This window comes from Lagenorhynchus albirostris, chromosome 12 (genome assembly GCF_949774975.1).
Source record: "Lagenorhynchus albirostris chromosome 12, mLagAlb1.1, whole genome shotgun sequence".
In the NCBI taxonomy this organism is placed as follows: Eukaryota; Metazoa; Chordata; class Mammalia; order Artiodactyla; family Delphinidae; genus Lagenorhynchus; species Lagenorhynchus albirostris.
The window spans coordinates 13871730-14015908 of NC_083106.1; the positions used below are offsets into that span (position 1 = coordinate 13871730).

The 144179-nt window shown below is 39.9% G+C and overlaps 1 protein-coding gene across 1 annotated transcript; it reads right to left on the reverse strand.

The window, feature by feature from the left end:
- Window positions 1-13708: 13708 nt before the first annotated feature.
- LOC132530543 (estrogen receptor) lies at window positions 13709-102036 on the reverse strand. The gene is made up of 5 exons (XM_060167746.1): window positions 101994-102036; window positions 91498-91636; window positions 41493-41626; window positions 20736-20919; window positions 13709-16559 (listed from the first exon to the last, which is right to left on the reverse strand). Exons 2-5 carry the CDS (start codon window positions 91569-91571, stop codon window positions 16325-16327), a joined length of 627 nt encoding a protein of 208 aa, XP_060023729.1. The 5' UTR covers window positions 91572-91636; window positions 101994-102036; the 3' UTR covers window positions 13709-16324.
- Between the last annotated feature and the right edge of the window lie 42143 nt (window positions 102037-144179).

Sequence of the window (144179 nt, forward strand, 5' to 3'; positions counted from 1 at the left end):
GGCTAAGGAAGTTGGAAAGTTGAAAATGGCTAATGAAAACCAGGGCGATACACTGTAACCCAGGCTGAACAACGAGGAACATTTAATCTGGGGAGCCGAGGAAGCCAGTGGGACTTGGATATAATCTTTCTAAAATATGAAGGTCACAGTAACATGAATCAGACTTGCAATTTTTTTTTAACCTGTTACCTAATACAGAAGCAGGATCATAACCGAATGTGAAAAGCCCAATTGTATCAGGAGAAGAAAGTCCTTTGTCAGCTGTGCAGCAGATGACTGCATCTGATGCCACAGGTGGTCGAGAAGAAATCCAGAATCTCCCAGAGGAGGTCACGTGAGGGCCTCACAGATGTGCGTTCCCAGCCCAGGCCTACACCCCGCAGGAGACATTCTTGAAGCAGTTGCTGGACTCAGAAGGTGAAGCTGCCAGACAGCTGCCCACATCGAGGACAGTTCAGGCAGCCGCCCCAACCGCCAGCCACCTGCACAGCTCACGCCCCACCTCCAACACTGCACCTCCCCGTGGGCTTTACAGGTTGACCAGAAACTGTAGGCATGATGCGTCGTGCTACAAAGCAGTCCGTCCAGGCCAGTGGTTCCCAGTGGTTCGCAGTGTGGTCCAGATCGGCAGCATCAGAGTCACCTGGAAACTTGTTAAGGACGCGCCACTTTGGGCTCTAGGGCTGGGCTTCTGAGCCACCGCCTGCCCTGGGTTTCCTCGTTTTGGGACCAGCCGCCACAGTGGATGCTATGTAAACAGTCTTCCCCACCGACTTGTAATGTCAGCTTCATTGAATAATAGGTTTCTGTATAAAACTGGATTTTTATTCTGGACTCTGTCTTGTGTTCTTGATCTATCTTTCCATTGCTGTCTTAATTATAGCAGTATATAGTATAACTGAGTTTAGTAATGATGGATATATGCAATTACATATAAATATAAGCTATATAATAAATAATATTAATAGATGGTATACATAACTATTAATTCGCTATAAAGTATAGTAGCGTATATTAGTTACTTTGTTATAAGTTTTCATTCTTCTTAGGAAAAATCCCATTTCTTTCTCTTTTTTATATGTGTCTATTTTAAAGGCTAATTATTAAAAGAAATCAAGTATTTGAATTACAAAAGATTCTCTTCTTTTCTAAAGAAAAATGAACCGTTTCCTGTGTCCCTCTCAATTATCTCCCAATTTGATGTTACTTTTCTATGCCTTTTGATTTTCTTATTCAAACAGTGTACACATGTGTTTTTAAAAGCTGGATCTATTCTTACTGTTCTGTGACTTGCATTTTTCACTGAACAATACTCCACAGACATATCTATACATATGTGTCTATCTCCTCTGCATTGGACATCTCAGTATCTTCTTTTCAACAGTTGTTTCCTTCCAGGTTTTTGCTGTTTAAACAGTGCTGCGTTTATCATGCTTGTAGGCATATGCATGCATGTCTTTGTGTAGTGTTGCTTTTATTTCCCCCAGTTGCATTGTTCAAGGTGGAATTACTGAATCAAAAAGGTATGTATATTCTAAACTTTAATAAATTCTGCCAGATTATTTTCTAAAACGTGGTAATGATTTACAGTCCCACCCATAATGGAGAAGAGAACCCTTTTCCTCAGACCCTCCCTAAATCTAGAGCAGTGGCTTCCAAATTATGAGAATTCATCCCAAATTATTAATGTTCAAATTCTGTACATTAAAATCTTTCAGGGGGCGTTTAAAAATGTAGAACCCTAGGCCTTACCCCAAACCAATTAAATCATTGGTCTCTGGGCATCAGTATCTGTTTGAAGCTCTCTGGGTGATTCCCTTGTGCCGAAGGTCTGGAATAGATGTTATCCATTTTCTAAAATGTTGCCCAGTTGAGGCAACATTAGCTCATTGTTTTTAAAATGTGCGTTTCCATGACCAGTTTATATGACAGGATTGTTCCAGTTGTGTTACCTGTGTGTGAAGCCTGTTTTATTCTCTATTTTTCCACTGTTTTTTCTTTTTTATGCTATTTCTAAGGAACTTTTTGCATATTAGAAAATTAACCCTGTACATCATATCACTTGTCTTGACTTTAGTCACACAAGAAGTTTTAATTTTTTTTATATATTTATTTTTGGCTGTGTTGGGTCTTCGTTTCTGTGCACAGGCTTTCTCTAGTTGTGGCAAGCGGGGGCCACTCTTCATCGCGGTGCGCGGCCCTCTCACCATCGTGGCCTCTTTTGTTGTGGAGCACAGGCTCCAGACGCGCAGGCTCAGTAGTTGTGGCTCACGGGCCTAGTTGCTCCGCGGCATGTGGGATCTTCCGAGACCAGGGCTCGAACCCGTGTCCCCTGAATTGGCAGGCAGATTCTCAACCACTGCGCCACCAGGGAAGCCCAAGAAGTTTTAATTTTTATGTCATCAAATCTGACAGGTTCTTTTTCCTTTATAGATTCTGGATAGTGTATATTAAGATGGCCTTTTCCACTCCAAGATTATGCAAATGTTTGCTTGTACTTTCTGCGAGTAGGTCTATAATCTATCTGGAATTATTTATGTAGTTGCTGTGAAGCAGGGAACTACTTTGTCATGTTCCAAATAAATAGATAATTGTCTCAGTGCCAGTCAGGAACAAGACAAGGATACCGCCTGTTATCACTAGTTTTTAGCAACCAAATGTCTGTCAGCACGGGGCTTGTTGAATAAATTATAGTGCATACATAAAGTGTTTACTATAATGCAACTATTTTTAAAAAGTGAGACCAATCTATATTTATTGAGGAAGATGTCTACCATATATTCTTTAAAAAAATGATGTAGAATGGTTTCTATTATATGCCCCCATTTTTAAAAAAATTTTATTTTATATTGGAGTATAGTTGATTAACAATGTTGTGTTAGTTTCAGGTATACTGCAAATTGATTCAGTTATACATACATTATACATGTATCTATTCTTTTTCAAATTATTTTCCCATTTAGGTTATTAGAATATCGAGCAGAGTTCCCTGTGCTGGTACAGTAGGTCCTTGTTGGTTATCTATTTTAAATATAGCAGTGTGTACATGTCAATCCCAAACTCCCTAACTATCCCTCCCCCAAACCCTTGCGTGATTTGTTTTTGAGATCCAAATTGCTGCACTAATAATAATACTTTTAAAAGACAAGAAAAAGGTACTTCTTTCATGAGGAGACACTTGATTTGCTTTTTAATTAAAAACTTTTTTTGATATGCCCAAAATAAATGGTGACAGGTCATCTATTGAAAGTGGCAGAATCCTAATGGCTGAGCCCACTCCAAGTGGTCATCCTGGATTTATTGCTGGTTCCAGGACCTGAGAGCAAAGTGGTGAAAGCCCCCGATTTGGGATGAGGGGGCCACCGGACCAGGGGACTTGCCGAATCCCCAGAGAAGAGCCTTCCCGGGAGAGCCGTCCTCCAAATGGAACTCATCTGTTCAGGAAAAAACTCCACTTCCTAAATGACCTCCCACCTCCAGGAGTCACTCTGCTGGCAGGTGAAACCAGTCCATCAGGGACAGCCTGATGGCAGGAAGTGATGGGGGCGGGGACACCGGAAGTCACGGGCAGCTTCCACTAGCGCCTTGCCTCTCTGGTACAGGCGCCAGAGATTCACGCTGCTTTACAGTTTCCTTGCTTTTTGCTCCTACTGAACAACCTCCTGACCGATTCTCCTCCCGAAAATCAGGCTTGGGAGTGAGGCTCAGTCCCTCCTCTTCCCCCCACCCCCATGGAGTCTGAGATCAGAATAGGAAACTGATAGCAGAACACGAAGCATCTGGACGTTTATGTAGTCCTTTTTGTCCAAGTCTTATTAGAGAGGTTCTACCTATAGTAGAGACTCCGGAGTCAAAACACCTCGGCTCAATCCGCAGCTCAGCAATTTCCTAGCTGTGTAACCTGAGCAAGTTACTTAACCTTTCTGTTCCTTAGTTTCCTCCTCTGTAAAACGGGATAATAATAGGACCCACTGCCTGGGGTTGTTATGAGGAGATAACAAGGTATGTGTTGTATAGTACAAGGCAAGTACTAAGGGGCAGTGATGCTGACCAGTTTATTATTGTTTATTCCAGTTTCAAATGGATTTCAGAAATGGCTTTTGAGAAGAGCTTTCCACATCTTCTTCCCACACTCATTTTTACCCTTTTTTTTTTTGCCGGGGGGAAGGAGAAAAGCTCTTAGAAACTTGAAAACCCCAGAATCAGCCAGAGGGACAGAGGAGCGTCCCCTGGGTTTGCATTTCCGAGGGCCTCCCACTGCCTCACCAGGTGGGGTTCCCTCAGGACATCACCTCCCCAGACTCTCACTGTCTTCTTCGCTGGCTGAGGAAGAGGGGACCTGTGGCCTGATGATGCCTGACAAAGGTCACAAAACTATAGACCAAGACAAATGTCGGCCAACTACAGGTTGTGGCCTGTTTTTGTAGGTCTTTGACCTAGAATGGGTTTCATATTTTTTTAAGGGTTGTAAAACAAAAACAGACCAGTGAGAAATTATTGCCAGCCACATTAAGTAAGACACTTACTCCGGCCCTTTACAGAAAAAGTTAGCTGCCTCAAGAGATAGAGTCGCCCAAGACAAACACCGTTAGTGGAGTTGTTCGTGGGAGAGCTGCACTAAGTATGACCTTGAGCCTTTCAGACTCCCTTCTCCTGACTGGACTTCTCAGAACGACATCCCCACCGGCTCAGCTCAGCACTCGATCTACAATCCCTCACCTCAGTCTGGCTGCCATCGGGGAATTCTTCCCCTGAAAACACTTCTGTGGCAGCCATGAAGAATTCTTTCTTTCTTTTATCTCCGCAGTTTTTTGTTGGATTTTGTGGGGTGAGGTGAGGCCAGAGCTGTCAGCTTTGTCTTTGGAATGGAAATGGCATCTTCTTCCACGAGTAATAGGCATAGAGGGTCCTGGCCTCTCAGAAGTTGCGTGTGCAGAACCCTAGTTGGCGCACCTGCCAGGTCAACGGTCCTCGTTGTTCCCTCAGCTGTGAATGCCGCCATTAGAAAAGTGAAGCTCTGGCCCCTCCGCAGAGCTGCTTTCTCAGGGCTGGGGACTTCCTGTTGGCAGAGAGCGTGTACACGTGGCTTCCCAGAGCTCAGCAGGAATGGGAAGTATGGGACCAGGATGGTGACGTAATTTGGCAGGTGATAAACCTTGTTCGTTCAGAGTTTTGGCTCCTGTTGAGGTCCTGGCACCATTCCCCTGGGGGCTTCATCAAGCAGTGTCTTCTCTTGGTGGTCTTTGTGGTACCCAGAGGTCTACTGGCAGCTGCTGCAGGCTTGTGTCTCCAAGGTCACAGAGAGGTGGGAGCTGGGGAATGGGGAGACTCACCTGTCAGAACACTTTAGTGGAAACGGGACACAGGACGTTTGAAAGGGCATCTCTTTTATCTTCCTGCCTCTATGAAATCATAGAAAATAAATGAAAAATTCCCCAGAGTGCTTTAAGCTCTCTGATACAGGCTTTCCTTTACTTTTTCAAACCAAGGCCAAAGCTCAGCAGCTTTTCCTACAGGAATAAGCCTAGAGCCACCTGGGGTTCTGTCTTTTCAGGATCCGGGTCTTTCTACTTCCTGGACTCAGGTTCGCATGATCCTGGGCTAGAAAAAGTTGATACCAATATTGCCAAGTACTGACAACCAACTTCTCTATCCAAACGTCCTGTCTTTTCATAAACTTGCTAATGCTTTCCCTTATATACATTTTTTTTTTGCATTCAAGAATACATTGGCTTGTAAGGATTGTTAATGGGTGTTTCTGAATATTTAATAATAAAGTCAGAGATGAATGAATGGGTTCTTAGCTCTAGCTCTTAAATAGCTCTAGCCTTTTAATCCAGTCTTACTGAAGCATCTAGCAGCCCCGTTTGGTCCCTTCAGCCCTTCCCCTCATTTTGAAGGAAACACCTTCTTTGCCGTTGTTGAGCCCCAGATTTGTCCCCTCCTTAATCACGCTGTCCTTAAGGGACTGGGAGGGCATGCAGAGCAGCTCCCAGAGGCGGTGGCAGGACCTTCCGCTGCTGACTGTGCTGTTCCCTTGTCCCTGCCGCCCCTCCAGCCTGTGGTCTGGTGCCCTGGGTATTAACACGTGCTCTTTCTGGTTATAAATCTGGGAGTACTGAGGAATCTTTGCAGCTTACACCCCATTGAACCTGAATTCATGCAGCCGGTGAAATGTTTCTTTCTCTGGCCTTTCCCACAATTACTGATTTCTCAATGAAAAGACATCTGACGACAGGTTGCGCGGCTGCGGAAGGGGCTAGCGGAGCGCTGAGTCTAGGAAGGCACCCAGAGCACTGTCTATTCCAGGGCCTTCTGGGGGACTGGCTCTTGGCAAAGTCTGGAGCTGGACCCTTCAGAGTCCCTCCTCTGCTCCTAGCTGGCCTGGCCTCTGACGTTATCCCACCCTGTTTCGAAATCACTTTTAAAAATATTTGCCTCCAGGGCTTCCTTGCTGCAGTTTTTTGTGTGTGTGTTTTTTGTTGTCGTTGTTGTTTTCACCTTCGTCTAGTTAGGATGAAAGCTCCTATTTTGTCAGTTCTACACAGATACCAAGTGCCTGAGACGTGGGCCATGGTCCTGTTCCAGGGCTGTGAGCTAGGAGCTGGTCTTGGGACAAGGGAAGGGGGTGAGCCTGGCCCAGGTCCTGTCACACTGAAACAGGCCCTGCTGCCAGTGAGGGTGCCACTGCCTCTGACTTCAGTGTCTCAGGTCAGCAGCTAGAAATAGAGCTGCTCCTGGTGCCAAGGGACAGATGAAAATCACTCTTCAGCTCAGCCACTGTTCCTGGCAGAAACCAGGGACAGGAAGGGTGCCTGGGTGACCTCAGCAACCAGGAACACTGGCACCAAGTTCCAGGGGCGTGAGCAGAAGAAATGTTTCTCAAACTTTCCTACCCAAGGTCCACCCACTAGCGAGAGAGGGGGACACATTTGTCCAGAAGTCGGAGGGCATAACATGAAGCATCCTGCCCAAGTGCCGTATTTCTAAGAGTCACATTTTGCCTTAAAAGTTCGTGGGAATTTTTCTTTCTACTCATAAAATGTGAAAGCTTGTTTAAATACAAAAATTAACACTTTCTCTGATCTTGAGTACAATTTCATATGTACTCTGTGACTTTTAAGTAACCCCTAGGAAGCCCAAACCCCAGTTTAGAAAGTGCCAATCATGTTTCAGGTCAGGAGAACTGATCCACTGTCCGCCATTCAAGAGATGTCTGATCTTGGGAAACTTACGTAACTGTATGAATGCTCAGTTTCCTCATCTGTAAAGTAAAAATAATAATATATCTACCCTCATATCACAGCTGTAAGGATGACCTGCAAAAATGTGTATGAAGCTGTTATCTGGTATAGTGAAGCACCCCAAAAATGGCACTTTTGTGTGTGTGACCCTGCACGTGTTGTGACTCGGGGTTGAAAGGAAAATCAAAGATCATTCCATCTGCTGCGATCATTCCATCAACATTTGGCTTGGAGGTTATCCAGTCCATGCAGAGATGTTTCCCGCTGTAAGGAATTCACCCCACCCGTACCTTCAACCAGGTGTCCCAGATTATCTGTAGACAGTTCTGTCAGAAAATGTACCTCTCTCTTGAATGAACGTCTCTCCCCTGGCCTTAGTGCTCGTCTTTTGGTGGTAGCTACAAATATTGCACTCTTACGCAACCATGAATGTGAACATAAAACTAGCTTTGTAATGCACGTAGTCCAAATAATAAAAGTTACGAAAATTTGCTGCCCCGAGGTATCCATTCTGTATTTTTTGAGAAGCAAATCTAAATATGGCGGTTCGCGGGAATTCTCTGACGGTCCAGTGGTTAGGACTCTGCGCTTCCACTGCAGGGGGGCCTGGGTTCCATCCCTGGTTGGGGAACTAAGATCCCACGAGCTGTGTGGTGTGGCCAAAATAAATAAATTAATTAATTAAATTAATTAATTAAATAAATATGGCAATTCTGAATGCAAATGTCCCCAAAGGCTTAAGAATATGTCACACTGGAGAGTGTGATCTGGAGCCAGTGTGTGAGTGGATCTAGTCCCAGTCAGGCACTCCAACTTTGACAAACTCCCACAGATAGATTTAAAAGTTCCACAGATTGCTAAACGTTCTCCCAAAGCTGGCTGAGTACTGGAAATAAACACACGGCACCTCTAGACAGCTCTGTTCCTTAGTAGCCCCAGAAGGATAATAAGACAACACACGGGGTATGTGGAGAGGGGGGCTTCCAGGGATGGCCCAGTGAGGAGACTGGTAAATCCTTGCTCCAAAAAGCAACTATAAAGCTGAACAAAACTGACAAACACAACCATTTCAGCACTCTGCGAAGTGGCCAAAGGCACACAGCAATATGAGAAATGTTTACTCTTAAAAAAGTGCTGAGATGGGCTTCCCTGGTGGCGCAGTGGTTGAGAGTCCGCCTGCCAATGCAGGGGACACGGGTTTGTGCCCTGGTCCGGGAAGGTCCCACATGCCCCGGAGCGGCTGGGCCCGTGAGCCATGGCCGCTGAGCCTGCACGTCCGGAGCCTTGCTCCACAACGGGAGAGGCCACAATGGTGAGAGCCCCGTGTACCGAAAAAAAAAAAAAAAGTGCTGAGCATTGGGTGAGTGCAGGGGCTTCTCCCATCCCCCACCCATGGTCGCAGGTGGCTCACTTGATTTGGTGGATGAGCAGGGAAGACCGAGGCTCTAATAGCCCCAGGTTGTTGCTGTGGTTATAGCAGGTGCCTTCCTGGCTGAGGCTGCAGACATGTGTAGCAGAGGCTGGAAAGTGCCCAGCTTCCCCCAGCACTCCGGTCTGACCCTGCAGGCAAAAAGCTGGGTCAGACTTGAAAACAGCCTGAAAACTAAATGTGCTCCCCAGTCCACATGCAGGTTCATCAGCCAAGGATGAAAGTCCTCCTGGCTCCAGGTGCTGGGAAAGGTCTGTTCAGTCATTAGATAATCATGAAGCTATACAGACACAGGGGCAGCTCCTTGGAAGTCAGACTCGAAAACCAAAATGAGAAGAATAATCTAAGAACCTAGCAGAAATATCTGAGGCCAATGACTGCTGGAGAGACAAATTTCACCATTTTAACCCAGGTGAGTTACTAAACACAGAAACAAGCAACAGTGGAACACAGCACCAATAGCAAACCACTTTAAGGGGATCTGAACCTGGAGTTGCGATGACATAGTGTCTAAAGCATTCAGCTTTCAATAAAAAAAATTATGGGATATGCGAAGGAACTGGATAATGTGACCTATGCTCAGGGACTAAAGAGGTCAAAAGAAACTGTTTATGTGTCTCCCCCGATGCTGGATTTAGCTGACAGTGACTCCAAGCAGCTATTATGAATGCATTAATATATCTAACAGAGATCATGTTTAAAGAGTTAAGGTATGACAACAGTGAATCAACAAATAGGGGTTCTCAATAAAAGATCGAATTTATAAGAAAAAAGGACTCAAGTTTTATGCTGGAGCTGAAATGGACAATAACTGAAATTCACTGAAGGAGCTCAACCTAAGAGTCAAGATGTGGCAGACGAAAAAAATCAATTCCCCTGAAGATGGGTAAATAGAAATTGCCCAATTTGAAGAGCAGAGAGAGGAAAAAGGGATTAGAGAAAAATGAACAGAGCCTCAGAAACCTGTGGAACAACATCAAATGTACTGACCTGTATTTAATGAGAGTCACAGAGGAGAGGGGAGAGGTGAAGAGAGAGAAAAATTATTTGAAAAAATAACGGCTGAAAACTTCCCAAACCTGATGAAAAGCATCAATCTACACATCCAAGAAGCTCAGTGAATCCTAAGTAGGATACACACAGAAAGATCTACCCTTAAACACATCATAGTCATGCTGTTCAATGAAGATAAAGAGAAAATCTTGAAAGTAGCAAAGAAGAGCTGACTCATCAGATACAGGTGAGCATCTGAAGGTTTGAAGCGATGGAGGCCAGAAGGCAGTGGGATGATACATGCTCAAGACAAAACAAAGCAAAACTGATGACCAAGAATTCTACATCCAGAAAAATGTTTCAAAAATGGTGAGGGCTTCCCTGGTGGCGCAGTGGTTGAGAGTCCGCCTGCCCGATGCAGGGGACACGGGTTCGTGCCCTGGTCCGGAAAGATCCCACATGCTGCGGAGCGGCTGGGCCCGTGAGCCATGGCCGCTGAGCCTGCGTGTGCAGAGCCTGTGCTCCGCAACGGGAGAGGCCGCAACAGTGAGAGGCCCGCGTACTGCAAAAAAAAAAAAAAAAAAAATGAAGGTGAAATTAATACATTACCAGAGAAAAACAGAGAATTCATTGCTAGTAGACTTGCCCTACAAGAAACACTCTAAGAATTTCTTCAGACTGAAAAAAAATGACACCAGACATGTGAATAAAATCCAAAGGAAGAAACGAAGAGCCCTGAAAATGGTAAATATGTTGATTAATATTAAAAAGTCTATAAATATATATATTTTCTCACTTCTTGTCTTCTGTAAAAGATACAAAGTTGTGTAAGCCAACAAATATAACATTTTATTGTTGGGTTTATAACATATATAGATATGTATGACAATATTAATAATATGAAGGAGAAGTAGAGAATGGAGCTATATTGGAGCAAAGAGTTCTATTTTATTGTATCAAATTTAAGTTAGTGTTAATCTAAAATAGACTGTGATAGGTTAAGATGCATAGTGTAAGAGTAACCACTAAGAAAATAATTGTACAATAGTAAAACAAATCAACAAAAATTAAAATATTACCCTAAAGATATTTATTTAACCAAAACAAAGGAGGGGCCAGTAAGGAGGAATAGAGGAATGAAAAAGACAGGAGACATGTGCAAAGCAGCAATAACAAAATGGCAAATGTAAATCCAATCCTATCAATGATTCCGTTCAATGTAACTGCTCACAGAGCATAATAACCATTATAATGATGGCTAACATGTATTGAGAGCTTTCTATGGGCAGGTCCTATACCAGGCACTTGAGACATTTATCTCTTTTGATCTTCATAATAACCCTATGAAGTGGGTATTGTTCTTATTTACATTTTAGATATGAGGAAACCAAGGAAAATCTGGACTGAAGAACTTGTGCAGGGATAATAGAACAAGAAAACAAAATAAGCTTCTTGGAAACCAAATGACTCAAACAATGAAAAAACTAAACTCATCCTAATAATGAAGAGAGTGCAGACACTCAGTTGGAGAGGACTCAGGAAAGGGAGCAGTGCCAGGGGCTGTCCTTAAATGCTCGCTGTGAATTAACCCGTGTAGTCTTCACAGCAACACTTCCAGGCAGGTGGCACTATTAGCCATCTTTACAGGTGAAGAAATTGAGGCACAGGGAAATTACCTTGCCCAAAGTCACACAATAAATGGTAGAATGAGGATTCAAACCGATTAATCTAGCTGCAGAGCCTATGTGCGAATTATGTTGCCTCTCAGTTAGTCACATTATCTCCTCCACCCCCACACTGCCAATTCACCAGTTAAATCACAGAGAAAATGGGGAAAAGAGAATAAGCAGGTATCTCTCTCTGCAAAGGGAAGGGAGTCGTGAAATGGAAACCAGAGGTGGGATGGGGTGGGGATGAACCACTTTCCTGCTTCACGTGCATGATGGGGGAGAGGTTTCCGAGCAACTATGTAAGTTTCAGATCATTCACTTATCCATTCACTCGTTCTTTCTTCTTCCCCGCAAAGAAGGGGTTGGGATCAAACATTAGAAAACAATTACTATTTTGATGAGCACCTCATATAATCTTCACAATTGCCCTGTGAATTAGGTGTTACTATCACCATTTTGTTGATGAGGAAGCCGAGGCTCTGAAAATTCATGACCAACGGTCATAAACCTTGTATGTGCTGGAGCCCAGAAGTATGGCCAGGGCTGCCTGATTCTAAGGTCCACACATTCCCTTCTGTGCCTGGGTTGGGGTGGGAGTGGGTAGGTGGGGTTGGAGGGGAGCCTGGCATCAGACGGATCGTCTGAATTCACTGTGCTCTGCAGATGCATGTCACCACCTTGATCCTTGATCTCGGGCAGCCGGTGCTGAACCACTAGCGAGAAGGGAGCTGACAAAAAAACCAAACGTCTTTCATTTAGGTCTTTATTTGAACACCAAATAGGTAGAGAAAATTGTTTAAGGTGCTTGAGCATCCCACTGGATTCTTTACTTTCTTTAAGGTGCAAAAGAGGTTTACAAGTGTGTTTCATTGAACGAAGCAAAGCTGCAACAAAACAATCACATCAATAATAGTATATGCGTCGGCGAAAGGGCATATTAATCCATCACACACAATTCGGCATTTGAGCTTTTCCCCATAAAACAAGAGCTCTACACTGAAGAACTTGTAGTGCACAAAAAGCATTGTTTATAAGCTGTGAGAGAACATAAACTGGCATAATGTCACTTATTAATTCAAGTCTCTATGACCAATGACCTCTCTGTGAATGCAAAGGGGTCCGTGCCTCAGGCACCTGCTCATGGGGCTGTATGTGGTTTCCAGGGTACACAGCTCTGTAAAAACACACTGAAGATGGGTTTGAAACATGGCAGCATTTACATATTTAAAAAGTTCAGGCACATTTGGATGCAAAAAAAAAAAATAGAAATTTTTCTTGAATCTCTGAAAGACAGTGCAAATCGAAGTACCCTAATAGAGGCAGCAGGTACTTAGGAAACAATTTTAAGTGACTTAGAAAGAGGCCACACTCACTTCAATCCAAATGGAAAGGAACTGCAGTTAGAAACAGAGATAACACTAATGAAAAGGTGGATATTTGGGACCACAGTTAAAGTCATTTGCTCCAGTTGAGAGTAAGTGTTCAGGGAGTTCATCCCGGAGGTGTGCAGTGTCATCTGAATCATCCTCCCAAGACTTGCACCAAAGAGAATCACGGTTGTCTCAGAAGCTATGTATGACTCTGTTTGTCTTTCCAATAACCAGCTTCCTGAAGCAAATTTGCCTGTGAATATCAGACATTACTGTAGTCCTAGTGATCACTCCCGGTATCCACAGTCCAACTCAGAGTTGGGAAGGGATTTGGAATTGGTTTCATGAACCAGTGGCCTAAATCAACGGCCATTTCAGTGTATAAGATTTTAACGCAAGAACAACTTAATGGGATCAGAAGTAAATTATCAGTAAGTCCCTTATTTGTTCAGCCCCCAAAAGGCATAGGATATGGCATGGTTAAACATAGTTGTAAGGTTAATAGGGAAATCTAATCAACGACTACACTTCCTTAGGGGCTGGATTTTGCAACCTACGTAGGGTCTTCTCTTTGGATGAACTAGCCTCTCTGATTGTTGCATGACAGCATTGCAGAATCATTACCGCAAGCCTGGAGCTAGGCAATGGCTAAAAGAAACACAGACCACTAGGTATTCCTTGGACTGTACTGCAGATGCCACTAGTTCTTCCCTAGAACTCAAGCTGCCATTATATCTGAATGGCTGTCAGATACAGCTATTTATTTGTGGTTAACAGGGCACAAGTGAAATACTGAACCCTGGTGCATACCCCAGGCGCCAGTATTGATCTGCTTCAAAATACTTTCAAGACTCTTATTACGATATTTCCCATTCTTCAAATTCCTAAACCCACGTCCCCACCCTACCCTCACCCACCCACCCCACCCCGATCCACCATGGCTTTCAAACTTTAAATTGTCTCAGAGCGGGGGGGGGGGGGGAATACAGCATGTTCCCTACACCCAAGAGTAATGTCAGCGGCAAAGTACCAGCTGTCCATTAGTGGCACTTGAAATAAGAAGAGACTTTAAAAATTACTTGAAACTCCCGGGCTAACATACCAACCATCTGGTGTTCTCTGCCCCATTTCAAACGTAGTAGTAGCTTAACATTAATACAAACATCTCAGATGAATAATGTAAAACCCTTCACTGGATTATTGTTTGGATTTAGCTGGTATTACATCACCTATAGTCCTAGAATTTTTTTTGTTGTTTTTATTTTTTTTAAAAGAAAATCTAAGTATAAACATTAAAAAGAACCCACTGACCCATTCACTACTGTCCAAAAATATTACTACTTATATTTTGGTAAAGCAAAATTAGCTGCCCTGAATAATTTTCCTTTTCAGGCATAATCTCTGCTACATATGATTGTCTATCATTCAGGATCCAACAATAGGCATCTGGATTAGTGCTATTTTGTCTACTGTGGATATAAAAGTTGATATGAAATGTGATCTTCATTTAAATGAATAATCACCAGGCCTTAGGCATCAATGACTACATCACAAGGTAGTAATACAAAAAAAGTAAACATTTTTCCTTGGTTTTGAATGTTAACCCAGTCAAATTAAATCCAGAACAGAATTACTACATTCAGTTGTCTGACAAACAAGCATTGCAATTTCAAAAAAATATATATTATACTATATAAGGTGCTTCTTAAACAAAAACAACAGAAGAATTATGTTCTAAACATTCTTACTGCAGATACTGATACATAAAATTGCCCCCCAATTTAGATGCACTTGTGAAAACAACTGTTTTTTTTTCTTGGCCCTCCCAGGTTCCCAGTCCTTTGGTGATCACTGATTGGGTCATTGGAAATGGATGAAATCCACTTTTGAAACAGGCATCCCAAGAGAAGCCCTAGAAGTTTGGCTGGGTTGTTGGCTGACGCATTGCCTATCACTGGGGTTTGAGTTAACAGACGATGCGGTCACCAGAGGAAACCAAACTTTCTTTTTAGCTGAAAAGGGGAAAAATCCATAATTGCTTTAGAGAAGCAAAGACCCAGGGAAATCTGCCCTGTGGCTGGAGTAGGCCTCTCTTGTTTAGCCTATAGGTTTAAGGATTCCTATGGCCCAATTCTGGTCTTGCCCTCTGGGCTTATGAAGGTTAATGAAATAGACTCTAGGGAAGTTTGTTTGTTTGTTTTTCCCTCAAGGCCAAACCCTGATTGTTGGATGAGCTCTAAACAACCAAGGGCAGGTGTGGTCTGACCAGGCCCCAGGCAGCCTGAGTACGGAGCGCTCCAGTCCTGGCCCTGTTCCCCCGCCCAGAGTGTGCCTCCAACCTGGGCCATGCGGGGAAATGAGGAAGAGAAGGACTGCCCCATGGACCCCAGGGCAGCCCCGCAGTGCAGTATGGGGTCTGCCAGTAGCACTCCTAAGTGGCTGCAGCCTGCGGCAGGGCCACCCCGAGCCTCACAGTTTTATCCAGTTTCTGCCCTGCTTTCCTCTTTGGTCTCTAGTACCTGCAAGAATCATGCCCATGTACTATTAAGCCCACTGCTCCAGGGCTAAAAGTGTCACCAGGGTGCCTGCTCATTTAAACTGCCCTTGGTCATAGCCTGGGCACTACCCCTAATTCACCTTGTAAGTTACACACCAGGAAGAGCCAAGCAGAGCGCCCTCTGCTGATAAGAGTGAGATCACACCAGAACAGGTCCTGAAGCCCATTTACTGCAAGTCCTGGGGGGAGAGGGCTTTCTTTTATAAAATGGAAAAAAACCCAAAAAACAAGAATTTATCTCTCACAAAGGAACTGGTGTATGTGGAGGTGACTTAACTGGGATCAACTTGCTGTTTTCCATGGGTCCATGGGAAGCAAGAATTAATTGGAACCCATGACCTATACCTAGTGTTCTCAAAAGCTAATGGTAAAGCATTCAGCCAATCTGAAGGTGCAGTGTATTTAGTTGACAAAGTGTTGACAGTTAGGGGTTCTTCCTTCCCTGTGTGAATCTTGTATTCCTATAGGGGAAGTGGGTGCACAGTCACCAGATATTCTGCTACAGCCATGCAACAGAGCAGAAGCTTTAAGGTCTGACTTTACTAAAATGATATGTTACTATAGGAATACAAGAGGATGTTATAATGAACCCTGGACCTAGCTTTCTCCAAGTCAGCAATTAAAGGAGCCACTTTCAATTCTTTCCTGTGGCTTACGCTTAAATAAGATCCATTAAAAAGTGCTTCACATTCACGGAGGTGAAATGTCCACTCTCCAGGCCTTGGGTCACAAGTAGCTAAAGTGCACGGTCATCTGAGCCCAGCTCGTAGGCGGAGCTCAGCCATGAAACGCTAAGGGAATCCTCATGCTGAGTAAGGTAGCAAAGGGAGAGAGAGCGAGCTGTTAACAAAGAAAGTAGCCCTGGAATAATCCCTTTGGCTGTTCCCAAAAGAAGGTGTGCCACTTAGAACCGAGCAAGCAAATGAATGGCCACCCATATTAGAAAGCCAGCGCTGGGTGCATGCCAGAGTGTGTGCAGGGGCAGAAGTCGGCTAGAGTGATGCACGATGTGGATAAAGTGCGACAGGGATTCTCAGAGCCCTGGGGGAGCCGCGGAGCTCTCAGATTGTGGTGGGGAAATTCTCTGCCTCCCCCGTGATGTAATACGTTTGCAAGGAATGTGATGAAGTTGAGCCGGCGGTGGCCAGCTGGCTCTGGTTCACGTCCTCTGTGGGTGCGCTCCCGAAATTGGCTGGGGCGTGCAGGCGGTGGGCGTCCAGCATCTCCAGCAGCAGGTCATAGAGAGGCACCACATTCTTGCACTTCATGCTGTACAGATGCTCCATGCCTTTGTTACTGTGGGCGGGAAGACACAGACAGGACCACTTTAGACCATCCCCAGATCCAGGACTGCTGAAATGCCGAGGAAGGGCAAGTAAGAAAAACCCCAGCGACACTGATATGCCAACCTTTCTTCCTATTTAAAGAGCCAGTTTAGGGTTTACTATGCAGGTGAATTTCTTTCCCTCTATCACAATTACATCTAAAAAGAGAACAGATGAGATAGGCTACCAGGTAGGAAAGAGTTTTTATTTTTTAATTTAATTAATTAATTAATCTTAAAATTGTTATTTTACTTTATTTTTAGTTAATTTTTCTTGGAGTATAGTTGCTTTACAATGCTGTGTTAGTTTCTGCTGTACAGCAAAGTGAATCAGTTACGTATACATATATCCCCTCTTTTTAAACGTGCAATAAACCGTTCAAGAAGTTCCCTTGCTTCAAACTGTTCAGTTGCTTCCCATGTAACTCAGAATAAAATCTAAATTTCTGTCCGTGCTATGCAAGGTCCAACTGACACGGCTTGTCCTGCCCCTCTCCCTAACCCACTCCCTTTAACCACCCTAGTTTCCATGCTGGCCCTAAAGAAACAAAGCAAGACTTCCAGACTCAGGGTATCTGCCCTTGCTGTCCCCCCACCTGCATGAACTTCCCCCAGATCTTCGAATGCCACCTGCTCTGAAAGGCCTTCCACGACCCCAGTGGCATTCAGCTCAAGACCCTGCAGGTTTAGCCGTTGGCTTTCATGTTACTGTTTTTCTCCCAGCACTACAACCTGACCTTCTCCTATGAATGTATGTCTTGTATGTATGTTTATTCTTGTTCCATAAGCATGTGCACACACACACATACACACACACACACACACACACACACACACACACACTGCCAACCCACATCCCAACACACACTGTGCAAGTTCAGTGAGGGGCTGCAATTCGTCCATCCTGTAGGTCTCCAACAGTGGCAAGAACTGGTAAATGCTCAGAGAATATGGGCTGGACGGACCTAGGGAAATGCATGTAAATGGTGCTTCTCCTCTTACCGCTCTTCCCCCGACCCCCAGCCCCGTCCTCCACCAGCTACATCTCTGCTCTCTCCCCACAACACTACCACCAGGAAAAAAAAAAAACAACTATTCTCTAGATTGACATTTATTTAAAAAGAATCATGGATCATGAGTAGACAGACCAAGAACATCCTAAAAAATATTTGCATTTTCAGTAGGGAAAGTCAGCCCTAGCTGGAGACGCGCCATGGAAACATAGCATCAAAGCGATTCGGGCCATATGACACAACCACCTAAATTACGTTTTCCAGTGGGATTTTGTTTTCTTGTTTTTGTTTTAATTTAAAATGCTGTTAAAGTTAAATGCCCCTGGATCTGACACCGTCTTCCTCTTGCAACCTAATGAATCACATTTACCATCCGATGAAATCTGGTGTTAAATGCTCTGAATAACAACATATGGCTGGGGCCAAGCTTAACACAACAGAGTTCCGTGATTCAGATTGGCTGTAATGAGGCACCATAATATTGTTGTTGGTATGTGGGTATGTGTGTGTGTGTGTGTGTGTGTGTGTGTGTGTGAGAGTGAGAGAGAGAAAGCTCAAAGCTTGCAAAAGAATAGCAACTTCTCTCCAGCTCATCCCACAATTCAAACAGGAACTCTCGCCGCCGTGGCCCTTGGCCATGTGTTGCCAGTAAAACTAGCAAGGCCTGTATGTGCAGTGCAAATATACTTGGTATTAACTAATTAGGCTGGCTAATGCTGACAAGCAGTTAATGGATTTGAAAATCCAGCAATTCCTACCAACAAAAGAAAAACCTTCATCTGTGATACATGGTTTCTACGTCAGTGAAATTCCTAGCTTGGAGTAGAGCTAATACATTTTCTTCAAGGGGAAGGTTACTCTCTCGGTCAGGAAATTTGGTAGGGGATTATGTTATTCTGATCTAACCCCCTCTTCCCTATGTGTAATATTCATCAAAAGAAATGGATGGGAAAGGACTGAAAATGTGTACTCCAAATGCAGTCACCTACTCAACTTGGCCAATGTGAGTCCTTCATCTGTGACACAGGGATTCTTGGGGACTCCCTAAGAACAGAGACTGCAGTCACTTTCTCCCCAACTTTGGCAAGTGAAAGCCATCATTTGTGAATTTCAAATTCATAGGAAAAACCTCAGGTAATTTGTTCATTCATTCATTTATTCACTCATTCACTCAGTAATAATGTTGTGAGCATATACGACATGTAAGACTTCATATACGGCACTGTGGGACATACAAAGAACGAAAGATACATTTATTTTCTCAAGAAGCTAACAGTTGGCAACGTTATCTCCAGAAAAGGAGGCACCTGGGACTTTGATGGGATGAACTTCTTGCCATTTGACTCAGTCTCAAGGTCTGAAGACCCCTTAAAAATTAATCAAACTCTTTCTAGACACCTTGGCCCTTCCCTCATAGCCACTAAGAAACAGAATCTCTTTTTCATTCCTGGGGTTCTGGTGTAAGCCCAAGGTCATAGAGACTTCATCATGCAGGAGTGTCATCACTTCACCTCACTGTTGTGGCCTTTCTGGAGTAAAGAATCCGATACTTTCTTCATCTCTTCCCTGCAGGCTGGGTTCTGTTCACGGGAACGGTACCCACTAAGCCTCTGGCCGGCCATTTAGAATGGAAACAAGGCCACTTTTACCTTCTGGCACAGAAAGACTCTATTTCCTCTGCTATTGTCCTTCTATAGAAAATATTTATTGAGTAGTTACTACGTGCCAAGCCCTATGCTAGGTGGTGCTGGGTACACAGAGTAAGCAAAATGGATTGTGATAACTGCCTCACAGAGTTTACAGCCTAATGGTGCTGAAAGATAAAAAATGAGCAGTAACAATCAGGAAGGACAGGGTATAAATCTCACCTAGGTGTTAAGGGTCAGGAGATGCTTCCTGCAAGGAGTCATATCTAAGCTATGATAGATTAGCTTACTGTTCAGGAAGATTCACTCTCTGTGCCATGTGTCCACGATCCTTGACTTTGGCCTGTATCATGTGACTTGCTTGGCCAATGGAATGTTCGTGGACATGACTTAACTAAAAGATTAAAATGCACTTCTCCAAACAGACTCACTTTCTTGTGCCTCTGCCATCAGTATGAGAACATGTCTCAGCTCTCCTGGGGCTACAAGGAGGGCAAGAGGCACACGGGGTAGTCACCTGGCCAACCTTCAGGCCTGCAGCTAGATGCAGAGTCTCCCAGCTGTGCCCTGCTTCCATCAGCTGACCCGCAGATGTGCGCGTGAGCCCAGCGGAGGGAAACAGCCGCGCAGCCCATCTGCAGCCTGCAGCGGAAGTCCCCCTTGACTCAAGAGAACAGCTGATTAGGGCTACAGCCCAGACTACCAGGAAGTCCTGAAAGTTAAGTAAGGCTAGAGCATAAGAAGGAATATAAGCAAAATAAATGGATTTATACTTTCATCTAAAAGCAATGGGAAGCCATTTCAAGGCTTTAAGTAGGAAAGCAATGTGATAAGATTTGGTATCAGAATGATCACACTGGCTCTACTGTGGAGAATGGATTAGAAAGGCTCTGAGCTGAAGACAGGGAGACAGGTTAGGCAGCTGGGGCAGAAATCCAGGAGGAGATGATGGTGGCTTGGGCGAGGGTAATGGCAACGGGGGTGACAAGAATGGATTGAGAGGGATGGAGGAGTCAACGTCGACCATCCACAAGGTGTTTGGACCCAGAGTCTCTCATTTAGAATTTCCACTTGTTAAGTAAGGAGAGTGCGACACAGGAACAGTAATGGATGTGCGCAGTGCTTTCCGAGGACGAGTGTGCTCGCGGACTTCCCCCGATTGGCTGGGGCCGAGTGAACAACCGGACGGGACCCTCCTCCCCTGAGCTGCACGCGGCACACTCTTCCCCGGCTTAGGATCTTGCGCATGCGCCAAACTGAGCGAAAGTATCATCTCCTCTCTGCAGGCTTCTCTGACACCCGCCCACACCCCAGACTGAGTTACTCCCTCCCTCTGCTATCCTCCCACAGCCTTTATGCTATGTGCCGGGAACCGTCCCGAGTGTGTTATCTGTTCTCAGGCGTCAGCCCTTCCTGGGCCAGCCGTCGCATATTGTTGGGGGCTTGACTGCTTTACGTCTCTCCCATGGGAAACCCAAGGACGCCTCACCTCATGTGCCTGATGTGAGAGAGGATGAGGAGGAGCTGGGCCAGACGCCGGTGCTGTTGCTGCAGAGTCAGGCCCGCTTTGGCCATCAGATGGATCAAGGTGTCTGTGATCTTGTCCAGGACACGGTGGATATGGTCCTTCTCTTCCAGAGACTTCAGGGTGCTGGACAGAAATGTGTACACTCCTGAATGTGCAGAGAGAGAGTGAGAGAGAGAAACTCAAAGAGGATGAGGTCCGGGAAGCTGGGCATGTGCGTGGGACGTAAGACTGAGCCAGTGCCCCTCCCCCCACCCCGCCCCCGCCCGGCAACAGGGAAGTTCGGGATCTGTTCGGTCCAGGCAACCATGCAAAATTCCTTAGGAATATACGTGTGTGAGAGCACACGTTTAGGAAACTCATGTGGCCCCCTGTGTGGGAGCCAGTTTCCAGGATTTGTCATCAAGATTCCCTGGAAAGGCACTGTTCGCCTTGGGGCCATGGTGGTTGACACCAGCCACCTCTCCTCTGACACGCCTGTCACCAACGCTATCCTGTTAACGCTGATGACAGCTCCACGAAGGAAGCATTATTGTTCCTTTTCACATGAAGAAAGCGGAGGGCAGAGAGCTGCATTAACCTGCTGAGCACACTCGACAGGATGGAGCAGAGTTGAGAACGAGCCAGTGTGCTGACTCTACATCCGGTTTTATAACGGAGACGCTAAGTTAGAGACACGTGACCTCTCGGTGAGGTGCACAGAGAGAGCAAAAGTGATTTGCTAAGTGACTGACAGGCAATTTTTAATTTGCTGTTACAGTTCAGGTCAGCTGTGGGGCTTTCGTAGTTTTCATCCTCAGCTGAAAGGTTTATGATGCGAGGGTAGAGAGGACCCCGGGAACTGCTGTATTTCACTGCCAGGCATGGTTTTTTTTTTTTTTTTTTCCCCTCTTGCCTTTTTTCTGGTAATAAATCCTGCTCTCGGGGCCACAGGTAGACTCAAGGCTGAAATTAGACAATCAGGTCACTCTATCCTTTTGGATAGTATTAGCCCTGAGATAGACAATCAAAGCTTTTTCTGAGTTTGTATATGGAAGTTGTGGGCGGAAGTTCCTTCCTCTAGGGTGGAGGCACTGGGAGTATGAGAATGTGGGACTTGTAAACGCCATCTTCCAGGTACGTGGAGCTCCCCCTGCAGAATGGAGCCCAGCGACGACCAGCAGAGGTGATAGTTACGCGGGGGAGGCAGGAGGGGGGAGGGGAGGGAAGGGAGAAATCCTGGTTCCTGTCATAAGGTCCTGGTTCTTACTTTTTTCATTTGACCTTAGAGCTTCCATAATGTCCTTTCTAACACATGAATCCATAAATCCCCTGTTTGCTTAAGATAGTGTTAGTTGGGTTTCTGTCACTTGCAACTGAAAGAATCCTGACTCTTTGACTTAAGTTGTGAGCTCAGCCCAAGGAGCAGAGGAAGGTGAATGATTAAGAGGTGAGAAGTACTGAAAGCAAAAGGAGGGCAGGATGGAGTATTCTTGTCTTGGGACCACAACGATGGCTGTTCTATCAAGTAAACACTGCAGAAATCAGCCCATCCTACACAAATGCATCATCTCGTAGGGCGCAGACGACGCGGTATTTTTCTCAAGATATACGTCTATTTAGCAACATTTTTTTTTTGGTCTTATGAGCCCACTGGCCCACCCGTAAGTATATTTCTTCTCCTCCCCTCCCCCCATCCTCACTGGTATTTTCAGGTTAAAGGCCCCCAAGTTTATGAATCCCCGACTTTGTACTTGTAACGCAGTGACGAGTTACTGCTCACACAGCAGCCTGTAGGCCGGGAATGGGGAAAACACCCACACAGAGGAACTTACAGTAAATACAGTTGTAATTGCCTGGAATGGAAAAGGGCTAATATTTAAAACAAATACAACAATAGCAGAACCAGAATGGTCGGGCTCTGGGCTTACAGGCAGTAGAATAGAATAATGTAGTTTTGATACCCGGAGGCACTCTGATACAGAGGAAATTGAGCACAGAATGAGTAAGCAGCGGACAGGCAGTGGGATAAGAAAGAAATGCTGGATTACTTATGTTCCATGTGGGCTTCTGATAAAGACTGTGTCCACTAGAAAAATGGGCAAATGTCTAGTGGCCTTGGTGTTGGCCAGGAGGTAACGGATGGCAAGGGAGGTGTATGCCAGTGGGCTGGGGGGGTCAGGGGCGGCCTCTCCAGAGCCCCACGGCCATGCCTCTCCCTGCCCTCACATCATCACACACATTCTAGCCTCGCGTCTCTCAGAGGCCCTGCGTCTGGCTGGATGTCCTGGGAACCTACCCAGGCCACAGAACTGAGTTAATCCAACTTGGATGCTGTGTTTTCTACCAAATTCCTTTTTTGTTACCACCCAGGATGCTGGCCTCGTTCGTCAATAATCCCATTCTTGTTCATGGAAACCACAGAACCAAGGAGCTTCCATGTCCCCGCGTGGGAAGGTGACGCTCAGCGGCACCTACGTGTGTGCACAGGGTGAGGGCACTCTGTGCAGAATCACGGGCGTCCTGAGGGCCCGCGTTGCACTCTGCCCTCTCCTGTGGAGGTAAGAGCCTGGGCACTCAGGCTCTGGGGAGTGTGGTTTTCCCTTGTGCCGCTGGTTCCCCATCCTCCCGTGGGCTCCCCCCTCCCGCATGCTCTCATTGAGAACCTACTGTATGCGGACGTTGTGTCACGAGATAGGGATTCCAGGCCTTATTTTCTTTTAAGCATTAATGTCTTAAGAGCAGCTATTGCCTGTGGAGGAAGGATTGTCTTCACACTGTCTCTCGGGATGCAAGCCACTCTCAGAACAAGCCTGTTTTTCTAGTCCTGTTTTGGCACCAACACAGCTTATCATCTCATCCTTGCGAGATGCTTCCTAGCCATGCAAATATACTTCGAAATAAATATACAGTCCTGTAGAAATGCCAATAATTGACAACTGCAGCCATCTTCCTTTGGGGCTTTTCTGGCAAAACATGTGGTCCGTGTTTGCTGCCTTTTGCCCCTAAGGGGCCGGTGGAGAGAAACAACAGAAATCCGAATTCCCAGAATGCTTCAGGTGCTCTGGCAAAAGCCAAACAGGGTTCCCGGTAATTTCCATACCCCAGGTGGTCCCTGCCACCCTGGACAGCTGCGCCAGTGTTCCCAGCAGCACGGAGCCAGTGATCAGACAGTGCGAGCCTTCAGAAAGAGTCTTACAACAAGGCAGGCTTTTGCAACTCCCCAGGCTGCTCCAAATCCCAAAGATGGAAAAAAACAATCTGTATGTCATTATCCAGTCTTGAAGTGCTGTTGGCAGATCTGAGCCTCTACATATTCTGAATCTTGCAGCCAACATTGGGAGCTTTTAGGAAGAGCCTATGGAGAAAGCGGGTGGCAGAAAAGAACGGGGAGTGGGACTGCATGGGCCCCCCATAGACACGAGATGTCAGCCTCTCTCCCTCTCTGGCTCTCAGTGACCGTTGCCCTTGCTCTCTCTCGCCTTCTCTTTCTCTGCTTGGACACTCTCTTCCTTCTTTCCTCCTTTTTGCTCCATCCCACGGGAACACCCTTACTACCCCTCATCACTTCTCCAGATGATGGAGTCTTCTGGAGGCTGGAAGAATGCAGATATGGACACGGTAGTGCATGTGTGCATGTGACTGTGTCCAGAGGAAACAGTAGCACAGCCCAGGGTCCTGCTCGCCCGGCCACTGACCTCCACTGAGGGCACACCTCACTGCTCCCGGAGAAGTGGGGAAGGCTGAGGCTCACCAGATGCTTGAGGACAAAGTTTCAAGTAAGGCCATTTTCTTTTTTGTCTTTTCCAGAAGGAAGAATGTGACAACGGACCCTGGGACAGTCATTCCATCTATAGCAGCTTGACCAGAAAAGCAGAGGGAATGACTCAAAGGAAAAAGAGAGTGAAGAAAACTCCTCAAACCCACGGCTGTAAGTGGTCCAGGCCAGAAAGCTGCCGCTCAGCTGGAGTAAAAGAGAGCTGCTTTCTGGATCTGGCTCACGGACGACCCAGGGATTCATTGGCAGGTCAGCCTTGAAGGTGGGCCGCTGGGAATGGCTTCCACAGCCAGACGGTGTGCGCTCATAACTGCCTTCAAGGCTGAGTTTCATGAGCACTGCGTCCGTTTTAGCCTTCACCTCTGACTGCGGCTTCTCCTCCTGGGGTTGCTGGTCCTGGTGGGGTGTTGGACAGCTCGTGGCCGCTGAAGCCACTTAGTGGGAAGGGCTGAGCTGGATGTCCTACAATGCGTGGGACAGTCCCAAACAATGAAGGATTTTTTTTTTTTTTGCTGTACGCGGGCCTCTCACTGTTGTGGCCTCTCCCGTTGCGGAGCACAGGCCCCGGACGCTCAGGCTCAGCGGCCATGGCTCACGGGCCCAGCCGCTCCTCGGCATGTGGGATCTTCCCAGACCGGGGCACGAACCCGTGTTGCCTGCATCGGCAGGCGGACTCTCAACCACTGTGCCACCAGGGAAGCCCAGGAGCCTTCTTTTTGTTAATTATGTCTGTAATATATTAAGAAACAGCCAGGGTTCTGATTTTCCTATTCTTCAGTCAATTACTACCTTTCTGAGGTCAAGAAGACAGTCTGAAGAGACACGTGATGGAAAATGTGCAGCGCATCTAATACGAAGGGGTTTGTTCACAAGGTTCCACGCGGAACTCCTAGTGCAGGTGAGCTAGCCTGGTCTCAGGAGGCCTTGAGGGTTTCACTTTTTTCCCAGAAAAGGCAGGTTAAAACATTCTGGCTGAATTTGTTTCCCTGCATCTCACCTTTTCTCACCTGGCCTTTCAAAGACAACGGAGCAACAGTGCAGAGCAGGGAGTGGCTCTTTACACAGGTTGGGGCAGATTTATTTTCCAAAAATGATCACAACAGTATCTCCCATCTGACATGTGTCTCTACGACGTGATCTTGGCAGACCTGTCATGGAGATGTGCGGGTTACGGCCCTCCCTTGAGTCTGGGTGGACCCATAACTTGCTTGCCATCAATAGAATGGAATAGAAGTGACGCCACCTGGCTTCTAAGGTATGACATGCCTGTCATACAAGGCATAGAGCTTCTGCCTGTCATCTGGGACACTTGCTTCTGGAGCCCTCACCGCCTTGTAAGGGGTACAGTGCAACAGGTAGTGAAGAAGCCAACGCCACAGATAAGCATCCCAGTGGACAGCTCCAGCTGATGTCCCAGCCAACAGCCAGCATCAATCGTCGGCGTGGGAATAAAGTCCTTTAAGATGTCTCTGGCCCACGACTATCAAATTACTCCCAGTGGATGACCCTCACCTGCGGCCCCAGACATGGTGGAGAAGAAACAGTCCATGCCCTCTGTGCTCTATCCAAATCCATGATTAATAGAATCCAACCCTTTTTTTTCTTCTTTTAGCCATTAAGTTTTGGGGTAACTTATTACACAGCAGCAGTAAACAGCACACCTGGATATCTGCGCCAGACATTCAGGGAGGAAAATGACCCAGAACCAGCAAGTTGGAGACTAGACTCCTGATCCGGGACATCATGAGATGAAACAGCATTTGAATACTTCCTGCTCCATGTTATGAATCCTACTGTGTCTCAATGTCTTGGCCCAGCCCTGACCTTCACTCTTGTCAGTATAATGGTCAGGGCTCAAGCTCATCCTATCAGACCCTGTACACAGTTAACAATTTTCATAGGAGGCCTTTATCCCTAACCACTGCCCAGCTGATTATCAAAATATATGGATCTTCCCTTAACTGGCAACCTCAAATATCTGCACCCTACTTTCTTATCAGAGAATAAAACACTCAAATTCTGGGCTTCCCTGGTGGCGCAGTGGTTGAGAGTCCGCCTGCCGATGCAGGGGACACGGGTTCGTGCCCCGGTCCGGGAGGATCCCACATGCCGCGGAGCGGCTGGGCCCATGAGCCATGGCCGCTGAGCCTGTGCTTCCGGAGCCTGTGCTCCGCAACGGGAGAGGCCACAACAGTGAGAGGCCCGCGTACTGCAAAAACAAAAACAAAAACAAAACAAAACAAAAAAAACACTCGAATTCTCAGTTGCATAATCTTTATCGAGTGCTGGTTGTGAGAAATGGACCTTGTCAAGATGTGCCTAAAGGAGAGATTTTATGTGGAACAACTAGTCTATTTTATTTTATTTTTATTAAAAGCCAGTGGAGCTTATAATAGAATGTGTTCCCTTTGCTTTGGCCCAGCAAAGGAAACTGAGAGCCAAATTTGTGGCCCACTCCTAGCAACCGTACAGATGGACTACTGTGTGCTAATCTGACTCCTGAATTTATTATTTTCTTCACATTATTTTCCTTTTTTTCAGATTGGGTTAATTACTGCCTTACTCCCTTTGCATCACATGAAATTTAGTAAGCCATTTCTAATCCTCTGTGGAATAGGCAATGTATAAACAAAATAATGAACCAGACGCCCCTCCCTCCTCTGCCAAGTTAATAGACTGAGTTAGTGTGAATACAGATGTTTATAAAACATCCTTAAACGTTCATCCGAATTAACTGCGAAGCCAGAAAAAATGACATACAACCTAAGAATATATAGTTGGTTGAATGCACATGTTCACATCATCCTGAGTTGAACAGCACTATTTAAAAACCCTGTGATGAGCAACGCTGGCCACTGTGAAGTGACACCTTCTTGTGTGACTGTAAAGTCCACCCCTTCTTGGTGCTGGTTTGCATGTTTATCTCCAGAACCACAAAGATTCATATACACTTTTTTCCCCCTTTTTCCTAGATAGAAAATCAAAATGGCAAAATGGCTGATAGTCTCGCTGATTATTTTGAAAAAGATAATTAGCGTCCAAAATGACTATTTCAGAAAGATAAGTGGACATGTAGACGATACCTATTCTTTAGACGTATCAGTTCCATCATTTCAAGTGAGCTCTACAGTAGATAAAAATTGTGTGAAAAGGTATCACATGACTGTGACAGGCTTATCTCATTTCTCCTTAATAGAGCCTTGGGAAAGGATGTATTACGTTGCAAAAAGGAGACACAGAATTCCAGAATTATGGATTTAAGTTCAGTGTTTTTCAAACCATTCTGAGAATCAAAATCCTTTTAAAAGAGTGAACTTCATGTGAAACATTCACATAGTTTATAAACGGAAAGAAGTCAAACTTCTCTGATCAAAGTGGGAGAAAGGGAGAGGGGGAGACTGGAGCCTGCTCACTCAGCCCCCCCTCCTCAGCCTCATGTCCCCATCCTCTGGTGACCAGAGGCACCTTCTGAAACATGAGGCTCTAGCAGAAGATTTCAAAAGCACTGATCTCGGGACGATGCAAAGTCAAGCCACAGACTGGGAGAAAATATTTGCAAAAGACACCTTTGCTAAAGGACTCTTAGCAAAATATTCAAAGAACTTCAAACTCAACAAAAAGAAAACCAACAACCAGATTAAAAAATGGGCAAAAGACCTGACACTTCACCAAAGAAGATATAGAAATGGAAAATAAGTATATGAAAAGATGCTTCACATCATATGTCAGTAGAGAACTGAAAACTAAAACAACAATGAGATACTGCTACACGTCTATTAAAATGGCCAAAATCTAAAACACTGACATCAGCAAATGCTGGCAAGGATGTGGAGCAACAGGAACTCTCACTCATTGCCAGTAGAAATGAAAAATGGTGTAGCCACTTTGGAAGACAGTTCGGCAGACTTACAAAACTAAACATACCCTTTCTATATAAGCCAGCAATCATGCTCCTTGGTATTTACCCAAATGAGTTGAACATTCATGTCCACACAAAAACCTGCACATGGATACTTATAGCACCATTAATCATAATTGCCAAAACTTGGAGGCAAGATGTCCTATAGTAGGTGAATGGATAAACTCTGGTACCTCCAGACAATGGAATATTATTCAGTGCTAGGAAGAAATGACGCCACAACTACTGAAGCCCACATGCTGCAACTACTGACGCCAGCGCACCGAGAGCCTGTGCTCCACAACAAGAGAAGCCACCGCAATGAGAAGCCCGTGCACCGCCACGAAGGGTAGGCCCCACTCACCACAACTAGAGAAAGCCCGCTCACAGCAACGAAGACCCAATGCAGCCAAAAAAAAAAGAAATGAGCTATCAAGCCATCAGAAGACATGGAAAAATCTTAAATTCATATTACTGACTGAAAGGAGCCAATCTGAAAAGACTACATAATATATGTTTCCAACTATATGACATTCTAGAAAAGACAAAACTAAGAAGACAGTAAAAAAAAAATATCAGTGGTTTTCAGGGGTTAGGGAAATGGGTGGGTTGAATAGTCAGACCACAAGGATTTTTAGGGCAGAATGTCCTAAATAACATACAGAGTGGAAACTCCTCTGTACATACTATACTGATGGATACATGTCATTTCACATTTTTTAAAACCCACAGAATGTACAACATCAAGAGTGACCCTTAATGTAAACTATAAACTTTAGGTGATAAAGATATGTAAATGTTAAGTTCATCGATTCTAACAAATATACCTCTCTGGTGTGGGATTTTGATAATGAGGGAGACTGGGGGTGGCGTGGAGGGGGGCAGGTTACATGGAAAATCTCTGTACCTTTCCCTCAGCTTTGCTATGAACCTAAAACTGCTCTAAAAAATAAATTCTACAAATAAATAAACAATTTTGTTAATTTTTAAAATTGAAGGATAGTTGATTTACAATGTTGTGCCGATCACTGCTGTACAGCAAAGTGACTCAGCTATACATATAGACATTCTTTAAGTAAATAATTTTTAATGTGAAAAGTCCCCCTACTGATCCACTCATTAATTTACTTGTTGGGAAACAGAGGCTCACAGAGGTTAAGGAACTGGGGCTAGTGGATGCTACTGCTGGGAGGGTCTTCAGACAGAACAGCAAGGCTGGACTCGCCTGAGGTCACCCTGTGGGTAAATAAAGGGCAGAGTTGGAACGAGCACCCAAATACCCCTCACTCCCGGCAGTACTGAAAGGCTACACAAAGAATTTCCTAACTTCAAGGTTTGTGAGAAACTAGAAATGACCGCCAATAACCTCGCCTCCAGAGATATTTGAGAAAACTAATAATTTTTCTGGAATGATTTAGGAGCACTCCAGATTTTCCAAACAAGGTGCAAGATGGTGTGGAGAAGAGGTGCTGGTGGACCCAGGCACCTTCTAAGAGTCTCTTTAATTAAGAACATTTACCAAAATGTTAACAATGATTACTTTTGTGCAGTGAAATTATGATGACTTGGGAGATATTTTTCTTGGTGGCTTTTCTGTATTTTCCAAGTTCTCTGCCTCAGGCATGTATGCCTTTCGTAATCTGGTAGAAGAAAATGCTATTGAAAATACAAAATCAAAGTGCCTTTCATTTCTATTATTTCACAAGCTTTGTCAATGCCTGGACTGATGAGAGGGAAACAGCTGGTGATGGATATTCCGAGGACTAAGGAGCTTGCTGTAGGGATATTACTTATTACTATTTTCATAATATTGCTATCATCCCTAAGCCTGTTCACATTTCTGAAACTCTTCAAGGTTTGCCATTTCGGCAGAAAAGGGAACTAACAAATTTGTTACCAAAGCTTTGGAGAAAATTTTTCTTAGTTGGAAATACCTGCGTCATGTCATCAGTAACCTGAGCTACTTATCTAAGTACAGAAAAGATCAGCTTTGTCCCACGAGGACTGGCAAGTTGGAACGCAAAGGAAGCAGAGCATTAAGGTCTTACTAGAAGGTGCTGAGTGCTTGGCTTTCACTGAACGCGAAGGTTATATTATCTCACTCAGAGTAACATCCGCTCTACCAAAAGTAAGGGCTTCACCATCAAGATGAAAAAGGAAAGGTCGTGTCAGTCACACAAAGTCCCAGAACCCAGAGCAAAGGAAATCTTTGGAGGAGGCAGGTTGTCCTTCCCGAGATGAGTTTTTAAAGGGAGGTTCACTTACGGCCATTCAACCTCTTGTCTTTCTTTTTATAAATATCCCTCAGTAAAAACAGTGGCAAAGGGACCAAAGGCAGAGGGTAAGATACTAAATGCCAACCCTCTGTGCATCCTGACTGCTTAGAATAAGAGCAGTTCACCAGCACAGTGTCTGTGCAAGTCATAAAATTTAAAAATGGCATAATAAGCACCTATATAGATAATAGATAATAAAATAAACAACATTCTCTGAAGCGATAATTTGCTTCCAAAGGAGTGAGCTTGGGATGTTTGTAATATGATGTTTATAACATGTCCTGTGTAGAAATTCCTGCCTGGGAATTTCACAGCTGAGGGCAGTAGCTGGGCTGCAGGGAGCTGTCTGCATCGCTGCCTCTGAGGCGGATGCACCCACGTCTGTCTTCCACATGCATGAAAAGGTTACATTTATGTAAAAGTGTAATTTGATAAAGTTTTCTGGGGCAGTAGGCAATATGTATCAAGAGACAATGATATCTACACTCTTTCATCCAGCAAATCCACTTCCAGAAACATTATCCAAAGTAATGATCGCAAGCAGGCAAAAGACAATTATAAGAACGCAAAAGAAGCGTTGTTTATAATAACAAAAGCGAGAAGTCACTTGTGTTTAACAATATCAGATTCGTTAAATAAATGATCTTATATCTTCATGAATGATTATAGCAGCCATTTAAAATCTTATTTTTGTTTATTTATTTATTTTTATTTTTTATTTTTGGCCGTGCGGCTTGCGGGATCCTAGCTCCCCGACCAGTGATTGAAACTGCACCCTTACCAGTGAAAGCTCAGAGTCCTAACCACAGGACAGCCAGGGAATTCCCTAAAATCTTATTTTTAAAGAGAGTACATGTGTATGATCCTAATTAACATGGGTAAATCTAAAGATGAATATATATACACACAGTACGAAAAGAAAACAGTTTTGAACACAAATTAAGTGTTAGTCTAAAGTAGGCACTATATTGTAAAAGTTAACCTGTATTAACAGGTAGGCACTATTAAGCTCGCCATTTCACGGACCAGGGAATAGGAGCCCAAAGCGTTTAAGTAACTTGTCCAAAGTCATACTACTAAATAGCAGAAAGGGGATTTGAACTTGGAACTAGAGTCCCTTGCTCTTAACCCTTATCCTCTATTGCAGTAGGATCCACCAAAACGTCCACATGGTTGGTTAACCTCACGTGGTCATTTCCTTAATAATACATTTTGTTATTTTAAAATTATCTAAATTTAACATATTTTTTGTAATCATAATTTCATTTTTAAAAAGAACAGTTCTGAAGTCAGAAAGAGAAAAACATATACCGTATTCTAACGCATATATATGGAATCTAAAAAAAAAAAATGGTACTGATGATTCTAGTTGCAGGGCAGGAATAAAGAGATAGACATAGAGAATGGACTTGAGGACACGGGGTGGGAGGGGGAAACTGGGGCGAAGTGAGAGTAGCATCGACATATATACGCTACCAAATGTAAAACAGATAGCTATTGGGAAGCAGCCGCATAGCACAGGGAGATCAGCTTGGTGCTTTGTGACCACCTAGAGGGGTGGGATAGGGAGGGTGGGAGGGAGACGCAAGAGGGAGGGGATATGGGGACATATGTATGCATATGGCTGATTCACTTTGGTGTACAAGAGAAACTAACACAGTATTGTGAACAATTATAATCCAATAAAGATCTATTAAAAAAAGAGAACAATTCTCTTTTTATATCTGTCTTTATCTTAAGATCGTGCCGTCCCTGAGGTCGAAAGTGCCTTACTAATCACTGCTACTATACTCACTACTGGTATGACCATGGGGTCACTTTGATGGAGCGTCCCCAGGGCCCAGGGAGCAGTCCACATGGCTCACTTTATGCAAACTAGTATGTAGGAACTACTACTAGCTCCCATTTTACAGATGAGGCAACTAGAGGCAACTTTTCCTTTCCAGCATTTAATGCCTGGAAAAGTAGTAAATGCTCAATAAATGGTAGTGAAGCTAACATAAATCCATGGACATCACCCAGTTCAGTGGGGGTATTGCTGTCTGTCTTATATGCCAGAGAAAAACAAAACCGAAAAAGTAGATATAAAGTAAAAACTCAGAGAAAATAGAACAACCTCAAGCTACCTCAACATACAAAAGTAGCCGTACCCCCTGGGGGAAAGTGCTGAAGGAGTCTGAGGCTGATGTGGTGCTCAAGGACCAGGACCCCATGGGAGAGGCAGGGAGTTTGTTTTTCCACCTTTCTTTCAACCCAAGAGAAGCAGTCAGATGTAGCCGTGGGCCCACACATGAAAGGCTAGGCCCAGAAGTAGGTCTTCCAACTAAGTGTAGGGGTGTTTGGTTTAGACTGAAAACTTGACAGTCTGACTTTCCATTTAAATGTTTCAGGAAGCAAACATATTCCAACACAGCTTTTACTTGTTCAATGAGTATCATGCAGGAAAGGAAAACCCCATTAAAAAGCAATATGTTATTTCACTTCTGAGCTCAAGAAATGAATGGGATTTTGTTGCTGTTTTCTCATGGTCTTCTTCAGTTCAAGTGTCAACACACATTTAGATTTATAGTTCAATGTGCCAGGCATGAGGGCAGAGAGAGGGCATCTATGGCCCTTCCAAATATAGGGCCTGAGTGTAATTCTTGTCCTATGATTAGAACAGGGAGATCGTGACACCAAAGTCTCTGCAGGATATTAGATCACATAATATTTTCCCCCTAAAAAAACAACAGATTATAATAGTAATGATGATATTAGCTCATATTTTTAAGTTATCTTGTTATGTCATGACAAACCTTTGGGTTAACAGGACAGTTTAGAATTATTATTTCTATTTTATAGTTGAGGAGACCAGTGAAGAGCGGTCCAGTGGCTTGATGAGACCCTGTTAGTTTAATGGTGGAGCCAGAACGTTCCCTCTTGCCTTCTGACTCCAGCCAAGTCCAACTCACCCTAATGACTCAGTTGAAGCATCGGTGCTCAGGTAAGGACCCTGCTGTCCATCTCTGCGGACACTCTGCTTCCCTTCATCATGACATTCTCTTATCTCATGACATTGACATGATCTGTTAATTGCCTGTGTCCCCTGCCCAAGCCAATGTGTGAAAGACAGGCCTCCATTTCCTGTCCCCAGTGCTGGGCAATGTTCTTTCTGAGCACCAGCAGTTTTTCCCCACAGTTTGCAGAATGGTTCACTTTATAATGTACTAGAGAACTAGTTTAACTTAGCAGACATTTCATCACCTACAGCAGTAGTGTTCAAACTAATTTCCACACATTACTGAGAATTAAAAGAGGATTCTCAAAGGTCCTTAAACTGTCTCCTGGCCTTTTAAAATTGTGCGCTTTTATCTTAACAATATTCTAAACAATATCATTAAGACATTAATTTCAGAATGTTCTATGTCAGTTAGATCAAGAGTTCTCAGTCCTGGTGAGACTGAAGTCTTGGTGGGAGCTTTAAACAAATACCGATATTCACGGTTAACGATATTGGAATCTCTGGGAAGGGTCCCCGCAACAGAATTTTTTCAGAGACCCCCAGAGGATGGAAACGTGTGGAGTATTGAGATGGACCCATCTAAATAATCCATATCATCTTTGACTGTTTCCTAAGTTACATATTTTTCACCCGTGCTCATGATGGCCTCAAGTCTAACAGTTATGTCTTAAGTATCTCAGAAAAATAAATGCAGAAGCAAACAAAATACATAAATGACGTGTTCTTGCCCAAACAGGGTGCTACAGAAGCAAAGCTTTTGCCATTCTTTTGAACACAGACAAGGGGGGAGAACAGGGTCCTCACAAGAGGCTCGGTAGACTAGCAGACAGAGATCTGCCCCAGCAGGCTGCAAAAAGCAACTCAGTTTCTGCCAAAACATTATTACCAGTTTGCCTTTCAGTCTGTATTTAATTTGTGAATTTGTTTTGGTTTTGTATGTATATAAGAGCTATGAACATGGAGTTTACACTCATTCATGTACATAATGTGATTATTCATATTTAAGCAACATACAAAGAGCTTTTTTTTTTTTTTTTTTTTTGGTGGTACGCGGGTCTCTCACTGTTGTGGCCTCTCCCATTGCGGAGCACAGGCTCTGGACGCGCAGGCTCAGCGGCCATGGCTCACGGGCCCAGCCGCTCCGCGGCATGTGGGATCTTCCCGGACCGAGGCACGAACCCGCATCCCCTGCATTGGCAGGCGGACGCTCAACCACTGCGCCACCAGGGAAGCCCCAAAGAGCATTTTAAATCAGCAGTGGGGTAGTCTGGGGCATTTTTCTTTTTTTTTAACGGTCCCGTATATTATTCAAACTTAAGAATACAGACAGGTAATTTCTGGGCCCTAGAGAATGTGGGTGAAAGTGGTGGTTGAATCAAGGACCTAGGAGACAGCTTCCCCCTGTGTCCATGCTCCTTGGAGCATAAAAGGATGGGCAGCTGCTCCTCCCTCTGAGGTTCTTGAATATGAATGGATAACTGCTCCTAATATCAGGATCCTCGGAAGGATTTCCAGTCTCCCAATGGCTCCTGCCTTTGCCCCGTCCAAAGAGTTAAGACCCCCAAGTCTTCCCCACGTGACAGGCACTTAGCTGGTTCCCCCAGTTCCTTAGAAGTTCCAAGAAGTCTCTGCAAGAAGACGCAGGACCCATTCCACCCCTTCTGGGGCCTGGGACTATTCCACTCACAAGAAGGACATCTTTGCCGTGAGAATGCAGTTTTTTTTAACCCCAAATGACCTGCGTGAAATCCCACTTCAGAATTCCCAGGCAGGAACTTATGTATCATCTGCTAAGAAAAACGTGCCAGGGCTTTTGTATTTGGAGAGTCACAGACTGACACTTATGTGCACATATTACGTGCCAGGCAGTAAGTGGTCATGGTTTCAATAGTCACAACGATTCTGTGTGTTAGGTATCATTATTTCCAGTTTACACATGAGGCTCAGGGAAGTGGCTTAGCAAAGGGCATCCAACACCGCCTAAGGAAGTGCCCGAGCTGCTTCTCTTGAATGCCTGGGCTCTCTAAGACAAAGTCCACGCTGCGCCGAGTGTTCAAGAAATTAACGGAGGCCGAGAGGCTTCAGGCCACACCCTTAGGTGGGAGCAAGGAAAGACTCCAAGAGCTGTCGACTGCCTCCAGAACCCATCAGCCAGTGAGGAGACAGTGAGCCACTTAGTAACTATCAAGGGCCGTTTATCTCAAAGTTACCACAATAAGCAGGGGCTCCCTGGAGAGGAAGCTTGGCATTATAAAGAACCCAAGAGAGAATACAATCAAATCTTCTCCACTGTGACAGCAATGGGCAAACCTGACAATGTGTCTGTCTGAGATTCCAAGGCTTGTTCCCATCAGGAACTTTCAACTGTTAAGAATGAATGATCCTTAATGTTTGCAGTCAACATATCTACAGTATGTTTTTAAAATGTTTTTTCATCTAAATATAGGGAGACTGAATCATTGTCTAACTTCTACACTTAAAAATATCCGGGCATCCCTGGTGGCGCAGGGGTTGAGAGTCCGCCTGCCGATGCAGGGGACACGGGTTCGTGCCCCGGTGTGGGAAGATCCCACGTGCCGCGGAGCAGCTGGGCCCGTGAGCCATGGCCGCTGAGCCTGCGCGTCCGGAGCCTGTGCTCCGCAACGGGAGGGGCCGCGACAGTGAGAGGCCCGCGTACCGCAAAAAAAAAAAAAAAAAAAAAAAAAAAAAAAAAAAAATACCAATGCAGTGAATAATTGTCTAATAATTAGCAGAGAGAAAGCAAAGAATTCAGCTCCGAGAGAGGAAATAGTCTTTGTGATGGGAGCCTGTTATAATTAATCATGATTACAAATGCTTCTCTGACGAGATTGCAGCCTCTGGTGAACATATACAAAGCAAATGGATGTCACCAGCTTCAGCCTCAGATGTTTCATCAAGACATCAAGATGACAAGATATGCCATGATTAACAAAGCAGAACTAGGTGACAGACAAGAGCTGGTACCATGTTTATGTTTACATTTAATGTATATGCACCCGTGGCATATTCCATATCCTTTTTTCTTTAAATGAACACGGGGATACACACGTTAGAGATGTTGTCATAATTCTTCCTTCCTGGCATTTTACTTTCCTTTAACTTTCCACCTCGGGTTTTTAGCCCCAGTGGTTTTGGCTCCTTATTCTTCTTTAATACTCCATCAATTGAAAGAGACATGTTGTCTGAAGATCAGCTTTGGATGAACAGGTAATCAAGGGTACAACATTTTTACAGCAGAAGACTTTCCAGGAGTAACAAACGTGCCTGCCAATGGTAACACCGGGATCCAGCGGGCAAAGAGTCGGAGTAATTGGAATTAGTTTGTGGATAAGGAGAGAAAAGAAGATCCACTGTAACACAGAGGGCAGAGGAGCTGCAGTCAGGGGTCTGACAGGCTCTCCAGGGAGCCAGTTGGATAAAGTTACCTGGGAGTGAAGTACGTGAGGCTCTTCAGAATTACTGAGGCATATAAAGCATTGTGGTCAGAAAGATGTTCAGAAAATGGGGAGAAATAATTATTAAATCGATCTTGAAGGCCAAACCCAACGTTCATTAGAGACTGTAGATTTATACGTATTAAGCTTTGACTCATGAATTTTTCCGAGTCTTGGAAAACACTTCCTAAATGGGTGGTGTTCTGAATGAGGGTGGATTCTGAAGGCTTTATGAGGACCACACAGATGGGGAAAGAGGATGAGAAGAAGCAGAGTCAACTGATGGTGAATGGGGACACCACAGAGTTTTCATTAAGGTCCGTCAAAATTAAGGTTCAAATAACAATCAATTACTATCCATGAGATAATATTGCTCTAAAGTTTCTCTAAATAAAATTAAATAGCACAATTAACAAAGCCTCAGGAGAAGAGTTACAATCTCCATTGTTATTATCACCCTCCTGTCCTTGCATACTTTTTTAAGCCTAGCAGAAGGCAGGCCTTTAAACTAAAAGCACTTAATTTTATTGAAAAAAAGGCATGAACTGACTCCGTTTAAGCCAGAGATTCTCATGAGTGATGATGACAGTTGTCACTGATTGAGGACGTACTATGTTCCAGGAACTGCATTAGACACTTTATACACAGTTTCCCCTTGATCTCACAATAACCCAAGGAGATGGGCATTATTTTTTTCCCATTAATAGTCTGACATTATCTAGATCTATAGTACACTGAAAAAGATGATATGTTTCATCATGGTGGGAACAGCATGGGAAAGATGGGGACTTTCTAGGTGCTTTTGGTCATGTCCAGCAAATACGCGTCTATTAAATGACTGAAGGGTCTAATACTTGTTGGCAGTTCACAGGCTGTGAGGAATAAAAAAAATTAATAGTTTATAGGGAAATTAGGACATACACGCATAAAGAACCCATCCAGGCTAAAATAAAACACTGAAAACCCAAAACCAAAGAATGATGTCATTCACTTTCATACATTTGGCTTACATTTCATGGTGGGAATTCCATAACTGATGAGTTATTGAATAAATTAATGAAATTATTGCATCAATTATTGAAATCAGTGCACCAACTGCCCAAATGCTAGATTGTGAGGTACTGGCTCTAAGAACTAAAACAGTCTGGAGAAGAAAATCTCATTATGGACTTGGGTTGTAGCAAGATTTCCTGAATGAGGTGAGATCTGAACCGGACCTGAAGAATTTGAAATATTGGAATTACAAAGAAGAACTGAAGTCATGCTGGGTAGCAGGAATACAGTAACCGGGCACAGAACCTCCTTCCCGGTCCCCCTCTGTAGCTCCAGCTCCATCCTCCTCTCCCACTGCTGCTGCCTCCCAGCCTTTTGCCCTGAGCTCACTGCTCTGTTCGCATTTGCCCTACCTTGAGCCCTGTCCAGCTAGTTCTCAGAATGCCTTGACATGAGCATTGATTTGGCTAGGGCGTCTTTGGATTAACTAGCAACGCCTCTGTCCTTTGGTGGGGAGAATAAAAACAAACAGTGTTTGTCCTGTGGATATTAGAAGCTTTTGCAAGCAAACTAATAAATTATTCTGTCTCAGAAATGATGAATCCCTCCCCCTCGCAAACAGCTGTGAAGAGGGCTTCCCCTGGAAATGTTGGCATTTGGGAGACCTTCTCAAGGCTTCCAGAAAGACATTCCTAACAGGTCCTCATAACAACCTTTCAACTCCCCTTGTGTCTCGACCCCAAAGTCAAGGCCAATGTAAACACACTCTTCTCAGACTTTGTCGACAGGGGCTCAGCCCAAAACCCAGGGTTCCTCCATACACTGAGGTCTTGTTTCCCAGGGACCAGAAAAGCATCTTCTAGTGAAGGTTTCCTGAATCATTTCTAGCTTGGCTTCCGTCAGAGATTCCAGGAATTAGAGTCACTTTGTATTTTGTCTCATGACAGGTGAAGAGCTGCCCCTGATCAGAGCAAGGAATTGGTTGGGTTTTTAGAAAAGTCCATACCTCCAGTTGAGGGAAAAACCTGTTGATCGTCGTGGTGACCCTCATATGACTGATCACTTTTTGACTCTGAAAAAGGCCCTGAGCTCCACACCACTGTGTTCAGGAGTCATGTTTTTTTGATTCTGTTTTTCAGGAACAATATGAGACACCAGGAGCTGTGCTCAGCGGCAGATCCGCTTTTCCAAAACAGAGCTCACTTTTGGAGTGGAAAGAGCGATTCCACTTTTCCCAAGTGGAGAGACGGCTTCTGTTTTGCTACAGCGCGTGAGCCAACAGTGCCGTCCTTACAAGAAAAGATGAGCTGCTGGTATCTCATGAAAAAGACAACTATAAACTCTGTCAGTAAAACAGTGCCTCGTATTTCCAAAATAGCGTTCCAACCCTCCCGGCGCAAGGGAGCTCACAGAAGATCCTGAGAAAGGGGTAAAAGAACAAGGATAGAGCAGGAAAGTTTAACTGGTGTCAGGGGGTAGCAGGTGGAGGTCCAAATCCTGCGGTGGGAAATACTGTTTGGAGATGCTGGTGTCAGTCTTTAATAAATACTTTCTTGTGAGGGCTTAAAGTTTTTCCTCTGGGATTTAAAATACTTAGGTCTATAAATCCAATATTTTGATGGCAAAAGTCCTGCCTTTTTTATTACATAATATGAAAAAAAACACCCTCCTATAGGAACAGACCAGTAATGAAGGAAAAAACTCTGCAGATCTGAAGGATATAGTTTTGATTACCAAGATCAGAGCAGCTCCTTTTGTTGATTTTATAACTCCAGCTAATTTCACTTCCTGTCCGGGGTATTATTTCCTGGTAAAGGTAGGAAGAAAGTCCCAGCACTTGACAGGCCTGCCTTCCCTGAAATTAACAGATTGCCCACACGAGAGACGTCGGCGTGTGCCAGGCCCCCAACGAAGAAGGAGCAGGTTCAGGACGTGGCGCTGTGCAGCCGAGTGGCACTGCTCCCAGAACTCTCATCCAATAAAGAGCCATTATGGGATCTGGACCCTTCAACATACAGGACAAATGACTCAAATGAAAAGCACAATACACGTTGAGTGGAACCTGAAACTTGAATGGAGTGGTAATCACTTCCTTAGTAGAGACCACATTATTTTTCATGCAACTTCATTCTGTAATTCAGTCCCTGCCTAGTGTAATAGTACAGATTTCCATTTATCACTTAAGTGAGAATGATTACTATGACAACCATTAAGCAATATAGGTTACTAGCATTGGTGGGGAAGAGAAGTGGAAAATTGTTAGGGGATATGGGAAGGGATTGGCATTCAACAGGAAGAAACAAAACATCTCAAAACACAAGGGAGTGCCGACGCTTTCCATATGGGATCGACACAAACTGTAGTTCAGCTACTGGGAACTTCGAGACCGTATCGAATGATGTAAGAAACTAAATCTAAAATTGGGTCCAGGGCTTCCAAACAGTTGTGATTTGTATGTGAGAATGAGGTCTCCGGCATGAGGGAGGCCTGAGGCTGGGGGACTAAGGCCCAGATTAAGGGCAGGTGCAGGTGGCACCCCACTGTTAAGCTTCAGGTGGTGCAGACTGGGGATCTAGTGCTTAGACTCAACTACCAAGGAGTCTGGGACGAGTCAGGGTGCTGATTCAGGCTGAGCCATAGTTTCCATCTGGGTGACCTGGAGTGACTCATTATGCAACAGTCAACCTCACCACCAAAAAAAAAACAGATGCCACTCTCAGCTAAGCTTTCTCAAATGAATACATGGGAGGGGACAGTTGAATTAGACACCATGGATCAAATGAAAACCACTCTTCCAGCTGGACCAACGTACCGAACTCCACGTTCCTCAGTTTTAGAACTAGGTTTTTCTATCTCTGAGCCAATTATATATTTCAGCTAATCAATTTTGACCAGAAACATGGTATGTCTCAAATAAGCCTCTTTGCTTATGATCTGGAACTTAGAATTGGTCACACTATCCTAACAGGGTCACTCGCTCTACTTACTTTCTGACATATACAACTAACAACAGACTTATGTCCACATACATGTACCACTTTAATAAAAACATCCCCAATATCTGTGAGAGGATAAAAGTATTTCAACAGAAAGGCCATTGGATTCAATGTTCGATTTTTGGTTTTCATTCATCGTTTTTGACCAGCATGGTTTCACCTCCATAAGTAATTTAAAAAGAAGATAGGCATTTTATTTTATTTATTTATTTATTTTAAATGTGTTAATTGTTTCTATCAATTTGTGATTATGTCTTGGTAGTAGGTAGCTTGTACCTGGTTGAAAGTACAAATAACTATTTCTTCCAGTAACCAGCATTAAATTTTCCCATGTTATCCACTCACCAGAATTAAGCAAAATGATGGATTTGAGGCACACAAACTCCTCTCCCTGGAGATTCATCATACGGAACCGAGACGATGTAGCCAGCAACATGTCAAAGATCTCCACCATGCCCTCAACACATTTTCCCTGGTTCCTATGAAAACATAGGAAAAAGGAATTAAAGAACGGGAAAGCTTCCAGAAGACATGATAAGGTTCACATTCATAAAAATTTACTGGCTCCAAATCTGTAACAAAAAACCACAGCCCATTCTCTTCATAGAGCATGAACATTCATTTGAATTCTAGAAGGCAAGATGAAGAAAGATTTTCCATCAATAAAACATTTTCATTTCAAATTCTTAGAAGAGATGTATTACTCAATCCCCAAATCTGTCACGCTGAATATGAAGTTCTTCAACCTATGGGTAATTAAAAATGATTCGAATTCAGATAAATAATTTTTCTAATAAATATTTATCAAACTGCTACTATATTCTAGACGTTGTGGTAGTAATGAGAATAAAAATAGGGCCTCTAATCTCAATATGCTCACGACATGAAATAATATAATCAGTTTTAATAGACTTATATAAAATGCTTTTGAAATGCAGGACAAACTATGAAAACTATGAGCTGTAGTTGTGCTGGAACCATCGGTGTTGCCTAGGATGACAGGTAAGGATTTGCCGAGTGGGTGGCATTTGAGCTGACATTTTAAGAAAATGTAAATAGGATTTCATTGAGCTGAGGTGTGAAAGCATCATTGGAAGAGGCCCTAAACATGGAAAGGAGGAACAGTGTGAAAGAACTTGGAGCAGTGTGCTATAAGCAGAAGGAGATAGGAGAGTAATCTGGGAAAGAAGGACAATGTCGGTTGATGAAGGATGTCCTACATCATTATATAAGAAGTTTAGGCTTTTTCCCTGTACAACAGAGCTTTGGCATCAAGGATTTAGCATTAATAGTTGCAACTACTGAATAAGCAAACTCAAAGGTTCAAAACGTGTAATATTTTCAAAAGAAAGTATTAGTATCTTTTCCGTAGGGTTGGTGCAAAAATTAAATGCAGAGATAGATGATACATGTGAAAGGAATTCATTCATCTTGTTATTCATGAGCTGAATTTTGGGCATGACGGGTTTGGGGGGCTAGAAAGAAGCTAGGATATTTTATGCGTATGCAAACATATGTTTGTGCAATATATAAAAATTTAAAACATGAACAGTAAACACATTGTCCAGCACCTTGTTTTGTTTTTAATTGATATATTTTGGGGTTCTTCATCAACGGTTTTTAAGAGCTGCATAATTTTTCACTAAACAAAATGCTATTATTTCTCTAATTACTTCTTTGTTGGTTGATATTTAGTTTGATTTCAAGTATTGTGCTGTTACAAACATTTCATGCAATGACTATACTTATGTTTATGTCTAGACACATGTATAAATAGCTATAGAATAAATTCCTAGAAGCCAAATTGCTAGATTGGAGGACTTATGTATTCTTAATTTGGACAAATAGTTCAAATATTGCTTCTAAAGAGCTTGTACCATTAGGCTGTTGGTTGGAGAATATATTGGTATAAGCTCTTCCTCTGAGCTGCCTGCTTTTGTACTTTGCCCATATTTTTGGTCATTTTCACATTGATTCTTAAGAGCTCTTTATATATTACAGTAATTAGCCTTTTGTTCTATGTGCTTTTAATTATTTTCTCACTATTTGTCATATTTTTCTTTTGATTTTGTTTCTAGTATTTTCTTCTGCAAAATATTCAATTATTAAATAATCAAATTTATCAAACTTTCATTTATGGCTTTAGAACCGTATGTCTTGCTTGAAAAGGTCATTCTCTCTTCCAATAACATATTAAAAACTACCTTATGTTTCCTTCTAATACAGTTCCATGTCTTTACACTTAAATCTTTGATCTTCTGGGATTTATTTTTATAACCACTTTATTGAGATATAATATCATATCATATCATTCACCCATTTAAAGTGTACAATTCAATGGATTTTAGTATATTTATAGAGTTGTGCAATCATCATTTGAGATTTCCTTTGGTGTAAGATGCGAGACAGGGATTCAGCTTCGTATTTTTCCAGGCAGCTACTTAGTTTTCTTAACACCATTTATGGAATAAGCCATCTTTTTTCACAGTGACTTAAAATATGCTAGGTGGGGCATCCCTGGTGGCGCAGTGGTTGGGAGTCTGCCTGCCGATGCAGGGGGCGCGGGTTCATGCCCCGGTCCAGGAGGGTTCCGCGTGCCACGGGGCGGCTGGGCCTGTGGGCCGTGGCCGCTGGGCCTGCGTGTCCAGAGCCTGTGCTCCACGGCGGGAGAGGCCACGGCGGTGAGAGGCCCGCATACCGCAAAAAAAAAAAAAATATATATATATATATATATGCTAGGCACTTTTGATAAATTCATTTACTTCTTACAACTGCCCTTAAAGGTTAGTATTATTTTCCCTATTTTCCAAATGAGGAAATTAGGACTCAGACTTGTTAAGTCAAACCACACTGCCTACCAACCAAAAGAAAGTATTCCAACAATAAGATTTTCTTTGTCTTCCTTTCTTGCTCTACTTTAATTCATTCAAAAAGACTTATTGAGGGCCCCTTATATATCAGGCTTTGTGCTAACATTAGGGGACAGAGAAGAAAGCCACGGCCCTTGTTAATGAAGAGATCAGGATGGGTGGAGGGGGTGAGATAAATTAGGAGTTTGGAATTAGCAGATACACACTACTATACATAAAATAGATAAACAACAAGATCCTACTATATAGCACAGGGAACTATATTCAATATCTTGTGATAAACTATAATGCAAAAGAACCTGAAAAAGAATATATATATATGTGTATGTATGTATATATAAATAAAATATATATATATATATATAAAACTGAATAACTTTGCTATATACCAGAAACTAATACAACATTGTATATCAACTATACTTCAATAAAAATTTTAAATAAATAAAGAGATCCAGAACAGGGGCAAACAGACAAGAAAAAGATGAGTGCAATACAACAGGATACATTCCCCAGAAGAGGTATAGAAAGAGTCTTATATCTAATGTCAGTCTCCCCAGATTTACCCCAGATCAATATTGAAGCAATTGTCATAGAATTCACCGATAAAGGTAAAAAGAGTTTTTATGTAAAATGCTTAGAATGGCATGTAGCACACCGTAGGGGCCATATTTAAGTCTTAGCTACAGACGTATTGATAAATAGGTAGATCCATAGGTATCTGGGTAGAGGTTGGCCTTTTTACCTGAAGTATCCAGAAAACAATTGCCACAGTGCATTTTGCTTTGTGGAAGTCCAGGTGCATGAGAGCTTGACATAAGCAGAGAGGAATCTTTAAAAGCTATATTGGCAAGGCGGACCTTCAAGATGGCGGAGGAGTAAGACGTGGAGATCACCTTCCTCCCCACAAATACATCAAAAATATATCTACATGTGGAACAACTCCTACAGAACACCTACTGAACGCTGGTAGAAGACCTCAGACTTCCCAAAAGGCAAGAAAATCCCCATGTGCCTGGGTAGGGCAAAAGAAAAAACAGAGACAAAGGAATAGGGACAGGACCTGCATCTCTGGGAGGGAGCTGTGAAGGAGGAAAAGTTTCCACACACTAGGGAGCCCCTTCACTGGTGGAGACTGCAGGCGGGAGGGAGGGAAGCTTCGGAGCCACGGAGGAGAGCACAGCAACAGGTGTGCAGAGGGCAAAGCGGAGAGATTTCCACACAGAGGATCAGGGCCGACTGGCACTCACCAGCCTGAGAGGCTTGTCTGCTCACCCGCTGGGGTGGGTGGGGGCTGGGAGCTGAGGCTCGGGCTTTGGAGGTCAGATCCCAGGGAGAGGACTGGGGTTGGCTGCGTGAACACAGACTGAAGGGGGCTACTGCACCACAGCTAGCCGGGAGGGAGTCCGGGAAATGTCTGGAACTGCCTAAGAGGCAAGAGACCATTGTTTCAGGGTGCGCAAGGAGAGGGGATTCCTTCCCTGTCTGCCCACAGAAGGCAGAGCACTGCCTAAACGAGCTCCAGAGATGGCTGTGAGCTGTGGCTATCAGCACAGACACCAGAGACAGGGACGAAACACTAACGCTGCTGATGCAGCCACCAAGAATCCTGTGTGCAAGCACAGGTCACTATCCACACCCCTCCCCCACGGGGAGCCCATGCAGCCTGCAACTGACAGGGTCCCGTGATCCAGGGACAACTTCCCTGGGAGAACACACAGCGCGCTTCAGGCTGTTGAAACGTCACACCGGCGTCTGCCACTGCAGGCTCATCCTGCATTGCAATTATAACTACTGTACCCCTCCTTCCCCCAGGCATGAGTGACCCAGAGCCCCCTAATCAGCCGCTGCTTTAACCCTCTCCTGTGTGGGCGGGGAACACTACACGCAGAGGCGGGGCCAAATCCAAAGCTGAACCCCAGGAGCTGTGCAAACAAAGAGAAAGGGAAATCTCTCCTGGCAGCCTCAGAAGCAGCAGATTACATCCCCACAATCAAGTTGATGTACCCTGCATCTGTGGAATACCTGAATAGACAATGAATAAACCCAAAATTGAGGCGGTGGACTTTGGGAGGAGCTGTAGACTTGGGGTTTTCTGTCTGCAACTGACTTCTTTCTGATTTTTATGTTTATCTTAGTAGTTTTTAGCACTTGTTATCACTGGTGGATATGTTTATTGATTTGGTTGCTCTCTTCTTTTTTTTTAATTACTTTTTTATTTTAATAATTTTTTTATTTTAATAATTTCATTTCATTTTTATTTTCTTTCTTTTTTTCTCCCATTTCTTCTGAGCTGTGTGGCTGACAGGGTCTTGGTGCTACGGCCTGGTGTCAGGCCTGAGCCTCTGAGGTGGGAGAGCTAAGTTCAGGACATTGGACCACCAGAGACCTCCTGGCCCCATGTAATATCAATTGTCGAGAGCTCTACCAGATATCTCCATCTCAATGCTAAGACCCAGTTCCAACCAACGGCCAGCAAGCTCCAGTGCTGGATGCCCCATAAAAAACAACTAGCAAGACAGGAACACAACACCACCCATTAGCAGAGAGGCTGTCTAAAATCATACTAAGTTCACAGACACCCCAAAACACACCACCGGATGCAGCCCTGCCCACCAGAACACAGGCACCAGTCCCCTCCACCAGGAAGCCTACACAAGCCACTGAACCAACCTTACCTACTGGGGACAGACACCAAAAATAACAGGAACTACGAACCTGCAGCCTGTGAAAAGGAGACCCCAAACACAGTAAGTTAAACAAAATGAAAAGACAGAGAAATATGTAGCAGATGAAGGAGCAAGTTAAAAACGGACCAGAACAAACTAATGAAGAGGAAATAGGCAGTCTACCTGAAAGAGAATTCAGAGTAATGATAGTAAAGATGATGCAAAATCTTGGAAATAGAATGGAGAGAATATAAGAAATGTTTAACAAGGACCTGGAAGAACTAAAGAGCGAACAAACAATGATGAACAACACAATAAATGAAATTAAAAATTCTCTAGAAGGAATCAATAGCAGAATAACTGAGGCAGAAGAACGGATAAGTGACCTGGAAGGTAAAATAGTGGAAATAACTACCACAGAGCAGAATAAAGAAAAAAGAATGAAAAGAATTGAAGACAGTCTAAGAGACCTCTGGGACAACACTAAATGCACCAACATTCGAATTATAAGGGTCCCAGAAGAAAAAGAGTAAAAAAAGGGTCTGAGAAAATATTTGAAGAGATTATAGTTGAAAACTTCCCTAACATGGGAAAGAAATAGTCAGTCAAGTCCAGGAAGCACAGAGAGTCCCATATAGGATAAATCCAAGGAGAAACATGCCAAGACATATTAATCAAACTATCAAAAATTAAATACAAAGAAAAAATGTTAAAAGCAGCAAGGGAAAAGCAACAAATATAATACAAAGGAATCCCCATAAGGTTAACAGCTGATCTTTTGGCAGAAACTCTGCAAGCCAGAGGGAGTGGGAGGACATATTTAAATTGATGAAAGGGAAAAACCTACAACCAATATTCTCCACCCAGCAAGGATCTCATTCAGATTCGATGGAGAAATTAAAACCTTTATAGACAAGCAAAAGTTAAGAGAATTCAGCACCACCAAACCAGCTTTACAACAAATGCTAAAGGAACTTCTCTAGGCAGGAAACACAAGATAAGGAAAAGACTGACAATAACAAACCCCCCAAAAGTAAGAAAACAGTAATAGGAACATACATTTTGATAATTACCTTAAATGTAAATGGATTAAATGCTCCAACCAAAAGACACAGACTGGCTGAAGAGATACAAGAAAAAGACCCATATATATATGCTGTCTACAAAGACCAACTTCAGACCTAGGGACACATACAGACTGAAAGTGAGGGGATGGAAAAAGATATTCCATGCAAATTGAAATCAAAAGAAAGCTGGAGTAGCAATTCTCATATCAGACAAAATGGGCTTTAAAATAAAGCCTATTACAAGAGACAAAGAAGGACACTACATAATGATCAAGTGATCAATCCAAGAAGAAGATATAACAATTGTAAATATTTATGCACCCAACATAGGAGCACCTCAATACATAAGGCAAATGCTAACAGCCATAAAAGGGGAAATCGACAGTTTAACACAATAATAGTAGGTGACTTTAACACCCCACTTTCACCAATGGACTGATCATCCAAAATGAAAATAAATAAGGAAACATAAGCTTTAAATGACACATTAAACAAGATGGACTTATGTGATATTTATAGGACATTCCATCCAAAAACAACAGAATACACTTTCTTCTCAAGTGCTCATGGAACATTCTCCAGGATAGATCATACCTTGGGTCACAAATCAAGCCTTGGTAAATTTATGAACATTGAAATTGTATCAAGTATCTTTTCCAACCACAATGCTATGAGACTAGATATCAATTACAGGAAAAAACTGTAAAAACTACAAACACATGGAGGCTGAACAATACACTGCTAAATAACGAAGAGATCACTGAAGAAATCAGAGGAAATCAAAAAATGCTTAGAAACAAATGACGATGAAAACACGATGACCCAAAACCTAGAGGATGCAGCAAAAGCAGTTCTAAGAGGGAAGTTTATAGCAATACAAGCCTACCTCCAGAAACAAGAAAAATCTCAAATAAACAACGTAACCTTACACCTAAAGCAGTTAGAAAAAGAAGAACAAAAAAACCTAAAGTTAGCAGAAGGAAAGAAATCAGATCAGAAATAAATGAAAAAGAAATGAAGGAAACAAAAGCAAAAATTAACAAAAGTAAAAGCTGGTTCTTTGAGAAGATAAACAAAATTGATAAACCACTAGGCAGCCTCATCAAGCAAAAAACGGGGAAGACTCAAATCAACAGAAATAGAAATGAAAAAGGAGAAGTAACAACTGACCCTGCAGAAATACAAAGAATTGTGAGGGATTAATACAAGCAACTCTATGCCAATAGAATGGACAACCTGAAGGAATGGACAAATTCTTAGAAAAGCACAACCTTCAGAGACTGAACCAGGAAGAAACAGAAAACATAAACAGACCAATCACAAGGACTGAAATTGAAACTGTGATTAAAAATCTTCCAACAAACAGAAGCCCAGGACCAGATGGATTCACAGGCAAATTCTACCAAACATTTAGAGAAGAGCTAATACCCATCCTTCTCAAACTCTTCCAATATATAGCAGAGGGAGGAAAACTCCCAAATTCATTCTATGAGGCCACCATCACCCTGATACCAAAACCAGACAAAGATGTCACAAAAAAAAGAAAACTACAGGCCAGTATCACTGATGAACATAGATGCAAAAATCCTCAACAAAATACTAGCAAACAGAATCCAACAGCACATTAAAAGGATCATACACCATGATCAAGTGGGGTTTATCCCAGGAATGCAAGGATTCTTTGATATAGGCAAATCAATGAATGTGATACACCATATTAACAAACAGAAGGATAAAAACCATTTGATAATCTCAGTAGATGCAGAAAAAGCTTTTGACAAAATTCAACACCTATTTATCATAAAAACTCTCCAGAAAGTAGGCATAGAGGGAACTTACCTCAACATAATAAAGGCCATATATGACAAGCCCACAGCCAACATCATTCTCATATGGTGAAAAACTGAAACCATTTCCTCTAAAATCAGGAACAAGACAAGGATGCCCACTCTCACCACTATTATTCAACATAGTTTTGGAAGTTTTAGCCATAGCAATCAGAGAAGAAACAGAAATAAAAGGAATACAAATCAGAAAAGAAGAAGTAAAGCTGTCACTGTTTGCAGATGACATGATACTATACATAGAGAATCCTAAAGATGCTACCAGAAAACTACTAGAGCTAATCAGTGAATCGGGTAAAGTAGCAAGATACAAAATTAATGCACAGAAATCTTTTGCATTCCGATACACTAATGATGAAAAATTTGAAAGAGAAATTAAGGAAACACCCCCATGTACCATTGCAACAAAAAGAATAACATACCTAGGAATAAACCTACCTAAGGAGACAAAAGACCTGTGTTCAGAAAACTATAAGACACTGATGAAAAAAATTAAAGATGATACAAACAGATGGAGAAATATATCATGTTCTTGGATTGGAAGAATCTACATTGTGAAAATGACTATACTACCCAAAGCAATCCACAGATTCAGTGCAATCCCTATCAAACTACCAATGGCATTTTTCACGGAACTAGAACAAAAAATTTCACAGTTTGCATGGAAACACAAAAGACCACTAATAGCCAAAGCAATCTTGAGAAAAAAAAATGGAGGTGGAGAAATCAGGCTCCCTGACTTCAGACAATACTACAAAGCTACAGTAATCAAGACAGTATGGTACTGGCACAAAAACAGAAATACAGATCAATGGAACAGGATAGGAACCCCGAGATAAATCCACGTAAATATGGTCACCTTATCTTTGATAAAGGAGGCAAGAATATACAGTGGAGAAAGGACAGCCTCTTCAACAAATGGTGCTAGGAAAACTGGACAGCTACATGGAAAATAATGAAATTAGAACACTGCCTAATACCATACACACACACACACAAAATTCAAAATGGATTAAAGACCTAAATGTAAGGCCAGACACTATAAAACTATTAGAGGAAAACATAGGTAGAACACTCTATGACATACATCACAGCAAGATCCTTTTTGACCCACCTCCTAGTGAAATGGAAATAAAAACAAAAATAAACAAATGGGACCTACTGAAACTTAAATGCTTTTGCACAGCAAAGGAAACCATAAATAAGACGAAAAGACAACCTTCAGAATGGGATAAAATATTTGCAAATGAAGCAACTGACAAAGGATTAATTTCCAAAATATAGAAGCAGCTCATTCAGCTAAATATCAAAAAAACAAACAACCCAATCCAAAAATGGACAGAAGATCTAAATAGAAATTTCTCCAAAGGAGATATATAGATTGCCAACAAACACATGATAGGATGCTCAACATCACTAATTATTAGAGAAATACAAATCAAAACTACAATGAGGTATCACCTCACACTGGTCAGAATGGCCATCATCTAAAAATCTACAAAAAATAAATGCTGGAGAGGGTGTGGAGAAAAGGAACCCTCTTGCACTGTTGGTGGGAATGTAAATTGATACAGCCACTATGGAGAACAGTATGGAGGTTCCTTAAAAAACTAAAAATAGAACTACCATATGACCCAGCAATCCCACTACTGGGCATATACCCTGAAAAAAACATAATTCAAAAGAAGTCATGAACCACAATGTTCATTGCAGCACTATTTACAATAGCCAGGACATGGAAGCAACCTAAGTGTCCATCAACAGATGAATTGATAAAGAAGATGTAGCACATATATACAATGGAATATTACTCATCCATAAAAGGAATAGAAATTGAGTTATTTGTAGTGAGATGGATGGACCTAGAGTCTGTCATACAGAGTGAAGTAAGTCAGAAAGAGAAAAACAAATATCATATGCTAACTCATATATATGGAATCTAAAAAAAAAAAAAAGGTTCTGAAGAACCTAGGGGCAGGACAGGAATAAAAACGCAGATGTAGAGAGTGGACTTGACGACATGGGGAGTGGGAAGGTTAAGTTGGGACGAAGAGAGAGAGTGGCATGGACATATATACACTACCAAACGTAAAATAGATAGCTAGTGGGAAGCAGCCACATAGCACAGGGATATTAGCTCGGTGCTTTGTGTCCGCCTAGAGGGGTGGGATAGGGAGGGTGGGAGGGAGATGCAAGAGGGAGGGGATATGGGGACATATGTATACATATAGCTGATACACTTTGTTATACAGTGGAAACTAACACACCATTGTAAAGCAATTATACTCCAATAAAGATGTTAAAGAAAAAAAAAAAGAAAGCAAGCTATATTGGCTCCTCGAGGGGATGAGCTGGTGATCACACCAAAAGGTGAGCTGGCCTTAAGCCCTAGTGAGCCTTAAACTAGAAGTGGCCTTAATCTAGAAGTGAGCTTTTCTTGTCCTGTAGTTGAATTTTTTTAAGTGGCACATTTTCTTTCTGGTGAAAAAATAAACAAGGAGAGGGGCAAATGTTTGGAGGATAAAGCTTTAAAAGTAACAACTCACAGCCAAAATAGTGAAATGTTCCTTTCTCAGTATAAAGTCTTTGTTTACTTAACAGACTGCACACCGGCAGGGGAGGACATCTCTGTGTGGGAGGGAGCCTGTGTTCACCTGCTGTGAGCAAAAGTTCAGATCAGAAACTGAGAAAGTGGAGTCTTAACAATTCTCTTCTCATTCCCTTTCAATAGTCTCCCACATTTTCCCATGAGGAGCTTGTTCTGTACTCTTCCAGAGAGAGTGTATTCTTCTCAGCCTCTTCTCACTGGATATCCTGCTATTTCTAAGCAGCAATTATTATCTGGCCACAGCACAGTGCTGACACTTCAGCACACATTAGGACTGAGCCCTCAGCCATGGCACACACCCACAACTCTCAATTCAGTTCTCGCTATGCGTGTGTGTGCGTGTGTGTGTGTGTGTGTGTGTGTGTTTTACTTCAGAGGACGTGGAGGGAGCATACGTTAAGTATAAATCATTGAGACAATATGATAGAAGGACCCTGGGGCTTACCTTCCGTACAAACAGAAGAGCTTCATATTTGCTGGTGGGGGTCTCAAATTTGAGGGCTCTTGGGGGAATATTCACTGCAGTGAAGCTGCAATTTTCTAAGCAATGCTCTAAGAGTCTGGAAGAACTTTACGCTGATGACTCCAAAAGAATGAACACACTACCTTTCAATGGGAAAAACTCACTTGGTCTAAACACTTCAGCCAATCCATTATTTGTGTAATAAATTAAAAGTGTGTACTTTGATGGCCCTGATGATATTTTCAGTAAATCACTAGAATGTTGCCTGCATGGAAATGACTGATTACGTGGTATGTGAGGGTCTCTCACCGGCATTACCACCAGGTGAAAATGCTTGCCATGTGAGCTAGTGGACAGGTGATTTGTCACCGTAAGACCAGGTACAAATCTATGTGGACTTGGAAGGTTAACTGACACTTGTCACCTGCCCGACACAAAGGAACCCTTTACTGTCCACTGAGGTCATTACACATTGGGGTCAGGGCTTCATTTTCAAAGCCCTGTCGAAATATCCTACACTAACTTCAAGGAGTCAGTCAGGCTAGCACATTTAACTCAATTTCAGGGGACCCGATGAATCAATGCCTCAGAGATGGGGTGATGGTTAAGAATCGGGAGGTAACCTGTCTATGATAAGACAAGATTAGTCTAAATCCATGAGGTACTCTTGAGGCTGTGAGACACATGGGGCTTGGAAGAACAAGATTTATTTTTAAAAGAAGCACAGCTTCAGGCATAGAGCAGGAGTAGTTTACCAAGCAGACCAGCCCATGACTCCCACTGTGAGACACGTCAGCCTGCAGTGATGAATTCCACCGATCACGTCAGTCTGGCATTCAGAGCACCTCAGAACCACCTCATTCTGCTCCTTACCCTCTGCCAGTGAAGTCCAACTGCACTTAAGTCATGGGGGAAGAAACAGGTTTGAAAAGAACATTTGCTCATGGAAGTTTCTCCTCTATAGAAACGAGCACCTGTTTTTCACAAGCCCTTAGGTACCTATTGCTCCACGTGGGAAATAAAGAGCTCTAATGAGGGTGTGCAGATCAAACCTGCTTGTATACCTTCAAAAATAATTTTACAAAGTGTAAAATTACCCCCTAGCCTCTCTTTGTATAAATGGATATTGATAGATGGAAACCAAAAACCCCCAGGGGATCAACAGAAGACATTCAATTTAGCTGTCCTGAAAAAATTTACAATAGAGTTAGAAAAAAAGTTAAGAATTAAGAGGCTGTTTAATATCAATAGTGGCAGGTTTAGTTGTATTTAAAGAGCTTCTGTATCTTTGATGCTACAAAATCTCTCAGCACATGCTCTGATATGCTGTGACTCCATAACTCTTTGTATGATCAAGAGGTTTACATATACAACCCACTGATGTGTGGGACAAAACGCTGAAGATGGCAAATTGGAAGTGATATACCTTGAAAGATGCAAAATTTGAATGGTTGTATCTCAAAGCTGATTACTTGAGAGGAAAGTGGGTTAAGATTCTGGAATTCAACTGCCTGGGTCCAAATCTTCATATGACTATTTACCAATTATGTGATCTTGAACCAATTACTTAAACTCTTATGTGCCTGAATGAGCATATACCCACAGTGGTAGGTTGAATAAGAAATAAATAAGTTGTTAGCCTATGTGGATCAATAAAGAAATTGGTCCTGAGAGTGGGCTACTAACATCAAAAATATCTACCCCCTTAATGCCAAGTAACAAGAAACAGATATAGCAAGCTAGAGAGCCCAGTTACAACATTGCAAAATATCTGGTAAAACCATGGTCTGAAAGAAATTGGAAGGCAGACCACTCACCTGGAGAAGTGGACAGAAGGAGTCAGAGTGATGGTGTGTGGTTACCTGTACAGAAAAGAAGTGAACGCAAGCCAAGAATTGAATGGTTCTCAAGCAGAAACTGAAAGGAATGGGGAAATCCCAAAGATAAACAGTCTTACAAGTTTGGAAAAGCCAACTGCTTCTGGCTATGAAATATTAAAGAGATGAAGTTAAAAAGTGTTCTGCGTTTAAAGGCCAGTAAGTCTTCTCAATTTACAAGGTAACTCAGTGTTCAGAGAGACAGAGAGAGGGAGGAAATTGGGGAGCGACAGCATCTCTGGCATTGGAGCCAGAGTGGAACCAGTCAAAAGGAGTAGTGGTAAGAGAAGTGGCAGATTGGGAGGGACCAAGATGTTGAAGGTTAGAAGGTCAAAAGGAAAAGGCAAGCAATGGGATGAACTAGAGGCAGGGACTGAGAGAGGGAGGGAAGGAGAGAAAGATGGAATTTTTATAGATGAGTACAGACTCAATATCATCATAGGAGCAGGAATGCCCTTTTCTAACTCAAGAATAAGAGAAGAAACAGTGTCAAAACAGGGAAATTCTGGGCTTCCCTGGTGGCGCAGTGGTTGAGAGTCTGCCTGCCGATGCAGGGGACACAGGTTCGTGCCCCGGTCCGGGAAGATCCCACATGCCGCGGAGTGGCTGGGCCCGTGAGCCATGGCCGCTGAGCCTGCGCGTCCGGAGCCTGTGCTCCGCAACGGGAGAGGCCACGACAGTGAGAGGCCCGCGTACCGCAAAAAAAAAAAAAAAAAAAAAAAAAAAAAGGAACTACCAGTCTCTTTGGGAGACAGATAGTGAAAAGGAAAGAGAAGAGAAGAGAGGGAAGGGAAGGGAAGGGAAGGAAAGGGAAGGGTAGAAAAAAGGAATAATTAAAGTTGTAATTAGTGGCAGAAGGAAAAATACTAGGCTCTGTGGAGGAGAAGTTTGAGATGCCCGTGGGATATCCAAATAGCTCTTAGAGATCTGGAACTCAGAAAAACCTTTGCACCTGGAGATTCAGCTTTGGGAGCTGCCAAGAGAGAGTGTTTCAGTGCAGAAGGAGAGAAACAGACAGCATCTCAGGGGAATCCAGCCTAAAAGGAAGATGAAGCTGCCCAAGAGGGGCAGTGGGAGAGACGAAGAGGAACCAGGAAGGAGGCGGACAAGAAGCACAGAATGATCTCCAAATGGAGGCTAGAGACGCCAAGAAGAGAAACATAAATCTGTGGGCCACACCAAGATGATATTCCAGCTTCAGAAAAAGTATTGAGTAGCCCGGGAATGGAAGCGATGAAAGTAGACAGTGGATGTGGCCCGAGGATGAAGACTGATTCTTTAGGCAGAGAGAAGGGTCGAGGGGAGAGAGATTTAGAGGTGACTGATTACAGGGCTTAGGATGAACCAGGAGGAAAACGAGATCAGAAAACTGTAATCAAAGAATAGGAGGAGTTAAGTGTCAAAGATAAAGAGTAGGTCCAGTAGGAATAAAGGAGCGAGGAAGTAGAGGCTATAGAAGCTATACTCCTGGAGAGGGAGGTTCCAATTTAAGATACTACTGGTGGTACAATCCCCAGGGGTGGCATCCACTAAAAGAGAGAAGAAACCAAATAACTGAAATGTAGAACCTTACGAACACTGAGATCAAGTTTCCTATCATTATAACAAAGCAGGATATTAAGTGACTGGCTTTAGAGTTGACCAAAAGTCTCAGTGTTTTGAAAAATTACCCAGGGCTCTTTTGTTTCTGCAAGAATGGGCTCGATGAACTCACTAAAAGGAGAACATATCTCTCGCATGCTCAGCCCTCCCTCTGTACACCTGTGAACATGTAAACTTCGTGGCTTTGGGTCAAAGTCTGTGCTTCATGTGTGAGTGTACTTTAACTATCGCAGGCTATATGTCAAGGCAAATGAGCTAAGAACACATAATTATAACTGGTAAAAATGTCATTCCTCTTAGAAAGGATAGTGTTTAGGTAGAGAAAACTGGAATATAATGAAAACCAATAGGGAAAATTTTAAGAATATGGCCAAAAGACCATCTTCTTAGAGTTATTCTGAGGAAACGGAGATAAAAACCATGTTGTATGATTCATTTGGAAGAACTGGATTTCAAGTGGAAATAACCTGCGGTCCATTATCTTGAGAAGAGTTGCTATGAGACTGAAAGCCAGTGCTGTCTTCATTGAGAGTTGGGGGAATAAATGCATAGAGCAATTCAGGAGCATTTTGGAAATGTAAAGTCCTCAGAAGGCACATTCCAAGTCAAGCAGACCTTGCTGAAGAAGTAGGGAAGTGTGACAGTAGGAAGAAGGTTTTCAACTCTGCTTTTCTCAGCTTCAATCCATATGTAGGGTTGTTGCTATTGTTGTTTTCCTTTGAAACATAAGGGAATCTACCAAGAGAAGCCAATCAACATTGGTGCCCAGTAAATGGACTTCCAATAAATGGAGAAAAAAGCCAAAAAGATTCTTTCGGCATAAGGAGGTCCATGCTCATTGAAATCACAGAAAGGAGTGAGGCTTTCTTTCAGGCAGTGACCTCAGGATATGTTCAGCTCAAGAAAAAGTCATTCTCCTTCAGAGAGGCATTAACTCACTGATGACTGAAGTGTTGGGATGGCTGCCACAGGATGCCAGGCCATCAACACATATCTAGGCATACATCCAATCCCTTCCAGAATGAGGACCCTACTCATGTCCCCGCAAACATGCCCTGACACAAGGCCAAGAGGACTCCCAGCCCCCGCTCCTCTCTCTTCATTGCAGTCTCTAAGGGTGGACTTCAGCCTTGCAAGAGTTGCTGGGAGCCACCTCCCATCTTGGCAACAGAGTACAGATAATTGATATGCCTATTACTCACCCAGAAGGATCCAGACCCTTTTTGTTCATACCGGTGCAAATGGTTGTCATGAAAATTACACAGGAAGCATTACAGTGACCTATCTGAAAGATGGTCTGTGTATTAGCTTCAAACACTTAGTCATCTAATATCCAATTATCTTTATTAAGCCACCTGTCACCTAGGAGTAAGACTCTAGGGAATTCGTTGCTATTTACTTTTCTCACATCAGTAGGTTGATAGTCAAAAGAGCTTTGAAGCCAAGAGATATTTTCTAATAAACAGAAAATGCCTTAACATGTAGTCTTTTCATATACTTTAGGATGCTAAAGTAGCAAGAAAGGAGGTTACAGCTGGCTGTTATAGGTGCTTCTGTCAGAATGTGTAAAACATACTTCTGGGTCTGAATCGTTTGCCAAAGGGAGAAGGAATTCTGCACTTCTATAGATAACGATCCACTTGAGTTTGCTTGTTCAGTATATACAGTTTAAGAGCTAAAGTAAGTCCCTAGAAGCAAATTCTCTAATGGTTGCATCTATTCAAATATCCAGTTGAAAGGGAGTTGGTCAGTCATTTAAGATGCCTGCATCAAGTATGGAAAACATCAGGAAGAATGCCTCCGGTTATTCACTTTCCATTTGGATGTGTTGGAATTACACAAAGCAGTTAAGTAGTTTTTCTCCCATGTACTTAGATGAGCAGATTCTCTTAACTGGAATGAAGGTAAATGAATGAACAGAGAGAGAGTGGTCTGTATGAGAGCAAGTTTCTATTTTTGATAAACCAATAATTGTTTCTCTGTGGATGATAAACACTTCACTTCTTCATTAACTTGATTTTAGTTATACACTATGTTTTAGTCTCTTATATATGCCAGATTCAGTGCTAGACACTAGGAACTCAAAGATCAATTTTATTCATTCATTCCTTTATTCATTCAGTGAATATTTACTGAGTGAGAATCTATTATGCTCTGGGCACTAAATTAAGTGTTGAGGGTTTAACAATGAGCAAAACAATGCCCTCCTGCAGCGTAAATTTAGTAAGGTAGACAGGCATTAAATACACACACACACACACACACACACACAAAACAATAAAATAAGTAAAACTATTAATTGTAATCAGTGCCAAGAAGGAAGAGTACAGGGTCTTACGAAAGACAGTAACAAGAGGACTACCTTAGATCAGGGGAAAAGGGGGTGTCAGAGAAGGCCTTTTTGAGGAGGTGACACAATCTGAAACCTAAAAACTAGGAATCAGATAGGAAAAGACTTGGGAAGAGTGAACCAAGGAGAGAGCTGTGTATGTAGGTTTTAGAAGGAAAAAAAATACTTGATGAGTTTAAGAAACTAAAAGAAGGTCAGCCTTTGGACCTCTGGAACTCCGTGATCCCTGGCACAGTGGTCCTGGATGAGGCTGGCAAGGCAGCCACAGAAACGAGGCCCTCAGGCTTTGATCGGGAGGGCAATCTTCAGCACTCGGTCAAGAGAGGCCATTGCAGTATTAAGAGAATTCCGGGGAGAACTTAAGAGTGACCAAGATTTGCGTTTTTCAAAGATCAGACTCACAGGGGGTGTATTTCCTCCAGTCTCTATAGCAGGAAGAAGATAAAATTCACATTTCTTAACCTGGCCATTCTAATTGCAAAAGTTTTTACGCACAAAAAAACAAAACCAAAATGCACCACCAAATGCTGTTTTGTGGTACAGAAAGAAAATGCAACACAGTCTACCAAAAATAAAATAGATAGCTAGTGGGAAGCAGCCGCATAGCACAGGGAGATCAGCTCGGTGCTTTGTGACCACCTAGAGGGGTGGGATAGGGAGGGTGGGAGGGAGAGAGACGCAAGAGGGAAGAGTTATGGGAACATATGTATATGTATAACTGATTCACTTTGTTATAAAGCAGAAACTAACACACCATTGTAAAGCAATTATACTCCAATAAAGATGTTAAAAAAAATAAAAACACAGTCAATTACAGCCATTGAAATGTCTGAAGAAGCAGCAATTCCTTTCTTACCCTCTTTCTTTTATAGAAAACCTTAATCCGTTCACTATCCTTTAAGACAAATGACACATATCCAATACAGAATATCATGATTCTAAGCACTAATGACCTAGGAATTCTCAGGGGAATTCTAGAATCATTCATTCAATTAGGATTTATCAAGCTCTTATTTAGATCCCAAACACTTTGCAAGATATTCAAGGTCCCTACTTTCCTGGAGCTTCCATTCAAATGGTAAAGGCAGATAAAGAAAAGTCAACACACAAGTAAGATAATCTCGAATTGTGACAAGGGCTTTTATAGGAAATAAAACAAGGAGCAGCAGGCTGCGTGGTAGATGGCAAATTCAGCTAGCCTGTCCTCCAGGAGGTGACATCTGAACTGAGGCCTCAGTGACAAGATGTTTTGAGATAACCCAGACTCCATTTGCAGAAGAGAAAATTTTCAAGTGTTTTTTTCATTAGGATAAGAAACAAGCTAGTCATTTTAATGGTTGGTTTGAAGGCTCACAAGAAGTATTCTGGTTTTGAAATCAAATAGGGTAGATCAACACATGCAAAGCATTGTGTCAAACAATCCAAGAAACTGGAATTGAAAAAGGAGGATTAAAAGTGGCCAGAAAAACCACCAGTCCCTCCCATCAGGAAAATTGCACAAGCCTCTTAGATAGCCGCATCCACCAGAGGGCAGACAGCAGAAGCAAGAACTACAATCCTGCAGCCTGTGGAACAAAAACCACATTCACAGAGAGATAGACAAGATGAAAAGGCAGAGGGCTATGTACCAGATGAAGGAACAAGATAAAACCCCAGAAAAATAACTAAATGAAGTGGAGATAGGCAACCTTCCAGAAGAATTCAGAAAAATGATAGTGAAGATGATCGAGGACCTCCGAAAAAGAATGGAGGCAAAGATCGGGAAGATGCAAGAAATGCTTAACAAAGACCCAGAAGAATTAAAGAACAAACAAATAGAGATGAACAATACAATAACTGAAATGAAAACTACACTAGAAGGAATCAATAGCAGAAAAACTGAGGCAGAAGAACGGATAAGTGACCTGGAAGGCAGAATGGTGGAATTCACTGCTGCAGAACAGAATAAAGAAAAAAGAGTGAAAAGAAATGAAGACAGCTTAAGAGACCTCTGGGACAACATTAAACACAACAACATTCGCATTATAGGGGTCCCAGAAGGAGAAGAGAGAGAGAGGAAGGACCCAAGAAAATATTTGAAGAGATTATAGTCGAGAACTTCCCTAACATGGGAAAGGAAATAGCCACCCAAGTCCAGGAAGCACAGAGAGTCCCACACAGGATAAACCCAAGGAGAAACACGCCAAGACACATAGTAATCACATTGGCAAAAATTAAAGACAAAGAAAAATTATTGAAAGCAACAAGGGAAAAACGACATATAATATACAAGGGAACTCCCATAAGGTTAACTGCTGAGTTCTCAGCAGAAACTCTACAAGCCAGAAGGGAGTGGCATGACATATTTAAAGTGATGAAAGGGAAGAACCTACAACGAAGATTACTCTACCCGGCAAGGATCTCATTCAGATTTGATGGAGAAATCAAAAGCTTTCCAGACAAGCAAAAGCTAAGAGAATTCAGCATCACCAAACCAGCTCTACAACAAATGCTAAAGGAACTTCTCTAAGTGGGAAACACAAGAGAAGAAAAGGTCCTACAAAAACAAACCCAAAACAATTAACAAAATGGTCATAGGAACATACATATCGATAATTACCTTAAACGTGAATGGATTAAATGTTCCAACCAAAAGACACAGGCTCACTCAATGGATACAAAAACAAGACTCATATATATGCTGTCTACAAGAGACCCACTTCAGACCTAAGGACACATACAGACTGAAAGTGAGGGGATGGAAAAAGATATTCCATACAAATGGAAATCAAAAGAAAGCTGGAGTAGCAATACTCGTAGCAGATAAAATAGACTTTAAAATGAAGAATGTTACAAGAGACAGGAAGGACACTACACAATGATCAAGGGAACAATAAGAAGGTATAACGGTTAAAAATATATATGCACCCAACACAGGAGCAGCTCAATACATAAGGCAACTGCTAACAGCTATAAAAGAGGAAATAGACAGTAACACAAAAATAGTGGGGGACTTTAACACCTCACTTACACCAATGGACAGATCATCCAAACAGAAAATTAATAAGGAAACACAGGCTTTAATGGACACAATATACCAGTTGGATTTAATTGATATTTATAGGACATTCCATCCAAACACAGCAGATTACACTTTCTTCTGAAGTGCGCACGGAGCATTCTCCAGGAGAGATCACATCTTGGGTCACAAATCAAGCCTCAGTAAATTTAAGAAAACTGAAATCATATCAAGCTTCTTTTCTGACCACAACTCTATGAGATTAGAAATCAATTACATGGAAAAAAACATAAAAAACACAAACACATGGAGGCTAAACAACACATTACTAAATAACCAAGAGTTCACTGAAGAAATCAAAGAGGAAATCAAAAAATACCTAGAAACAAATGACAATGAAAACACGACAATCCAAAACCTATGGGATGCAGCAAAAGCAGTTCTAAGAGGGAAGTTTATAGCAATACAAGCCTACCTCAAGAAACAAGAAACATCTCAAATAAACAATCTAAACTTACACCTAGAGGAACTAAAGAAGAACAAACAAAACCCAAAGTTAGCAGAAGGAAAGAAATCATAAAGATCAGAACAGAAATAAATGTAACAGAAACAAAGAGAACAATAGCAAAGATCAAGAAAACTAAAAGCTGGTCCTTTGGGAAGATAAACAACATTGATAAACCATTAGCCAGACTCATCAAGAAAAAGAAGGAGAGGACTCAAATCAATAAAATTAGAAATGAAAAAGGAGAAATTACAGCAGACACCACAGAAATACAAAGCATCCTAAGAGACTACTACAGGCAACTCTATGCCAATAAAATGGACAACGTGGAAGAAATGGACAAATTCTTAGAAAGGTATAACCTTCCAAAACTGAACCAGGAAGAAATAGAAAATATGAACAGACCAATCACAAGTAATGAAATTGAAACTGTGATTAAAAATCTTCCAACAAACAAACGTCCAGATGGTTTCACAGGTGAATTCTATCAAATATTCAGAGTATAGCTAATACCCATCTTTCACAAACTCGTCCAAAAAAATGCAGAGGAAGGAACACTCCCAAACTCATTCTATGAGGCCAACCTCACCCTGACACCAAAACCAGAAAAAGATACTACAAAAAAAGAAAATTACAGACCACTGTCACTGATGAATATAGATGCAAAAATCCTCAAAAAACACTAGCAACCAGAATCCAACAACAGATTAAAAGGATCATACAGCATGATCAAGTGGGATTTATCCCAGGATGCAAGGATTCTTCAATATAAGCAAATCGATCTATGTGATACGCCATATTAATAAATTGAAGAATAAAAACCATATGATCACCTCCATAGATGCAGAAAAGGCTTTTGATAAAATTCAACACCAATTTATGGTAAAACTCTCCAGAAAGTGGGCATAGAGGGAAACTACCTCAACAAAATGAAGGTCATATATGACACACCCACAGCAAACATCATTCTCAATGGTGAAAAACTGAAAGCATTTCCTCTAAGATCAGGAACAAGACAAGGATGTCCACTGTTGGACAAGGATGTCTCACCACTGTTATTCAACATAGTTTTGGAAGTCCTAGCCACGGCAATCAGAGAAGAACAAGAAATAAAAGGAATACAAATTGGAAAAGAAGAAGTAAAACTGTCACTGTTTGCAGATGACTTGATACTATGCGTAGAGAATCCTAAAGATGCCACCAGAAAACTACTAGAGTTAATTGATGCATTTGGTAAAGTTGCAGGATACAAAATTAATGCACAGAAATCTCTTGCATTCCTATACACTAATGATGAAACATCTGAAAGAGAAATCAAGGAAACACTCCCATTTAGCATTGCAACAAAAAGAATAAAATACCTCAGAATAAACCTACCTAGGGAGACAAAAGACCTGTATGCGGAAAACTATAAAACACTGATGAAAGAAATTAAAGATCATACAAACAGATGGAGAGATATACCATGTTCTTGGATTGGAAGAATCAATATTGTGAAAATGACTATACTACCCAAAGCAGTCTAGAGATTCAATGCAATCCCTATCAAATTACCAAAGGCATTTTTTACAGAACTAGAACAAAATATTTTAAAATTTCTATGGAAACACAAAAGAGACCCCGAATAGCCAAAGCAGTCTTGAGGGAAAAAAAATGGAGCTGGAGGAATCAGACTCCCTGACTTCAGACTATACTACAAAGCTACAGTAATCAAGACAAATATGGTACTGGCACAAAAACAGAAATACAGATCAATGGAACAGGATAGAAAGCCCAGAGATAAACCCACACAAATATAGTCAACTAATCTATGACAAAGGAGGCAAGGATATACAATGAAGAAAAGACAGTCTCTTCAATAAGTGGTGTTGGGAAAACTGGACAGCTGCATGTAAAAGAATAAAATTAGAACACTCCCTAACAGCGTACAGAAAAATAAACTCAAAATGGATTAGAGACCTAAATGTAAGACTGGACACTATAAAACTCCTAGAGGAAAACATAGGGAGAACACTCTTTGACGTAAATCACAGCAAGATCTTTTCTGATCCACTTCCTAGAGTAATGGAAATAAAAACAAAAATAAACAAATGGGACCTAATGAAATTTAAAAGTTTTTGCACAGCAAAGGAAACTACAAACAAGATGAAAAGACAATCCTCAAAATGGGAGAAAATATTTGCAAATTAATCAACGGACAAAAGATTGATCTCCAAAATATATAACAGCTCATGTAGCTTAATATTAAAAAAACAAAGAACCCAATCCAAAAATAGGCAGAAGACCTAAACAGACATTTCTCCAGAGAAGATATACAGATGGCCAAGAAGCACATGAAAAGCTGCTCAACATCACTAATTATTAGAGAAATGCAAATCAAAACTATAATGAGGTATCACCTCACACCAGTTAGAATGGGCATCATCAGAAAATCTACAAACAACAAATGCTGGAGAGGGTGTGCAGAAAAGGGAACCCTCTTGCACTGTTGGTGGGAATGTAAATTGATAGAGCCACTATGGAGAACAGTATGGAGGTTCCTTAAAAAACTAAAAATAGAATTACCATATGACCCAGCAATCCCACTACTGGGCAAATACCCAAAAAAAAAACATAATTCAAAAAGACACATGCACCCCAATGTTCATTACAACACTATTTACAATAGCCAGGACATGGAAGCAACCTAAATGCCCATCCACAGAAGAATGGATAAAGATGATGTGGTACACATATACAATGGATTATTACTCAGCCATAAAAAGGAACGAAATTGGGTCATTGGTAAGACATGGATGGATCTAGGGACTCATACAGAGTGAGGTAAGTCAGAAAGAAAAAAAAAATCATATATTAACACATATATGTGGAAGCTAGAGAAATGGTACAGATGAACCAGTTTGAAGGACAGCAATTGAGAAAAGGATGTAGAGAACAAATGTATGGACACCAGGGCGGGAAAGTGGAGGGGCGGGTGTGGTGGTGTGATGAATTGGGAGGTTGAGAGTGACATATATACACTAATATGTATAAAATGGATGACTAATAAGAACCTGCTGTATAAAAAAAATAAATAAAATTCAAAAATTCCAAAAAAAAAAAATAAATAATGGCTGGAACACTGCCTTCCTCTAAGGATCTCCAGTCTTTTCATGCTAAAGTTGGACCTACAACCATTAGGAGAATAACTGCTTTCCCTGGAAGCCAGTTCACAAACTCGGCCCGTGAGCAGTCCACAGAAGATGGCAGTATTTCTTAGCTTACATTGGAAACAACCCTCTTTGATGGAATACATCTTTCTTTAATATTTACAACTGTTGTGGAGTTCTTTTGTTGCCTTCATCTTTAAAATTTTGTCTTTTATTATGTATGATCCCTGCCTCGACTTTACCATATAATTTCTACTTTCTAACTTCATTTCATACATCTCAATCTACGGTTTAGCCAAATAAAAACACGAATATAAAACATTAATTTGAAGAAGGGTAATTGACACTGAAAGCTGTTACACACCCATAGACAGCACCCACCACCTCTGTCCCTCACTTAGCTACTTTTTATTGACACATTTTAAGCTTTGTCTGTTCATGTAACTATCTTACTACTTCCCCCACCCCTAACAGGTTATATGCTATCAGAGGACAGGATTGTGTCTTATTTTTCTCTATATTTCTAATGCCCAGGAAAATGTTGATATTATTAATCAGTATCACTCATTAATGGTGGAGTGAAAGAACATTGATGCTGGAGTGAGGAGTCTTGATTCCTGCCACTAAGGAGCCTTACAATCGTAAGCAGATACATTAATAGCTATAACCTCATTTTCCCAGTGGAAAGATGAGCATTATGATGTCTATCTTAATATCCTGAAAGAGCTGTTTCAAGGATAATGACAGAATGTGGAGGGTAGTACATTATAAACCGCAAATATGACACATTGTAGAATTACTGTCATTACTTAAAACTTAGCCTTCTTTTCTACAAGGGTTGTTTCTTAGGCTTTTTTGAAGCAATGCAATCTAGGAGAGGGAAAGGTTATAGCTCACAAATGCTTATTAGAAACTGAAATTAAAATTAAGAAAAATGCACTGAGTTTCATTAACAGCAAGGTTCAACATCATCAAAGTGACCTCAAAGGCCAGATGAACTGGTTCTCCTCCACCCAGAGCTACATGTACTGGCATTTTCAGGAGAGAAATAAGAAATTATCTACATCTCCTTTATGGATGAGTGTGTCTTTCTCAGCATCCCTACCATAAAGGGCAAGGTTTTGTTTTTTGTTTTGTTGTTCATTTGTTTTTATGATACTCTTTTCTCATTTACTGTCTCTCTCCCTTTATTAAATATTCCCAAGTCTTCAGGCTGCAGTACATGGGAGAAATTATATATTTCAACTGACAGAGTAACACTAAACTGGGCCAATACCATCACTCTAATTTACCAAGGACTTCTTGAAGAAACTAAAGCAGGGATTGAAGTTTAATCCTACCATTTCATCAGTGATTGGCACTACAATATATTGTTCTGGAAACAATTGGTAAACAAAACTGGAGCCCATTTCTGGGCTTTTAGAAAAACATTTTTATCTTTTCTTTCCCTTCCTGGTGTAGTCCCAAGGACTTCGTGCTGCACTCTGATCCCTCAGGCCTCAATGATGATTAAAATTGATTCTGAACCAAGGTAAACAGGGTTCCTCCCAATGGCCTGGAGAGCTCCAGTCGGCAGAAGCTAATGAAGCCCTTGAAGCAGGCTGCTCCTCTTCCACCCACACTTTATTGAAATGCTTTTGAGTCTTATTGTGTTGTAATTACATACTATAGAAAACTCAACCATCATCTATTTCTAGGATTGGACCCATGACTCTTACTAAAACATTTCAATTCCATTTTCCTGAACATACCATCTCTAAATGCACCTGTGAGGGCCCTCCACAAGTATTTCCATTTCACATTTCAGAAAACTTAGCGTGATGCAGGTTCCTGACTGAGCTGATGATGGATGTAAAGGGACAGCCATTCTGAGTTGTTTAAGTTGTTCTCTCTTTCCTTACTTCATTTTCTGTCTAATATTTGATTCATACAAAAGAATTGTGATCATATATATGTATTTTATAAAGAATAATAAAAAAATAAATACCCATTTCTCCAGCGACCCACCTTCTTTTATTTTTTTTTTTTAATAAAAGTTGTTCATTTTAGAGAGATCAACTTTAGCAATATTTCTTTTAGGGTTAGTACTTTTTTGTGCCCTGTTTAAGACATCATTCTCGAAACTGAGATGGATATTTTCCTAGAAAACGTTTAATTTTTATCTCTCAATTAAATCCTTCATCTGGAGTTAATTTTTTCACATGCTATGAAATAAAACCAGATTTCTTTTTTTTCTTTGTAAATAACAGTGGTCTCAGGACCATTAATGTAATGCTTCTTTCTTTCCCTCCCAATCTCAATGCTCTATCAGAGGTCAATTTTTCATAAATGTCAGTTTCTGAACTCTCTTTTCTATTTCATTAGTCAATGTGCTTATTTCTATGTGATTACCACACTGTCAATTATAATAGCCTTATGAATTTATAACTTAATTATTATAGTTTTTAACCTAATCTCCCCACCTTAATTTCAGTCTTCAGAAATATTTGGCTATACTCGGCCTTTGACCTCTACCATATAAATTTTAGAATTAACTCAAGATTTTGATTGGAAATGCACTGTATTTATAGATCAATTTGTGGAGAATTGGTATATTTTCAATAAAGGATCTTCCTAGTCATAAACATGGTATAGCTTTCTTTTTAAGGCTTTATGTTTTTAATGTCTTTCAATAGAATTTTCTAATTGTCTCTACAAAACTCCTGCAATTTCTTTATTAAATTTATTCCAAAATACATTATAGTTTCTGTTACTACTGTAAACGTATATATAATTATATAAAGCATTTATATAATTATAGTTAATTGTGTTTTATATTTATTGCTGGTATATAGAAATAGATTTAGTTTTTATATATTGATTAACTAAACATTCTTCTCAACATTCTGATGGGACTGAATATCAGAAAGATAGCAAGGGAAGTTCTTGTCTAAGAGTATTTTAAACCAGATATATCAAGTCTGTCTAAATTGCTCATGATTAAACAAAAAACCTGGAATTTTTTATTTTAATGGGAGGCAGCTGCTAGAGAATGGAAGTTAATCTCATAGGCTTTCTTTCTGCCTGACTAAAAAAATATAAAAACTGCGTAGCTTGAAATCTAAATGGCTTCTTTTGAGTGAACTTATACCACGTACACAGCAGTCTATTGCTCCCAAAATCAAAACACACTTCAGTGATGAAAAAGGGTCTTTTGAAAGCTCCATTTGATGGTTCTGAGTCCTTCTAATGAAGGATGAATTTGTGTTTGTTTAATGCCCATTTTTAGCATGTATCTTTGCTAGTTGTTAGTAAAAACCTAGTGTGGTTGAGACCTATGATTCATTGGGGTCTGCTTTGACAATTCAGCTCTTCCAGGTACTGCTATCCACAAAGGAGATGAAAACTGTAGCCTAATATATCAGAATAAGTTAAAAATAATGAAGAAAATGGTCAAAGCTTTGAAAGAGTTGTACATTTCAGAAACAGAAAATACAGAAATGATATGATCAGGCAACAGAAAAAAATAAACAAGAACTGAGACATTTTGGAAATAAATTTTAAAGAAAAAACATTCAGAAACACAGACTAAATTAGACAGAATGTAAGAGCAAATAGACTCCATGGACAGCATAGTGAGGGGAATAAAGGATGGAAAGATAAAGAGTAAAGAAAAAGAATAAAAAGATTTAGGAGAAAGTCATAAATATAGAATACAGGTAAAGAGTACCCATTGTATGTACAAATGGGCCCCTAAAGAAGCAAACCAAAACAATATAGCAAAGCAATTACTTAAAACTATAAATCAGGAGAGTCGAGAAGTAAAGAAGATTTCAATCTATGTAGTCAAAAGACACCATGCACTTGGGAAAACTGACTTAAAATGGTCAACACAGAGACATATCTTAATAAAACTACTGAAATTTAAGTCCATGAAAAAACAAACAAACCCTGTAAGTATTCAGACAAAAAGTCCAAATCACTAACAAGGGAAAGAAAGTCAGACTGCTATCCAACTTCTTGACCACAACATTTCATACTAAAAAACTAAGGAGCAATTGTTTAAAATTACTTGAGAAAAATGTAAGACAACGACTTTGTATACAGCCAAACTTTCCACACAGAAAAATAATTATAAACGTTCTAAAACTAAAAAAAAAAAATTTGATAAGTGGTCTCATGAATGTTTCCTGATAATAGAAGCTCCAGACAACCAGAAAAGATTAGAGAACCATCAGCATATGGTCTGAAGGTGGACATTAAATATATTTAATGATAGAGTTAACATTAATATTTGGGGTTGGGGCGACAAAAAAGAGCATCTAAGTGTTATAGGCACTAACTCTGCACAAAAATACAATAAATAAAAATAAGATGAGAAAGGAAGACTCACAGAAATTACTATTAGCTTATGATTATTTCATAGGTAATAACTGAATAAATTAATATCATTTGATTCTGACAAATCAAGTAGTAGAAGCATAAGTACATTTAACACTTTCACAAAGTTTAACACTAAAATAATGTTATGGGCTTAAATTGGAGGGAGGTTGAGGAATGTTAAATGTCCAGCTTACTTAGTAACTCATAGTAGGTGCTCATAGCAGGAAATGAACAGTTTCTAAAGGAAGAATTGACTAAATATACATAAATTTAACAACCAGAACAAAAATACAAAATATCTAAAAACAAACAAAAAATTAAAAATAGCAAAGAAAAGAGATAGGCAGATAATATTTTACCTTCTATCTTAATAACAGTAAATAAATATTCATATCAAGCATATATTAAACATTTAGAAAAACTGAAATTATATTAGTCTACAAAGAAAATGTTAATAAATTGCAAAAATAATTGAAGTAGTGTAAGCAGTATTCTCTGATTCCAAAGCAAAAAATGTTTATTAATAACAAAAAATGCCCTTCAAACCTGGAAATTAAACTGTTTATTAAACAACTCTTGAATGAAAGGGAAAATAAAATATGAAATTGTTGAATTAAAAAAATAAGGATAATGAAAGCAAGTATATCAGAATCTATGGGACATAACGAAGACAGAGCTCTGAGAAAATTCTTTGCATTAATTACCTATATTATAAAGTGAAAATAAATAAATTAAATATCAACTCAAAAAGCTAGAGAAAGAATTACAAACTTAACTGACTGAAAGCAAAAGGAAGGACTTAATAAATCTAAAAATATAACAATGAGTTAGAAAGTAAAAACCAGTAGAACTAATAAAAAAAAATAAGGGTGAAAGAATTGACAAAATAGAGAAACCACTAGCTGACCTAAGTTCTAAAAAAAGATAAACACATAAAATAAATTATAAGGTGGAAGTAATCATCAACCCAGAGAAAAAATTTTTTTAATCATCAGAAACTACTTTGTCCAACTCAATGCAATAAATTTGAAAACTTAGATGAAATGGATAACTTTATCAGAAGATTTATATACCAAAACTGACTCCAGAAGATACAGTCTACAGACTAATTACTACAGAAGAATTCAAGTTTCCAGAAAGCTCCCCTCTGAGGGAGCCACCAGGTCCAGATGGTTTCAAAAGGGAACTCTATCAACATTTAAAATTTTAAAGATTAAGTAATCCCAATGCTACTCAAACTTTCCAGAGCATAGAAAAGTAAAGAAAAATTCCAAACTAGTTTTATGAGGCATGTGTAGCATTGATAACAAAAACGTGTAAAGACTACACAAAGAGAAAATTTCATAACAAACTTTCATGTGAATTTTGATGCAAAAATGACAATAACCTTCCTTCCTAATAAAAACATCTAATAATACAGAAATCTACAGAACCTCTTGTAACATGAATATACAAGAACAAGGAAATGGTGCCCACTATTGCTACTATTTTTATATGGTATTAGAGTTATTATTCAATGCAACTAGATAAGAAAAAATATTTTGATGCTTAGGGATAGGAAGAGGTAAAACAATCTCTATTCGCAGGTGATGTGATTGTATATTAGAAACTCCATGGAAATTAGTGGAAACACTAAACAATAAGAGACTTTAGTAAAGTCTCTATTAAAATAATATGCAAATATCAATTATCTACATACAGACAATATACATATTTATTTATACTTATATATTATATCTACATATATATTAGCTAGGTATGATCTTTATAATATGTGCAAAATATATACAAGGGTATTTGCAAACACTTCTGAAAGACACAAAGATTTAAACACAAATGAAAAGGCACAACTTGTTCTTAGATAGGAAGATTCAACACCATAAAGATGTTAATACTCCCCAAGCCAATTTATATTTAACATGATCCCAATAAAATTACCAACAAAGCTTCTTATGGAGCCAAACAAGTTAATTCTAAAGATCACATAAAAAAAGGAACAAGGAAGAATCACCTATAAAACCCTTAAAAATCAAAAGGCAACATTAGAGAGATAGCCCAACAAGAATTAAAACACAATTTGGAGCTACCATAAATAAAGCTAGGTGATGTTGATTCATAAAGAGATAAACCTTAGCAGGTAATTAAAATTTCATGAAGAGACAAGTTTATAAAGACATTCAGTATGTAATTAAGAAGAAAATATTGATTTTTTAAAATAAATGGTGTTGGGAAAACTGCAAAGCCATCTGGGAAAATATAAAAGTCAATCTTTATTTCACACTGTTGTATCAGGATAAATTCCAAATGGACTCAAGGTATGAGAGTAGAAAGTATTAGAAGCAGGCAGAGTGAATATAATTATAATTGGGGAGCAGAGGAACCCTTTAATAAAATAAAAGATTAATATATTTCTGCTGTATAACTTAATATGCAAACGTTTTTGCATAGCAAAATCCTCCATAAGCAGTTTAAATACAGATGAGAAATTGAGAAAATATGTTGACAATTTACACTGAGAACAGCTACTCTATCTCTAACATATACAGAGCTCCTAAAAAATTTTTTAAAAAAACACAAGCTAATACTAAATGGACAGAAATATGAATAGACAATTCACAGAAGATGAAATGAAAGGCTCTAAATGTAAATAAGATGCTCAATTTTATTCATAAATAAAAGGAAATGTACTTAAAACCATTCTAATATACTTCTTACCCATCAGATTGGCAAAAATCCAAAAGTTTGACAACATATTCTGTTGGAGAGGCTGTGGAGAAACAGGCCCTCTTATACATGGCTGGTGAGAAAGCACAATGACACAATATCATTGGTAGTAAATTTTCCAGTATCTACTAAAATTATGTATGCATGCACCTTTTGACCCAGTAACTCCACGTCCAGGAATCTATCACAAAGATAGACTAAGGAAAATACAAAATGACTTACTCACAAAGTTGATTATGGTTGCCTTCATTCTGTTGTTGTTTATTGCATAAAATCGGAAAGAACCTACATGCCCATCAATAAGGGATCCACACAATGGAATATAAAATAATCATGAACAGGAATAAGGAAGATCTTTACACACATACATGTAGTAACCTCCAAAGCAATATGCAGAATTATATATCATATGTTACTTTTGTGTATGGGGTGCGGATATGACTACATACGAGCACACATACATATGTATATCCACCTCCCTTCTAATCTTAATTCAAACTTGACATTATAAGGAACACCCAGTGGAGAGGTTAGTAGTGCAAGTTAGACTCTGAATACACCTGGTTATAAAGTTTTGACTTTGGAAACAAATATTTTACATATTCAAACAATTAAATTAAAAATATAAAAATGAAAATCAAGTTGAAATGAATGATTCTTACTCTATATCAAGGTGGCAACATAACTTCAGAGAGAAAGGTTACAACTAGTGTCTGCAAAATATAATATTTTGACTTTCCATTCTCAGTGGAACATAGTTCAAAGACAAACTAAGCTACTTAGAAATCTTCAACTACATTCAATGGTCTAATTGTTAGTTATATCCTAATTTTATCCATTGAAAAGGTCAAGAAGCAATGGCAACTCTAAAGCAGTGAACACACCAAGTGCCAAGACTGAGTTCTAAATACCATTTTCCCTGAAACAAGTGCCCCTTGTAGAAATGGTTGATTCCAGCTCTGGGGCAGGAAATATGAGGTTGGGAGATGTTATTGTGCTATTCTGTAAGGAGGCATCGAAGATTAATGGCTTATGTCAAAATGACACAAACGTCGACATGAAGAAACTCTATTAGCCAAAGATGGGACACCTAGAGCAACAAAAGAGGACAATAAATCAATCGATTGACACACTCTGAAAAAAACAAGCCTCATAATGCAACTAAAAACTTTCTCATTGGACATCACTGGATTGACCTAGGACACCTGCCCCCTTGATGCTGTGCTATCAAGAACTAGAGATCCACTGCCTTTCACTACCAAACATCTGAAAAAGCTAGTTTGCATTTCCTTTCTCTAATTTTCCCTACCCATGTTCTCTTTCATACATTATACTTACACTTAACACATTTACACTCTTGTTTCATTTCCCCTACCTCTTTACATTTTTACTAAAAATGCTCTCTTCTCTTTAAGGACAAGAATTATCCCCTACTTATCAAATCCTTAGTCCCCTCCTTCTTACTCCTGCCTACCCCTCTCTAGTATTTGGCGTAATTCACCACCCTTTTTCTTTTGAAAGCCATCACTCCCTTGGAATCAGAGACTTTGTGCTCCTACTTCTCAAACAACTCAATCCCAGGCTGGAATTCTTTTCTACTTGTAACTCCTAAGTGTCAGCCTTTTAAGAGGTCTTTCCTCAGCCCTTTGGACACCACTTTCTCCATTGTCTTGCCTACTTATCACATTCATCCCACGCTTTTAACTAAGGAGATGACTCAAATCTTTTATCTCCAGCTTTTAATCTCCATCTCTCTTCTGGGCTCCAACTTTCTGCAGGACATAGCCTTGAGTATATCCTCCCTGTACCTTAAGCCCAACATATATAAGGAAAAATTCATCAGATTTTCCCAACACCTACTCTTTCTTCTGTCTTCCTATCAACAGCAATGCCATCCTTTCAATTGCCAAGATTACAAGTCTTGAAACCTTCTTCATCTCTGCATTTCATGCCACACCCACACTGAATTAAGTGCTCCCTCAGGCTCTGCTCTCATCAGAGGCTAAGATGGATCCAGTCACAGGCTCAACTTCACAAAGTATTAAGCTTGTCCTATTGAACTTGGAGATACAGAAGAAGCCCTTTTCTTATCAGGGGTATGACTAACCTTTCCTTATTATTGTAACATGTCTGTGGCATCATATTTTCCAATGATAAAGTCATGATGGATCTTAGAATCTGTGCCAATGGAGAGTGGCCAATATATAAACAGATTAAGAAACTGATTCTCCGCTGTGGTATTATAAGACCAAAGAAAATACTGACTGTGTGTTTTTCATTTCTCTTGCATTTGATAAAATAGAAAAACAGGTAAAATAATGAATAAGAATATATAATGACTTAGAAGTGCCTCTTGAAACATCACAAGAGAAATATGATCCTAGTATTTGGATTAGGAGCCTACAAGGAGAAGTCAATAATAGCAAAGAAGAGGTTGGAATTCAATTACAGATCATAAGGGCATATAACCATGACACTAATAATAAAGAGAATTGTAACTTTACATAAGAAATGGAAATAGATATACTAACTTCATTTACTTTGAAGTGAAATTCCAAACCTCTATCCAGTCATAAAATTAAAAGCTGTAATCACAGAAAAATATCCAAGCAGTACTAATACCTTGTCAGAAATAATATTTCAAAAATATGTAACTTTTGGTCATCTACCACAGAGGCTTAAGAAATCTCTGCTAAAACCCCCTGCTGCCCTCCTGCCAGAACCAAAAGACCAACATATGGAATGATCTTTTAGAGTTATCTATATTAGCATGCACTTTTAAGCAGGATAAATGTATAATGAGTATAGTTAGTTATGCTGGCATGGAAATGTCAAGAATGAACCAGTTTATAAATGTAAGTATAAACCAGGGTTTGATTTTCCCTTACATAGACATTAGAAAGTGAAAGAGGTACAGTTGATACAACAGAAATACAAAGAATCGTAAGAGACTACTGTGAACAATTATATGCCAACAAAAATTGGAGAATCTAGAAGAAATGGATAAATTCCTAGAAACATACAACCTACCAAGACTGGATCATGAAGAAATAGAAAATCTGGACAAACCAATTACTAGTAAGGAGATTAAATCAGTAATCAAAAACATACCAATAAAGAAAGGGACCAGATATCTTCACTGGTGAATTCTACCAAACATTTAAAGATGGATTAATATGAAACTGTCATGAACTCTTCCAAAAAATAGAAGAGGAAGGAATAATTCCAAATTCACTTTACGAGGTCAGCTTCACCCTGATACCAAAACCAAAGACACTCTAGAAAAGAAAATTACAGGCTAGTATCCCTGATGAACAGAGATGCAAAAGTCCTCAAAAAATATTAGCAAACCAAATTCAATAATACATTAAAAGAATCATATACCATGATCAAGTGGGATTTACTCCAGGGATGCAAGGATGGTTCAACATTTGCATATCAATCAATATAGTACACCACATTAAAAAAATGAAGGATAAAAATTATGTGATCATCTCAGTAGATGCAGAAAAAGCTTTTGACAAAATTCAATATTCATTTATGATTAAAACTCTCAACAAAGTGGGTATAGTACCTCAACATAATAAAGGCCATATATGACAAGCCCACAGCTAACATCATACTCAATGGTGAAAAGCTGAAAGCTTTTCCTCTAAGATCAGCCATAAGAAAAGGATGCTTTCATCACTTTTATTCAACGTAGTATTGAAAGTCCTAGCCAGAGCAATTAGGCAAGAAAAAGAAATAAAAAGTATCCAAATCAGGAAGGAAGAAGTAAAACTGTCACTATTTTCAGATGACATGATATATAAAACCCTAAAGACCAAAAAACTGTTAGAATAAATGAATTCTGTAAAGTTGCAGGATTCAAATGCAATATACAAAAAGCAGTTGAGTTTCTCTATGTTAATAAGGAACTATTAACATATAGCTCCTTATTAACGTATATTATGATGCATTTACAATTGCATCAAAAAGAATAAAATACCTAAGAATAAATTTAGCCAAGGAGGTGAAAGACCTGTACACTGAAAACTATAAGATGCTGATGAATGGAATCGAAGAAGACACAAATAGCTAAAACTATATCTCATGCTCATGGACTGGAAGAATTAATATTGTTAAAATGTCCATACTAACTAAAGCAATCCAGAGATTCAATGCAATCCCTATCAAAGTTCCAATGGCATTTTTCACAGAAAGTCAACAAATAATCCTAAAATTTGTATTAAACCACAGAAGACCCCAAATAGTCAAAGCAATCTTGAGAAAGAAGAACAAAGCTGGAAGCATCACGCTCCCTGATTTCAATCTATATTACAAAGCCATAGTAACCAAGACAGCATGGTATCGGCATAGAAATAGACACATAGATCAAGGGAACAGAATAGACAGCCCAGAAATAAACCCACACATATGTGGTCAATTAATTTATAACAAAGGAGCCAAAAATATACAATGGGGAAAGGACAGTCTCTTTAATAAATGATGCTGAGAAAATTAAACAGCCACATGCAAAATAATTAAACTGGATCACTATCTTATACCATACACAAAAGTTAACTCAAAACAGATTAAAGACTTGAACATAAGACTGAAACTATAAAACTCCTAGAAGAAAACATAGGTGGTAAGCTCCTTGACATTGGTCTTGGCAATGGTTTTTTTGGATTTGACACCATAGCAAAGGCAACACAAGCAAAAATAAATGAGTGGGAGTACCTCAAACTAAAAAGCCTTCATACAGCAAAGGAAACTATGAACAAAATGAAAAAGCAACCTACCAAATGGCAGAAAATATTTGCAAATCATATATCTGATATGGAGGTAATATCCAAAATGTATAAACAATTCATACAACTCAATAGCAAAAAACCAAACAATCTGATTAAAAAATAGGTAGAGGATGTAAACAGACATTTTCCCAAAGAAGATATACCAATGGACAACAAGTACATGAAAACGTGCTCAAACACCACTAATCATCAGGGAAATGCAAATCAAAACCAGGAGATATCACCTCACACCTGTCAGAATGGCTATTATCAAAACGAGAAGAAATAGGAGATTGGTTCGAGGTGGCAGAGTAGAAGGATGTGCTCTCACTCCCTCTTGCGAGAGCCGCGGAATCACAACAAACTGCTGAACAACTATCAACAGGAAGACACTGGAATTCACCAAAAAAGATACCCCACATCCAAAGAAGGAGAAGCCACAATGAGACGGTAGCAGGGAAACAATCACAATAAAATCAAATGCCATAACCACTGGGTGGGTGACTCACAAACTGGAGAACACTTACACCACAGAAGTCCATCCACTGGAGTGAAGGTTCTGAGCCCCAAGTCAGGCTTCCCAAACTGGGGGTCTGGCACAGGAGGAGGAATTCCAAGAGAATCAGACTTTGAAGGCTAGCGGGGTTTCATTGCAGGGCTTCGACAGGAATAGGGGAAGCAGAGACTCCACTCTTGGAGGGCACACACAAAGTAGTGTGCACATCGGGACCCAGGGGAAGGAGCAGTGATGCCATAGGAGACTGAACCAGACCTACCTGCAAGTGTTGGAGGGTGTCCTGCAGAGGCAGAGGGTGGCTGTGTCTCACCATGAAGACAAGGACACTGGCAGCAGAAATTCTGGGAAGTACTCCTTGGTGTAAGCCCTCCCAGAGTCCGCCATTAGCTCCACCAAAGAGCCCAGGTAGGCTCCAGTGATGGGTTGCCTCAGGCGAAACAACCAACAGGGAGGAAACCCAGCCCCAGTATCAGCAGACAAGTGGATTAAAGTTTTAATGAGCTCTGCCAGCTCTACCTACCACCAGTCCCTCCCATCAGGAAACTTGCTCAAGCCTCTTAGATAGCCTCATCCACCAGAGGGCAGACAGCAGAAGCAAGAAGAACTACAATCCTGCAGCCTGTGGAACAAAAACCACATTCACAGAGAGATAGACAAGATGAAAAGGCAGAGGGCTATGTACCAGATGAAGGAACAAGATAAAACCCCAGAAAAATAACTAAATGAAGTGGAGATAGGCAACCTTCCAGAAAAAGAATTCAGAATAATGATAGTGAAGATGATCCAGGACCTCGGAAAAAGAATGGAGGCAAAGATCGAGAAGAGCAAGAAATGTTGAACAAAGACCTAGAAGAATTCAAGAACAAACAAACAGAGATGAACAATAAAATAACTGAAATGAAAACTACACTAGAAGGAATCAATAGCAGAATAACTGAGGCAGAAGAACGGATAAGTGATCTGGAAGGCAGAATGGTGGAATTCACTGCTGCAGAACAGAATAAAGAAAAAAGAATGAAAAGAAATGAAGACAGCCTAAGAGACCTCTGGGACAAAATTAAACGCAACAACATTCGCATTATAGGGGTCCCAGAAGGAGAGAGGAAGGAACCGAGAAAATATTTGAAGAGATTATAGTCGAGAGCTTCCCTAACATGGGAAAGGAAATAGCCACCCAAGTCCAGGAGGTGCAGAGAGTCCCACACAGGATAAACCAAAGGAGAAACACACCAAGACACATAGTAATCACATTGGCAAAAATTAAAGACAAAGAAAAATTATTGAAAGCAACAAGGGAAAAATAACAAATAATATACAAGGGAACTCCCATAAGGTTAACAGCTGAGTTCTCAGCAGAAACTCTACAAGCCAGAAGGGAGTGGCATGACATATTTAAAGTGATGAAAGGGAAGAACCTACAACCAAGATTACTCTACCCGACAAGGATCTCATTCGGATTTGATGGAGAAATCAAAAGCTTTCCAGACAAGCAAAAGCTAAGAGAATTCAGCACCACCAAACCAGCTCTACAACAAATGCTAAAGGAACTTCTCTAAGTGGGAAACACAAGAGAAGAAAAGGTCCTACAAAAACAAACACAGAACAATTAACAAAATGGTCATAGGAACATACATATCGATAATTACCTTAAACGTGAATGGATTAAATGCTCCAACCAAAAGACACAGGCTCACTCAATGGATACAGAACCAAGACTCATATATATGCTGTCTACAAGACACCCACTTCAGACCTAAGGACACATACAGACTGAAAGTGAGGGGATGGAAAAAGATATTCCATACAAATGGAAATCAAAAGAAAGCTGGAGTAGCAATACTCATAGCAGATAAAATAGACTTTAAAATGAAGAATGTTACAAGAGACAGGAAGGACACTACATAATGATCAAGGGAACAATCCAATAAGAAGGTATGACAGTTATAAATGTATATGCACCCAACATTGGAGCAGCTCAATACATAAGGCAACTGCTAACAGCTATAAAAGAGGAAATAGACAGTAACACAAAAATAGTGGGGGACTTTAACACCTCACTTACACCAATGGACAGATCATCCAAACAGAAAATTAATAAGGACACACAAGCTTTAATGGACACAATATACCAGATAGATTTAATTGATATTTATAGGACATTCCATCCAAAAACAGCAGATTACACTTTCTTCTGAAGTGCGCACGGAGCATTCTCCAGGAGAGATCACATCTTGGGTCACAAATCAAGCCTCAGTAAATTTAAGAAAACTGAAATCATATCAAGCTTCTTTTCTGACCACAACTCTATGAGATTAGAAATCAATTACATGGAAAAAAACATAAAAAACACAAACACATGGAGGCTAAACAACACATTACTAAATAACCAAGAGTTCACTGAAGAAATCAAAGAGGAAATCAAAAAATACCTAGAAACAAATGACAATGAAAACACGACAATCCAAAACCTATGGGATGCAGCAAAAGCAGTTCTAAGAGGGAAGTTTATAGCAATACAAGCCTACCTCAAGAAACAAGAAACATCTCAAATAAGCAATCCAACCTTACACGTAAAGGAACTAGAGAAAGAAGAACAAACAAAACCTAAAGTTAGCAGAAGGAAAGAAATCATAAAGATCAGAGCAGAAATAAATGTAACAGAAACAAAGAGAACAATAGCAAAGATCAAGAAAACTAAAAGCTGGTCCTTTGGGAAGATAAACAACATTGATAAACCATTAGCCAGACTCATCAAGAAAAAGAGGGAGAGGACTCAAATCAATAAAATTAGAAATGAAAAAGGAGAAATTACAGCAGACACCACAGAAATACAAAGCATCCTAAGAGACTACTACAGGCAACTCTATGCCAATAAAATGGACAACGTGGAAGAAATGGACAAATTCTTAGAAAGGTATAACCTTCCAAGACTGAACCAGGAAGAAATAGAAAATATGAACAGACCAATCACAAGTAATGAAATTGAAACTGTGATTAAAAATCTTCCAACAAACAAACGTCCAGGACCAGATGGCTTCACAGGTGAATTCTATGAAACATTTAGAGAAGAGCTAACACCCATCCTTTTCAAACTCATCCAAAAAATTGCAGAGGAAGGAACCCTCCCAAACTCATTCTATGAGGTCACCATTTCCCTGACACCAAAACCAGAAAAAGATACTACAAAAAAAGAAAATTACAGACCAATATCACTCGTGAATACAGATGCAAAAATCCTCAAAAAACACTAGCAAACAGAGTCCAACAACGCATTTAAAGGATCATACACCATGATCAAGTGGGATTTATCCCAGGGATGCAAGGATTCTTCAATATAAGCACATCAATCAATGTGATACACCATATTAAGAAATTGAAGAATAAAAACCATATGATCACCTCCATAGATGCAGAAAAGGCTTTTGATAAAATTCAACACCCATTTATGGTAAAAACTCTGCAGAAAGTGGGCATAGAGGGAATCTACCTCAACAAAATAAAGGCCATATATGACACACCCACAGCAAACATCATTCTCAATGGTGAAAAACTGAAAGCATTTCCTCTAAGATCAGGAACAAGACAAGGATGTCCACTCTCACCACTGTTATTCAACATAGTTTTGGAAGTCCTAGCCACGGCAATCAGAGAAGAACAAGAAATAAAAGGAATACAAATTGGAAAAGAAGAAGTAAAACTGTCACTGTTTGCAGATGACATGATACTATACATAGAGATGCCACCAGAAAACTACCAGCGCTAATCGAGGCATTTGGTAAAGTTGCAGGATACAAAATTAATGCACAGAAATCTCTTGCACTCCTATACACTAATGATGAAACATCTGAAAGAGAAATCAAGGAAACACTCCCATTTAGCATTGCAACAAAAAGAATAAAATACCTCAGAGTAAACCTACCTAGGGAGACAAAAGACCTGTATGCGGAAAACTATAAAACACTGATGAAAGAAATTAAAGATCATACAAACAGATGGAGAGATATACCATGTTCTTGGATTGGAAGAATCAATATTGTGAAAATGACTGTACTACCCAAAGCAGTCTAGAGATTCAATGCAATCCCTATCAAATTACCAAAGGCATTTTTTATAGAACTAGAACAAAATATTTTAAAATTTCTGTGGAAACACAAAAGAGACCCCAAATAGCCAAAGCAGTCTTGAGGGAAAAAAACGGAGCTGGAGGAATCAGACTCCCTGACTTCAGACTATACTACAAAGCTACAGTAATCAAGACAATACGGTTCTGGCACAAAAACAGAAATATAGATCAATGGAACAGGATAGAAAGCCCAGAGATAAACCCAGGCACCTATGGTCAACTAATCCATGACAAAGGAGGCAAGGATATACAATGAAGAAAAGACAGTCTCTTCAATAAGTGGTGTTGGGAAAACTGGACAGCTGCATGTAAAAGAATAAAATTAGAACACTCCCTAACAGCGTACAGAAAAATAAACTCAAAATGGATTAGAGACCTAAATGTAAGACTGGACACTATAAAACTCCTAGAGGAAAACATAGGGAGAACACTCTTAGACGTAAATCACAGCAAGATCTTTTCTGATCCACTTCCTAGAGTAATGGAAATAAAAACAAAAATAAACAAATGGGACCTAATGAAATTTAAAAGTTTTTGCACAGCAAAGGAAACTACAAACAAGATGAAAAGACAACCCTCAGAATGGGAGAAAATATTTGCAAATGAATCAATGGACAAAGGATTAATCTCCAAAATATATAAACAGCTCATGCAGCTCAATATTAAAAAAACAAACAACCCAATCCAAAAATGGGCAGAAGACCTAAACAGACATTCCTCCAGAGAAGACATACAGATTGCCAAGAAGCACATGAAAAGCTGCTCAACATCACTAATTATTAGAGAAATGCAAATCAAAACTATAGTGAGGTATCACCTCACACCAGTTAGAATGGGCATCATCAGAAAATCTACAAACAATAAATGCTGGAGAGGGTGTGGAGAAAAGGGAACCCTCTTGCACTGTTGGTGGGAATGTAAATTGATAGAGCCACTATGGAGAACAGTATGGAGGTTCCTTAAAGAACTAAAAATAGAATTACCATATGACCCAGCAATCCCACTACTGGGCATATACCCAGAGAAAACCATAATTCAAAAAGACACACGCACCCCAATGTTCATTGCAGCACTATTTACAATAGCCAGGTCTTGGAAGCAATCTAAATGCCCATTGACAGATGAATGGGTAAAGAAGATGTGGTACATATATACAATGGAACATTACTCAGCCATAAAAAGGAATGAAATTGGGTCATTTGTAAAGATGTGGATGGACCTAGAGACTGTCATACAGAGTGAAGTAAGTCAGAAAGAGAGAAACAAATATTGTATATTAACGCATATATGTGGAACCTAGAAAAATGGTACAGATGAACTCGTTTGCAGGGTAGAAGTTGAGATACAGATGTAGAGAACTAACATATTGTCACCAAAGGGCAAAAGTGGCGGGGGGCTGGGGGCTGGGGGGATGAATTCAGAGATTGGGATTGACATATATACACTAATATGTATAAAATGGATAACTAAAATGAACCTACTGTACAAAATTATTAATTCAATAAAATTCAAAAAAAAAGAGAAGAAATAACGTGTTGGTGAGGATGTGGAGAAAAGGGAACCCTTTTGTGCACTGTTGATAAGAATGTAAATTGGGCGGCCGCTATGGAACACAGGATAGAGGTTCCTCAAAAATTTAAGAATAGAACTACCATATGATCCAGAAATTCCTCTTCTGGGCATTTATCCAAAGAAAATGAAAACACTAATTTGAAAAGATATCTGCACCTCCATGTTCATTGCAGCATTATTTACAATAGCCAAGGCATGGAAGTAACCCAAGTGTCCATCAATGGATGAATAGATAAAGAAAAAGTTTATATATATACATATATATAATGAAATATTATCCAGCCATAAAAAGACGGAAATCCTGCCGTTTGTGATAATATGGATGGACTTTGAGGGCCTTATGCTAAGTGAAATAAGTCAGACAGTGAGAGACACATCGCAGTATGATATCACTTATATGTGGAATCTTAGAAAAAAACAAATCCACCAGGTTCAAAGATACAGAGAACAAATTGGTGGTTGCCAGAGGAGGATGGTGGGCAAAATGGGTGAAGATAGTGAAAAGGTACAAACTTTCAGTTTAAGATAAATAAGTTCTGGGGATGGTAATGTACAGCCTCGTGACTACAGTTAATAAAACTTTACTGTATATTTGAAAGCTGGTAAGAGAGTAGACCTTAAAATATCTCGTCGTAGGAAAATATATAACTATTTGTGGTGATGGATGTTAACTCGACTTACTGTGGTGACCATTTTATAATATCTACATATATCAACTCATACGTTGTATACATATGTTGTACAATATAATGTTATGTCAATTGTATCTCAATTTTTAAAACAGTGATGGAGGAAGCTAAACTAGACATGAATGATGTGGGGTGTGGTGGAGGCCTGCTTATAATGTCTTGCTTTTGCCTGCATTCATTTGTACACCAATATTACTCTACCACTAGACAGTGAGTTCCCTGAGGACAGGGAACTGCCTCTTACACATTTTTTTCATATCCTCCAGTATCAGGCAGAATAGAGACATGGACATACTCAATAAATATCTACTGAGTTGACTTAAACTGAATCCTAACTAACACAGACTTGAAGTTGTGTTATCTCCCTTTATCAATGGATTTTAATTGCACTCATTAAACAAATGAGGATCTTTCCAATTCCGACTATGGAAAAGCAGCTGCGATTAAAGCAGATATGAGAGAGGGATTACGTGATCACCTCTATGTAGCATGTGTGACTTAAATAATATCAAGATATTTTAGAACTGTCAAAAATATTATGATGATTGTATTTTAAATCAATTAGCAAGTTTAATTGTTAACAATTTATGGCAAATGCAAAAATAATGTGGTAGGTAAACATGTAAGAAAAGTTAAATTAACCTCTTACACAGGATTAATTCTTTGGTTGGAATTATGCCTTTTCCTCTGGGGCAATTTTATATTAAGTGGATCCTCACTGTTTATAGGCTTATTCCTCTTGAGGAGTTAAAGACTTGTGGCTCAGTAGCCTTTATAACATAGCACTGCTTAATTGCTTTGTTTTTAAGGAGAAATTTTGATCTGAATGTTTTGTTTTTTACCTTTTTCCAGTAGAACCCCTACAGGCGCTTTCATGATTGAAGGCCTTGTTGGTCAAATTGACTTTTTCCAAAACTCCAATATGTGTGTGTGTGTGTTTAATATTTTTATTGAGATATAATTCACATATCACATAATTGACCCACTTAAAGTGTGTCATGAAATTGGGTTTTAGTCCAATAGATATTTTGACACCTTTTCAATCAGAGATAGCAGTAATATTAGCAGCTTGGCTAATTTCTCTCTTCTTTGGGCCTCCATTTTTCTCCTCTGCAGTTTACAGTTTCATATTCCCAGGATTTGTCATAACTCTGCACCAAAGACTTTAAAGAATCAATCAGTTGGCATCTGCCGTTGAGGAATTAAGGACTCAGAACTGGAAAGAACCAACGGATCCAGCGCCAACAATACAAGCTGGTAAAACCCTTTGCTACCTGTATTCTCACATAATGAATAAAATATAGTATAGAAGACAACCCAACACACTACTGTACAGATTAAAGAAGTTACATAAAGGTTGACTTCCTTTCTTTTCTTTCCTCATCCAATTCTATAAGGTAGAGCAAAAAAAAAAGTTATGAACAAAGTTCTTGGGATATGAATGGGCCATATAGGGATGCAAACCAACACAAGCCTGGAAAGTTATGAGGGGATCCAGTAAAGCCACTGGAGTAACCGAAATGGTCTCCTGCCCAGGACTGACTTTGCTGAGGAGCTGATCACTCCCCCACCCACCTGCTGCCCCTGCTATTATAACATCCCCCTTCAGTAGAGCATATATTTTTCAGAGAGAAGAAATCTAAAAAGGGAATATAAAGGGAGGTCCTTCTTTTTATGCCCAAGAAACCTTTAAACAAATTACATTCTGAATTTATCAACTTACTTCTGAACTTTCTTTTTTCACTCTTCCAAGTGAAAAAAATCTGCAAAGAATTTACATCAAATTTTACACAGGAAAAAAATTTAAAAGGCCAATTAAAAAAAGGCCCGTAAAAGCATTTGCTGGAAGCATTGTTTCATTTGCATGTTTTTATCTGCATGTTTTTTTCTGAAATATTTACAATAAATAACTTGAAATGAGCATGCTCTTGCTTCTAGAAAATGACTTTTTTTTTTTTCAGTTTAAAGTGAATTTATGGTCTGAAAACAGTCAGCTATTTAGTAGAAGAAGCAAAATGTTCTCTCCAGTGCAACAACCTGTTTTTCTCTTAAGGAAGAGAACTTATTCCTATTCCATGCCTACAAGTCAAAGAACTTTCTGTTGTCCAGTATTATTTCCTACAGACAGAGCCTCCTGATGCAGGAGCGATGGAAGGAGCTAGATCAACAACCCTCTGGCCAGACGCTTGGTAGAGGGAATATTCTCCTTGTCGAATTAAGCTTTGCTTTCAAATGGATGAATAGTTTTTTTTTTCTCTGAGAGTGAATAGGAATCGAAAGAGAGTGCTTTGGCTTCACTGAGAAATCCGCAAATATTTCTCAGAATTTGTTAGCATGGATGGCGCCAGCAAAACAGAATTTAGACAGTGCTCTGGGAACTGGATAGTCTCAGCGAACTGACAATTCACACTGTGTCCTCTAACATCACATCTGCCTTCCAGCGATAGCAAACTTTACTCCTGCGAAAACAAAGCGATCCCACAAGGAATGACTTATATTGAACACTTTTGCTTCTGTTTTCCGTCTCTGTTTTTCCAGGGTGAGCACTCAAGCAGGACTAAACGAAGAGGTGCATTCCTAGTTGACACAGGGGACATATTTTGTGTTTTCTGGTGCCAAAACACACCAAGGGATTAGGTGCTAGAATGGAAAATGAGTTTTCTCCATTTCCTGATTACTTTCACAGGTGTTCTTATTATCTTTAACTTCCCTCTTATAAAATACACACACACACTGAGAGAAATGACTGGGTTCTCTACTAATACCTGATAATAAGCTTTATATCTTGGTTTTCACAGGAAGAGAAGACTGCATTAAATGCTTGGAACTCACTGCTGCAAGGTACAGGGAAGAACTGGAAACTGTGGGTAAGCTAAGTGGCAAGGATAAAATTACCCTTCAAGCATATGACTACCAGGAAAGCTATAAACTACCAGAATCAAGATATCATGGGTTATCATCAGGAGTAAATCAAGCAATAACTATTTTGAAACGGATGCTAGATAGGAAATACAGTCCTCTGCTCACAAGTGTGGGATGGTAATCCAGCAATTTTTTTATATTCCTACAATCACTAAACCCCATTTGCCAATACTAACATTTGAGTAATTACAAGGGAAGACTGAGGTATATTCTATCCTCTTGATAGCCTTGGAAAGCAAGGCTGGATTTGCAAAGAAGGCTTAAGAAAACAGGATATCATTGTAATCTATCGCAGATAAACCCTTGTCTCTAGTTAGCAACGTTGGTAATCCCTGGGTGACAGGACTCCTTGGGACTTCTGGCTTTCCCTTGTCCCCAGGTCTATGCAGATGTAAACACCCTACGGAGGCCGACTTTGCAAAGGTAGTATCACCAAGCCTGAGATAAAATAAAAATGATGCAGCTAACACTCATCTTTTGCTTACCAGCTCTCAAATACTTGGCTTTAAAACTCATGGATTTCTACATTTTGTTACAAAAAATGTTTACAATGTGCAAAAGGATGGGAAAAGAGCAAAACGGAGATCAAGGTGACTGATGTTAATCAGAAAGCTGAATGTTATCAAAAGGGTTGGGAGCCTGCAAGGCGAAAACATAAACAGTGCTCTCAACTATCACTCAAAAGTCATCTTCTAGATGTATAAAATTTCAAATGGGTTGCTGGTCACAATATTTTTTACTGTTATACATATATCAATGTCATCAAAAGCAGTTATCTTCTAATACCAAGAGAGTAATTTAATAATATTGAAATTTTACAATATTTAGGTACATGTTAATAATTAGAAAAATATAGAAAATGATATATTATAGACCATATTTTTAAAAATAATATTATTTATATTATTTATATATTTTTCTAATCATTAACATGATTAGAATGTATGTATGTAGATGTTCTTAAACATATTAAGACCTGGAGGATTTTACTCCATAGTGGGTCTAGTGATGGAAGAAAAATAAGATCCTCTGTTTATCTTCATTCGGAATTTAACAGGTTTGTGGAATATAAGCAGAAGTATAAACATAAGCCAAATGCACTTAGTAATTTTAAAAATCCTTTCGAAACAGATGTATCTCAATTTCTTCAACGTCTAGAAGGGTCTAAGCCAGGAATTAAGTAGCCCTGAACAAGAAGTGAGTGAGTTTGATGACAAGAACAGTTGAAATGACCATCAGAAGACGTGGCTTCTCCTGAAATGACCATCAGAAGACGTGGCCATGAGCCACCGGGGGACCCTGGCCAGCGCAATTAACACACACTTATCGGGGATCATGGAAGACTTTGTTCAACGGAGGGAACAAAAAGGCGAACAAGCTCTGTTTCCTGCCTGCATGAAGTTCATGAGCTGAAAGGGAAGATAAGACATACAGTCATAACTTACAGGTGGCAGAAGGAGAATAAGAGAAGCAGAAACCAAACCCCAGGAGAACATAGACAAAGAAAAGGCTACTTTCTGGCTAAAGAGGAGAGAGTTTGGAGGAAGGTTTTCTGGAAGAGTAACATCTGAAATGGCCTTAAAGAAGGTCCCAAGATTCTGACAATGAATCCTAAAGGTACAGGGCCTTTCAGTAGCAGTGGAAAAAAACCTTGAAGAGTGAAGTCAAGTTCGTGGCTCTCGGGCTGCAGTCAGGGCCCAGGTGTTTGTTAGCCTGGAAAAGAGCCCACCAGGCTCACTTAATCCCCAGAACTCCATTTTGGACTCAAAGCCACTGGCCTTCCTCATTACATCATCTGACCCGCTCTGCTGATGTCTGTGTCTGTGACACTTGCAACAGGGATTCATAATTATCAAGGTAAGAAGTCTAGACGGAACTTTCTAAAGAAGGCAGAGAGCCAATGGAAGCTGAATCAGGAAGCATCAGGATCGCAGCTGTGCCTTAGAAGGAAGCCTCTGGCAGCCCTGTGGGAAGAGACTGAAGGAAAGAGGGCCGGTGGCCGAGAGACAGTGCTGGAGAGGCAAGCCTGTGGGGAGAGCTGACTTGGACCTGTGCTAGGGGAGGAATGGCGACAAAGGGGAGGTGTGGATTTCAGAAACAGGGCAGGAAGGATTTGACAGTTAACTGGATAATCTGGTGGGGGAAGTGGAATCCATGGTTAACTTGAACTTGAGAGCTTCAGTGTCTAGGTGAATGCCACTAATAGAAAAAAAGAAAAGAACAAAAGTGGTGAGGAAGATAATGTATTCAATCCTGTGAGTCTGAAGAGCTTATAGGATTTTGAAATGGGAAAATCTAGAGTAGTGGTTCTCAACCAGGGACAGTTCTGTGCCTCCCTTCCCCCCGCCCCCCCCCACAGGGGACATTTAGAAATGTCTGGAGACATTTGGGGTTGTCATCTCTGGGGAAAGGGATGCTGCTACGAGAGCATCTAGTAGGTTAAGTCCAGGAATGCTGCTAAACATCCTAAAATACACAGGACAGTCCCCCCACAAGAAAGAATAATCCAACCAAAAATGTCAATAGTGCAGAAGTTGAGAAATCCTGGTCTAGAGGTAGTAGGAACTTCCTATCTGGAATTTTAGAAGGTAGGAATGGAGAGAAATGAGAACTCTTAGTCACTGACACTGCAGTGAGAAACATGGGAGAAAATTAAGCACACTGACAGTGTGTGGAAGAGAAAGGCAGGTGGTTGATAAGATCCTACACAATATCACCTTGCTGGCAAAATGCGTTTCATCGGGGTGAGGTGATGTCACAAACACTTTCATATCTAAAATGCAATGACTGATGATTGCTCTCAGGGAGTGTGTACCTAAGAAGGTAAACATGGATGAGGTAGTAAATCAAGGGACACATCAATTCAGTCAGGAATGTCCCCAATATCCTAAACCCTGAAGACACCTTCCAGTCTACTATGGAGAAATGCTGTATGTGGTCTATGATTTTCATCTGCAAATTTATTATAACTTGGTCATGGAACGACATGACTGTAACAGAAAAAATTGAAAAGCAGCAGAAGAAAAAGGAGAAGGAGGAAGAGGAGATAGGCCAAAAAAAAAAGAAGGAAAGAGGAAAGCGAAGGAAAACAGGAAAAAAGAGGTGGAAGGGAAAAATGACAAGAGAAACAAGGGAAGGGAAGGGAAGGGAAAGGAAGCAAAAGAAGTGAAGAAGCACTGTAGAGACATCCTCTAAAAGGCAGGCTAAATACCGTGCGAGGGCAGTTCTACGGAACCAGACCAGTGGCCGCTCTCGATCAGTCCACAGAACTGTGATACGGGACTATATTCCATGGAAAGAAAGAGCTGCTTCTTGAACAGCGTCATCACTGTTGATGACGCTATAATAACACAAACTGATGAAAGAGTAACCAATACGTATACAATTCTCCAGTATTTAAATAAGTAAATGTTGCCAGAACTCTGTTCCAGGTGGCTTGGCAGGTGTAGGAAAGGAAGCCAGAGCAGGACAGGAGATGAGGGGGCAGCGTGGTGCTCCGAAAGGAAGGAAAGCCCAAAGATGCGTCGCGTGCAACCTGGCAGCCTTGGACTGATGAGCAGAGGCCAAAAAAAGTCTGCAAGGAACAACTAGACGATGGATTTTTCCCATTCAAATGATTATGTCGTCCGTAAAGACAAGGTACATCTGGTAACAAGAGGTCACAGTAGCAGACCAGAGAAGGCATTGCTGATGAGGAAGGAGTGTGAAGGACGTGTGCACAGGGCAGGAGCCAACATGCGTGTGCCAGAGACAGACAGATCCTGAGTTCCAATCGTGGCTCCACCATCGGCTAGCCCAACGCTCTTTGCAAGTAGCAGAATGTCTCGGAAACTTAGCATCCTTTCTGGTAAAACGTGAATGATAAGGCTTCCCAAGAGTGCTGTGATGATTAAATGAGATCGGGTACGTACAGTATTCAGCACGGCAGCTGGTGCTGGGTAGGGACCCTGTTAGTGGCAGCTGCTGTTAACTAATGTCTACATTCGATTACTCTAAGCGATGGCTGAATAAGAAAGAACAGGACCCACGCTACAAGGCAACCCAAATAGAATACATGAGATAAGGTGGCACATTTGAAAACTGAAATCTTCATTTTCTGAAATAAGCAAGTTAACTTGTATGAATTCATAACACTGGAAGTGGCCTTCAGAACTCTGTTCAAATTTCTTCATTTACTGATGGCAAAATTGGAAAAGGAAATGAAAAGACTATTGTGGTTTGGATGTACATGAGGCAAAAAAAGATTTTAATTAAAGGAAAGTTACTCATCATTCTTTTATATAACACAAGATGAAGGTGACGTTAGAAAATCACAGTTCACAATTTTGTAAATACACACAAATACATATGTGTATATATATTGATACATACATATGTGTATATATATTGATACATGCATATATGTATATATAAATATACACACACATATACAATATACATGTATATTTTAGAAATGAGAGAGCTAATCTGGGGAGCCATCAGGCAGACAGTTATCCTTAGCCTTCTGTGAACTCGACTACCCTCCATCACCCGAATCCACCCATTTGTGAATATATCTGATAAAGTTCTTGGAAGCTTCGTGCAATGCTGAATAAAGGAGCTTCAGGATGAAACTGGTGATTATCAAGAACGTGCTTCCCCCAAACTACAGCGAGGTCACTCACCTGTCCAGGAGCAAGTTAGGAGCAAACAGGAGCTTCCCTGGGTGCTCCATGGAGCGCCAGACAAGACCAATCATGAGAATCTCTAGCCAGGCACATTCCAGAAGGTGGACCTGATCATGGAGGGTCAAATCCACAAATCCTGAAACAAGACAAGAAAACCCTGCTGACTCAAATGAAAAGTAATGCAACCAGGGATTTGAAGTGGTAGGGTCTATTTTTTATTAGATGGGAAAACATAAATTAGAAGCACACAGTAGGAAAGTCAAGTAACTATTTTTTAAACCTAGCATATCAATGAACTTTACTGTGGCATTTTTTTAATGTCTTAGTGTCATATCTACAGAAATATACTAACTTAAGCAACCCACTTAGTTTTCTGTAACGTTCTGAACTTAGTGTTAAAATGTGTATGCTTTTTACTTAGACATTTCTAATAGCCCTATGTGATCATTACATTTCATTTCTGTTTCAGCTGAAGATATTTATGTGCAGGAAATTTAAATTACTAGCCCTAAACCAAATAGGAATTGGAGCACAGGCAGGACCAAAGTCACTAAATTTCTACCTCTTTGCTTCATCACTAAGCCATGTTCTTTTTTTCACACCATGGAAAAGAAAGACTAATGCAGTAGAATGTGTAAATAAATCACTCGGGAGAGAATGAGTCAGATGAATAAAAGTGACATTATGGTTACTTCTGGTAATAAACACTAAAAAGTGCCCTTGTTTTCCAATGGCGTATTGGGAGAGTAAAGCTTTCTCCAATCATCACTGACAATACGGTGGATGCCTAATAGTAATAATAATAGTGAGAAGAAGGAGGGGGAGAAGGAGAAGAAGGGGAAAGAAGAGGAAGATCAATTGATTGAGCCTTTACTATGGGTTAGAAGCGATGCTAAGTACTTCCCATACCAATTTTTAAAGTATTTATTAACACAATAATTCTCAGAGGTAGGAACTCACGGGGATATCATTTTACAGATAAGGAAACAGATGTTCAGAGAGCCTATATACTAGTTAAGGTCAGAGATGGAAATATAATCTCCAGAACCTATGTCCTTGACCACAAGTGACAGTACTTCTTATGTGCTGCAATTAATTGTAGACTTTGGATCAAGTGACTAAATAAATCTAACCACACAAATTAAGACATGCCAGAGTGACAAGGGCATTGCATAAACAAGATGTCCATAAAGTTTGCTCCTTTCCAAATCGGTTCCCTGTTCTTTTGTCCTGAGGTACCCCCATCACATTTCCTTCCTCTCTCTCTCTGCCCTCAACCCTTTGTTCTCTCTTATCCATGAGATGGGTCTAGGAATCCCATTTTCTTTGTCCTCTTCTTTAATTTTTTCTCACTAATATTATACTTTTATTAGTTATCTATACTTGTATTTACTAAAAAGCCAAAATGTAAGTTTATTTTCCTTAAGCAGTAGTAGCGATGGTTTGCCTACTGAATGTTTCTTCTTGGGGGTGTTGATTAAAGAATCAGCATGAAACAATTAGCTCATCATTTCTTATATACTTAAGTGCCATCTTTCATATAATCCTTACCACCAAGTAGATGATATCCACATAGAGAAACCCAAGGTGGAGAAAGACCTCAGAGTGTAAGCCCCCGCTAGCCACCATCCCATAACCAAGCCTCATTAACCCTATCTTTGAAGTAACCATAAAATTCTTTTTCTCCTTTCTATATTTCCACCATTACTGCATTTATTTAATTCTCCAAGAGTCTCTCATCTTTTCGCCTTCTTTAACTCAGCATAATTATTTTAAGACTTACCTATGTTGTTACATGTATAAATAGCTGATTCTTTTCATTGCTGAGTGGTATTCCACTCAGCAATAAAGAACAGTTGATTCTTTTTATTGGATATAGCCAATAAATAAATACAATTTATCCTTTCATTGGATATTTGATTAACTTCAGGCTATTACAAATAAAATTGCCATGAGCAATCTATGTACAATTTTTTGTATGGACATATGCTTTCATTTCTCCTGGGTAAATATTTAAGTGTACTATGGCTGGATTATAAGGTAGGTATATAATAGGTATATGTTTAACTTTTTAAGAAACTGCTAAACTGTCTTCAAAAGTGATTGTTCCATTTTACAACCCCGACAGCAATGGATGAGAGTACCAGTCTCGCCACATCTTCAGCCAATACTTAGTATGGTCAGTCTTTTTCATGTTAGACATTCTAGTAGATGTACAGAGGTATCACACTGGCACTGTGATTTTAATTTGCATTTCCCTAATGACTAATGATATTGAGCATCTTTTCATGTGCTTCTAACAGATCATTATCTTACACTATATTCACATTAATTATGCATGTGTCTGTAAATCCTTCTAGACTATGTACTCATTAGAAGCACAAAATGCATAATTCTATCAAATTCTGCTTTTTTCACATCTAAATTTATTGCACCTTCTGCTACACCATTCAGCCATGCCGAGGCCAATTAACAGTGTAGCATTTATCAGAGCAAGTGTCTTCCCACTGGAAAGGGTGGGTTTCAGTCACACGAAGCGGGACTTGCAACTGGAGAGAAAATGGGCAGTTCTGTTCATAAGAAAAACTAAGGGATTAAAAAACAGTGACGGGGTTTCAGGACTCCTGGGAAGAAAAAGGAACAGATATCCCTACACCTTGGAACTGTTTACCTATAGCATGCTTTGGGTCAAAATGGACTAGCCTTGCTCTGGAAGAAGCACTGCCGAAGGCAGCAAGAAAGGCTTCTCTTTCTCAGTAGTCAACGTCTAATGGGATAAACCATCTCTAGTGAGCAGTGTTTATAAGGAAAACTCACAGGGAAGTTTTAATTCTTTAAGATTTCTCCCCAATTTTTCAGATAAAGTCTCATAATAGCAATATAAACCTACCCTATAAATCAAACTCACTTTCAGAAATGTTAACATTTGAGAGGTATTTTCTCTCTTCTCATGACATTCCCTGTTTGATGTGGAAAAAAAATGTAATCCTGTGATAATGTCACCCATAATGAAACCTACACAATGTAATTCAATACCCTCCATAAGCCCCAAACAATCACGCAGGATGACATTTAGAGGGTATCTCGAGAGAGAACTGCAGCCATGTAACCAATCAATTTTGGAAAACCAAAGGAGCATTTTCTGGTAGCAACCTTACATATTAAACTGAATCATACTTTTTAATTCTCACGTCAAAACTTCAGTGCCATTTAAGTCGGACAGTTTTAGTGGTTTTTGGGGAGTCTCAGAAGCTCACCATAACCATTTGTACCACAGAGGTCTGGTGATTATGAAATCTGTCTGAAGTATGTCTGTTAGTGACAGTTTTCAGTCTGAATCCAGCAGAATTGCTGGGTGCTTCTCTGTTGAAATGATGTAGATCTCTCAAAAAGGAATAGTCTCTTTAATTATCTTTCCCAGCTGTGCATATTGCCTGCAGACAAGGGTTATTGTGTCTCTTCCAAAGTGTCCTCTGCAAGTTCCTGGGGCAGGGCTGCAGGGAGTGTGCAAAAACTGTCAATTAACCTTCTCAGTGAACGGGAGGGCTACTGAAGGAAGTTACTGGATGGAGTGTCTCTTCCAATATACTGATCTCAATATTATTTTAACCACACAGGAGCTGCATGCTCTTTTGGTGTTGAATAAATGTCCTTTAATACTCTCAATTCATATACATGAAGAAAAATAATGTAATAAATCCCAAACAAAATTATACTGGGCCAACTATCTATAGACACCGAGTTTCAACCCTTTGGCTTATTTTCCTTTGAAACAGGAAGAATAATCTATTATGCAACTTCAGCTGAAGCTGCTATCATAACTTAGAGGCATGCAACAATGCCTTTCTTGAACACTTGAAAGTGTGGCCAGTATGAAGGTGGGAGCTAGCAGCATCTAGGGGATATGAATAGAGGCATCAGTGACAGAACTTCTTACAGGTGACACAGTGAGACATGATTTACCCCCCATCACTTAGGGACTCTCATTTAGTGCCAGTGGCAAGGGGTCTTCAGGGCTGTGGAATCCACACCAGTGGGGTAGAATGCATACCTCAAAAGTAGTAACAGTAGTTTATTGAGACCAAGTGAAATCAGCTGCAAGGAAATCTCACTTTATAAAATAAAATTTTAAGAGAAAGCGAACATGAGCCTTTATTCTCTAGTCTGCACTTACAGGTCTAGTAATAGAGTATCCAGAGATAGGATATACTGGAAACAGACAGAAATGCTTCAAGTCCTGTTCGCCACCTGCTATGTGGGCAGGGATCTGATGAAGTTGAGGAAGGCCTCTTTCAGAGAAAAAGAGTCTCTCCATACAGACAAGCAGCTTGTTATTTCCAGTCTCATCACCAAGTAAAGATATTTCTGCCTTCTTTCTTCGTTATAAGGTAACTGTTTTGCCTCCAAGATTTTCCACTGCGTTTTGACGGTGAAAGGAGCTCATGGCATGTCTTCCCCTCTCCCTTGGGCCTCATGAGATGCTAAGCCCTCTTCCCCACTCTGCTAGGGACTGCCATACTAATTGCTTAATTTGCCTTGGCACACAGGAGATACTTAAAGCCTTACCCACTCTTACTGGGTGTGGCAAGACACGGCAAAGTGTGCCGAGAGCCTGAGGCAAAATGATATAATATGAATGCCCCTTAAGCTCTGCAGTGCTGTTGAGCAAAAGAGAAACCAGAGTGGGTCTTCAGTAGAGGCATGAGAAAAAAAATGAGGGCTACAGGAATTGTATTTCTTATTTCCATGGAATACAATCTATATGTTATAGATGCAAAACAAAGTAGAATCTCTGTGAAGAAAAAAGCAACTTTTTCCTGGGGAGCAGTTGTCTCAAAACTAGAAGCCAGGTGGTTGGTTCCCTTAGTAAATCCACTGGAAAAATATTAGTTTCCTGACCTTCAAAAAATTAATCATGTTCTCAGTCATATGATGACCCCAATGTTCTCCAAAGTGTCAGTTATGTTGCCCATTGCATTCTTTCTGTTTTGCCTTAACTCAGTGAAAGAAGATTTAAATAATTCATCTATTTTCCCCTTGATGCCAAAATAAAATAAGGGTTTTTTTTAAAAAAAAAAAAGAAAGAAAGAACATATGGAACATGAGACTGTAGCATAAATCAGCTACAAACTGAATAAAACTTGGGATTTCTGAGAGAAAGCCTATAGAACAGATAATGTCAGAACAACCTAGATCCCAGCTCAAATGCTAAGCAGTCTTCACATCCTCCATTTTGTTGTTGTTGTTTTTTTTCTTTTTATCCACAAGATAGTAACTTAATGCCATACTACGAACCATGTACCTCATGGTATAGTTGCCTATAACCTCCCTCCTCCAAATAAAAATATGGAATCTCCTTCATATGCAGCCTCATTATAGAGAGACCCATTAGAACTGTGATTCTCATTCTCTAACACTTTAAGATGTCTCCGTAACATAGAAGCATTGAAAAATTCTTTTCTAAGAAATGAGTTTAATCCATTTAAATAAATAATGTAATATACCACTCTTACCAAATATGTACCACTGTTATAGAATAAAATGGGATGAGACTATCACTTGTTTAGACATCCTGAATCACAGTGCAAGAACATGGGCCTCCTACCAAGCCTGCCCCACATCACATCCCTGTGTATTCTGGCTTTCCTCCGCTATAATAGAAGGAAGTGTTCCCAGGCCCCCTCTGGCAAACATCACCTATCCAAAGCCCTTATGCAAACACCGTACTCAATATCCACCTTGCCAATACCAAGCGGACACTTTCCAGAGGCTACAACACCCTCACCCTCAGGCCTGATTATTAGGTATTTCCAAGTCACTTCCCAGGATGTAACTTGTTGGAAGGTACACACCCTCCCTTCTCCCCCAACAGAATGAGGAGGACAGAAGTAATTAAAAGACAATGAACCAAAAGACACGTAGACCTGGCTTGAAATTATTCCGTGGCCCACGGTCAGTTACTTAAGGTCTCTGAAAGCTCTTCCCATCTGTAAAATAATCACTTTGGGTTATTGTAAAAATTAAGGAGTTAGCAGATGTCTCAGTACCAGAGTGGCTACTCAATGAACACTTGTACTCTTCCCTACTTCATCCCAACAGGCTGGAACTTCTGTCCAGTAGAAGGGAAGACCACTTTTGCAAAGTACCAAGAGAAATGTTTGGTTTTAAAATATTGGAGATTTAGAACTTCAAACTTAAATAGAGCACTTTGTGTTTGCCCTAAATCATGACGTCATGTTGTGTTTTCTGTTTATTTTTTCTTTTTATTTATATGTAAAAAATAACCTAATAAAAAGGATAAAAGACTTCCTGGACATCAAACAGTTCTTACAAAACAACATTTTCATGATTTAAAAGTGGAGGGAACATGAGCATGTGGGTTATATTTCTCCTAAAATACATACGTGAAAAAATGAAAAAAGAAAGCACGTTTGGGCTTTTATTATACTCAAAGCATTTCAAGATGTTTAGCAAATCCAGAATGCAGCTGTCTTCATGCACCCCTCCCCGACCAGCCCCAATATAAGTGGCCCATGGCTTTCTATTGAACTCAGCAGACCTCCACTGAGGTCCTTTGTTGCTCCTTATTTGCTTTGGGGTAGAGAGAATGAATCTTACCCTGAGGTGACTACATACATTGGGAAATAAAGTGGTATTCTCAAGGCAATGCTAAGCAATAAAAACCAGTGGTAAGTGAAGAACTGAATGTGACAAAGTTGACGTTTTTAAAATCTGTCACGTTTAGCATAGTTGACAGCCAAATTAATTTGAGTAAAGATCAAAGAATTCAGTCCAGAGGTTTTAAAATAAACAAAGGTACTGCCTTTAAAATTACTGGAGCGTCCTTCAAACACCGCTTACTTAGAAGACCATATGTTGAAAGAATTACAGATGATGAAAGTCATGATATCTATATAGATCCACGAACTTTCCAATCTTGACTCTGCAGACTGACAAGAGTGTCATGTTTTAGCTGACACTGTATGATGAAGACGCTATGACATCATTACTAATCCCTTCAGAACAGTGCAGCAGAGCTTAACACATTTTACTCTGTGACTTATTTTTACGTGTACAGATTCAAAGGTGGAGTTTCTAAGGCACATCCAAAAGAAAAACCAACACTGCTGTCTGCGGTTATTCTCCTTCTTCCCCAGTTTTATCTGAATGAAAGACAAACAACAGAGAGCTTGCTTGGGAGGATCTGAGATATTTCCCAGACATCTCTCTTACAATGCATACATGAGAGATAAACTAAATGCAGAAAATTGTCCTTCCTCTGAAAAGATCTTAGGTATAATGAGTAGGTTACTCACTGAGAAAGGATATCCAAAGACAACACTGGCTTCAAGTTTGCTCAATTGTTGCTTGGTTGTTTTTTTGTTTTTTGTTTTTTTTTTTTGCGGTACACAGGCCTCTCACTGTTGTGGCCTCTCCCGTTGCGGAGCACAGGCTCCGGACGCGCAGGCTCAGCGGCCATGGCTCACGGGCCCAGCCGCTCCGTGGCATGTGGGAACCTCCCAGACCGGGGCACGAACCCGTGTCCCCTGCATCGGCAGGCGGATTCCCAACCACTGCGCCACCAGGGAAGCCCCTGTTGCTTGGTTTTAAACACCCTCCCAGAACTATATTCAAGGAACCACACTCCTTATAATGCTCCTTTGAAAAATTGTTAGACTTTCCCACAAAAGTGTATTCAGACTCTACTTCAAAAATTTTCTAGAAGATTTTCCTCGCTTCAGACATCAGCCCACATTTATTGTTTAGTCATCGTACATGTCTCTGCATATGCATCTGTGAACTATTGCCGTTACATTTTACTCAACAACCAGTATTTGACTATGTTTACACATCAATGTATAGGACAAAAAAAAAAAAAGAAGAAAGTGTATGGAAATAAATTACCTCTGATCTAGAGAGGTAATTGTAGAACTTCTCTGATTAGAAAGAAAAAATGGAGCACCTCAAGACTTTAAGTTTAGAATTACATATTGTAGCATATGTAAAATAATTTTAATACAAAGAAGGAAGTATTCTTGACTTAAAAGCTGAACTTCATAAAATATTTCCCTTAACCTTTATTTAGTGATTTAGTTTACCACACTCCTTTAAATGGCTAGATATGTATTTTCTTATTTTTCAAAGGTTCGGTATGTCTTAATTCTGATCACAGCATGTGTGAACTTGTGAAATGCTGACTATATCCCTTTAAAAAATTATGTTCTCAATTTTTGTAGTAGGTGGATGTGAGAAAATGTCACTGCATCTTTGGTAAAGGAGTGGATAAAAGGTATTGAGCTGCATCCCGCATGTAAGCAATCATTTATTTGGCAAATTTCTCTCCAAATGTAGTAACAGGAAAAGGTTTTCCTCTCCTAAAGAATTAATGTGCTCCTTTTCGTTGGAAAATAAGAACACCAGAGTTTCTTACAGACTGCACAAAGCCCTCCCATCAAGAAGCACAGACATTAATACAATGTTCAAAAGCAGTAATAGTTTTCCCTGTGTCCTGGGAAAATTATTGCCTGAGTCCTGCTTTTTCTGATCTTTTTTTTTTTTTTTTTTTTTTTTTTTTGCGGTACGCAGGCCTCTCACTGTTGTGGCCTCTCCCGTTGCAGAGCACAGGCTCCAGACGTGCAGGCTCAGCGGCCATGGCCCACGGGCCCAGCTGCTCCACGGCATGTGGGATCTTCCCGGACCAGGGCACGAACCCGTGTCCCCTGCATCAGCAGGCGGACTCTCAACCACTGCACCAGCAGGGAAGCCCTGATCTCACTTTTGTCTGTACTGTTGAATTACTAGGCACCTTGTATCAGACTTTGCAAAGTAGATAGAGGAATAAATCATTAAAATATGTATACTTGTTTTCACACACACACAATTATCCTTTTTTTCCCCTCCTTTTAGCAATAAGTAAGGTATGTGATGACAGATAAAGTCAGGAGAAAAGAACTAATCTCACAACTATATCTGACTCTAGAAAGAAAAATAGGTCAGGACTTTCAGGTATGAAGATCATACTTGGGGATCAAAAAAAATGTCCCTCAGAGACAACAAAGCAGATGGCAACTCTACCTTGTTACCAAGCCCATCTGTATTACACTCGGGGCCTTGGTTCATGAAGAGATGGTTGTCATGACAATAAGCATTTGAGAAGAGTTCTGGAGAAGCTGATGGATTTAAGAGTGTCTCCTAGCTTCCCAATTTTCCAAACACACACAAAAATCCCATCCCCCCACCCCATCCTCCAAATAAACAATTCTATTACTTCTTGTGTTGGCTACAATTATCCTATATTGATGTTATAAAATTTGCACTCTCATGTCAAAATCCTCCTTGGAGGTACAGAACAGCTCTTTACGCTGATACAGCACAGCTTGAAAGTAAACTGGTCTTTTATTTTTATTCAGCAAAGCAACTGTATTAACTACAGCTTAATTTTTTTCTTTCCAAGCTCAGAAAGAAGTCAATTTCAGCTTAAATGAGAAAGGGGAAAAAAGTAAAAGAAATTATTTTCCAGTTTCTGAGAGTAGATGGCAAACTAAAGAAGGAAAAAAATTAATAAACTATAAAGTGCTTAAGACTGTCCTTTGACATGCTTGTCAAATGGACAGGAAGGCCAGCACCGCGGAGCGATTCTGAGATCTCTGATAAGGAGCACGGGCTGGCTGCGTTTAAAAGTCAACAAGCACTTGTACCTTGGAACATACATTTTTTCCTGTGTACCTCATAGCAGACCTACAGAAGCATTTCAAATACCATTGTCATCAGTCTGAGTTTTCTGGGTACCTGCGTGCTCCCCGTAAACACTACAAATGTCATCAACACAAAGATTGAAGGAGAAGCAGACAATCTCCTTTTAGAGCAAGTTCCCCAAACAACTGAAAAATGATGATTTCTTCCTACCCCCACCCAGCTCAAGTCCCTTAATGAAACCAAAATTGATGACTATCTTATAATTTTAGAGAGTGTTTCCTCACACACACACACACACACACACACACACACACACACACTTGATTTAAAAGCTAGAGGAACACCTGTTGTTGCCAATTACCCAAGGACATCTCGTTCTAGAATGAATTAGGAGCAAAAAAAAGAGGCTTAGTCTCCCTTTCCTATAGTTAAATTCAGAAGGTTAAAATGGGAGTTTTGCAAGCCAAAATCATCAAGAAGTAACAGAAATGCTGAGTAAAAAGTCACATAACAACACCTCTCCTGAGAAACCAGAGGACAAGATACAGGGCCCCACACCAAGAAGAGGCAGGGCCACAAGTCTGGGGTGGTGGAGGCCTGCGGGTCTCACAAGCACATGGGGATTTATTTTGAAAAGTTTGCTTCCTCTGTTCCAGGCGTCCCATAGTGCCCCACTTCCCACATTCTTTCCATTATCCTACACAAATTTCAGCCCCAGAGAGGACAAGCAACAAAAGGATGGAGAAAGAAATATTTCAGCCTCTTCCGCCCCAGATCTGAAGTCAATGAACACTGACCTTATATACACCATTGCTGAGAGGCCATAAGGAGATTAGAAAGCCAGAGACTATATTTCTTTCATCCATGGTGGATCCTTTTATAAGCATAGCAGTTCTTGCCAGGCCATTAAATAGCCACTCTAAAAATAAAGTGGGTAGCTAAGCAAACCTCAAAGAGAGATTCTCTAAGCACCAATTACCTTCAAAGCAAGAACTATTCCATTTGTTCGCTAACTCAACACGGCCCGTGGCTTGGTGTTGGGTCCCATCAGTAATGCTGACTACCTAAGGTTTACAACAGGAGTTACAATGATATTTCCTAATAAAAGTAGAGAGTAGCTGTATTAGTTTCGTAGGGCTGCCATAACAAAGTACCACAAAGTGGGTGGCTTAGAAAAACAGGAAACAACAGTTCTGGAAGCTAGAAGTCTGAACTCAAAGTTTCAGCAGGGCCACGCTCTCTCTGAAGACTCTAGGATAGAGTCTGTTCCATGCCTTTCTCTTAGCTTCTGGGGTCGCTGGCAATCCTTAGCATTCCTTGGCTTGTAGATAGATGCATCATTCCAACCTCTCCTCCATAATCACATGGTTTTCTCTGTGTGTCTCTGTGTCTCTTCTCTTTTTGTAAGGACAGCAGTCATATGAGATTAGGGTCCACACTAATCAAGTACGACCTCATCTTCTTCTTCTTTTTTCCTTATTTTTTTTTGGCTGCGTCGGGTCTCAGTTGCAGCACACGGGATCTTTGTTGAGGTATGCGGGATCTTTTCATTACCCCACGTGTTCTGCTCAGGCTTCTCTCTAGTTGTGGCGTGCAGGTTTTCTCTCTAGTTGTGGTGCGCAGGCTCTGTAGTTTGCTGCACGCAGGCTCTAGTTGAGGCACACGAGCTCAGTAGTTGTGGCACGCGGGCTTAGTTGCCCCACGGCATGTGGGATCTTAGTTCCCCGACCAGGGATCGAACTCGCATCCCGTGCACTGGAAGCCAGGTTCTTTACCACTGGACCACCAGGGAAGTCCCAAGTACGACCTCATCCTAACTTGATTATATCTGCAAAGACTAGTTCCAAATAAGGTCATACTCACAGGTGCTGGGGGTTAGGACTTCAACATATCTTTTGGGGGTGTGCAATTCAATCCATAACAGTAAGAAACTGTAAACATTTTACCGCTGACATGTCATGTTCAATATTCACCAAATATTTCTTGAGTATCTCCAATATATATATAAACCTGGCATGAGGCTGGGTACTATCGGTACAGAGATGGGACAATGTTCTCATTCTCAAAAAGCTCCTAGTCTATAGGGGAAGCAGAGAAAATGGACATATGATAACAATGACAGGTGTTAAGTGCCAAAATATAGAAAAATATCTGTGGAGCAGACACCTTAATCTCTGAGGCTGGAGCAAAGGTTATTCCTTGGGCTACTGCATACGCCTTCCCTTCTTCCCAGAACACTCTTCCAAGGACTTCAGCGCTCACAGCATCAAGATCAAGTTCTCATTCCTAGGGTAGCTCTTAACTGTGTGAATGCCTATGTGCTCATTAGCATCACTCACCAGAAAGGAAACAGACTGAGCGCAGGGATTATGTCTTGATGACATTATGCCTACAGTACTTAATGCAGTGCCTGGCTGAGAAAAGACCCTTAATAAACACTTCTCTTAATGAATGAGATGATGAGTGTAAGTGAATTATCTTCTTGTAGTAGGTGCAGCAATTTGAAGGACTTCTTATAAGAAGGTATCCAGTTTCTCTGGGAAGAAGGAGGAGAGCTCCTTTCTTGGGAAGGAGAAGGAGGTGATAGGTAGGGAGTTAAGAGTAGCAAAGGAGGGGACTGAAATTGTCACTGTGGGAATAGAAAGAAAGCGAGAGTGAGAGGAAGAGAGACAGAGAGAAAGGGAGAGAGAACACGCTAAAGAGGCAAGAAGAATATTTGGAAAACTTAGCTGTTAGACCCTCCAATCTCTAAAAATTATTCTAAATGTGGTCATAGATTAAAATAGGAATATATCTTTCCCTTTAACTGGGATATTGTCCTTTTGAGTATAGTGTTGCTTAAGTCTTAAAAATTCAGTAAAATCTATGCATAAACCCAACTTTTTAAGGAGCAAGATGTGAAATTTAAATACCCAACCTTCCCATTAAAAAAAAAATCAACAATACTCACAAATACAGTATTCTTTGGAGTACTTAAAAGCATAAATTAGTTACAGAAAAATTAATTTCTTCACTATTTTGAACACCTACCATGTGTCAGGAACAATACTGATGTTACGGACAAAAAATTTTAATATGTCTTGGTCTCTGACATCAAAGCTAAGGGAAAAGAGAGTCCAATTTAAAAAAGATTGTATCACTACCATATGTAAAATAGATAAACAAGGACCTACTGGGAACTATATTCAATATCTTATAACAACCTATAATGGAAAAGAATCTGAAAAAGTATATAAATATATATATTTATATATGCATGTTTATATATAACTGGATCATTTGCTGTACACTTTGCTGTACACCTGAAACTAACACAACATTGTAAATTAAGTATACCTCAATTAAAAGTGTTTAAAAAATAAAATAAAATAAAATAAAAAAGATTGCAATGTACTATCTAAGACCGCGTTGGAGGTCTGTGCAGGGCTCACTGGAGGTACACAGGACCGGCAGCTATAGTCCGAAGTGGCAAGACTCATATTTCTGGTTTGAGTCTGGATGGCATACTTGATGGAAAGGGAGGCAAAGCTACAGAGCGACCAGAGAGGATGGCACGTTCCTGAAACTGTCCCTAGACCAGACAGAAAGCAGGGCAGGCGTGGTCAGAAATGGGGCCAGAGAAGGAAGCTGGGGCCAGGTGGCTTCACCCAGAGGCAAAGAGGAGTCACTGAAGGATTTTAAAGCGAGGAGTATTAACTAGTTAAGCTCATTCTCCACTAGGAGAATGAACCAAAGGAGAGCCACTGATGAGATATTAAGGAAGGTGAATGAAAGGAATTTACCAACTGATGAGATGAAAAAAGGGGGAGAAAAAGCCAAGGATCTCCCGAGTGTCTGGGTGGTAGAGCTGTGGCCACTGTGATGGGCAGACAGAAGCAAGAGGGGGTTCACAGGGGAAGGCAGTGAGTGCCGGGTGGAACATGTTTAGTCTAAGCTTCATGTGACGCCACTGCGTAGAAACGTCTGGTGGTTTTGCTGAAACAAGGGTCTGAGGCTGAGAAGCCTGGAAGGCAGGTCGAAATCAAAGATTTGGGTTTTATCAGGAACTAGGTGAGAACTGAATTCATGGGATTGCAGTATCAATTTGAAGGAATGTGCAGAGAAAAAAAGAGACCAAGATGCCATGAAAAATGCCAACGCATCAAAATGATAACGTTTTTCCCATACTGGAAACAATGACTTGATAACTTTAAAAAAAAAAAGAAAGAAAAATAGAGCATGGGGCTGGCATATGCTTTCCTTTCTTTGTACTCATTATGTCCAAAGTTGTTAAATAGATGTCCAGAAAGGGAAAAATACACATCTGTTATTTACTGATTCTAAAAAAAAAGAAAAAGAAAAAAACCAACTCTGGCCACGTTTGTGACTTTTTATCAAAATACTTTCAATAATAAGAATTCAAAAACGGCATCAAATACATTGCTTCTTGATCATTGCTGGCTGGGATGCAACACTGCCATCCACTTTCTCACATTAGGAGATGAACATGAAAAGATCACATGTGTTCTTTTTCTTTAACCCCAAAGGGATCCTGAGGGCAGACAGGGTCCCAGCCTCAAGGAGCCAGCTGCAGCTGTGTTCTCCCTCCCCCAGGACCTTGGGAAGGTCCACTTAGGCAGCAAATGCAGCCCTGGCTTATGCAATGATGTCACCTCGTGCCTCCCAGGAGACCTTGCGCCAGATTTCTCTTTGGGGAGGGGCTGGATGGCCTGACTGCACTGAGGGTGCCAGGCTTGGAGCTGTCCACTGCTCATCCCAGAGGGGAGCAGGCAGAGATGATGGGATAATTTTTTCTTACAAACCTGCCAGGCAAGGTATCAACCTGTAATGAAACTTTAGGAAAATGAAACTCGAAACTGCTTTGTCCATTTTGAATTCTTGGAACTAAAAATATTTTGAACATAATTATTTTTTCTTCTTATGGAGAAGTTGTCTTTATTTTTACAAGTTAAAATTAAAGAGAATATCCATGCCCACTAATGTTGGATTAGTCAGATTTCCAACCTATATTCCACTGTCATAAACCCAAAGGAAAGGATTTCTTTTCTTTTTTTTTTTTTTCTTTTCCCTTCCGACCACCTATGAAGCAGATAGGAAATCCTCCAGGGCACAATGGGCTAAAACTCCTAATCACACTTTCAATTGCTGTCAGTGTCAAGGTCAGCTTCTCAAATCAGCTTCCAATCTGGAAAGAGGAGCTAAGCCAGAACTGGAGATGGCATGAAGTGGCTCTTTTGATTCCAAGAAATTGTGTTTATCATCATAAACCTGGCTTACATTTCCTAATGAAAATATAATCCGTCTTCAAGACTGCAAGGTCTCTTGTTCTACGTATTTCAGACCACAAATGAGAAAATCATGGGATCACTAAAACAACAAAACCATTCCTCCACACCTTTCCCTCACCACCACACACAAACCAATGGTACAGGCACCAAATTAGAGGCAAGATTTATGACTATTTAGCAAGGCAGAGGAGTAGATGTCTTTTCTTGAAAACAAAGACATACAGATGCCATCTCTGAAAACGACATAAATTTTTATTCTGTCTCATGATGACAAGACTAGTGATGGTTCTAGAAGAGAATGAACTTATTTTAGGAAATCGCTGTTTGGGCTCTGGTTTGCTCAGGCAATGCTAGAACAAAGAAAAGCATGAGAAGAATTACTACTTTGGGGACTTCCCTGAAGGCACAGAGATTAAGAATCTGCCTGCCAAGGCAGGGGACATGGGTTCGAGCCCTGGTCCGGGAAGATCCCACATGCCGCGGAGCAACTAAGCCCGTGCGCCACAACTACTGAGCCCGTGAGCCACAACTACTGAGCCTGCTCACCTAGAGCCCGTGCTCTGCAATAAGAGAAGTCACCACAATGAGAAGCCTGAGCACCACAACGGAGAGTAGCCCCCGCTCGCCACAACTAGAGAAAGCCCGTGTGCAGCAACAAAGACCCAACACAGCCAAAAATAAATAATAAATTTTTTAAAAAAAGAATTACTACTTTGCAGGAAGATCTAATTATGTTTCATATTTATACAAAGAGAATATCTGTTGGCTACCTTCTTAGAGTTCTGTGTTTCTCAATAGGATTTTTAACTTTTCCAATGTAGAATGAGATATTATGAAGATGCAGTGTGTGATGGGAGGGACAGTGGGCTTTGCTGAGTTCAGCTTTGCCACTTCCTAGTGATGTGACCTTGGGTGAATTATTTCATCCCTGATGCCTAGCACAATGTCTGCTCGTAATGTATACTCTATGAGTATTTTTTAAATAAATGAATTGCTCTGGGCTTCCGTTATTTCACCTACAAAATGGGAATGATAACAATATCCCTACAGTATATTGCGGTGAAAAATAAAAAGTATCACGTTGCCTGGAAAACACTGGTAGTTGACAAATAAGTGATAGCTATCATTGCTTTAGTTCCTTTTTAATGATCAAAAGTGCCAAGAATATTATGACCAATTTTCTTCTGACACCCTGACCATGAGTTTTATCATCTATAATTTGTAGGTTGAAATACATTTATGACAGGGTTCTTAAACATTTTGCTCAATTTGGAAGTCTGATGAAGTCTATGGACCCTTCTCAGAATGGAATTCTAGATGCACAAAAGCAGATATTTTAAAAATCACAAAATAAAGCCAATTATACTGAAATTCAATTATTTTTTAAGAACTCTGTGTGTCCATGGATCCCAGGTTAAGAACCCCTTGTCGGGGAAGGCTAGAAGTCAATGACTTCCCAGATAATCAGAGGCTGCTGGTAATTTCATGCACATCGCATTACAACAGGGAAGTCCTCTTCCAGCCCCTACTTTTCTTGGAATGCTCTCAAGACATTATTGAAGAGCAATGAGAATATTATTAACTATTGGAATGCTTTGTGCATATGAGACAAAGAGATCTGAAAAAAAAAAAAAAAAGGTTGTAATACAGATCTAGTAAAAAAAACCAACTGCTCCTTAAGAGCATGTACAGGAGTTGGCCTTAATGACTCACATTCGATGACTCACCTCATAAGCTATTAAGCGAAATTGTTCCTACCCTTATTTAACTAAAGAATGTCTGTGAAAATTCATCAGGATTTAAAGAGTACAGGTAAATGGCAGGTCTTATAATAAAGATAATTGAATGAATTATAAAATGACTGAGATATCAAAAAACACATTTGATTTACTTTTAAGAGATAGCAAAATCTACTAATAAGAATTTACACATGAAATAGACAGGCAAAACCTCAAAAATACATGCTTCTCAACTTTCACATCTCTTATAAAGATGTGTCAGATGTGTGAGGTTTTTATTTTTTTTTATTTTTTTATTTTTTTGTGGTACATGGGCCTCTCACTGTTGTGGCCTCTCCCGTTGTGGAGCACAGGCTCCGGACAAGCAGGATCAGTGGCCATGGCTCACGGGCCCAGCCGCTGCGCGGCATATGGGATCTTCCTGGACCGGGGCACGAACCTGTGTCCCCTGCATCGGCAGGCGGACTCCCAACCACTGCGCCACCAGGGAAGCCCTGTGTGAGGTTTTTAAATGGCCAGCTGAGAACTGGCCAGGAGGACAAAGTCATTAGCTTTGACATGACCATGATGAGGAGTGGCCAGAATGGATGAGGGCAGAAATGGCCACCCAGCCCACTTTGAAAAACTTCTACGTATTCTGTCCAAGGCATCTTAGACACCAATAAATGTCAAATTTTAGGACTAGAAATTGATAGCCAGGGCAAATAGTCTGAAACCCATGCAGATGTGTGAAAAGACGTTGCTTTAGATAGAATAAGAAGGTGAAGAATACCTAAACTTCAGAACGTAAGCTGGCAGGAAGGATAGTCATAAATACGTGAAGGATCCTCAGTCTTACGAGAATTGATTATACTTGGTTAAGTAGATCAATGATATCATCTTGATCTGGAGTTTACAAGACTGTGCATGATTAATGACATGTTTTCAGAAAAATGTAATTGATTGACCGAAAAAGGTTTCTGATCCTTTCTCTCATCCTTTCCTCAGCCTAGAAGGTATTACCCCTCCAATGCATGGACTTAGTAGAGAGGAAGACACAGGCTCACTCATCTTTGCTTTCCCCAACATCCCAGACAGGTGACAGAATAGCAACCACTCCTACCACTGCCCCAGGTATTCAAGTAAAAGAGCCAAAGACAGGAATGAAATCTGTCCCACCCAAGAGCTGACAGTTGAAATGCCAATAAGCAAATGACTACTAGACCCTAGATGCCACAGGAAACCTTCAGTACGGCCATGCCAACCACAATATCCACCTCTCTGGAACAGTGCTTTTCATGAAACTTAATATTCAAAAAGATTCTGACTGAATGTTTGCAAGGGTCTAGAAATTAATATAAAAAAAATTAATGCTGATTTTATTGGCAACTATAATATCCTAATGGTGGAGTCTCCTAAGCTAGGCCTCATTATCTTTGTGGCTATGTGTAAATGGCATGTTTACATATACATTTTACCTAGCCATTTACTATACCCCTAATTGGAATGATTCAGAGAAATAACAAAGAGAAAGATAAGAGATAATGAATAGTCTTAACACAGAAAATACAAAAGCAATAAATCTAAAAGCAAATAATCTTCCAAATAACAAGTTCTAGCAAATACCAAGGAGGGCTGGGATCCCCTCATCACTTCTGGAAGACTTCAGGAACACCTCCAAATGCTCTTTCCCTCCCCTTGGCTTTCAGTGGCCTGTTTTCTAATCTTTTCAGGATGGTAGCACTCTAAAGCTTTTTCATTCCCTTTTCTTTTATTTCTATGTTTTTCTCTTCTGCTGCTCCATTCAGTGGAATTTTAGCAAAGTGAACTTGATTTAAATTTTGAACTCCAACAAAAATCTCAAATCACTTTTGCCCTGCTAAAAGCACAATGTCAAGAAAGAGGCAGAAAGTGGAACGATGGTTTGTTGAAAACTAACTCAGATTCCTGGTTCTATCAGCTTCCGGCAATCACAGCCATTCTGCACATTACTTCTCAGGAGGTATTTTTCTCCCGATGCATCAGTATTAGCAGTTGTAATGGGTTATACTTGTCCACTTGAAGCTCTTACAGCTATAATGTTAACCCTCTGGGATACTTTTTGTCTTCTGTCTCATTTTGCAACACTGAGACTGAGACTGAAAAAAAAAACACACACTTTTTTTGGATCAGAGTATAAAAGGATTCCAAATCTCCTAAGGTTGCTACCAAAAAAAAAAAAAAAAAAAAGATCATGTAATTTGAGCACAACAATTTGGGTTTGCAGTTATCTAATGTCTCAATTTCTATTTCTTGAATGGGCTACCACAGATCCTTTCATTTACTAGCTGATTGGTAAATTACATGTTAATTGAATGGACAAAAAAATAAATAAGTATATTATGAGAAAATTCCGAAGCCAAATATATATCAATACTGATTTCCCCCAAAGACTGACCGGATCTAGTCCTATCAACCACGGTTGGGCAAAACAATAAACCCCGGTGAGATGCTCTTCACATCGTCTTTTAGTTTTATTTTGCCATTTTGTTCTTCTTTCGGCCAGGACTAGGAAGGGCATTTATATAGGGAGGGAGAGTACCTGCTTATGAAAGAGTCTCATTTGTCCCATTTTGTCACCTGGGATCAAGTATTAAAATAATACCCATGGATGGGCTGAAAACCTTGCCACTCAAATCTCTTTTGTCTTTAATAGGGAGTGCTATCGTTACTGCTATCTGTTACAATACACTTTATTCCATAAAGAGAAAGAAACAAGAAAGCCTCTTTACTTACTTTGAGATAGTTTCTTGGACTCGCTTTTGATGAAGGGCTTTTGATACTGCCCACTGTCACACATGGAGTAACAAGTGGGAGAGGGTTTGTCACCCACAGGTCCTGGGTCAACGGCATGAGGAGCGTGTTAGGACTTCAGCAGGCCCTTATGCTTTGCTTTGGCTTTACTGGGAGGACTATTTTGCAACTTAATTGAACAAGTTTTTATTGAGTATATATGTGCCTAAGGTTGCTTGTGCTCATCCATCCATCCAACCACCTATCTATCCATCAATCCATCCATCTAAGATTTATTGAGCACTTATGTGCTGGAAAGTAGCTGGGAGACACAAAACAGAGTTGTACGCAATTCTTCCAGGAGCATAAACTCATAATTAAGAAAAATGAGAATCCTTCCCTGTAGGAAAGATGGGCAGGCAGCTACTCTTACCTATCTTCTTCCTGAACTAACCTGTCTGACAAAATAGCCCCAAGCACATGCATAAAACACACAAGCACATGCACACACACACAAGCACATGCACACACACTTGTGCATGAAACAAAAATTGAAGGGTGGAGAAAGAGGAAGGGGGAAGGAATAGAACAAATGATCTATATTCTTAATCTTCCACTGCAGGAAGTCAGGACTTTCCGCTTGCCGTGAGAGACAGGCAAATCGTTTAAAATTTGGCCATAGCCACTGGGAGAACTAGTGCATTAACGAAGGATTGACGAGAAGGCAGGAAGGGACTCTCACATTTTAAAAATTTAATACCCACATGCACTTTAATGTTTTGCCTTTTACATTATGTCTAACAAGCTTTTCAAAACTAGGTTTTCTAAAGATAACTAGTTAGTCCACAAAATGTGCAATATATCTATTTAAATTCACTTTTAATCATAGAAATAGTACTTGCAAATAGTAGCCCACCAGCGCTCAGAAAACTACAACCAAGAGTGGACAGGTACTGAATCAGACTGTTTGCTCGAGCATAGCTAGAGTTTAACAACAGAGGTAAAAATCACTTTGTGTGAAAACTTCTGCATTTATACATATAGGTGCCATAACTCTAGCTTAGCTTCAAATGCCAGAACTGATTACCCAACTTTTTATTTCTAGTGTTTTTGTTCCCAGATTGAATCCTACTTGGATATTTTAATTCCTCACAGTTGGGTTTGAATATCACTTCAACCCACATTTCTCAGAAAATAAGAGAATTGTATTACTGATGGGAAGTAGCCATATTAAAGATGTCCAATGAGAAAATAGACATATGGATTAGATTCTAGGAAAAGCTTCCTATAACTAGAAGGATTATGAGATACTAAAAAACATAATCAAGGATGGCAGCAAAAGTCTCTTTTACTGAATATTTTAAGGAGTAGACAATTGTCTTGTAGAAAATAGTCTTTCTTGAGAATCTTTCTAGATATACTAGGCTGTTCTTGGCTGTTTTGCTTTGGTCTTGCTTTTTGGTTTGTTTGTTTCTTTTTCTTTTTTTTTGGCCTACTCTTCAGGGAGAGTTGGTGAAAACAAAGCAACAGGCAAAATCTACACAGAGTCAACTGAATAGTTGGAAGTTTACTTGATCCTTTCTAGGGACTCAGGATTGCAAAATAAGCAATGTACTGCTGACTCTATGAGGGTGTTAGTTAGCAGCAGTAATGAGTCATCTGAATCTAAACCATCTGCTGTTTGTCTCAAGGAGAGGTCCAACATCCCAGACAGGTGACAGAAGAGCAACCACTCCTACCACTGCCCCAGGTATTCAAGTAAAAGAGCCAAAGACAGGAATGAAATCTGTCCCACCCAAGAGCTGACAGTTGAAATGCCAATAAGCAAATGACTACTAGACCCTAGATGCCACAGGAAACCTTCAGTACGGCCATGCCAACCACAAGCAATAATAAAACAATAACAACAACAAAACAAAAAACAGCATTTTTCATTGGAAATGAATAAGCAAAGTAAATTTGCGTACAGCTTAAAAAAGTATTATTCACAGGGAAATCTTGAAGGGGACAAGCTAAGATTTCTGAGCTACAGAAGCAAAGGCATTTTGGCACACCCAAGATGACACTAATATCCACCTCTCTGGAAAATAGGCCCGTGAATCATAGTTAGACTCTAAGCTACTTAAGCTCAAGGACCATGTCTATCTAACTGAAGCCCCAATACCTAGCCCCGACATCTCACATAATGTGTGTTCAATTACTCAGTTAAATGATTAAATGAGCCTACTATTGCTACTTCACATGCTTCCAAGAGATCACATCAAAGTGTTTTCCTTCCTCCTATCTCCTTGGTAAGTTTCTATTGGGTTTTCAAGATCCACTTCACGGATTCCTTTCTTAACTCTCTAGAGCTCTCTGCTCACGCCTCTGCTATAGCACTTATCTTACTGAGTTGTTATTCTTGAGCTGCTCTATCCAATATGATAGCCACTAGCCTCCTACGGCTGTTGAGCACGTAAAATGTTAGTGTGACTAAGGACCAGAATTATAAATTTTATTAATTTTAATTAGCTTAAATTTTTAAACTGACACTCAATTCAGTTTAAAAAAAAACTTTTAAGTATATTCAGAACTAATTGGGTATGTGAACCTACTTTTTCTCCACCCTAAAGTTTATAAAATCCAAACACAGATTCAAATACTCTCAATGAAAAGTTAACATCCAAATCGAGATGCTTTACGTGTCAAATACAAACCAGATTTCAAAGACTTACTACAAAACAAAGAATGTAAACTAGCTGATCAATAATATTTTATATTAATTACATGATTAAAAGCTAATATTTTGGACATATTGAATTAAATAAAGGATATCATTAAAATTAATTTCATCAGGCTTCCCTGGTGGCGCAGTGGTTAAGAATCCACCTGCCAATGCAGGGGACACGGGTTCCAGCCCTGGGCTGGGAAGATTCCACATGCCGCGGAGCAGCTAAGCCCATGCGCCACAACTACTGAGCCTGCGCTCTAGAGCCCACGAGCCACAACTACTGAGCCCGTGAGCCACAACTACTGAAGCCCACGCACCTAGAGCCCGTGCTCCGCAACAAGAGAAGCCACTGCAATGAGAAGCTTGCTCACCGCAACGAAGAGTAGCCCCCGCTCACCGCAGCTAGAGAAAGCCCTCGCACAGCAACAAAGACCCAACACAGCCAAAATAAATATAATTAATTAATTAATTTTAAAAAAATTAATTTCATCTGTTTCTTTTTACCTTTTTAATGTGGCTACTAGAAAATTTTAAGTTACATATGTGGCCTAAATTTCATTTCTATTGGATAAGCATCGCTCTAGACATTCTATGAACACATTGCTATTCACTAAGATAAGCAATTTATATGTTAACCCTGTTTTACCAGTAAGGAAACAGAGGCTCCTAAACAAAAGTTATGTAACGTGCCCAGGAGTGCAGTTAAAGTGGGATTAGACCCAGGTCTCCACGGCTTCTGAGTTCCAACCCTCAGCTCCTCTTTGTTCCTGGTGTGTACATGGTCGCCTGCCCATTCGGCTATGAGCTCTTCCAGAGCACAGACCCTGCCTTAATCATATTTATGTCTTCCTCAACTGGTACACAGCAGGCAGCCAGTGAATGCTTGTTGACTGAATGAAACACAAAGTGACTGAATTAAATGGGATTCTCTAGGTAAATATATTTGTAACACATTAAAAAATCTACATAATGTTAAACTCAAGTTTAACAATATAAAGAGGGTGAAGACACATCTGATTTGTCTGGAAACACTGCAGAACTCGTTAGTTTTGATGTTTACATTTACCCAAAGACATACAATCCTTTTGAGGAAAACATGTTCGCTATGAACATGAAGAGTTTAGCCTAATCACAGACGGATAAGCTGCTGGGAAACCAAGTTGGGCAAATGTCTACCAAGGGAGCAAGGGATACTAAAAGATTGCACACATCTGAATTTTTAAGTTCAATATGGTTGAAACTGCTCAAGCTAGAGCAGCAGTAACTTTGTGTGAACAATGAGAACAATCTTATATTCTTAGGTTTATATTTCACAACAGACTTTTTAATAAACGTTCTACACATATTTCTCAAGTTCATTCTGTTGGCCTTGATCTGTCACGAAGGAATGTCTTATGCTTAAATGAAGATTTGTTTTACAAGGTAAAAATTAATGATCTATAAGAAGAAGGAGAATATAGAAATTTTAGTCTTGATGTTTCCCTTAGATTGAAAGTTTCTGTAATACTATTTTCTTTACTGTCATTTACTCTACAAAAAATTCAATTCAATCCCACAAAAATCATCCAAATGCCTCGTGGGTGCTAGGTGCTGGTTATTAAAAAGTGAGTAAAGCCATGAATAAGAAACTCCTCCAGATCACTGGTTTTATCATTTCTTTCCCTTCTTACCCACTACTGAAAATTTGTCATTACTTTAGGAATGGCAATATAGAAGTAAAAATAAAACAAGTTTGTAAAGAAACAAGGAAAGGTAGAATACCTCTAAACCTTAAAATGCACATATTGAGTAAACAAGAAGACTAGAACCACTGTACAACTACAGACAGAAACTGCTCAGAACATCCTGTGCGGGACATGAGAAATGCAGCATAACCCTAGAGTTCATGGTCTGGTCATTCTTTCTAATCATTAGAAAATAAAATTAGTCTCCCACTAAGACACCTGTAGCCATTTTAAAGCTTCAGATGGCTCCAGTATGCAAAGCTCATCTATCTGAATTTCTTTTGGGCAAGATAACCTAGACATGTCGGATGTTACCGACTGTTGGTCTAATTCTGTCCTTAATGGCTACCCCGAAGAGAAAAAATCTCTATAATAGTCAACTATGCAAATTAGTAATCTATTTCTTGTCACCTCTCTAGAAAAACGTTTGAGACTATTTAGACAAAAATAGTTTTTGTCTCCTATTTAAGAAAAAATATATATTCTTTCCTTCATTGCTTCTCCCCCTCCTCAGAGTAAAGAAATTGTCCTTGAGCAAATGCCAGATGCGGAAAATTATTCAAAGCATTATAGTGACACATCAAAGAGAGAAGAGACCAGGAAACTAATTGCAACAATTTCTTTTGAACACTCTAAAAACTTCTTTAACTGGTGTGTAGGAGTGTCAAAGTCCAAGAATGCCAAAGGGGAGGACTTTTAGAAGAATACAAATTGGAATGTAGCTGACCATTTGAATTTATTTTCTTGTCTAGTAAAATTAGCAAGCAACATGTTCCAAGAAACCCATCACTTACTAACCATCTAAAGGGCTGTTATTTTTCCTAAGAATCCTTTCCAAAATGTGACAACCAAAAGTGCATTGTTTATCTGAATCTTTCAACTTCAGGCAAGCAAATACTGAATAAAATGGCTGTCATTAAAAAAATTATGTGCAATTAACTAGGCAATAACATTATGCAATTTGGGAAATCTGTTCTTCTGATTATTTTTAAGGTTCTTATATGACCCACTGTGTTACACAATAAAATGTTTCTTATTGAAAAACCAACAGTGAACAAAGATTATGGATTATGCCTATTGAGATTACAGCGCTAAAAGCTCATTAAGTTTTAATTCCATGTGCAATTTGGTATTTAGAAAGCAAATGTGTCCAAGATTTATGTTCCATTATCTAGAAATAAACCCAGATTAATCAAGAAAAGCAATATTGCAAACAATACTGAAGAAGAGGAATAGTCACCCTAGTTAAAACAGATTATTTTCAAGAACTTTAGAACTATGTAATTAATTTTTAATTGTCAATTGCTCATGAAAGCAGGTTTCACACTCTGCTTTCTTAATCTGAGTCACCATACATTCTTGAAAGTCAATTAAAATATGATTTCTTAGGATGCTATTCCTTAGAAATGATAGCTTTACAACACTAAGTAAGGAGCAGGTAACTGAGTTATGATTATGAGCCTTTTGTTTATTGTACTGAGTTGTTAAAACATGTCAAGTCATTAATCAAATCAAAAAGGAGGAGAGCTGGTATATTTAATATTCATTTTTTCTAAAATCATCTTAGGTTAAATAGCCAAGTTCAATCCTCCAAAATAACTTTGGTCTCTTCCTCTTCCAGAAGACAGGATTTTACTACAAAAGTTGCATGGTTACAGGCTGAATGGTGTCCCTCCCAAAATCATATCTTCAAGTCCTGACCCCCAGTCCTTCAGAATATGACTGCTTTTGGAGATAAGGCTTTTAAAGTGGTGATTAAGTGAAAATGAGGCCATTAGGGGGGGACCTAATCCAATCTGAGTGGTATCCTTAAAAGAAGAGGAAATTTGGACACAGAAGAGATACCAGGGACACAAAGTTTATGGACCACTTCAAGTCCCATCATCCCCCTTCCAACTTAGATATTATTATGGTCCCATATTTTAGTTCTACTTAAATATTTAACCTTCAAATTAGACATTATCATTGCTTCATTAGTCAATGCTTATTTTTATTTACTCACATATTTCTCAATATTTTACTCACAATCTCTTTTTGCATATCAAACATTTTTTCTGGAGTCTTATTTCTTAGGATTGCAAACTGTAGGCTTCTGAATCTGAGGATCAGTGTCTTTCAACATTTCTGGACGATTTTCGGCCATTATATTCCTTGAATGTTGTATGTTTCCATTCCCTTCACTATCTCCTCTTTAATCCTGGCTGAACTTTATTACACCTTCATACTCTATTCTCCGTGTCTCTTAAACTGAAGTTCATACTTGTCATCTATCTATCTCCTTAAGCTTCATTCCTGATCAACTGTCTGAATATATTTTTCGGTTCACTAAACGTCTGCTAAATCCATACTGTTTAACCCGTCTAACAATTATTTCACTATAATCATTATACTTTTATTTGCAGAAGTTCTATTAGGTTCCGTTTTAAAATTTGTGTCATCATTTTTTATAGCTTCTTACTACTTGCTAATATTTCCAATCCTCTTTTACTTCTTAAAGAGATTTAACATACATCTTTTGTATTAGGTGTCTAAATCTCCAATATACGAAGTCTCTGAGTCTGATTCTATTGTCTTTTTTTTTTCCCCCTGCTGGCTTACTCATAGTGGTTTGTTTCTGGCAGAGGTGAGTGTTTGGTGATTTCTGAGTGTGGGTACAGATTCTTTGAAATATTTTAGTGGGAATTCTTTGAGGCCCAACTTGAAATTCCATTCCCCCGTGAGGATTGGTGTTTCCTTTTCCCAGTGCCCTGTGGTCACTATCAACCTGGGTCCAAATTAAAGAACAAAGTCTGGCTGTGGTTCTTTTGGACTACAATCCTGGCTGAAAGCTCACATGAGGGCCAGCTTGTGGTTATCGTTTCACAGGGAAGATATTTTCCTTTCCTCTCTCCAGAACCAATGTTGTGTCAGGCAAGTTTTGTTACTGTTCTTTCTGCAGAGATAGCTGTTTTCTCATTCATCCTAACACTGAGGGTATATATTTTGGAATCCCAGATTTATGTGGGAATCTTCTGTTGGACTACGTGCAGGTCAAAATGGAAACCTGAGGTCCTTGGGTTTCATAAATATCTTCAGGCTTGCTTACATTCCAAGATTCCTGCTTTCACTTTCATTTGTTCTCTATAATGTCATACTTTCTAGCCAGCTCAGTGATGCATTTTGAAAGATATTATTTAACATGTAATCCAGCATTTATAGTTGTTTTCAATAGGTTATCCAGGATATCTAGTCACTATGTTACCAGAAAAGGAAGTCTCTACGTACATTTTTAAAGACTTCAAAAAGCCTCAATTGAAAATTCTCTTATTATTTTCAGCGGTAGATTTAATTTTAACTATATATTTATATAGTTATGTCTACTTTATACATAGATACATATAAAAATTTTGGAGCATCTGTGAGTGCTGAAAGGAAAAAAATCATCATAACTTTACACTGTTAAAGGACTATTCAAGTACAGAAGAAAGCACTACCAAAAATGTAAACTACTTAAAACATTAGGTGAGGATGACTAATAAAAGGTAATTTAATTTCTATCAAAGAGTAAAATTTTGCTTTTTGAATTTTATTAGTTCTATGCTGTGTTTGTCTGAATAGGAAATAAAAGCTAAATGTGAGAGAGTTATTACTCTTATGGTATTTCTGAATTAATCCAAATCAGGACATAATGAAACAGCATAAGAAATATAATTCTCATAAGTTACTTTACTGTATTTTCCAGATAAGCAGGACCTACAGAACCAAAAAGACTCTGTAAGTGCCATAATGGGTAAGGAGATTGAATCAGTAATCAAAAACCTCCCAACAAACCAGATGGCTTCACTGGTGAATTTTACCAAACGTTTAAAAAGGAATTAATGCCAATCCTTCTCAAACTCTTCCAAAAAATTGAAGAGGAGGGAACACCTCCAAACATTTCATAAGTCCAGCATTAGCCTCTTACCAAAGCCAAAGACACTACAAGAAAAGAAAACTATAGGCCAATACCCCAGATGAATATAAATGCAAAAAATTTCAACAAAATACTAGCAAATTGAATTCAATAGTACATTAAAAGTATCATACACCATGACCAAATGGAATTTATATCTGGGATACAAGGATGGTTCATGAGATGCAAATCAGTGTGTGACATACCACATTAATAGGAATGAAAGATAAAAACAATATGATCATCTCAATAGATGCAGAAAAATCATTTGACAAAATTCAACAATCTTTCATGATAAAAACTCTCAAAAACTGGATATGGAAGGAACATACCTCAACATAATACAGGTCATATATGACAAGCATACACAACTAACATCATACTCAACAGAGAAAGGTTGAAAGTTTTTCCTCTAACATCGGAAGCAAGACAAGGGTACACACTCTCACCACTCCTATTCAACATCATACCGGAAGTCCTAGCCAGAGCAATCATGCAAGAAAAAGAAATAAAAGATGTTCAAATTAAATCAGAAAGAAGAAGTAAAATTGTTTCTATTTGTAGATGACATGATCTTATATTTAGAAAATCCTAAAGGCTCTATACCAAAAACTGTAAGAACTAATAAACAAATTCAGTGAAGTTGCAGGATACAAGATCAACATACAAAAATCAGTTGTGTTTCTATACATTAACAACAAACTATCTGAAAAATAAATATGTGAAACAATCTAATTTACAATTGCATCAAAAACAATAAAATACTTAGTAATAAATTTAGTCAAGGAGGTGTAAAATGTCTAACACTGAAAGCTGTTAGACATTGATGAAAGAAATGAAAAAAGATACAAATAAATGGAAAGATATCCTGTGTTTATGAATTGGAAGAATTAATATTGTTAAAATGTCTGTAGTACCCAAAGCCATCTATAGAGTCAATGCAATTCCTATCAATATTCCAACGGCATTTTTTACAGAAATAGAACAAACAACCCTAAAATTTACATGGAACCACAAAAGACCCCAAAGAGCCTAAGCAATCCCAAGATATAAGAACAAAGCTGGAGGCATCATACGTCATGATTTCAAACCATATTACAAATCTATAGTAATAAAACAGTATGGTACTGGCATAAAAATAGACACACAGACCAATGGAATAAAATCGAGAGCCCAGAAATGAATCCATGCATATACGTCAACTAATATTGACAAGGGAGCCAAGAATACTCAATGGAGAAAGGATAGTTTCTTCAATTAATGGCTCTGGGAAAACTGAATTGTCACATGCAAAAGAATAAAATTGGACCCCTATTTTACACCACTCAGAAAAGTTAACTCAAATGTATTAAAACAATATATGTGTGTGTATATACAATATACACGTGTGTGTATCTATATATGAATATTAGCCATAAAAAGAAGAAAATCCTCACATTTGCAACAAATTGGATGGACTTTGAAGGCATTATATTATATGAAATAAGTCAAACAGAGAAAAGACAAATGTTGTGTGATCTCACACGTGGAATCTGAAAAAGTCGAACTCATAGAAACAAAGAATAGAATGATGGTTACCAAGGCTGAGGAATGAGGGAAATCAAGAAATATTGGTCAAAGGGCACAACTTTCCAGTTATAAGATGAATAAGTTCTGACGAATCTAATGTGTAGTATGGTGATTATAGTTAACAATATTTGAAAGTTGCTAAGACAATAGATCTTAAATGTACTCACCACAAAAAAATTGTAATTATGTAAGGTGATGGAAGTGTTAATTAACCTTATTGTGGTAATTATTTCACAATAGATACATGTATCAAATCATCCCGTTATATACTTTTAACTTACACAATGTTATATGTAAATTATGTTTTAAGAAAGTTGGGAAAAAAAGATGGGAAAGTTTTATAATTTTCTGAAGTCATGTAAAATGGAGCAATTTTCATTCACATAAAAATCAGTTTCATTTTTTTATATAAAAATTATTTTGTATATTTTTATATTTTTTATATAATTTTCATAAAATTTTTGTTTTATAATTTTATATCTCAAATGACTGATTTTTATTTTTACTCAACTGTACATTTGAAAAGACAAACCTTTAGCTATTACTGTTGGAACTATTATTGTTAGAGTTATTATGCACGTAGAAATATACATTCAAACAGTGTAGAAGGTACAAATTAAAAGTGAAAACCTCCTACTTCTATTCCTCAGAGATATTATACTCGATTATGTCCATTTCTAGTTCTCATGGTTATTCACACTGCATCTACATTGTTTATTTACCTCAGAAAGGGCACACATTTTGAATGCTTATTAAAAGCTTGAACTGTGTACAAAATGGTGTGGCATACTGTGTTACTAAGAGATATTGTCCCCACCATAGCTTTTCAAGCAGACTTTATTGACATTTTCAGCATAGAGCTCTAAAATGTTGATATTTAATGTAAAAGTTGTCTTTAGTACCTAATACGACCATGAATAGCTTCACTGCAACCATTACCAAACAGACATTAAAATATCCATGTAAATTCTATTTGAATAGATTTCATGCCTTGTAAAATCTGAAGAATCTTTTAAATTGATGTGGTGTTAGAATGTTTCAAGAAATAAATTGCATTTAATACCAGATTTATCAGAATCTATGAAGGTTATACTGTGGCATAAATGAATGTACTATAAATGCCGGGGGGACAAAAAGAAAACAATCTAAGAATGGATAAATTCCCATTGGATGCGCTGTTACCAGTTTATTATTCTGAGATAACTATGAAAGCATTTGCTAACATTGTCTGTTCTAACTTTTCAAGCACATAGTTGAATTCAATCAGAACGTGATTTTCCAACTTGACAGCCACTAGAAGTAAGAATTCAGATAAGAGGAAGAAAAGGTTCTATAAGTAATTATGGTACCAAAATTAGCAACTGATTAAATCAAGTTGCTGTGAAAACTTTAAGTTAAATAGTTGGCTTAGTGTGTGTTAAACTCTCCTCCCCTATGAAAATGTAACTGGTTGATGGACTTACTTTATTTTGCAACTAGTATAGATAGTAACTGAACTCAGGCAAAATTTCTTGGAAGCAAAACAGAATCTCTTAGGTGAAAACAAAGTTATGATGCTATCAGATAGCAGGCAATCACACTTCTGTAGACTATCTCCTTTTCCCCATTTTTTAAAATGAAAGAATGAAGCTTATTTTATTGAGCATTAAAACATCTAAATCTTAAACAGAAAAAAAAAAGAACAAGCTCTTTACAGTTCTTGGACTGGTAAAAATAATAAACACATCAACATCTTCATCCTTCACAAAAGTTCTTTGAAATTAATCAGTGTGATATTATATGCTTGAAGCCAAACTACTAGTTGGTAGAACCTACTAGTTGGGTGAACTGTAGAGGCAAGGACACTGCAGATATCTCTTGTTGCCTCTGACTTAAGAAGAGGTTCCTTGATCTCAGCATTCCATAGAAATGCTGGTTCAGAATGACCAGCATTTCTCTCTACTTCCAGTTTACAAGTAGGCTATAATGACAGGTTATTGATACCAAACGTGATGGCTAACTTTATGTGTCAACTGGGTTAAACTATGGCGCCCAGCTATTTGGTCAAACACTAGTCTAGATGTTGCTGTGAATGTATTTTTTAGATGTGATTAGCATTTACAATCAGGAAAGTAAAGTAGATTATCCTCCATAATGTGGATGGACTTTGTCCAATTAGCTGAAGGACTTAAGAGCAAAGAGTGAGGTTTCCCTATGAAGGCATTCCGCCTCAAGACAGCAACCCTCCCTGAGTTTCCACCATGCTGGCCTGCACTACAGATGTCGGAGTTGCCAGCATCCACAGTCCCAAGAGCCAATTCTTTAAAAATAAGTATTGCTCTGTAGATAGGTAGATAGATGATGGATACATAGATACAAAGATACATAGATCCTGTTGGTTCATTTCCCTGGAGACTCCTGACCAATACACCAAATTAATATAGACATCTGTTACATAAAGAGCTAGTAAAAGAGAGCTGAGGAAAAACTAAAGGGGGAATTTACTAAGCACAATATTGTGAAGGAATAGCTTGGGTGGAAAAAGGAGCAGCATTTAAGGTTACCTCAATTCTTTTACTTTGTGATTTTTTTCAGATGGGGAGATGTGTACCATTCCATCCCTGTGAGTCAGTTAGTAACATCTGGCCAGAGGCTGTGAGGACGGGAAGGAAGGCATTGGGAAAGGGGTGCCTCAGAACTGTATCAGCCAAATCAATCTTTAACAAGACATGGTTAAATTGGAATCACACATTGGAACTCTATAAAAACATAACTATATTTTATGTGCCCTTTGACCTCTTTCTTTGCATCCCAGCCTCACCTCTACCCTCCCTATGTCCACCCAGCCTAAGTGATTTAGGAAAAGCCCTTTGAAAACAGTTTACTCTTGCTCAACAGAGTAAAGGAGTGAGAGAATGAATGGTACACCTTTCCTTCATAGCAGAGAGGGACCTAGATATATAACAACAAACACCCAGAAAAGGTGAGTGCTCTAGGGCTGGGAGAGATCAAGAAGAAAAACAGTGAAGATGGCTTTAGGTGTCAACACCCTGATAACCCTCTTATGGGTTCAAGAATTCCACTGCCTTTCTTAAAAATTTCTACTTTTTACTACACATTAAAAAAAAAAAGACTAAGATTGTTTTCTATGTCTATGAGTCTGTTTCTGTTTTGTAATAAGTTTATTTGTACTATTTTTTAGATTCCACATATACGTGATATCATATTTGTCTTTCTCTGCAGAGGGTTGGTGGGGAGGGATAACTTGGGAGTATGGGATTAACAGATGCTCACTATTATATATAAAATAGATAACAAGGATTTATTGTATAGCACAGGGAACTATATTCAATATCTTGTAATAAACTATAATGGGAAGGAATCAAAAAAAAGAATACAGATATATACATAGATATATGTATAACCAAATCACTTTGCAGTACACCTGAAACTAACACAATAATGTAAATTAACTACACTTCAATAAAAAAGACTAAGATTTATCCAAATGACAGACTAATAACTAACAATTATATAGTGTTTACAGTTTGTAAAGCACATTCACATACTTTTTTATCCTCCCAGCTGTCTCTAGGGTTGGAAGAACAAGTTCTATTATTATTCCCCTTTTATAAGTGGGAAAACTGAGGCTCAGCCTTAACGTAATTTGCCATGGAATAAAGTTGGAGTGTGAACCAGATTTCCGATTGTAAGGCCCATCTCAGTTTAGTATCATTAGTACCTGTGTAGGTGCTCATGAATCCTGAAATCAGTCCACCTGTATCAATATATTGGCGACATGTAACCCCGGCAGGCTCTCTGTGACTCAGTTTTCTTGGCTGTACATGAAGATAATAATAGTACTTGCTTTATAAATAATATAAAGCATGTAAAGTGCTTAGCAAATTGCCTGACATGTAGCAAACACTCATTACGTGTGAGATGCTATTAATCTCAATGATTAAATTAGATGGTTGTGTCATCAATTTAGTCATTTCCTGCCCAGTAAATTTTAGAAAAACATAGAAAACACAGACTCAAACACGGTAGCATCTAATAAGCATAGCACATTTCAAATCAGGGGTCGGAAAGCTACAACCCAGGCTGATCCCCTCATTTTTTCCAATAAAGTCGGATTTGACCACGGCCATGCCCCTCGTTCACAGATTGTCTATGGCCGCTTTCTTGTCTATGGCAGAGTTGAGTGGGTGTGACACTGACTAAATAGCCCACAGAGCTGAAAATATTTACGATCTGGCCCTTTACAGAAAAAAATTTGCCAACCTCTGCTTTAAATCAATAATGAAAATTCAAACAAAACCAAACAAGTAGACAACTCTGCTAGGTATCCAACAGAAGGTAAAGGGAATTACGGAAATGGGAAGGCTCTATGAACCGCCTGTGAATCAAGAAAGGCAGGGAGCGGTGTTTTTCCAGTCCTGTCTCTATTCAGGAAACATTCACTGAGTGTTTATAGTACTCAAAGCTTTACTTTCTACCAAAAGATGCAATCATTGGCCCTCTGATGAACTTCTGTTTGTTTCCAAAAGCATCTGGAAAGTTATGGTAAATTACACAACGACTTTCTCAGTTCCGGCTTCTAACAAAGTGGAGGAGGGAAGGGGGCCGGTGGGGCTGGTGCTCGTAGCATGATGGGCGTTCAGGAAATGGTAACATTGACAGCGTAGTAACAGTTTGGGGCATCCCAAACACTCAGTGCAGAAAGTCACTCGCTCAGGGGAAGTCCCCCTTGTTGATCTTGCAGTACGGTGAGCCAAGCTATCAAAATGGGAGTAGACTGAAAAGCCAGCTATATTCTTTAGTTTGTTTACAATTCAGACAATAATAAACCAGCACATCTCAAACACAGAACACAGTGGCTCTACTCTTTTCTACCAGCTGCACATCCTTGGCAAGTTATTCAACTTCTCCAAGCCTGTTTCCTTTCCAGTAAAATGAAAATAAATACCTACTTCACCGAGTTGTCATAAGGTTAAATGAGATAATCTTACTGTTGTTATCACTATCTATTTTTCCATGAAGGCTATTAGCCACGTTTAAAAATTAACGATAGACATTCTCCCACAGATTAAAACCTCTACTATCCAGGACACACAAATGATGCCAATTTAATATAAATCCATTCCACAAGATCTATGGATCACCTGTGTTGTACAAGGTACTATGCTAGGTACTACGTGGAATACAAGAATAAATGAAATACATTGAGTCTGGAAGAAATAAAGTATATGCATTGAAAAATCTGATATAGGGGGCTTCCCTGGTGGCGCAGTGGTTGAGAGTCCGCCTGCCGATGCAGGGGACACAGCTTCGTGCCCCGGTCCGGGAAGATCCCACATGCCGCAGAGAGGCTGGGCCCATGAGCCATGGCCGCTGAGCCTGCACTTCCGGAGCCTGTGCTCCATGACGGGAGAGGCCACAACAGTGAGAGGCCCGCGTGCCACAAAAAAAAAAAAAAAAAAAAAAAAAAAAAAATCTGCTATAGGTAAACTATACTATAATAAACATGTAAACAAACAGCTAGATGGAACCAAAGGCTTCTGTTGGGATGGGGGTGAGGAATGTCATAGAAGAAAAGGAGCATTTAAGCTTGTTTTAGAGGATCTGACAAGCAGAGATCGGCACTCGACGGGGAGAGAATGGTGCGGGAGAGACACAGAAGAAGGAAAATGGAGTGAGCTCAACAGGACAGGAAGTCGCCCTGTTGGGCAGAACAGAGAGTGTGGGTGAGCCAATGCATGAGGCTGACTGCCTTGCTAAGTGCAGACACTTCATTTCTTCAAGTGCAGGGTTTCTGGGTCAGCTGTCCAGTGTTTCCCCATGTAATCAGTTACTAGTAATAAACTGTGAATAATCCCTTTACAATATGAATTCGAGGAGCTCCACGGCACTTCCTGTAGTAATACTGCTCTCATTATCTTGGATCTGCTTTCTAGAGTAGGAGAGAAAGAGGCCCACTTCCTGTAAGTACCAAGGCTGGGACTGCTCCGTAACCAGGCTTATCTTCAGGAAGCCCAGAAAGAAGCCCTGGTGGGGTTTTCTTCCCTACAAATTTTTATCTGTTTCTAGGGTATGCTTATGAGAAGCCTTCTTATACGGGAGTGTTCTTGGCCAGGCATGTCATGACAGGAAGACTGAGAGATGTGAGGGGCCAGTGGTGGAGAAGGCATAGGGAAGGGGTAGCAACAGAGGACTGCAAGCCGTCATTAACCTCCATCCTCTGCCAGCTGTGTATCCCTGGTCTTCATTAACCTTAGTGACTGAACGCCGAGCATCATGGTGAGCATGTGGAGGACAGAGAGGGAATCAAACAGGGATACTGTCTTTGCAAAGTGTCTAATCTGGTCATCCTCAGAGCCATGCATTGGAAGGGCCTCTCGGGAGGCAAAGGTAGAAATAATGGAAAGGAGAAACAACTAAAAGGCAGAAGGTCAGCAGAGCCTAGCACAAGAGTCCAGGACTACGGGGACTGCACCATAATGATGTCATCAGAAAGGAGGAGACCCATAGAGGTGACAATGGATAAACTAAAATTAGGGTATGTTTCAAAAGGAAAGTCAAGTGGGGAGGGAAAGCGCCACTTACAAAGACACATAGAACAGGATTGGGGGAGTGGGGAGAGACCATGAGTTTCATTTGGTTTCAGGAGTTCCAGCATCCTGAAATAAAGTCTCTAAGGTGTTTGTGGCTCACAGTGGACCCAGGCTAAGCAAATCAACAGAACCTGCCTCCACTACTGTTTGGGGGAGTTGTCAGCTGCAAGAGAAGAGGGAAGTGGGAGGGAAAGTCATATCCTGATGACTCAATATTTTACTCGTATTGTCGATACGGCTGGCTCCTGCACACATTCCTGCCAGAGCCACTGGCACTGCAAATGGTGAAACTCCTACCACCAGCCACCACTCAGCTGCCTGTGTCTGCTGGAACAGTTAGATGAGAGGAGACATGGAGAAATGGGGTGTGTGTGTGTGTGTGTGTGTGTGTGTGTGTGTGTGTGTGTGTGTTCATACGCAGATGTACACACTCTTTTGCAGGGACTCACACCAGCTGTATACCTGAATGACTCATTTAGAAAAACGTTTCAAAACATTTTGGAATACTCAACTTCATTTTAGTCTGCTCCCTCCTTCCACATGAAAATAAACGCTCTTTTTTAAAATTATAGGCTGATAAAGGTTGGACTCTGGACCCAAACACTGATAAGCTACAATAATAAAGTTCATGAGTCTGTAAAAATACAAAATCTTATTTAAAAATAAATCAGAAGGGCTTCTGGTTCAGGGAAAGGGACAGAGCACACCCACGTGTCTCCCCTCCCTTCCTACCCCTTCAAGGTAGGAAGCAGATGCAATGAATTGGCACAGAAATCAGAGCAGAGGCAACACACCAGAGGTAAAGGAGTTCTTCCTAGAAGCCAGAAGTTCACAAATGCAAAGCGCCTTGGAGCAATTATCAGAGTAGTTCATTAAAGAACTGCATTCAGAAAAGCGTGGAAACCCATGTACGTCCCACCTCTTGCCCAATAAGCTTGAGCCTTTTAGCCTCCACCCAAAGCCTGAGCTCTGTTTACTGAAAATGTGGGTGATCTGTATGAAGAAGAATCCAGCTAGGGGTTTTGATGCCAGAGAAAGCCTAAGAAACTCTAGATCTCAACTGTAGACAGGAAGAAGAAAAAATAAATCAAGAAGGCAGCTCTGCCCAGGACCATGCACAGAGGAAGTCTTCTCTAGCTTGACCTTTTTCCAGCCTGTCTCCCTGCTTGCTCCCCTCCATCAGCCTGGAAGTATGCCTGCAAGAAGAAATGGTCCATTCATTGACCCAGAACCAGATCAGCTTGCCCAGTGTGGGGAGAGGTATGGCGGGGGAACAGATTCCCACACCCGCAGTGAAATCACTGACCAGCTGCCTGTTCCAACCTTGACTCTAACTAATAAATGTGAACACAACAAACAGACCACCATGGACCACCGGATGTTTGAGGAAAACCAAGAGCAAGAAAGAGAGGACATAAGACAAACAAATGAAATTAATGAGCCATGAAAAAAATAAAATAGAGATGATTCTGGGAATAAAAGAGTACTTTTAAAATTCTCTTCTCCATGCTCAGAGAGATCTGCAACAGGTTATTTCATCCATAAAATGGGAGAAGATTGCAATGAAAAAGGAGTATAGTGGGATTGAACTCATCTGCCTTCACAGCTATTATTTTTCTCACCTCACTTTAAATAAGGGAATGCAAAGCAGTACTGACAATGCAGGTTTGAGGGATGACAGCATGAAATGGAAGTCTGCTGGTCCCAGTACAAAGAGTGATAGCAAAATGAAAACTGGAATTTAGCGATGTGGTGAGGGGTAGAGAAAAAGAGAGAAAGGGATGTTGAGGGAGGTGATAATATATAATTGGGGAGACTTGAAGACAGTAACAAAATGTTTGCCCCACAATATTCTGCACTCAGAGTGTACTCCTAATCAGCTACGAATAAGAATAAGTTCTTTCTAGGTATTGTGGAATGTAAAAGTAGGGTTTCAGGAAAAGGTAGAATACAAACAACCAATACTTAGAAATTAAAAATATAGTTACCAAAATTGAAATTAAAAATTCAAACACAGATTTACTAATAAAATTGACATAACTGAAGATCTAATAGGTGGTGTCCCAAAGTGAAAGAGTATTCTAAATGTAGTGTAAAAAGAAAACAAAGATATAAAAATATGAGATAATCTCAAAGACATGGAAGAGCGAGATAGGGAATCCAATATATCAAAAAGGCCTTCAAGAAGGAGAGAAGAGAGACAATAAAGGGGAAGAAGAAAACCAAAACTTAACAGATGAAAATTTTGCCAAGCTGAAGAAAGATGAGACTTTAATTGAAAGGCCTTTTGAATATCTAAAGGACTAAACAAAAGAAACACTCACACCTAGAGACATGATAGAAAAGTTTCATCGGTCAGAGGATAAATAACAGTTTCCTAGAAGAAACAGTCAGGTGACCTCAAAGAAATGTCTCAGACTGACACCAGAATTTCTCATTAGCAGCAACAGATTCTAAACCACAGTTGGGCAGTATCTTCAAAGTTCTAAGGGCGAAAGAATTTGAACCTAGAAGTTGATATTCAATCAAACTGCTAGCAAATATGAAGGCAAGATTTTTGAACATATGAGAGGTCAGAAAGTTTATAACCCTCATACCTATTCTGAAAAATTACTCAAGGATATCCTCCAGTCAAAAGAAAAGGGATCCAAGAAAGACTGATCCAAAGTAAATGACCTCTCTGCGGAGTAAATTCTTCTTTGAGAATTTTATTATTATTTTATTAAATATTATTATTTTATATAAATAAATACATTTTATAACTACAGAGTAGTAATTATTATAAATCTTGACAATCTTAAAGCAGTAATATAGCAAAAAAATTGGGAGGTCTAAGAAATAAACAAAGATGTAAGTAAGTAATCAATTTACACACACATATGTATATAAAGAAATTAAAATGTTTAAAAACTATAGCAGTTTCAAAAACATTTTAGAGATACATGTCATGGCTTGGAAAGACGGCCACAGCATGTTAAGTGAAAAACAGCAAGTTGCAGATCAGATGATATATGATCCCAACTGTATAAAAATTAATTAGGGGCTTCCCTGGTGGCGCAGTGGTTGAGAGTCCGCCTGCCGATGCAGGGGACGTGGGTTTGTGCCCTGGTCTGGGAGGATCCCACATGCCGCGGAGCGGCTGGGCCCGTGAGCCATGGCCGCTGAGCCTGTGCGTCCGGAGCCTGTGCTCCACAACGGGAGAGGCCACAACAGTGAGAGGCCTGCGTACCGCAAAAAAAAAAAAAAAAAAATTAACTAGGTGTGTAAGTATGTGAAAATGCCTAGAAAATATCTGGAGACAGTTTCATAACACTGTTCAGCAGTTTATCTACTAAGGAGTGCTTTTGGAAAAGTAAGACAACACAGCTTTTGCTTCTTAATTTATAAGCTTTTTCATCACTTAGATTTTTTTCAGCAAACCAGTATATACCACATAATTAAGAAAATAGTTAGAGAATATGATCTATTACTCCTAAACAAAGAACGTTCTCCACATTAGTATAAAAAGCCCTACAACAGCACATGATTTAATTATTAGGTTAACATTAACATAGTGATTGGCAAAACAACATTTATCTCTAAATGGATAGCATTGATTGCACGTTATCAAGGGCCTTAACAATTTCATAAGTAACAAGCTACTCTGTTTATTGTAAGAAAAAACTAAATTGCATCTGTAAAGTAATTATCTTCTTTGCAGATTATTTACACATTTTTTGTCCTATCACCTAAAATTCCTAGCTTAAATAGACACCCAGTGGTTCAATGTGTTAGAGGTTGCAAGAGAATATGTCTAATTCATTTCACATCGCTTTCTATAAGAGACATAAATGATTTGAGGATCCTGTCTTCATCAAGGTAAACAATACATCTCTCTTCTACTAATGAGTTTAATCAAGAGATAAGACTATCTAGTGGGAATATCGTGCCACAAGTTCAATTTCTGAAAATCAAAACTCAGGGGCCTGCCTGAAAAGAAAATGGCAATATGTTGATTTCAAAATTTGTCTCGAACAAAACTAATTATAAAATTTTATGTCAAGCCTTATACAAGTTGGCTGGTGGGGAGAAGGGCAGCAGGAATAGAATTAGTGATAGATCAGCTAAAAATGCCTCAAAAAGAAACGTAACCAAATAACCACAAGTTATTCTAACCACTCAACCATAATGAGTTATTCTATAAAATGCTCAGGACAAAAGGATTCCCTGCACTGACTCTGACAAATATCCGAATTCTCTACGGATTCTATTTGCTTAAGCTCACTTAGGTTATTGGCTATTAGTCATATGGCAAAAACTATAGCTTAAACTTTAAATGGTTATAAAAATCACTTTTTTTATATATAGCAGAGCAAAAAGTGAAAAAATATTTTATCACAGTCAATTGTTATGCAAATAAAAATCTGGTTAACTAGGTCCCTTATACCATTTTAGGGACCATAAAAACAACATAACGATGTGTGAGGCTTACAAGTTGGGTCTAAGAGAAATTTTAGAATACTTTCTACAGTATTTTGAGAAATGCAGCATTACTGTCTCAGGTGTAGAGTTGCTCAAGTAGAGTTGAAGGGCAACTTTCATTTGAAAGCATGGTTTTGACATTTGTTTTTTAAAAATGGAAGTTTCTTCACATTCTGGTACAGATTCATGTATGAAAAAGAGCATTTAAAACATAAAAATTCACTCTGAAAAATATTATCAGGGAGAGATAATTTTGACACATAATACTATACTTCAAGCTTGTAGCACTTTTTAAACCTGAAAACAGAAACCAAAAGGATTTAGAAACCCTATGGCCACTGGCTCTGCTCTGTGTCCAGTCATAAGAGAACTCTTCCAGCAGGCAGACACCTTCCCCCAGGGCGAGGCAGTTCCACTGGAAAGGTGGAAAGAGCTTTAATCAGAAGGAAAAAAAATCTAAAAGAAAATTACCTTTATTTTCTGTATTGGGGAAGAGTCTAAAATTCAGCTTCTAAAATCATTTCATCTTTTAGAGATAACACAAGGGGTAGAGGATGGAAAAGGATATCAGTGAGAATCAAGGCAATGGCCCCTCAGGATCCCAGAACAACTCAGAGGGATAAAGTGGCTAAGATGTCAGAGAAACTGGTGGAAAATCTGTATAATAGGTTAAACTAACAGGCCTCCATCCTACTTATCAACATCAGGCTTCACATTTTTACTCTCTATCCCTAACCCCCAAATCCCTGTCAAAATACTTGAATTTTATTTTCTGGAGAAAGATAATTAATAGTTTCATACTTTGGAATTCCAAGCATGATGGGGGTCGGGGAGGTCTAAGGACTGAAGACAAGCAAATTAATGAATCTGCATTCTGATTAGGGGATCACTCTACCCTCACTTTCACTTCCATACAACAGGCAACTAGGCTTTCACTTCCTGAAAAGGAGATTGGAAAATTATAGATTTGGAGAAACTAATCAGTCCCAGAGAAACGCTTGTATTGAACCCCACTGAGTTTCACTCAGTGCATTTTTGGTTCCTCGTGGTTAAAAATGAATGAATGGTCAAATATTTTGTGATAAACCTCCAAAATCAAGAGCAAGAGAAAAAGAAGGAAGGAGAGAGGGAGAGAGGGAAGGAGGAAGGGAGGGAGGAAGAAAGCAAGGAAGGAAGGAAGGAAGGAAATAAGGAAGGGAGGAAGGGACGGAGGAAGGAAGGAGAAAAGAGATAATTCAGGGACCAGAAGAAAAGTGTTTTTAAAATACCTATAACTGTAATTATGTAACATGATAGAGGTGCTAATTGTCACTACAATGGCAATCATATTACAATATATAAATATATCAAATTAACATGCTGTACATCTTAAGTTTACACAATGTCATATATCTAATACATTTCACTAAAAAAGAAAGTTAAATATAAAAATTAAAAAACTGAACTCAGAAAATACCTATAACTAACATTCACAGGGAGATAAAAAGGTAACACAGTAACAATGAACCAAAATCTATATAAAATATATGTATATATTATAGCTTTTATATATTTCTAAAAGAAAGCTTTAGAAGACAAAGAGTAGCCCCTGGAAATTTAAAATAGTTCAGACATAATTTTTTTTAATTTATTGGACGAACTGGAAGATAAGGTTGAAGAAATTTTTTAAAGTAACCCTTCCCCACAAAATTCCCAAAACCCAAAAGGGTCCACTGAGTGTGTGTACCCAGCACAGTGAATGAAAAGACCACATAATTATGAAATTACAGAACACTAGATATAAAAGAGCCACATGCTTGGGTGAGAAAGGGGGCTGTGGTAAAAAAGACACATACAAATAATGAGTGATAAGATTACCATCAGACTACTCAATAGTAATAAGGATCTTTAGAAAACAATGGATAAATGTCTTCTAAATAATAAAGGAAAATTCCATACCCAGACGAATTATCATTTAGATGGAAGAATAAGAAAAAAGACATTTTCAGACATGCAAGAACTTTAAAAAATTTAGGTAACGTGTCCTTTCTTAGGAAGTTCCTCAAGGATTTGCTCCATAAATGAGGCAAGGAAATAAACCAAAAAAGATGATGTAGGATTTCAATTTGAACCAAAGATGAAAGATGCTGTCAGGTATAACCCCAGGGGGAAAACTTGTAACTTTGTATTTCAGCATGTTTGTGTAGGCATACTAGACAAATGTTGAAATACCTGGAAAAAATAAAGCTTAAAAACTGGGCAGTGGAAAATATGAAGTAATTATTAACCTCAAGAAAAATGAAAGATTTGTTCAAAAAGAAAAATGTGGCCATAATTCCCTATGTGGCTTAGCAATGCACAATATTTACAGATCACAGTAATGATTTAATCAGCACTTGTGATGTAATTATATTGGGGGGAAGGAAGAAAGCAAAGCTTGCGTTGATGAGGGATAGCTAAATTATTTTTCTCCTTGTGAGCCAACAGCAGATCAGTCAAGAAATATCTGCATAAACAGATAACTAATAAGGATCTATTGTATAGCACAGGGAACTCTACTCAATACTCTGTAATGACCTGTGTGGGAAAAGAATCAAACAAGAGTGGATATATGTATAATTGATTCACTTTGCAGAAGCTAACACAACATTGCAAATCAACTATACTCCAACAAAAATTTTTTTAAAAAGAAGAAATATCTGCATAAGCAACATGGATAGATGTAGAGATTATCATACTAAGCTAAGTACATCAGAAAAAGAAAGACAAATACTATATGATATCACTTATATGTGGAATCTAAAATATGACACAAATGAACGTACCTACAAAACAGAAACAGCACATAGATATACAGAAGACTTGTGGTTGCCAAGGGATAGGGTGGTGAGAGAGGGAAGGATTGGGAGTTTGGGATTAGCAGATGAAAACTATTATATATAAAATGGATAAACAACAAGGTCCTGGGACTTCCCTGGTAGTGCAGTGGTTAAGAATCTGCCTGCCAATGCAGGGGACACGGGTTCAAGCCCTGGCTGGAGAAGATCCCACATGCTGCGGAGCAGCTAAGCCCGTGTGCCACAACTACTGAGGCTGTGCTCTAGAGACTGCGAGCCACAACTACTGAGCCCACGTGCCACAACTACTGAAGCCCTTGCACCTAGAGCCCGTGCTCCGCAACAACAAGCCACCACAAGAAGCCTGCGCACCGCAACAAAGAGTAGCCCCTGCTCTCTACAACTAGAGAAAGCCCGTGCACAACAATGAAGACCCAATGCAGCCAAAGGGGTGGGATAGGGAGGGTGGGAGGGAGGGAGACGCAAGAGGGAAGAGATATGGGGACGTATGTGTATGTATAACTGATTCACCTTGTTATAAAGCAGAAACTAACACACCACTGTAGAGCAATTATACTCCAATAAAGATGTTTAAAAAATAAATAATAAATTTATAAAAAACAAAACAAAACAAGGTCCTACTGTATAACACAGGGAACTATATTCAATATCCTTTGACAAACCATAATGGAAGTGAATATGAAAAAGAATATATATATATATATATATAAAACTGAATCACTTTGTTGTACAGTAGAAATTAACACAACATTGTAAATCAACCAAACTTCAATAAATTTTTTTTAAAAAGATATATCTGGGGCTTCCCTGGTGGCGCAGTGGTTGAGAGTCCTCCTGCCGATGCAGGGGACACGGGTTCGTGCCCCGGTCCAGGAAGATGCCGTGGAGCGGCTGGGCCCGTGAGCCATGGCTGCTGAGCCTGCGCGTCCGGAGCCTGTGCTCCGCAACGGGAGAGGCCACAACGGTGAGAGGCCCACGTACCACAAAAAAAAAAAAAAAAAAAAAAAAAGATATATCTGCATAAGCGCATAATTTCCACGTTACTGTAGCTGTTGATACCAGGGAAATGGCAAAGCCAAGCGGAAACTTTTTTCTGAGGTGTGGTTCTTGAGATGATTGTTAGCTATCACAAGCCTTATTATGGTACCAGACTTTTATAACTAAGTATATGCATTGTCTCAATTAATCCTTCCAACCCCTTCCAACCTTATGAGATGTACACTAGTAGAGAAGTTTTGAGAGACTAATTCAACCAAGAATAAGCAGCTAATTAGTAGCAAACCTAGCCTTTAAACCAGGATCTGTTGAACCAAGTTTGAGTGCTTCACCAGTGCTCAACCAGCTTCAGACAGGCTGCTTCTGACCACCTCTGAAAGGACTGTGGTAAAAGCTTTGCCCAAAGTCTCTGCTCAAATCTATGAACCATTTGTCCAGATCCATTTCGGTAGTTTTCCCCAGGCATGTGACACTGTGATGGCAGAGTTCATCGATAACACAGCTAAACAGTAAAATCATCTTTGCTCATTTTTTTTCTGCTTAGGGGTAGAAAAAGATCTCTGCACATCTTCCCTTGCAGAAAATCGAGAATTATCATGTGGCTTCATTTAGAATAGTCATTTAAAACCATGTCCTTTACTTTCTAATAATAAATCCTTATGGCCTGGAAAAGTCTCCTGGGTAAAACATTACTGGTGAAGAAGACAATAAATTTACATTAGTAGCTGCTTTTGAGTACGTAAGCTGCAGATTTTTATTTATAAGAATTTTGAGTGCTTTGTCTCAAACATTGAGGGGACTATTTCAGTTTCTGGCATTAAAATGTTCTTTGCTTTTTCCTTTGCTTATTTTAGGTTTCTTTTCTTCTACTTTAGTTTTGGTTTTGGTTTGCAAAGGAAAGAAAACTCAATCACGATTTCATTCCTTGCTGGATTGCTATAGTACAAGATTCTATTTGAAAAGGAATTAGATCAACTAGGAGCCCTACATCACACCAGAGGATACGTGCTGAAGGCTGTGATCACACCAAAGCAGGTGGGAGGCTATCAGAGCAGAAAATTTATTTCAGGAGGCTCTGGGGGCTCCTCACAGGGTGGATCTGGTATGGGCTGAGGTAACCCACTTCGGTTTCAAGCAACCACAGACATTCTGCCATTGGAGTCTCCTGAAGGGCCTCTGGACTCTGGATAAGGTTACACAGAATGCAGGTCTTCCAAACACACTTCTGGGAAGATTTCAAAGCATCCATGAAGAACCCGACTTCAGAGACTTCCGTGAAGCAGCAGAGCTCCTGGGAGATGCAAGCTCTCGACCCTAATTATAAAGGACAGGCAGCATGCTTGGGGTCCCACTCCCCTTTCACCGTCCCCTACCCACTCAGCATCTACATTCCTGCCTCACCTGCACCATTTTTATTCATTAGAATCCCTGGTCCCTCTCTTGATTCATCATACAGAACTACTGCCCTGTTACATTCATGCCAGCTCCCCATGCAGCTGAACTGACTGAGGAGAAACACACAACCACACCTTCATGACCCAAACGTCAAGTGGGCCTGTCATGTAGCCCAACAACCTTACTCTTCTGCCCTGATCCATCCACTCTCCCTCTCATCCCTCCTGTTTCCAATTCCTTTCCTCCCGATTTCTCATGAACTCACTCCAATTAGGCCTTCACCACAACCACCCTAAAACTGCGCTTGACAAGGTCACCAGTGACCTCCAAGTCTCTGACTACAATGACCAGCTATCAATTCTCAGTGTACTTGACTTAAGAGTAACAGCTGATACAACTGATCATTTTTCTCCCTGTATTTTCTTCATTTGTCTTTCAAGATGCCACAGTGAGGACCCCATTTCCATCTCCTTTGACAGGCCCTCCTCTTCACTCCGACATAATGTCTGAGTGTCCCAAGGCTCAGCCTTTGGTCTCTTTTTTTTTTTTCAACCTTGTTAAAATAACCTTTCTTTTCAACCTTGATGAATCTAGGCAACTAGTGGTAACTAAAACTATCAGAATGAAGGGTTGACAGGAAACGATAGCAGATAAACTGTTCACCCTGGAATCACTGATTAATCTTAACATCTCTAAAAGTGGTGTTTCCAGATCTTATCACATCCTGATGCAATTCCACAGTGTTCTTACCAATGATATTGAACAGGAATATAATCAAGCCTTAAAATCCAATTAACACGTAACAATAAAGAGAGTAGAGGAGATTATGCTAAAGGTCATCAGAAAGATTCAATTGGCCACCTCCAAACTGTAGAATATTTTACAGGGTATATTTCCTGTTTCTTCAGTAAACAAATAGCAAGAAAAAAAAAAGGGGAGGGTCACACCAACCAAGTGTATGGTTTGGACATTGGATCCAAATCAACTGTAAATAGACATTTTGAATGGAATGGCTGGGGAAAACTAGGAATTGGATATTTAAAGATTATCATTTATTTGCCTGTTAAATATAGTTATGAGATGGGGCTCTATTTTCAACAGTCCTTCTCTAGTAGAGATATACACTAAGGTATTAATATTTATGGGTGCAAAAATATAGTGTCTGAAGTTTTCTTTAAAATACACATACATACACAAGTGTTTTGGAGGGAACTGTACCATTGTTTCCACTTATTTTTCAGATGTTTGAAAATTTCTAGATGTGAAGAAAAAGTGGCGTAATCTAACAATAGAGTAGATATATAAGATAAAGAAAAAGGAATATGAAAACACCAATCTCCTTCTCTTTTTTCTTATACTCACTTCCTTGGTGATTTCAATCATCTCTATGCTGGGGACTCATGACATTATATCAAGTCCAGACCCACTTCCAAATCCCAGGACATCTCTGCTTGGATTGTCTGAAAATATTTCAAAACTGAACTGATTACCCGCCCCAGAAAACACTACGTGTAGACTTCTCCATATCAGTTGCTGACAAGTCTACCTTCTAACTATTCAGGCCAAAATAACCGGAGCCATCCTTGACACTGTCCTTTCTCTCACACTCTACACCCAGCCCATGAGGAAAACCCTGTCAGCTCCTCCTTAAGAGATATTCAAGGTGTGACCACCCCTCACTGCCACTCTTACCACCCCTGTCAGAGCTGCCATCAGCCCTTATTTCTCAACTACTTACTGTCGTAGTCTCTCAACTGCTCTCCCTGCCTCGACCCTTAGTCCTCTTTGGGGCTTTTCTCAAACCAGCAAGCCACAGTGAACCCTTGTAATGTAAGTCATATGTCCCTCAAAATACTGCATGAGACCCCATTTCCCTCCAAATAAAAGCCAAAATCTTAGTTGCTACAGGGACTCACACGAGCCCCCATTCCTCCCCTCTCAGGCCACGTCTTCTCCTAACTGGCTCCTGCCTCCTTCTGCTCTTGTCCTCCTTCCTGTTCCTAGAATGTTCCGGAACTGATCTTGCTCCGAGGCCTCTGCACTCGCTGGGCCCTTTGCCTGGAATGCTGTTCCCTCCACATGACTAACCAACTCTCTCACCTCCTCCTTGAAGTGTTGCACAAATGCTCTCTCCGAGAGTTTTATTCTGACCCACGCCCTCCCCCTTCCCCACTCCTGGTCCCCTGTCTCCCTCTCTCCTTTTCCTTTGTCCACTGTCATCTTCCAAAAATAGATAGTGAACTTGTTCATCACGTCGGGTTTTTTCATCTCCTCCACTAGACTGTAAGCACCAGGGAGGCGGGGCTTGATGTATCCCAAGCACCCAGAACAGTGCCAGCCTGTAGCACACTCAGTGAAAATTGCTAAGTGAACAAAATCATCAATAAATTATTAGCCGCCATCTCCAACCATACTCCGGGCTCCTTAAGGCAGTGTTTCTCCACTTTCTAAAGTGCAGAGACTCCATCGGAACATCAGTAGAGTCTGAGGACCTACCCCAACCCCCTTCCCCTAAGCACACACATTAATGTCCTTTTAGTGAGTGTTGGCTGAGAAAATGTATAATAACCAAAAAATACTGAGATCAGTAATGTGTAGACTGAATCTGTATTTTATTGATCATGCAACCACCAACAAATAGTTAATAGGCGCTTACTGTGTTCCAGGTACTGTTCTAGAAACTGGAGATAGTAACAGTAAACAAGATGGATAAAAAAAAAAACTCTTCTCACAGAACTAAAACCTACTGGCTCCATGGGTCTATAAATACTTGAGAACATAGTCCATACATGTGTAAGACATATTATTCAATGTTTTGTGCTCATATGGAGTAGTGGATCTCTTATATTAATGCATCTGTTCTCATCAGGGACAATTATTATCTCTGACAAGGGAAAACTTAGATCTGGGGGATCAAAAAATCTTGGCTATAATAATGGTCTGTGGTCTTCCAAAGCTGCGGGTACCTGATAAAGTCCTATTCTGTAGTATCTGATAGTCCTCTAAATTAAATTACATTAAATTTTTCTACTTGGGGTAGCAATAATGAACAAAAAGGTTGAGGTACACTGTGATAAGGCAGTAGGCCTCCTGGGTTTGCGGGTCTCAGATTCACCGCCCGTGCTCCAGGAATCCCCCCAGCCCAGCTTTGCAACCTCTGAGGGTTGCATGTCCCTCAAAAGCTGGTCCCTAGACAGGAGTCACCCATGGCACGGCACTGGCCAGGAATCTTCTGAGACATGTTGGCGTATAGAGACTGAGAAAAGATGATTAGTGGGGTGGGGAGACATGAGAAAAGAGGCTGTGACTATTTAGCAGAAGAAACATTAAAAACAAAACTCATGAGAAAAATCAGCATTTGAGTTTGCATTTGTTCATGAGTAGAAAAAGATGTGTGCCACACCAGTGATTCCTAACAATGAAGAGTTTACAGTTTCACAGATGACTAAGTGATCTTTCACTATGGTTGATTAATGGGATGATTCAAACAAAGATGGAAGAACAAGCCAAGCGCTACCCCTGAAAATGTGTGGGTTGAAGAGGGCATTTCCTGTTGAACATTTCTGTCCCAAGATGACCCGTTCATACATTGGGGAGTGTCTGCATTTATATACTTAGGTGAGTGGCTCTGGAGCCCCAGGGAGGTGCCAGGCCTGGTCGGCAATTCCTCCTCACTCTCCTCTCCACTCCACACCACTGTCCTTGCTAATGTAAAAACTAAAAACTTCAGGTCATTGAAGCTGTTGGCTCTCGATTGGCACTGAGGCTGGGTCCTGGGTCTCAGCATCTGAGGACTCAGCATCATCAGCCCTCTGAAGACAAGTATGTAATATTTGTCCACTACTTATGCTCAGAACACATTCCCTCGCATACAGAAAATCTTCCTTCAAGAACTATTCTCAGAGGTAAATGTGAGTGTGTGTATTTTGATCTACTGCACACAGTTTAAAAAATATGCATACAGTACTATCACATGGGTACAGCATCCCAACAGTTAAATAATTTGAACAGCCAGAATTTCTCACCAGACCATAAAACAATCACCAATGCTCATGATGACCAGCTGCAACGTCTTGAAATACTGCAACATCCTGAATGACAAAATGAAGCAGCAACATGCAAGGGCTTTGAAGGTACACCATTAGGAACCAGACTTCCCAGAGCTCTACCACTTCTTAGCTCATGCAATTTGGGAAAGCTGCTTTCATCTTGATGCCTCTGTTTCTTTTCTCTGTAACGCAGCCACAATGATAGTACCTAACTCATAGGAATACTGTGATGATACTTCACTCAATGCTTGATAATAAAACACTCAAGAAGTAGCAGATATTTTTCAATACGGCTTTCATGTGAATTTTGATTTTTCATGTTCTGATCCTTTTTTAAAAATGATCTATCTGTGATATATGTTGATGTCCAGCATATACATGAATATCCAAGTCAGAATATTCATTAAAGAGAATGTCTAACTCTCCAATTATGATATGAAGATAACTTGCAGTAGACTGCTATTTGTCTACCAAATATCCATTCAACTCTTATTATTACTAATAGAACTCAGATTTTATTCCAGGTACAATGTACATAGCTTAAAGACTATATTTCCCAGTGTCTCTTGCAGCCACATGGAGCCTAAGTTCCGACCAATGAGATATAAGAGGAAGTGCTGAGTAAGGCTTCCAGCAAGGCTCCTTAAAGGAAGCTTTTTCAGCAAAGTGTAATATTACTGACTTTTCCCTCTTCCACTTTTCTGTGGTCTATAATGCAGCTATGATGGCTGAAGCTCCAGTAGCCACACTGGACCAAGAGTTGACCTTGAGAATGGAAGCCTTGGGCTAGGCTGGGAAACAGAAACTCAGAAAGAGCTTGGGTTGTTTTGACTGTGGAGCTGCCATACTACTGGTAAAGCAGTACAGATTTATCTTATGTGAGAGAAAAATAAGCTTTGTATATTAGGCCACTATTACTTGGGGGTTTTCTGCTACAAGTGGCTGATTCTAATCCTAAAAAAAAAAAGAGTTATATTTGAAATAGGATTTCTTCTAAAATAGGTACAATTTCTTACCCCTATATTCTTTCCAATTTCATGTAAATATTTGTATGTACAAATACTTTAAGCTTGTAGGATAGCTTAAAGCATTTAAATATAGCCAAAATGTAGTTAATATTAACTCAGAAAAATTGGCAGGAGCTGATATAACTCAGGAATGTTTTTTTTTCTTAATTGTAATAACGTGTAAAAACAAAACAAAACAAAAGCAAAGAACAATCAAATCTCAATTAGTTTCGATTATACAGACCCTCTTGATGATGTCTATGTCTTATGGCAGGAGAAGGGGGAGTAGACGTTATTTTGCTTTTTTTTAAAAAAATCTAATAGTGATAAAATGGTACAACTTTTTGAAACTGTGTAATCATTTTTTTAGCCTATTCTAAGAATTTCACACAGGAAAGTATCCTAGAATACAAACTGTTTCCCTAATACTAAACTTTATTAACCTCTCTGTCCATCAGTTTCCTATTCTATAAAATGGGAACAATAAAAGCAATCAGCTGAGTTAATATGAGTTAAATGCTTAGAACAGTGCCTGTCACCTAGTTAGCTACTATTTGTAACAGATAAATCCCTAAATTCATCTCCACTTCTTCTTCATGTGGAAAATGGACCAACCATAGTAACTGCATTCACATTCCTCATGTGACAGCTAGCACACTGAAAGAGAAGTTCCTTGAAAGCAGGATGTTGTCACTTTTGCTCTCTAGTGTATTCCCACACGTAGAACATGTAGGAGGAGCTCATTAAATCACTGTAAAATGAACAAAACTGTGCTTTTATTATAGAAGACTCTCTAAGCGCCTAAGGTAAAACCTGTTTCTAGTTCATTATTCCACTCCACTTCATTGGATTATTAATTTACCTTTTTACAATGTGTTTATATTCTACCTAAAAATCAAATTCAAAGTTTTGGATGAGAGAAATGACCTCTGAACTTTGTATCATTTTTCTCTATTACCTTTTTGCCATGTGATGCCTCTTTCCTTTTCATGTATCTGATGTAAAGTATTATACCTCCTTTTTTATTGTGGTGAAATATACATAACATAAAATTTACCATTTTGACATTTAAGTGCCATTAAGGACATTGTTGTGCCACCATCACCACTATCCATCCATACCTCTTTTTTTAAATGTAGCTTCTAAGCTATATTAAGTTCCATTTACTAAACATAAACAAGACAAATCAGAAAATGATTAACGAGGCTAATAATAACCGTGTTCCTGTTCTGACAGTTATTTTTCCACTAAAGATTCAGTCAAAGTGATCTGCTATTAAGAAGGAAAATTAAAAGATATTTAAGTAGATCTCTCTGATTTCATGAGATTGTGAATCATGTGATTTGATACAGTTATTAGACACTAACTGACTATTTGATATATATCTACATATTTGTCAACCTTTTAAATCTGAAATCTTTCTTAATCAGGCTCAGTGGAGCCTTCCACTCTCACAGACCCACTAGAAAGGTAGCATTCTTCTGGATCATAGTTTGGGGAATTTCCGATCTACTCAAGAAGGGGCAGTATTTTTTTTCAGTTTATATTTCTGAATTGTGCACAGCAATAAAGAAAAAACAAAAGTGATTATATCCCATTTCTGCCTTATTGATACAGGAAGAAAAACACTGCCAAATACAACTTAAATGCATGCTTAAGGCCACAGCTTAAGACCTTGAATTATTTCTCAATTCATAGCATTTATCCACTAATTTTCAAGGATGGCTTTCAAATGCCCTAAGCAAATTTAGGCAAACACCTTGACCAGGTAAAAAGAACCAAATGTTCTTACGTGACATGCTATTCTATGAAGAGACACTTTTAACACCCTCCAGAGAAAAACGACCCACCATTTTATTAGATTTCATATTTATGAAATGGTCACACGATAAACACATGCTATACTACAAAGAGAAACTTCAATTTCCTCTAG

What these genes read in the sequence shown, in the direction of transcription:
- LOC132530543 (XM_060167746.1), bottom strand. Translation starts at nt 91,571, where the DNA reads ATGATTGGTCTTGTCTGGCGCTCCATGGAGCACCCAGGGAAGCTCCTG. An exon ending in CATCATTTTGCTTAATTCTG is followed by an intron (nt 20,920 to 41,492) that starts GTGAGTGGATAA and finishes CTGCACATTCAG; the next exon opens with GAGTGTACACATTTCTGTCC. An exon ending in TCTCACATCAGGCACATGAG is followed by an intron (nt 16,560 to 20,735) that starts GTGAGGCGTCCT and finishes TCCCGCCCACAG; the next exon opens with TAACAAAGGCATGGAGCATC.